This window comes from Archocentrus centrarchus, chromosome 7 (genome assembly GCF_007364275.1).
Source record: "Archocentrus centrarchus isolate MPI-CPG fArcCen1 chromosome 7, fArcCen1, whole genome shotgun sequence".
Taxonomy (NCBI): domain Eukaryota; kingdom Metazoa; phylum Chordata; class Actinopteri; order Cichliformes; family Cichlidae; genus Archocentrus; species Archocentrus centrarchus.
The window spans coordinates 20,148,517-20,292,695 of record NC_044352.1 but is presented as its reverse complement, the minus strand read 5'-3'; the positions used below and the strand labels follow the sequence as shown (position 1 = coordinate 20,292,695).

Below are 144,179 nucleotides of genomic sequence, written 5' to 3'. Positions count from 1 at the left end.
AAGCATTAATTTTCCAGGGACCTGAAAGCATCAAGCACTTTCCCCACTAGGAGATGCTGTAAGGCCCAGGGCAAAGCAAACTCAGTCTCGACCAGCAGACGTTATTCAAAACGGACTTTGGAAAGGTACAGAGCAATGTAGATAAAATGGAGGACACATAAGATAAAATATGACAATTTAAAAAACAATATACTGTGAATTCCACAGATAGAGCGACATAAAAACCACATAAAAACAATTTATTAGCTAAAGAGCAACAGTATCAGCTCAGTATCACTGTCAATACTGTTGCTAATTTTTTCAGGTGGGCTATTGGATCCATATAAGTAACTACCATATACATGACTGACCAACAGGGTGATACCAGTTTTTGTCCTTGATCTAGCATTTTCAATACACCTTTCAACCTTTCAGCATGTTTCTTTTTGACCTTTATCACATCATCTGCAGTGTCTTTTTGCCCTCCTCTGTATCATGCTTTTGGAGAGAACACTGTTTGAATAACAAGACTATCTGTGAGAAGTGATATCTCTCCTCTCCTCTCTCTCTCCTCTCCTCTCCTCTCCTCCTCTCCTCTCCTCTCCTCTCCTCTCCTTCCTCTCCTCTCCTCTCCTCCTCTCCTCTCACTAAGGTGAGGCATTGTGGCAGCAGGACTATTCTAATGGACACACATGGTAATTACAGTAGTGGGAGGTAGCAGACAGTGGTGATCCAGGGACAGCGCAAAACTATAAATCACAACTCCTGGTTCCGCCCTCCTGAGCGTAGCCGATCACACTCAACCAAAAAGCAATTCTGCCAACATGTGTTTGCACATTTGTCTTCATCAGCCACCGGCTTGTTTTGGGCCCCTGCGATTGAATTTTTCTTTCCCATGGTAATCAAACAAGGACTACTTCTTAAGTGTTTCAGTGAAAGTACCTTCGGTCTAAATATTAACCCTACTTGTAATCAACTTGGCATTGTTTGTGTTTAGTTTGAACATGTTCAAGTTACAAAAAACCCCCAAAAAGAACAATTAAGTTACTGGGTGCTTAAAAATAAAAACCCTGCGTGGTCTTCAGTCATACCTCAGTGAAAAACTGATATCAGTTTCAGTGATGTTGCTGAAGTAGCGTGAGAGAAGTGCCTAAATGAAATGGGTGGCAATAGCAAAGGTGTTAGAACAGTAAGCAGTGATGGTGACTCAGAGTACAGTATGTGTCCTGTTCTGCTTTATCTGTACAGACAGCTGCCTGTCAGCCATCTGAGCCCATGCAGGGGAAAGGTGTCTGCTGAGGAGCTGGTGTCAGCAAGGTGAGAGCCGAGCCCGGCTACGCTGAGCTGAGCTGAAATGGATGCAGAGGAGGGAGTGTCTCCTGCCTCTGAGGGACACCGATTTTCAGCAAGGAAACAGAGACTGCTGGAGCAGGAGACTCAGCCAGACAGAACATGAAAGCCAAGAGCGGCCATGACACATGATGGACACAAACGGAGGAAGAGAAGCTGTCCCTGCACCCCACCACCCACCGCTCACTATTTTTCTCCTTTAACAGTGCTGCACCCCTGAAGAAGGGAGAGAGGAGAAGCGTGGAGATGATGCTTGAATTACAGTGGCTCTCAGTTGAACTCTGGCCCCCCTGTAATGTGCGGTCTTTGATGTTGCACAAGATGTTAGGGAGACACAGGGAAACTTCAAAGAGAGCTTCATGGGCCAATTGTAGAATTGGTCGAGAAAAAAAAAAAAATAACAGCAAGCTGCCAGAAATCCACACGCATCTTTCAAGGGAGATCAGGGGTCAGGCAAGAAGACAGCTGAAAACAATAGCAAGAAATGAAAGGTGACATGGATTGAAAGGTAGATAAATAGCTGCAGGGGAGGAACGAAGTTTGTTGTTGGTATAAAAGGATGCAATGTACATTGTAGTCTTGGAAAAGCAGTCAGCTGGTTTAACAAATACAGGCAGGCCAGTCAAAAGACTGTCCATTAATGTCTACTTTCAGTGACATGGCTCCCAGACTGATTCATGCATCCATGATGCATGGATTCCTTACAGCAAAACAGAACACACGATATGTCTGTGTGTGTATATATATATATATATATATATATATATATATATCATATGTGACACTTCTTTCTGTGTCAGCCTCCTCAAAACAGAGGGAGGAAGGTAAGCAGCCAAAAGTCACAAAGAGTCTGTCAACTCTGAACCTTTGGAAGGAGACCCCACTTCCAGTTTCCTGTGCTTGGATTATCTGGTGGTAGGGATGGGCGTCTCCAAGCGATAAGCCTTCCCTAATGAGGAGACAGAGACATTGCCACACCCTTACTCCATCTCCTTGTGTCAGGCTGTGATCTACCTGCCCCAGCTGCAGGCCACATCTGCAGGCATGATGGATTTCATCCACAGGGGCCTCCTTCGCCAAATGCCACTGCGAGTCAACTTCCTTTGTTTCAGCATTTGTTGCAATCTGACCTGGCAGCTCAGTGGTGTGCCACGATGGACTGCCACTGGCACTTTCACATGCACAAACAAACCTATTCTGGAGACATACATGAAATAGAGTAAAAATGTCTATATGTGCATTATGGCTGAATAACAGTTAACTGTATTCTTTTGGTGGTTTTTTTATGTTTGGTTGTTTGATTCCCTACTTTTTGTCTGCAACAAATGATCTAAGATCTAAGATCAAACTTGTCATCTCACAGCTTCAGAAATCAATAGAACCCCACATTCTACCACTAATCTTGACGCACATGGAGCAAGCTTTGGCTGGCTGGTCCTGAAATGGGGGCAGGGGAAGAGAGGGAGGAGTAAAGGAGGCTGGCAGCAAGGTAAGATGGAGGAAAAGGACATCTGCCAGTAAGAAAAAAGAGAGACAGCTGATTAATTTATGTTTAAGTTATTTATGTTAAGGGCCTGCATGTTGTTAATACCACACATAGTTCTGTTTAATTTGTCCAGAGTTTTCCAGTGTGTGCTCATCTTTTAGACTTCTGCCTTCACATCAGCACAGTGGATGTGGATTGAAGTTTGTTCAGATTTCTCATGATATTAATGTGTATTTACAGAAATGCTGTTTTCAGTGAGCCACACAACTCACTGTATACATTTTATAGATTAGAATCTGTTCTAGAAGAAACGTTTTGTGATTTTTGTGAACCTATTTTGCAGCTCCAATCTTAAGTAAGAGAAATACATGACAGATATGTGTCACTTTTCAGTGCCTACCTCCATATAACAAAAAAAAAAAACCCAAGCAAAAAACAGCCGTTTATCTTAGGGGCCTGCAGGAAATCGTAGAAAACTTACAAACATCTAAAAAAACAAACAAACAGGGAAATGAATCCCACAAAATTATGCTGTCTGTAGCAATGATTAACAAATCTCATGAACCTGTATTTTATTCACACTTTAACATAGAAAACATATTAAATGTTAAAACTGAGAAAATGTGCCATTTCAAGAAAAATATGACAAAGAAGACGAAGCACTGATGAGCAGCTAGAATCTCACATCAGGCAAGAATGGGACAACATCCCTCTCCCAAAATCCAGTAACTGGGCTCCTCAGTTTCCAGGTGTTTACAAACTGTTAGGAGAAGAGGCGATGATGCACAGTGGGAAACATGACCCTGCCCCAACTATTTTGAGACATTTTACTGCCATCAAATTCAAAAAGAGCTAATATTACTCATGAAAGAGTAAAATGTCTCAGTTTAAACATTTAATATGTTTTATATGCTATATTGTGACTTTCAAATCATTGCATTCTGTTTTCATTTGCATTTTACACAATGTGCCAAAATTGTCAGAACTGCATTTGTAACTTAAACAGACATTTCAGGCTTGTAGCAGCTAACTGGAGCTCCACACCTAGGCACTTTTTATTTTCAAACTTGTAGTCTTCAGAGCCAATAGAGCAAGTTGAGCGACTCTGGTGATATCTCTTTTTGTAGTCAAAGTTCAGGGAGTTCCACCAAAGGCTTTATACAGTTTCTTTTCCCATGTGCACTAGTACACCTATCAATGAGGCCTGAAAACAGATTCTGATGTGTGCAATTGATAGAGTTTCCCTTTAAGTGAGACTTCATTTGTAGTCTGTGCACTAATAAAGGGCTCCACATTTAAAAATGTTACCTAGATCTCGAAATTCCTTCATGGATAGTTAGAATTTTTTTTTTTTTTTTTTTAATTTAACTCCCTTACTTATATAAAACTGAGTTTCCCCATCCTATTTAACAGCCTCTGTCATATCTCATTCCATTTCTGGGCTTTATAGACTTCATTGCAGGCCCTCTTTTAATGGAGGAGTAGAGAGGCTGTTTACCAGACCTGAGGAAAACAGAAAACAGGGATTGTGAAAAGACAAGAGAAACAGGGTAGGCGAGAGGTGGAGGTTTATAGAGTGAGAAAGAAACTGAGAAAGAAAAGGGAAAAGACAGAGAACCAGGAGGAGGTGGGGTTAGTGGGAGACGCTCCACTGCCTGGCTGACAAACACAGGGTCCCTCCAGAGTCAGGCAGATGAGAAGGAGAGGAGAAAGGGAGAGGGGTGAGAGAAAAGGAGGGGAGTTTGATGTGGGCAGTCAAGCCCACCACCCACCAGCAGCCTTCCTCTCGTTCTCCACCCATTCACCCCCACCCCCCAGCAGAAAATCTATGCCTGCTCTCTTAGTATTCCTCCCATCTCTTGTGAAGGCTCTGCGGAGGGGAGAGCAGACAAGTGGACTGCTAGTGAGGCCCTGGCCAGCCGTGTGTGATGCTATCTGGGAGCTTTTTTCCCTCCTTCCCTTTTAGGATGGGGTGTTTGCTCAGGGCTGACAGGACAGACAGAGCGCCCAGCCACTTGAAAACCTCCACCAGGGACCTGAACTGGACACATCCTTTCTGTACACCCCATTTTCTTTTCCTCTCCCTCCATTTTTTTCAAACTGTAGATCAGTGGGGTCAGCTGTGCAGACTGTCCATTCTCTGACTGAACCAGAGTGTACAGATGAACCAGGGAAGGCGTGGTGGGCAAGCAGCATAATTAAGATGTCTTTCTGAGGAAGGCTGCAGTGAAAATGCTTAATATTTACCTGAGAGCCACATGCTCAGCTAAATGTAACCTCTGCCTGTTAATATAAACCCTCATTTATACTCCTGTATAAACATATACAGGAGTACTACTTGCATGTAGGTGCATTTTGTGTACTAAAAAATGCAGAGTAATTCTGGGGCTCCCTTTTACTCTTTATGTAACACCATCAGGTTAGTGCAATATTCTACCTGCTGCCTGTTCCTTCTTTGGTTTATGACCAGGTAGCCCACTTAGAAAATGTCAGGGTTCTTTTTGCTAATTCTTTCTATCCAACATTCACGCTGATCAAAACATCGGGAGCGACTTGGGGGTCAGTATTTTGCCCAAGGATACTTTGGCACGCAGACTGGAGCAGCCGGGAATCAAACCACCAACCTTCCGATTAGTAGGTGACCTGCTCTACCTCCTCAGCTATGGCCACCCCTCTGACAAAAATAACAGGGTTATTGATGACCTGTATATCTATAATCTCCATTACCACTGCTGGACCATGACTGCTTAACCACAAACACACAGAGCTTTGCTGTTCTTAATATCCTCCTCCAAAGTAGCCAGATCCTCTGTCACCTTGAGCCCGGTTCGTCATGCTTGTGTGATTGCTCTAAAGGTCACAGCTTGTAGCTACTGTCATTAGCTGTCACTCTCCCGCACTCCCTCCCGTTTCCCGCTTCTCTCCTCCTTCAAGTCGCTCTCTGTCACGCATTTCTTTCTTTGGCTCTGGAACACGGATCAAAGTGCCATCCTTAGTTGGACCTTGAAGGTTGAGGGAAGTGAGAAGCAACCCAGATGCACAATGAGTCTGCTTTGTGTGTCTGTGCATGTGATATCTGGAGTGCAGATGTGCAGTGAAGCTGATGAAGGCAGCTCTGCTGGGAGCACGGTATCTTTAAGTGTTAGTGTATCAGACGGTATGCCTATTGCAATTACACTTGTATTTGAGACAGTCTATTGCTATTTGAGGATTCACTACCTGAGGGGGGAGGAGGAGAAAATATATGTTTTTCAGCACTTTACTGACTAATCAGGGTCTATTATTTGGAATTGCTGTTAGATGGTAGATTCATTGCATTTTTTTTTTTTTTTAAATTATGAACACGTATTTTCTCTACAGAAACACAACATGCGATGAATTGAATTCTAAGTAAACACACATTTGAAGAAGAGGAAATTTAGCATATTGTTGAAAATAATGATAATGATAGTGACAATTTTGAAGACACCAAATATAAAGAAGTGTGGTGCATTCCAGCACACACAGTGTGACCACATGGGGTTAATTGAAACATGTTTGACTGAGAGGAGAGAAAGAAAGAGGAGAATTAGTAAAGAGACAGCAAACACAGATGTGGCGTTTTATCTGTTGGGGAGGTGAGGGGTAATCACTGCAAACTTTAATCAGTTCAGATCAATTATTCATGGTCAGGGGCCTAGCGAGCTGATTTCTAAAATGCCCCTCTCTATCGCTCTCTCTCTCTTTTCTGACAGCCCTGTATGAATTATTCAGACTGCATTTACACAAAGAACTCCATCTCTGATACCTGATCAGTCAGTTAGAAACATTATGCAACTGGGAATGTCAATTAGAAATGGGAAAATGGGTCTCCTGGTATGTTCACAATAAAACTGTCAGGACTCGAGGAGGAAGAGGACACACAAGCGGTGGCTGATGAAAGCAAGGTGCAAGTTTATTTACAGTGATTGATAGAGGTGCAAAGACAAGGGGGTCCAGGAAGGCGAGGGGGGAGGCGGCTGAAGCGGGTCGAGAGGCTGAAGGAATTCCCAGGTGGTGAGGGGCCAGCTGTGGTACGGCGGGGAGCGGCGGGTTGACGAAAAGCCGGGGTTTCCGAAAGGACGAGCAGGAACTGACACGGGGATCTGAAAAAGGAGCGAACACGAAGAGCAGGTAAGTAATATACATCCACGAAAGCGAGAGTCACACCAGAGAGCCGGTACTAACTGAGAAGTAGTCAATGATCCAGCGAAGAGTGATGGTCTGCTGGCAGCTTAAAAAGACCCTGCCTGATGGCTTGATCCGTAGCAGGTGTGGTGATCTCCGCCCTAGGGAGGCGGAGACACCGGAACCTCCGCTGTGGCCCGCAGGACAAACACACATGTATACAGACACACACACACACACGCAGACCCTCCCCCTAGGTTATGACAGTACCCCCTCCTCAACGGGAGCCTCCTGGCGACCGAAACTTCTCGGGATGGCGCCGCCGGAACTCCCGCACCATGGCCGCATCCAGAATGTTAGCTCGGGACACCCAGGATCGCTCTTCGGGACCGTAGCCCTCCCAGTCCACCAAGAACTGATAACCCCGCCCCCGACGGCGGGCGTCCATAATGCGACGGACGGTGTAGATCCGCTGGCCATCGAGAAAACGGGCAGGAGGAGGTGAGGCAGCTGGAGGGCACAAAGGACTGGTGGCAACAGGCTTAAGTTGGGAGACATGGAAGACGTTATGGATGCGCATGGTACGAGGGAGTTTGAGGCGGACAGACACAGGGTTAACGATGGAGTCGATCTCGAAGGGCCCCAGGAAGGTGGGGGCCAGTTTCCTAGACTCGGCACGGACTGGAACATTTTTCGTGGAGAGCCATACCTTTTGGCCTGGTTGGTAGTCCGGCGCAGGGGTCCGATGGCGATCAGCGACGCGTTTGTTTTGCTCCTTCGTCCGAAGCAGAGCTGCGCGGGTGGACCTCCATAGCCGGCGACAGCGGCGAAGGTGATGCTGGACGGAGGGAATGGTGAGATCCTCCTCGATGGCAGGGAGGAGTGGCGGTTGGAAACCCAAGGAGGCCTCGAAGGGGGACACCCCTGTGGCGGAGGAGGAGAGAGAGTTATGTGCATACTCAACCCACGCCAAGTGGGAACTCCAGGTGGCCTGATTGGTGGACGCCACGCATCGTAATGCTGCCTCCAACTCCTGGTTGGCCCGTTCCGTCTGCCCATTTGTCTGGGGATGATAACCAGAGGAGAGGCTCACCTTGGCTCCGAGAGATGTACAGAACTCCTTCCAGACCTGAGATGTGAACTGGGGCCCCCGATCCGACACGATGTCTTCAGGAATCCCATGGAGCCGAAAAACGTGGGTGGTGAGAAGCCGGGCCGTCTCCAAGGCGGAGGGGAGCTTGGGTAGCGCAACGAAGTGGGTGGCCTTGGAAAACCGGTCGATAATGGTCAGGACCACGGTGTTTCCTTCAGAGGGAGGAAGTCCTGTGACGAAGTCCAGAGCTATGTGAGACCATGGTCGCTTAGGGGTGGGTAAGGGCCGGAGGAGACCTGATGGAGGTGACAGAGAAGGTTTATTTTGTGCACAAATGCTGCATGCTGCCACGTACTCACGGGTATCCTTAATCAATGTAGGCCACCAGAAATAACGCTGGAGGAAGGCCACAGTGCGATTGGCCCCGGGATGGCACGTGAATTTGGCTGCGTGTCCCCATTGCAGTACGCGGCTTCGCACTCGAGAGGGAACATAAAGGCGGTTGGGGGGTCCCGTCCCAGGATCTGGTTCAGTCCGTAGAGCTGCCTGAATGGCGGATTCGATCTCCCAGGTGATGGCTCCAATGACGCAAGAGGGAGGCAAGACAAACTCTGGCTGCGAGGAGGAGTCCGTGGAGCTGAACTGTCGGGACAGAGCGTCGGGCTTGACATTCCGTGACCCAGGTCTATAAGAGATAGTAAAGTTAAATCGGGTAAAAAACAAGGCCCACCTGGCCTGCCGGGGTTTCAAACGTCTGGCGGTTCGCAGATAGGCCAGGTTCTTGTGATCAGTCCAGACCAAGAAGGGATGCGTCGCGCCCTCCAGCCAGTGCCGCCATTCCTCCAAGGCTAGTTTGATGGCCAGCAGCTCCCGGTCCCCTACGTCGTAATTCCGTTCTGCCGGGGAGAGGCGGCGAGAGAAGAAGGCGCAGGGTCGGAGGCTACCCATGGACTGTTGGGACAACACTGCCCCTACCCCCACGTCGGACGCGTCCACCTCCACGACGAATGAGTTGGATAGGTCAGGTTGGATGAGGATGGGTGCGGAGGCAAACCGACCCTTCAGGAGCGCGAAAGCCTCTGCAGCGGCGGGGGTCCATCTGAAAGGAATCTTGGGAGAGGTGAGAGAGGTCAGAGCATGGGTGATGGAGCTGTAATCTTTAATGAAGCGGCGGTAGAAATTGGCGAAGCCCAGAAAACGCTGCAGCTGTTTCCGATCCGCTGGCTCGGGCCAATCCAGGACCGCTTGTACCTTAACTGGGTCCGCCTTGATCTGCCCTTTACCAATAATGTATCCCAAGAACGCCGTGGACTCCACATGAAACTCGCACTTCTCCCCCTTCACGAACAGACGATTCTCCAGTAACCGCTGCAACACCTGCCGCACATGTCCCTGATGCTCCTGTAATGAGGATGAGAAGATCAAAATATCATCGAGATAGACAAACACAAAATGATTGATGAAGTCCCGGAGTATGTCGTTTACGAGGGCCTGGAACACAGCTGGCGCGTTGGTTAGGCCGAAGGGCATGACAAGATACTCGAAGTGGCCGAGGTGAGTGTTGAAGGCAGTCTTCCACTCGTCTCCCTGCCGGATCCGGACGAGATGGTAAGCGTTCCGGAGATCCAGTTTGGTGAAGATGGCTGCCCCCTGCAGGAGCTCAAAGGCAGAGGTGAGAAGTGGCAAAGGATATTTGTTGCGCACAGTGATTTCGTTCAGACCGCGGTAGTCAATACAGGGCCGGAGGGTCTTGTCCTTCTTGGCCACGAAGAAAAACCCCGCGCCCATGGGAGAGGTGGAGGGTCGAATCAGACCGGACGCCCGAGCTTCGGTGATATATTTTTCCATGGCATCCCGTTCCTGCGGAGAGATGCTGTAGAGGCGGCTGGAGGGGTAGGGCGCCCCCGGGATGAGGTCGATGGCGCAGTCGTAAGGCCGGTGGGGAGGCAGGGAAACAGCCCGGTCCTTATTGAATACTTCAGCGAGGTCGTGATAGATCGAGGGGACGCCGGACAGGTCAGGTGGGGTCCCCTCCCCCAAATCGGTGGACCGAGGGAGAGAGGGAGTTGCGGATCTGAGGCAGCGCTGGTGGCACCGCTCACTCCAACCCGAGATGCTGCGATTCGCCCAGTTAATCTGTGGATTGTGCAGTTGCAACCAGGGAAAGCCGAGGACGATGGGCGTCTGTGCAGAGTCAAACAGGTAAAAGGAGAGCCGTTCAGAGTGATTACCCGACAGAGTCACAGAAAGCGGTTGGGTCTTGTGAGTGATTTCAGAAAGCTTGGCGCCGTCCAGAGCGGAGACCAGGAGAGGCGTGGGTAGCGCTGTGGATGGAACACCCCACTGCTGGGCGAGGGCACGGTCCATGAGATTTTTCTCAGCTCCGGAATCGAGGAGTGCCAAGACTGTGTGACTGCCTGATGGAAGATTTATCCTTGTCTGAAGCGTGAATCTGGGCAGGGAGGAGCATGCGTTAGCTTGACCCGCCAGTATCCCCACCATTACTGACGGGCGCGGTCTTTTGGGCAAACAGGGCATGACGCGATGTAGTGGCCCTTTTGCCACAGTAGATGCACTCCCCCGCCTCCCATCTCCGTCGTCGCTCAGAGAGAGACAGCCGTGCGCGGCCGAGTTGCATGGGTTGCTCCTCCGCGCCGCAAGGGGGCGCCGTAGCCGAGCTGTCGTCCGCTAGGAGGCTCCTCCGGTCCGCGGAAACCGCCCGGCGAGGGGCATGCTGGGAGTTGTAGTTCCTCGGAGTCCGTCGTGCTCTCAGGCGGTCATCTACATGGATACACAATGAAATCACGGCCTCCAAGGACTGAGGCAAATCCCTAGTGGCAAGTTCATACTTGAGATCATCATTAATATTGTTCAGGAATACTCCCCTGAGCGCCTTTTCCTCCCAGCCGGCCTCCTCCGCGAGGATCCGGAAATCCACGGAGAAATCCGCCATGCTCTGTTGTCCCTGCCGCAGGCTGAGCAACTTCTGGGATGCGGATTCAGGGCTGGTGCCTTTATCAAACACCTCCTTAAATCGAGACAAGAACGCAGGGAAAGACAGATCGGGGTTTCCCCGTAACACAGCGTGCCCCCACTCTAACGCTCTACCGCGGAACAGATTGACCATAAAACCAATCTTTGCACAATCAGAAGCGTAGGCATTTCTCTGTTGCCGGAAAACGAGGGAACATTGGGTGAGGAAACCTCCACATTTCCCTAACTCACCGCGGAACACCTCCGGGATGGGCAGGGCTTTCTCCAACGCTACGGCGGGCTCGGTCGCGGAAGCCAAACCAGCCGGCGGATCTGTCGGCGGAGGGGATAAATCCTGGTGACGGGGCGTAGCGGATGACATGGTGGATTCCAACATACCTCGGAGATCGGCGAGCTGTTGGGTGGCTGCGCCCAGCTGACTGGAAACCAGACGGAGCATATGGTCGTGACGCTGGAGGGTTTCCTCTTGAATAGCCAGGGCCCGATGAACCGGATCAGCGTCCGCGGTGTCCGGTTTTGGCTGGATCATTCTGTCAGGACTCGAGGAGGAAGAGGACACACAAGCGGTGGCTGATGAAAGCAAGGTGCAAGTTTATTTACAGTGATTGATAGAGGTGCAAAGACAAGGGGGTCCAGGAAGGCGAGGGGGGAGGCGGCTGAAGCGGGTCGAGAGGCTGAAGGAATTCCCAGGTGGTGAGGGGCCAGCTGTGGTACGGCGTGGAGCGGCGGGTTGACGAAAAGCCGGGGTTTCCGAAAGGACGAGCAGGAACTGACACGGGGATCTGAAAAAGGAGCGAACACGAAGAGCAGGTAAGTAATATACATCCACGAAAGCGAGAGTCACACCAGAGAGCCGGTACTAACTGAGAAGTAGTCAATGATCCAGCGAAGAGTGATGGTCTGCTGGCAGCTTAAAAAGACCCTGCCTGATGGCTTGATCCGTAGCAGGTGTGGTGATCTCCGCCCTAGGGAGGCGGAGACACCGGAACCTCCGCTGTGGCCCGCAGGACAAACACACATGTATACAGACACACACACACACGCAGACCCTCCCCCTAGGTTATGACAAAAACGAAAAACAAAACCGCTCAAGGAGAAGCAAAAATATAGCACGCACCATGAAAAGTCTTGAAGAACCCCAAACTTTGTATTCTTAGGAAATTATCATTCACTGAGAGAGAAGTTCTCAGCCTTAATGGGTTCAGCCAAAGTCAAGATTGTCCCTATGCTGTGCGTCTACTCATCATCCATCGGTTTATCTATTCACTAAGTGAACTCCACACACAGTTTGCACTGCATCAGACCAGCACCACGTTGAAGCTTTAATCATTTCCTATGCATCTCTCTCTCTCCTCCTACTCCATCAAAAACACTTCTTGCAGCCCCCAGTGCTTGTTCAGAATGATTTGGCTGCCTAATCGCCTTTGCCCCCTTCTTTTCTCAGTTTTTTTTTTTTACTGGTTGACATTTTTTTCCTTTTTTGCAGTCTGATTAAATTCCTGGCGCTTTGTAAGAACTCTAGTGAGCAGGCAATACGAAACAGTCGTACTTCACTTTAAGTTCTCCTTTCCCTGGACTTCTTTAGCCACATTTCTCCATCCTTGGCCCATGAAGGGGGAATAACTTCTCTGGTCTCTTGTGGTCTCTCATCATCATGGGTTTACCTTTAAAAGCTTCTCTATTGCCCTTAACTGTGAAATCAAACAATATGGCCCTGAATATTGCTTTAACTGTAAATGTGAAAATCAATAGAAATGTTGATCTTTTTGATCTTATATACAGTATAGAGTTAGCACTGTCACCTCACAGCAAGAGGGTCCTGGATTCAAATTCACCATCTGGCTGGGGCCTTTCTGTGTGGAGTTTGCATGTTCTCTTTGTTAGGTTAATCTATCATTCTAAATTGGTTGTAGGTGTAAATGTGAGTGTGATTGGTTGTCTGTCTCTCTGTGTTAGCTGTGTAACAGACTGGTGACCTGTCCATGTTGTATCCAGTCTGTCTCCAGTGACCACTGGGATAGTTTCCAGCCCCACTGCGACCCTGAATTTAACAAACAGGAGAAAATGGACTTGATTAAGTCTCTACAGCAATGCCAACAGGTTGAGCTGTCAGAGAGTCTTGCGTCAGGGACGCTAATGCTCTATATTTCACAAGTAAATTAAAACCTTGATGTACTACTGACAGTGCCTCTTTAATGAGAACCACACTTGTTTTTGAGAAATAATTCATCCATTAAAACAAAGTTAGACACTGGGTGAAAGCCCACTGGATGAAAATTTGAGGGAAATAGATATTTATATGTCATAAATTTCATGTCAATTTACAGTGGCTGAAATATTTCAGTCTAAACTAGTTAACCGACTGACTGGTTGACAAATGGAAATCGCCATCTGTAGTCATGCTGCTGGTATTGCTAGACAGCATGACCGCATCTGACCAAACCCTACAGTTGTCATGTTGCCTTTTTGCAGGACTTTTGAGGACATGCCCTCAAAGTTGGTCTGAAAACTCAGCAGTACAAGGACAGAGGAGCTGGTAGGATAAGTGTTCAATAGCAGAAGGGTGGTCAGGGAGAGAAAGGCAGATAAATAGACACTGGAGAAATGAGAAAGTGTAATTCTTGCTTGGCACAGTTTGTCATATCGTACCTGACAGCCACCAGCCATAAATCACCAAATAATCACTCTCAATAATTCAGAGGGATCTCTCCTGTCCTCCCTTCCCCTGTGCTTGCCCTTGTGAAGCATTCCCATGACATGAGGTCAAACCACGTGGCCACACAAACATTTTAAGCTGCCTGTAAATGCAGAACGTTTAACTTGACTGACAGTATTTCAACAGTGCATGACAACAGATTTGGGTGGTGGGGGGTTATGGAAAAGTAGGAAATGTTGTTCATACCTCCCAGTGTTTTTTTTTTTTCTAGCAATCCCACATCTCAGCAACTGGTCTAATAGGCTATCACAGTTGACATCTCCAAGGGAACGTCCCACTGTATCACTAACATGCATTTCACTGCTGCTTGAGTTCACTATCTTCCTGTGGAAGCATTAAGAGTTTGAGGATGGTTTGCTTGTCTGTGTCTTGGATTTCAACATGTGTACTGTTATAAACACAGCAGACCAATGCACAATTTGTCAGTAGACATAAACTCAGGACAAAAAGGGATGAGAGGATGAGATGCATATGAAAGTAAATGTTGCATATGGGCCACACAAAACTGTAACCAAAGCATGTAAAGGACATAAATGAAAAAAATATGGAGTGGGTAAATATATGATATATCTCTGACAGCATGTATTTTGGTTGGAATAACTGGAGAGCCTATCCATCCTCGTCATGCTGCTATCACAGCTCAGCTGCAGTCGAGTGATGACCACCCTTGTCAGACCAAGTGCTGTCTGTCTCCCTCTGAATGATAGAAATGTAGAATGTGTCTGTACAGATGGACGGATCAATTTCTTTCAACCTGCCCTCTATTTCTTTGTTCTTTCTTCTGTCATACCTTGAAAATCACTGTAATCTCTCCTCCCCTCAAATAAAAGATTTGAGTTTTTTTTTTTTCCTTTTACCATCTGAATCTTAATGCACACCTATACACCGGTAAGGTTTTTGCTCTGACATCTGTCCCTGCTGTGTGTCACTTCTCGACCTTTTCTTTTTGTGTGTGTCCATCATCTCTTTTGTCTGTGACTGCTGGCTTGGGTGATCATGTGTGTGGCGTGTGTTTATTTCACAGTGTAACACAGAAGGGGATCGCCTCCGACTTGGGGATGCTCTGAAAATGTCATTGTTTGGTTGTGCTTCGCTTTATGACACAGTTTATACAGTGCCAATGATTTTTCTTCCCCAGTGTGGCCCTTTTGCTTTGTCTGCCTGGAATCATGAACGGTAAATAAGTGGTAATGGGAGTGAATGGGAGGGGAAGTCAGCCAACGTCTTTCTGTCATCACTTTAGAAGGTTGCGACCCTAAAGCACACTGGCACAGAGCTGCTAAATTATTCAGGCTGTGTCTCAAGCCCCGATCTCTGGAGAAGACGGGGCTGTGATTGCTGGGAGCTGACTGACTGACTGACATTTGCACATGAAAATCGCCTCTGTTTCCCCCAAACACCGGTTCTGCTCAAAGAAAACAGGAGAGGGACCTTGGTTCTGGAGGGTGGTGGAGGGTAGTGCTGAGGAGTGGAGGGATGGTTTGGTTGTGCTGTAATTAGAAGAACACTGCTGCACAGCAGTGGAGGCATTGCTTTTTTAGATCTGCGGCAGTGAACAATCAGACTGATTTCACACGGCTGTAACTCCTGGAGAAACGAACTAGGAGAAAAGTTCTTGTGTGTGGTAAAATTGGAGTTCAGTGTAAATGAATATCCTAAAAGTGTCAATATAATGAGCGTAACCTTAGCATGAAAATTGGAATGGCAGAGCAAGACCTAGGGGACCAGCTGACTCATAAATCATCTTTCTTCGTGGGGTCAAGGGCTATTTGAATGAGACATGAGCAGAAACGCGATTTTAGTTATGAGGATGTTTTCGCACTTATAATGCAATAATACATTTTGCATATCCCCAGCATACATATTGATTAAACGCCAGTATTTGTGTAAATAGAAATTTCAGATGGCTGGGATTAATGCTAAAAAGAATCAATGCGTTCCAAAAGGCCATTGCATGCTATCTCACTGAATGGCTGAACATCCTTATAATGATGCATTACACTGTACAAGGTTTAGATGTGTTGCAAGTCCAGCAATGTGCATCGTACACAGCAAAATTAGAAGTGTTAGATTTCAAGTGTTGTTGTTGTCTGTTAAAAATACAGTGTTAATTCAACACTTGTTTAGTCTAGTCAACGATATAAGTGTTAGTTTCCCAAAAGAGTTGGTGTCATTCCAGGGAGTTAAATTTAAGTAACTCTATCTGGTGTTAAGTTTAAAATCAACACCTGACAGAGTTGCTCCCAGAATTTCAACGTATCTGTGACGTGTTTGTTCAAGAGCGGGGACAGCAGCAGTCTCATGCAGTCTGGAGCTTACATCGTGAAAAGGTAAGTTTTTGCATGATATTTTTTATGGCTGCATTCATTTTCCCTTTGCGCAAGTTTATTGATTAATACATAGTTTGCTTAACGTAAGTATATGCGTTTGGATATCACGGTATATATGTACAACTGCAATTTTTTGTGAGAGGTTAAAGCTAGCCAAACTGGTGTAGCATGAGGTGTCGGGTTAGCTGAACATTAAAACTTAGAAAATCTGAAGGCCATCTGAGTTAACATATTTAGCTGTGGTGTCGTTTTCTTGACGGTCTTGGCTTTAATATGGCATAATGTATCGAGGGGGTAGAGTGCCTGTGCTGGACCCGGGGCTTGAGCTCCTGCTTGTCGATGGACAGGTGCTAAAATCAGAAAAGCTATGAGAGGCCGGTGGTATGTTGCTGCTGGAAGAATAGCTGGAGGGTTCCTAGAGAAAAAACACACCGGGCCGCCACACCAAGTCCTGCGCTAAACCCGGAGCTTTTAATCGGCAGGAGTAGTTTATTTATTTATCATTTTCTAAGTTTTGGGCTAAATTAAAAAAAAAGTTTTAACTTTAGCTTGTTAGCGGAGCTGGCAACAGGGTCGCATACCCTCCCGCCATCACCTGCTGCCATGGGTAATAAAGGTCTGAAATGCTGGTGAGTTTTTATAACTTTACTCAATGCTGCAGCTCTCCATGCATATAAAAAAATAACGTCACTGTCATGTTTATACCTTCAAGTGATGTTATATTGTCAAACTCTTTATTTATGGGTGTTGGTGCTGTTAGTCGTCATGACGACATTCCTGACCTCGCGCCATTACCCATAATTCGTAGCGGAATCCAGTAGTTTACTTCCGCTTGCACTGTTGTTTACATTGCAGGGTTACACACTTGCTGTTCATTTAAACATTTTTACAATGCAGTTTCTTTTACATGGCGTAATGGCATTGCAAGGATGTTTTTAAAAAGCAGCGAGGACAATTCAGTAACAGTACCTCACTTGTACGCCTTGAATCTTGCACCTGTTTAAGTATGAAAATACTAAAACTAATTAAAACTAAGCATTAAACCAAAAATAAAAACTAATAAAAATGATCAAAACCACTCTGAAAACTAATTACAACTAACTGAATTGGAGAACAAAAAGTAAAAACTAACTAAAACCTAACTATAATGTAAAATCCAAAACTATTATAACCTTGGTGCTGGCTCCCATTATTTAGGTGGGGACTGGTTGGCATGACTTGTGCATATGAGAATCAAAGAAGCATTTCCGCAGTCGATTTCATGTGAGTAAAGCAAAGCAAAAATGTTTCTGTCTCTACACATTCACGGTGAATATACTGTAAATAATGGCACATTTGGTTGCCTTTTCTTTTTTTCTTCATTAGTACATCATGTTGGTGAAGGTGAGATTTGGAGAAACGCAGAAGTATGTCAAAGTAGCTGAGACTGAAGATGGTTATGATGACTTCAGCACATTTCTTCAGAAAGGTTGGCATCAGTTTTCATATAGTACAGAATGTTTGTGTAAATGGACTATTTGCTATAAAACCGTGCTATAAAAAGTTTTTCCATTGCTCTAAATATAATATTTTTATCAGTCATTGTGAAGCTAGGTCTTGCTCTTGAGACTGAGCTACACTTGACAGATGAATCAGGGACAGAAGTTGATGCAGATGTGTTTGAGGATCTTTTGCAAGCAGGGAACCTTACTGTTAGGGTGACAACTGAGAAGTCAACAGGTGAGGCTCAGCCTTGTTGAGGAAGGAGTAGGTCACGAATTTAGAAAAATAAAGTATTTAGAACAAATTTTATCCATTTGCTGTATACATTTTTTTTCCACTGTTTCCAGTTGTGCTTCAACATGATTTATCATCTACTTCGCTGGAGTCAACCATGTCAGACAATTCATCTGTGTCAGTTTCTGGAGACTCCTTGCTAGCATCTTCTGACTCATCTGATGCCACAGTGATTGTTCACACAAACGGAGGGACGAGAACACATGCTGAACGGGAAGCAGCAAAAGAGGTGTGCAGCTTTTGTAACAAATGATGTAAAACATCAGGCACAAAGAATTTTGCTGTTAAACTGTGGGTTGTTTGTTGAATTTGATGTTGATAAAGATTGATGAAATTTCTGACTATGTGATGCTTAATCTTGTAGATGGTGAGAAATGCTCTCCAGGTTAAACCAGGTGGACAGGTTATTTTGGATGAATACGATAAACTGCGATCACTGACGGATGGCACAAGAAGACGTTTGGTAAACCTCCTTGTGGCCAACATGGTTGAAATTCATGGGTAAGACATCAATATTCATATTTATACTTTAAAAATGTTTAAAAGAGCACATTCAGTTTAGGACATTGCATATCAGTAAAGCAATTTCTTTAATATATCCTATAATGGAAATAAACATCAAATGGCTAAAGCATGACATAAAAACTGACAATTTGAGAGAGACTAAAACTCATTGAAGCAAATAACAGTAGAATTTGTCCCCTTTAAATCCTGATAGAATTGTTGTAGTTATGTCATATTTATCTTTCAGGATGATCCCACCAGTCTCTGTGAGAACTAAATATGCTTTGGGCATCATCTCTCTATTTCCCAGCCTCAAAGATCCATATTCAGACAATGGATATGTAAGTTTTTAAATGAAAGTCTTTTATGTCAGTTTATGCAGTAGTAATATATTCTGAATTTGCTCTACAATTTTGTATTTTTACTATCACAGGAACACTTCTATGACCAACAGAGTGGATCTGGCTACTTGGCTTGGAGAATAAAAACTGTTCAGCGCAACTCGGCAGCTCAGTCCCGGAGATCCTCCACCAGCACAGCCTATCAAGATAGTCCAAAGAGAAAGAGAGAGGTTTCCTGCACCGATAAGCAGCTGCTTGGTGAGGAGTGTCGTGAAGCGATATCCTTTTTGAAATATTCAACTGATGAATCGGCAGTCAAAGAGAAGATGAGGGCCACATTTCAGTATCGTCAAACACTGGTTCAAGATCAACAGTGCTCTTCAACAGTCTTGGATGTCTTCCCACGATTCCTTAACATCACTGGCTTGGTAAGACAAACAACTTATTATTAATATTATTATTATTAAGTGAATCATCACTCAAAGTATACACTTTCAACATGAAATAGTATAAAGATGCACATTCTTCTGTAGATTGACCAGGACTTCACCATGATGTTTGGAGAGGAGGTGTCGGGCAGATTTTTGGCAAAATGGCCTACTTTTTTCAAACCTAGGATCCTGACAGAGTGCAGAAAACTGACTTCTAATGAGCACATTGAAGAGCTCTTGTATTCGCAGCACGACACAGGTGGGTCTGGTTAGTTTGGCTCACTCTTTAAAATATCAGTTATGTATCATTTGAATGTGTCTTTTACCTGTGTTTCCCCTAGGCTGGGACAGTGACCTGTCAAGCATTCTACTGTTGCTTCACTTGCTTCCACCTACCTCCAAAGGCCACAAGAAGAGTGCCAAAATCAGCTCATGTCAAGCTGTGGACCATGTTGTGAGATATCTGCAGGTATGCAAATCATACTGTATTTATGTGGTTATTCTGATGATCCTACTTCTTGTGTTGAAGCACTTTCTTATTGGCTTTGTTAGCTATTTGAATGTAGCTGTGCTATATTTCATGGATTCCTATCATTCCTCTTCTATACATTTTGTCAAAGATGGGAGCCAGTGTCGAAACCTTCCTTGCTGGTGTGGAACCGGGACAGCCCTTCCTCCTGTGTGTTGGTGAAAACAAGAGCAGCATCCAAAGATACTACATCATCATTGATCACAAGGCCGTCCCTTGCAAGGCACAGACCTCCTTGGCAGCTTTCGATGAGCTCTTCAAGGCACACTTCATCTTCAGCGTCAACTACCATGAATCCCTCTATAACTTCTATACGTTCATCCAAACCACAGTTTTTAACATTGATGTGGGACATGCCAAGGAAAGTCCCAGAGTCAGGGAACTAAGAGCAAGATTTTTGCACGACACTTGAGGTGATAAATATCCTTGGATGCAAATATGTTTCTTTGTTATGTCTGTAAAGCACACCACAAAAGTTCTGCATTGCTTTGTCAGCATTTAAGACTCCACCATGGTCTATATCCTGGAAAGACGTTACGTTTAAAATGTGGACAGTTGGGATGTTGTTTATCGTTTTGCACATATTCAGGTTTTAAAAAGCATCTTGTTCATTTCCATAGAGATGCTGCTTTGACTTATACTGCTGACAATGTGGACACTCTGAATGAAGTTGGTGAGCCCTCAACTTCACAGGCAGTCAGTACAAACTCTCCTGTAACTACTCAGCCCTCTACTGACAACAATCATATGTTAAATATGTGTTCCTCTGTTGTTGCACAGTTGCAAGCATGTGGTGTTGCTGAGAGCACAGTCCAAGCAATGGTGGGTTCTATGGAGGAACTTGTTAATGACATTCATAGGGATGTAAGAGAGGCAGTTCTTGGCTGCACTTCAGAAATTCAAGGCACAGATTTGGAAAAGAAAATTGAAAAATGTTTTGATCGACTAAAAAATCCCTTTTCAACCTTAAATACTCGAGTCAAAAGACAGAAGTTCTTTGAGGAAAAGTGGGAAATTGTTGAACCTGTTGAGTATGTTCTTGGGGTGCGGTTTGATGTTCGCAGAGATCAAACAACAGGACTTTACAGTCAGGTCCCTGTAACAGATAAATTTGTGTATACGCCCATTCTAGGAACTCTTAAGTCTATGTTCAGGAATGCTGAATTATGTGAAAGTTTTTTGAAAGCCAATCTTCACGAAGAAGGCATTTATAAAGACATATGTGATGGTTCATACTTCAAAAGTAACATTTTGTTTTCCCAGAAAAAACATGTTCTACAGATTCAACTCTATTTTGATGAGTTTGAGACAGCAAACCCTTTAGGTTCAAAGAAAGGAATTCACAAACTTGGTTGTATTTACTTTATTTTGAGAAACCTTCCCCCAAAATATAATTCTGTGTTGATGAATATACATGTTGTGACTCTTTTTCACTCACAAGACCTGAAAACTTATGGCTTTGATGACATCCTAAAGCCTCTTGTTGATGATCTTAAAATTCTTGAAACTCAAGGAATTGAGGTGCCTTTCTCAGACTCACCATTGCTTGGTTCTGTTATACAAGTAACAGGTGACAACCTTGGTTTACACGGACTGTTTGGTTTTGTTGAGTCCTTCAGTGCTACGTATTTCTGTAGATTTTGTTTGACAAGTAAGGATGAGTCACAGTCTGTCTTTACTGAAGATGACCCTGGTATGATTTTTCGTACAAAACAAATCCATGTAGAACATTGTGCAGCTCTACAAGAAAATCCTATGTTGGATTCAACATTTGGTGTCAAAAAGACATGCTTACTCAATACATTGCATTTTTTCCACACCTCTGACAACTATGCAGTTGACATAATGCACGATTTACTTGAAGGTGTAGTACAGTACGAACTCAAACTTGTCTTTCAGTACCTTGTCAACCAGAAGTATCTTTCTTTGGAATCGTTGTCACAGAGGATTCAAAGTTTCAACTATGGTTATATTGAGAGAAAAAATAGGCCAAGTGGGTTGAAAATGGATGAGGTTAGCAAGGATCTTGGACTAAATGCAATTCAGTCTTGGTGTCTTGTGAGAAATGCTCCTCTTATTTTTGGTGATGTATTGGAAAGAAATAACTGTTACTGGAATCTGCTGCTCCTCTTGATACAGATTGTGAATATTGTGTTTTCACCCATTGTAACTAATGGTATGACTTACTATTTGAAGCACTTAATTAAGGACCACCACAAGCTATTTAGATCTTTGTTTCCACAGAAAAGATTGCTTCCAAAGCATCATTTTATGCTACATTATCCACGATGTATTAGAAAAATAGGTCCACTCCTTCATGTATGGTGCATGAGATTTGAGGCCAAACATAATTTTTTTAAAAGATCAGTGAAAAATTTCAAAAATATCACAAAAGCATTGGTTAAGCAACACCAGAGACAGCTAGCTTACCACTGGGAGAATTTTGATTTTCAGAGATTCGAGTGTGGTCCAGTGAAGACAAAAATTATTAATAGCTTGGACGGAGGTGAGGTTTTAAGTTCTGCTTTTAATGTAAGCACATACTGTGAAGTGTCAACCACTAATTGGGTGAAAAACTTTGGAACCGAATATCAGATTGGTATGTTTGTTTGTACTGGAACAAAAACAGAAATTCCTATTTTCAGAAAAGTCACCAACATCATTGTACATGATGAGCAAGCTTTCATTTTGTCTTGCAGAGTGGACACTCTTTATTTTGATGATCATTTCAATGCATACTGTATCAGTGAGAGAGCAGATTCATTTTCTGTGTTTCCAGTTAAGGACTTGGTTTATTACAGACCCTATGACAAGCAGTTTTCTAATGAAATGTGTGAAAAAACATACATTGTGCCACACTGCCATATTCTATGAGTTCTGTTGTAGCTATTGCAAAGCCAGTGTTTTATGTGGTGTGCTTGTTTAAAATACAGGTGGATTCAAACTGCAACTTGTGTGGTTTTCTTTGTAAATTCAAGTGGCATCTTTTGTTTTTGGAAGTGAATTTGGGATTATTAATTGACTACCAGTAGTATTTTGAAAATCCAGATTTTGATTTAACACTTTCCATTGAGTTGATATATTTTAAACCTTATTCAGTGTTAAATTAACAGATATATGGTGTTAACTTTTGACACTACACACTGGTGTTAGGTAAATTCAACACTGATGTGTGTTAGATTTCAACTATTGAGAGTGTTGTTTTAACTCTATCACGGTGTTAACTGTTTAACACTTTCAAAAGTGTTATTTTAACTCGATCTAGAGTGGACCAATATAGACACTTTGAAAGTGTTGAATTCAACTCCCTAGGAGTTGAATTAACACTTCTAAATTTGCTGTGTAACTACTTGCTAATTGCAAATTGAGGTTTGCTTTATTGTAATTTATTATAATCTTCAGTAAATTGTTACTAAAACAGTCCACACAATCCAAGCCGTTAACTGTTATTTTGGCCAATTAAAGCTGGAGAGCTTTTGATTAATCACACTCAATCCAGAGTGCAGTTAAAGTGAGTGAGAGAGTGTGTGTGTGAGCGGGGAGAGTGAACACATCCCTCTGTATGCTGGGCCATGTCTCTGAGTTGATGGCGAACGGAGCTGGTATAGAGGGTGGGAGGAGGTGGAGGTGGAGAGGTGCAAGGGATAACTGGCCCTGCTGGGAGGGAGGCTGGAGGAGAACACAAATAAAGAGAGGGAGGGTAAGCGAAAAGGGAGAAGGAGAGGGTGGAGCATCGGACAGATGACAAATTGTGATTAATAAATGTGGTTCAGGACGGCAGTGTGGAGGGTTGTTATTAATAGAGAGAATTAGAGTGGCTGTGCAACTCAATCTGCACACTGTCACTCTGCATCAGGCCCCATAATCAGAGCCTAATGAAACAGCAGAGCACCAGGATGTAGGCACATCCACACTCATGTGCTATGCTTACAAGTCTACACTGACAATACACTACAACACACACTCTCAGGTAAACAATAAGGTAACTAAAGGTTTCCATATATATATATATATATATATATATATATATATATATATATATATATATATATATATATATATATATATATATATATATATATTTTGTTTGTTTTTTTTTAATGATCTTAGTAAAGATAGCTATTGTGACATATCTTTTTTAACTGCAAGACCTCCATTCCCTTTCCTTTTACTACAGTACACCGCACATCCAACTATAGCCATATTTTCAAGGGACAGGCCAAATAAAGTGTTACATGTATATTACTGATGTATGTTACTTTTCACGTCTCTCTATACATCTTTTTTTTCTCAGCTGTGCAGTTTGACACTTATCCCAGACCTTTATGACCCTAATGACCTCTAAATTGATTCACTAAAGTACAGTCTACATAGCAAAGAACAGGACCTTGATAGTTGAATACCTGCCAGTGTTCACTATAGAAAACGTGAAAGGTGTTTCCCCTGGGAATGATAGCCCTCCGACAGCTATGTGCCTCTTGGGGACAATATGTCATTATTCGTGAAAGAACCGATCCTCAGTATGTGTTGGTTGCACTTTATGCACCGGTCCCCTCAAAGCAAAATGTGTCATATGTTGTATGCAACATACCTGTATGGAATTTTGGACATATATTACTGTGATAGCTGAGGTAGCTCCTCTGATTACTAGTCTGTGTGCAAGAAAGATTCAGTTTGTGTAAAAGCCAAAGTATTTAATAAGTGCTGTGTATTGCTGCACTGAAGAATTAGTATGTCTTTAAGAAACTATGCCGACAAAACAGCCACAGCAGAAGAGAAATATAACGTGAGTAATGTGGCTGTAAATAAGTTTCTGCTTCGCTCTTTCTTATTTACACAGAGGAGTGGAGAGAAAAACTAGTGCTCGGATTATGCAGGCGTGTGCACAAAAGGCCGCGATTTATTCTTGGTGTATCATAATATATGAAATTAATTATTAAACAAACTAATAACTCAAAAAGCCCAGTACTTATTTTCCTATGGCCCTTTTGCTACTGGTGTCAGTTGATTCTGTGTGAGTCACAGTGAACGCAGAACAGGAAACATGATAAAGCAATTGCACTGAATAAAATGAAGACAAATTTCATTAACATAATGCATAATATTGAAATTTTAGGTGAGCGTGAATAGTAAGAGGAATGAATCAAGAAGAGAATAGGGAGAGAGGGAACAGACAGCTGAAAGACATGCACATATTTCAATATTAATCACCTCAGTAATATTTTAACAGGCTTTAAAAATCCAATCCTGAGCATATTGCCTCTGACTGTTGGCAATGATTATCTTCCCCATGCTGCTTAGGAGCTCTGAGCACTGTTCTAGTGGGCCAGACTGACTGACCTGCAAACTGGGACTGACACAGCATTTAACTCGTCCCTGTGCTGCTCAGCTACACCATCATTTCCCAACGGAAATATTGTATGCTATCGCTCCCCAAACCTTTCCAACCCTCCACCAATTTCCCACCAAATCCAAACCATCTTTAGAAAGCCACCTTAAAACTTGGTGATTATCCATCTATCCATGTCCGGGGGGATGAGGTGATGATCTCTACATTACCAGACAGTGGTCATCGTATTTGAGGAGAGCGGGGTCGAGGAGGTGGGGGTTGATGAAAAGGGAGTCATCAATACTGAATGTAGCCCTATTCCCCTTGCTGCCACTGCTTCGGCCATTAAACTTTAAACTCGCAGATGTGCGATTGTGCCTGTCAGACAGGTGACACAAGACTCCAAGGAAATGATGATATGAACTAAAAATCTGCCCAAGATGTTTCTGAAATTAAATGTGATCACCAGTGAAAGTGATGCTGCGGTAACTAAAATTGTAGGAAATGCTGACACAAGGATGCGAACCATGGCTTTCGGTGTAAAAGCTCTTTGTCTGTGTATCTCTCTGTATGTCTGCTAGGATGCACATGTGTCAACACCAAACTGCAGGCATTGTATGTGCTTGTGTGTGAGATTTTAGGTAAAAGAAAAAGAGCAGCACAATGTCTGGGGCAGGGTGTCTCACTAATGAGGCTTTATAGCAGTGGGATGCGAGTCACACACACAGACAATGGTCTGGGGAACATTTAGTGTCTCTTCTCCATTCCTCACACATCATGCCGAGGCAGCTTTTACTTAGTCACCATCCTCTGTCCTCCCTCGCCTGGCACACAGAAGATGAAAACATCTGCTTTCCTTTTGCAACACTCTATCAAACATTTTGCTTGCAAAGAGTTTGCCTCTAACAACAGGTGAATGTCAGGCTGGCAAGATACAGATGGAACAATCAGTGTAGTTTAGTCCACATTTGCATCATTTTACAGGTAAATGAATGCACCATAGTGATAATATAAACAACAGCAACAACAATAATAAAATAATAACATAATAATAATGATAATATATTTTTTTTATGTAGAGCAAAAAAAAAAAAAGAAAAGAAGACTAACAAGAAATTCATAAATAAATATCCGTTTTAGGAAAAAAGAGAGAGCGAGAAAGCGAGCGAGCGAGAGAGAGAGAGAGAGAGAGAGAGAGAGAGAGAGAGAGAGGGAGAAATCTAACAGGTGTAGACTAGGACTGCCCATGGACGAAGCGCTGCGAAGGGCGATACAGTAAACTGACACGCTGGCTAGGAGCGTCAGACTGGCGTGCGCTTTTCGTTTGGAATTGCTTAAAAAGTGCTCAAGCAGATATTTTCTGGGTTTAAATTCCTCCGAAGTTTGTATCTTTAAGTCTTCATTTTTTTTTTTTTTTTTTTTTTTTTTTTTTTAACCTGGAAAGAAAAGAGGGGATTACGGTCTGATTAAGAAACTCACTTTCCGGGCACCTCCCGCGCGCCCGTCGGCTCTCCAGCTCTGCTTTTGGCACCGTAGCGGTCCAAAGTCCTTCAGTCATTTGATGGAACGCGTGAAGTACACTGAGGCACAAAGACTTTGTCCCCCCGAAATTAAGGGATTATAAAGAGTCGCTGGTGAGTTTTATTTTTCAGTTGTATTTAGCAGTTCACATTTAACCAGAGACTCGTTACAGATAACTATATATTTTGTGTGAATAAATGCACATAAAAATCTATTTTAAAAAAATGTGCATAACTATTTGGCTTATTTCTAGAAAACACTATTCCCACATTTATTTTAAAATGATCATTTTAGTTCTATCACTTTATTTTTATTTTAATTGTTTTACTTTTTTTTTCTTTTAATGCTGTGCTCCAGTTAAATTATTGTAAGTCAGAACAAATCAGCTGTTGAGTGTCTCTGCTCTTTTTACCATTCTTTTTAGATCCAGCAATAGCCAGAAGAGGAATCTTTCAAATGCCCACCTAAGTCAACAAAATTGTTTTTGGCTTCCTGAAAAACATCTTTTTAATGTGAACAGATAAAAGTTGGAGGTCATAGGATGATTGTGTCAAGAAAAGATCTTTGATGAACTTTTTTCACTTGCAGCCATGGCATTAAGTGAGATATACAAATGAAGTGAAATCCACTGTGTTGGAGGGAGGATTCAAAAGAAGATTTTTCTTTGAAAAAAAAAATCCTATAAACTGTAGAATATTCTTCATCCAACAAAACAAACAAACCTCTACTCCCTCTTCAGTGAGCTGAATTTGGCACCAGCTCTCACTTCAGCATACTTCTAATTAAGATCCGCTTTCACAATTACCGTCTCACTGCCAGATATGGTTTCTGCTTGATGCTGAAAATTGAACAGAACTGCAGGACTGCAGGAGAAATCAGAAAAAGACAAAGCAGACTTAATCAATTGAATTATGTTTTTTGTACCGTGTCACCACAAATCTGAAACATCAAGATATTTGTATTTTGTGGTGTGAAAAGTTTTTATCCTTTGAATCATATAGCCCTTTAAATGTTTTGAACCCTGGACATTTTTAATTTCACTTGGATTTTCTCTCCTGGTTTTTTCCTTTGTGGCTGTCTGCCATTTTCTGCTCTCATTCATACTTGCCTCAGTGATACGCTGTTTCTCCCCAGTCCTCCCTGTATCCCTCTTCACCTTTGCATATCATACTGGTTCTTTGAGAGGCTTCATCCTGGCCGGCACTATTCCAGCCAAGGGGGAAGAAGACTTCCTGACGCTGGCCGCTTCACGGCTCAGCCGCAGGAAACGCGTTATTGGAGCTGCTGTAGGTGTAGCAATGGTTCTAATACTCTTGGTGGCCATTCCCTTGCTGGTCCACACAACCAAAGGAGGGAATGCTGGAAATGCAGGGAGCCATTATGAAATGCTCGGAAGCTGCAGGATGGTATGTGATCCTTACACCACATCTCAGCCAGGCCAGGAGCTGACAGCTGTGTCTCCACCTCCCCAGGATTACTCTGGGAAGAAGATAAAGTCTGGGCTACGAGGGCCTCCAGGGATCCCTGGCCCTCCAGGAGCACGTGGACCCCCTGGAGAGCCAGGCAAGCCAGGGCCACAGGGTCCGCCAGGTCCAGGCCCAGGTGGCTATTCTCCTTCACTCTACACTCCCAAAATTGCCTTTTACGCAGGGCTACGCAAGCAGCACGAAGGCAATGAAATACTGAAGTTTGATGATGTGGTGACCAATGTAGGTAACTACTATGAGCCCAGCACTGGCAAATTCACCTGCCCACTGCCTGGCATCTATTTCTTCACCTACCATGTTCTAATGAGAGGAGGTGACGGTACAAGCATGTGGGCAGACTTGAGGAAGAATGGATTGGTGAGTACGTGTGTGTGTGTGTGTGTGTGTGTGTGTGTGTGTGTGTGTGTGTGTGTGTGTGTGTGTGTGTGTGTGTGTGTGTGTGTGTGTGTGTGTGTATGTGTGTGTGTGTGTGAGGATGTGCATGCATGAAAGAGTGCCTGAAACAGTGTATAAGTATGTATTTGTATGTATGCACACACATGACCATGCAATAGATTTTATTTATTATTTATTTATTACTGCTGACCATCCTGTCTTAGCATTGACTCATATTCACCTCTGTAACATTGAGCTCTTCAGATTCAGAGCACATTCCACTTAGCAGGTGGCAACATGACAGCCAAAGAATGAAACGGCAATCTTTCTCCTCATTAAGGCAAATTCATGCTATACAGTCTAAAATTGCAGATACAGGTATTTGTGTTGGCTAAATGACAAGTGGCAGAATGCAGCCACTGCCGCTGAAAGGAACAGTCTAATTAGTAAGTATCATACACAGAGCTTGATTATCGCCTAAACAGAAGTGCAAAAGAGCACAAGAGAAATGTCTGTCAGAATGTGGACCAGCCAGTTTACACCTCAGCTAAATAAATAATGAATGTAAAATTGACAGTCCACTCATCCACTCCTTCATTCCCCAGACACTAATTAAAGACAGAGGGGCTGATGGGGGGAAGAGGAGAGGAGAGGTGGGATATATCACAGGGATTTTATCAGAGAACTCCAAATTCAGGAAACATTCTTCAAGTTTCTTTTTACACATTCATTCATTCATCAAGGACTCTAAATGCAAATACACTCTGCTCCCAAGTTACTCTCTAGACATATAGTGTATCAAGGACTGTTCATCCACATAGCTCAGTGCTGGTTCATGCACACAGTTTAGTTTATCAACACAGTTGTACAAAAGTAGAATGATTTAGACAGTACTTTTTTTTAGATGTAAAATTAAATGTTTAAAATAATTCATCATTAACTGTTTGATATTTGATGCATTGTTGTATATGCACGAGACCACAAAGCTGAATATGTGTTTAAGGCTGCCTGTCTAATGCCCCGTATTGTCATTCAAGTCATTTTAGACTGCTAAATAATTTATACATCTTAGATGAGATCTCCTGAACACCCGCTATACTTTCCTCTCCTAACCCCTTCCCAGCTTGTTCATTGATTCTCCATTAATTATCTTTTCACTCAACTCAATTATTTAACCTCACCCAGGTCCATCTGACACCCGTGAGCTGGCCTCTTTAAACAGATCTGTTAAATAGAGCGCTCACCTAACAGGGACGTACCCAAACAGAGCTGCTGGTGGATGGAAATGGAGTGTAAATGAAATTCTGCAGAATGCCTGATCATGTTTGGAGTTATTGAAGCCCCGAGGCAGGCGGGTATTGTGCCTGAGGCCAGTCAGTGGCTAGGGTTTACTAAAAGGGCACTGTGTTTGACAGGTTGCATTCCTGGCTATAGAATCAAACAGCCTGTTTTACCATTGCCGTAGGTGCTGAAGCTTTATTGGATATTTTCTCTGCCTGCTGTTTTTATTTATTTATTTTTAGAAGAAAGACTTTGCCATTGCCACAAATTTGCCTCTTTTTCCTTTCCACTTGTGTTATTACATTTCTAATGGACAAGGTAACATATAACCTTATCTGCTGTGTTAGGCAGCCAGTCCAAGAGAATAATCTCAGAAAGATTCAGCGAGAATGAATGAAACACGAGAGGCTGGACATGACAGGGACATGCTGAGACGTCCACTTGAAGACTCTGAAAGGGAGAGCGAAACAAGACAAGTGAGTTGATGGCAAGATCAGGGGTGGAGCAGAGGAAGATAGATGACTTAATGGAGGTATGGAGACAGTGGGCTGGTAGACGATGCATCTGGGAGGCTGGTGGTGAAGGCCAGGATGAGATCAGGCATGATGACCAATGGACTCCCACTCAACACGTCTCTACTTGACAAGTGATCAAGGTCGACTAGAGAAAGAGAGGGAGCGAGAGAGAGAGAGAGAGAGAGAGAGAGAAAGAAACAGGTTTTGCGAGCTCTCTTCATGCACTGGTTGAGCAAGTGCAGATGCTTGTTTAAAATCAGGTTATTAAGTAATTCTGAATGCCAGTAATGCCATATTCTGGGAATATAGAAGTTGTATAGCTTCCCTTTTATCTCAGCTAATAATGTTTAAAATTGACATGCTGCATTGGTTGTTGGAGTGTGTCACGTGGCATGATCTCAGGAGGATGTGCTGACTGTGGCAAGGCTTCCATGGGATTCCTATAGATCCAATACCTATTACCTTCAATAAATCCCCTCCCTGTAAAGCCTACCTGCTCACACCTCAATCTAACTTTCACAAATCATTGCAGCATGACACCGTTTCAGAGCCGAGGGATTTGTGATTGAAGGGGGGGGGTCACACTTCAGCTGCTTCCATGTTTGTAATTGACTTAGAATTTAACTCTAATGTAGATGTGGAAGTTTGATCAGCACTTTTCTTGCTCAGCTGATTAACTGCCACTCGTATTATTTGCACAGCTGCAACACAACAAACAAAATTGATAACCAAATGTGGAAATATATTAAATATCTATTATAATATTATGATACTTAAAGATTCAATATATCCAGTCTCGCTCAACAAAAATCATTTTAAAAGTCCTTCTCATTGTTGTCAGCACTATTACAAGTGTATTAATATCACTCCATCACCAAATCACCACCCAGGATATATGAATTGAATTCTAGTTAATATTCCAGATTGGTAGCAAATGCTATTAAGACAGGCCCTGCTAATGTTGGCATGCTTTATGTTGTGAAGGATTATAATACACCATGCATACCTTCTCCAGTGAATGTCTCCCCTTTCCCCTCATTAACTGGTATCTGAGCTGTTCACCTACTCATTTACAGCTCTATAATACTCCACTCTGTACATATCCATATATTAAACTTTCTTGATGCAATGTGCAATGTAGACAAATAGATACCATCTCAGCTCTCATTTAATCTCTCCCTTGTATTTTCACCTTACACAGACTCTTTTAATAGCTCAGTTAAAGGTCAAGTTATTTCATACAGTAATGTTAAAATGTCATCACTTGCTATAATGACTGGTACCTGTATTAACCCCCACAGAAAGAGACAAAGAGGCAAAGACTTGGATGCACAGCAATTTATTTTTTTTCTAAATAAAATCTTATTATATGCTCCTGATTAAACACAATAATTAAGACAAGTCACAGTGTGCACAGGTGCCATAGACCCCAGAATATAATACAGAATGGCAGGTAATAGCAATCTAAGGTACGGTTCAGTGCTTAAGTCGCTTGTTGCCATGTAATCCCTGGGCTCCCAGAGGAGAGGGAAAACCTATTCAATAAATATTCTATTTCCACAACATGCCCCCCACCCCCTCCCAAACCCTCCTGCCATGTGCTGGAGTCCCTTAGGTAAGTTTAACAGCTACTTTTCTATTGTCTCCGCTCTAAGAGGTCAGTATATCACAGTGAATGAATCCTGTCAGTTTTATTACCAGTGGAGCAAAGCACCACAGATAAAAACAAGACTTCATATACCCCCACATCTCCCTGGTCTCACAAAATAGCCTCGCTTGATCAGTCTGTTACTCTAGCCCCCCCCCCCCCCCCCCCCCCCCCCAACTCTCTGGCCCTTGTTTTTCTCCACTCTCCCTTCATTTTGTCTATCCTTGTCTGTCTTTTGTGCTGCGGCTCCACTTGTATAGAAAATGACACTGCAGCTGCTCCTTACACCAACCCCCTCCCTCCTCCTTCTTTCTCGCCTGTGGCCCTCAGCTCCCAGGCGTGTTTACTGGAGGCCCTATAATGAAAGGGCTAGGCGGAGACAGAGACAGCCACAGGCAAGCCCTGGAGGCCCCTGCCTCACGGCTCACAACCCTTCCAACTCCAGGATCAGCATTGTATGTTGCCTGCTTCACAAGGATCAGTTTGTGTCCTCCAGCCGTATCCATCTCTTCTGTCGGCTTCCTGCCCTAATCCCACCACGTCTCCCTCATGCCTCTCTGTCTGGTATCTGCATCACTGGATGGGTTGTATTATTCCTTCAAGCACAGAAACATAAACTGAAGCATCTATTCACATAATATCATATACTGTTTAAATTATATATGCTGAGTGATCAGTGCTTTTCTCTTGTACAGATTAAAAGAAATCACATTTATTAAAGTCATTAAAATATGAGACAGCCTGAGGGAGGAAAATAACTCCCTGCATCTTTCCATTACACTGTTTGGCCAAAATAATGAGGAGGATGACATATCCCTGGTATCAATAGGAAGTCACAACAACAGCATCGCTGTCAGAAGCAACCAATGACACAAATGTGTTGTTGGCTGTCACTATATATGTCAAGCAGAACAATTTAACCTTTACAGATGACAGCGTATTGGTGTTGTTGTTGTTTGAGAGATGGTCTTCTGAGGGCCTAAAAAAGGCTAGATTATGCCAAATGTTTAATTAAACTAATTGGGCAGGCTGGTTAGTACAAGGGTCCCCAAACTTTAAAAAAAAAAAAGTACTGTTCTAATTTTAAAATAAAGGAAATTTCCTGCACTCTAAATGCTTAATATAAGTTTGATAAATGCTGTAAATGTTCATCTTTTTAGGCATTTATGTGTCTTGACTAGCGATGATCAAAAATATTTGTGAGAAAAGTAGCGAAGAAACGAAGTTCCTTTTGTTGGTATTGCTCTGAATATAGAGACGATAGCATTAATATTGACAGATAACAATTTAAATAATGTAAGATACAATCAGTTAGCTTTACATGAAGTATACAGTAACCTGGTTACTAGGTCTGTTTGAGATGACGCTTCACTGATGTAGGAAAATGTAAATATTACAGGAGCAGGCTAACTTTTTAAATTAAATAAATAAAAAATATTGTAATACAGCTTAAGTTTTCTTATTATACACTGCGAAAAAATTAAAAGGAACACATTTCTATACTGATATGGACAGGGTAATGTGTTAGGAATTAAATGATTCCACATTATTTGATGGAAATGAAAATTATCAACTAACAATGGGTCAGAGGATTTCAAACTGATACTTAATGGCAGTCAAGGTGCCGTTGCCTAGCCTGCAGAGGTCTGACCCACCACCAAACTGGTCATGCTGAACAATGTTACAGGCAGCATAATGTTCTCCACAGCTTCTCTAGAGGCTTTCATGTCTGTCATATGTGCTCAGGGTGAACCTGCTCTAATCTCTGAAAACCACAGGGTGCCAGTGGTGGACCTCCCAGTTCTGGTATTCTATGGCAAATGCCAATCACGCTCCACGATGCCAAGCAGTGAGCACAAAGCTTAGTACAGGATGTCGGGCCCTCAGGCCACCCTCATCAAGTCTGTTTCTGATTATTTGATCAGAGACATTCACACCAGTGGCCTGCAGGAGGTCATTTTGTAGGGTTCTGGTAGTGCTCATCCTGTTCCTCTCACAAAGGAGCAGATACTGCTGATAGTTAAGGACCTTCTATGACCCTGTCCAGGTCTTCAAGAGTAAATGCCTGTCGCTTGGAATCTCCTCCATGCTCTTGAGACTGTGCATCAGGTATCACCTGATGATACCAGTAGTGACACTGACCCTAGTCAAATGCAAACAAAAAGATGAGGAGGAAAAAAATGTCAGTGTCCTCCACCTGTAAAACCATTCCTATTTTTGGGGCTGTCTCATTCTTGCCCCTCTAGTACACCTGTTCCTAATTTCAGAAACACCAAAGCAGCTGAAACTGATTAACAACCCCCTCTGCTACTAAAATGACCAGATCAATATCCCAAAGGTTTAATTGACTTAATGCTATACTCAGCGTTCCTTTATGTTTTTTGAACTGTATGCTTGCAAATTAGAAAAAAAAATGAATAGAGATAGCAAAAATAAACCTTTTTATATTTAGGCTTTTTAAGTAATCTAAATGTGAAAATTCCCCAGTGGAAATCAGAATATATCTGTAGGATGCCCCGATGGACTAGAAAATATACTCTATCAGGGCATCTAATGTAATGAAACAAGACTTTTGTAGTAGCCTAACAATAGCTATAGTTAGTTTTACTGAGTGGCTTTTGTGCTGTAAACCCTGTAGAGACTGGCTTCTCTGCTCCCTTAATCAATCTGGTTTAGAAAGGACAGGGTCATGCTTAACAACTGGTCACCAGCATGCTATATCATCTCATTTAAGACCACCTACAGATATTATTCAGGTAATACAATCCTAGTCTGGGGTGGATAGATGGTGAACAGCATGTTCAGTTAAGGGAAAAACAGAGCAGTGCAGGGTTGGACAAACATATTTTTTCAGTTACAGTAATTTGATCTGTGTTGCTCTGCGATTGACTGTTTTCAAATTGATGCATGCTCATTGGGGAGAAAGAGCCTCGGTGATGGAAATGACGTGACGGTAGTTGAGTTGCAGATCATATTCTGTGGCTGTCATGGATATGTGCGTGGCTTGTCTGGCTGCTGACATAGATTGAGTGCTCCCACCGTAGATGGACACTGAGCCAGACATAAGGCCACTGATGGCTGACATATGTCTGATGATTGGAGCTGCTACACCAGAATTATTGATACATCCTACTTAGAGGGGTTTCTTTTTTTTTTCTTTTTCTTTTCTTTTCTTTTTTTTTTTAGGAGTACTGATGTTCTGTGCATTTTAAATAACACCGAAGCCACTTTAATATTGCTGAAATTCTAATATGAAAAATCTGAAGGTTATTTCTTAATGCAAGACATATACTTAATATTTGCCTTACATGCAAGTTTAAATAATGCACTTATATATGCTTCATACATTTCTGTAATACTCATAAATGGACAAATCCTGTTTCTTGTACAACAGTAACTCAATCTAGGCATGTGTATTTGTCCACACAGAACAAATCCAATTAAATGTGTTAACAAACAAGTAAAGATCCACTGCTGCCTGCTCAATAATATCAAACTCACACATGGCATGCAAATGTGAAACTGTCTAGCTTAAGCATTGACACTCAATATCATGGATATTGAGCTGGCCCAGCATCATAAGCAACAGGTCAATAGATGATGTGGATGGTGATGCTGTTTCTTGACTGAGCCAGTTTCCCTGTAGATAAAACGTTATCCCCAGTGAGTCCGCTTGTCTCCGCAACCATGCAGATCTCCATCACCCAACCTTTTGCCCCCAAATCCCGTGTGCAACTGATCAATGAAAGACATAGTAGCTGCGTTCACCCCTGAGGTTACAGGTCAGTGTCCCATCCATGTGTTTAAGTAGCATCATTGATGGAGGCTATGTCATACCTATAACCTTGAAGGGCAGGCTGCAATAACTGGCTACAATCCATGCTTAAAAAAAAGAAAAAGATCAGCATGTGATGAATGTGGAGACTAACGCACGACACTTTTTGTTACAAGAAGCTCTGGCTGCATATGAGGCGGTGGCACCAGCAGCTGTTTGTGAAGTTTATTCCTTGTTCTAATTGTCAATGTGTATGTCCTCTGTCGGTGACAGGTAAGAGCAAGCGCCATTGCTCAGGATGCTGATCAGAATTACGACTATGCCTCCAACAGTGTGATTCTGCATTTGGACGTAGGTGATGAGGTGTGTGTGCAGCTGGATGGAGGAAAGGTCCACGGAGGAAACACAAATAAGTACAGCACCTTCTCTGGCTTCCTCATCTACCCAGATTAAATTTTAATCCTGACAGAGAGAAAAAAAAAACCCATCAACATACATGTAGACACACTGACACTTATACAAACATGTATGTATGCAAATTAATGCACAAACACAGAAATGCAGTGTACACACAGAAATATGCACATACATGAATGCAAACAAGCACACACACGATCATATCTGCATAAAGACACCATGGAATTGCAGTCTATAACAAAAAAAATAAAAAATTTGAGTGAAAATCAGAGATAAATGGAATTAAGTCAATCTGTGCCAACAATCATTTACTGGTGCCCTTTGTATTCAAATGTGAATTTCAGAATATGTACAATATAGGTGTAAATAAAAATTCTACATTGTGGCTCGGAAATATCTAAAGAATTATGATGTATTATTTCTTAACTGACATTGTGAGAACTAGAATAAATGAAACACCACAAGTCTGACTGTTGTACTGCAATAATGGTGTTAAGGGTGCCATTAATTAAGATAACAAAGGTGAGACAAATGTGTTCCAGTCTTTATCTGCACAGTATTTATTTCGACATTTCTGCTCTGCTTTCCAACAATCTCTTTGAATGGCCAGCCTGTATTTTGCAACTCATCAGTGTAAAATACTTCCCCCTATGCTTCAAAGTGAATTACGCCAATTGAAAAGAATTAAATCCTTGTTGTCACTCAGCCCGCATTGGGACGATACTGATTGAAGCAAGGCCATTTGAATAAACAGATGCTTGACTCTTCTCTCCCATTTTGATTATGACACTGAATATCACTTGGCAAGACAAAACAAAGCATCTGAACATTCCAAGGAAACATGTCACGATGCATTTCATTGATGGCACTTTTGTGTAATGAAATTTTAATTGCCGAGTGCATTATTGACGATATTGTGTGTGGTTGAGAGCATGTGTGTCTGAGGGTAAGTGGGCATGTTAATATGTGCGAGTGGATATATATATATAGATCATGTAAGATACTGGGAAGGTGAAAAATGGACAAGTCCAGTGTTTTACTTACATTGTTGTACATTTCACATGTTACTAGAATTACACTGCCATACCTGAGATATCTTGTCAAAGAATCACCACATGTAAACAGTCATTTTGGGGATGGGCGATGACGTATACTGAGAAGTTTGAGTTGACCATTGCTATTAAAATATCCATACCTACATTTTCTGTGTTCTTGCATGTTGTTTTGTCAAGGTGAAGGCTAAATATAGACATGTACAGTCATAAACATGCACAGAACCTTTGTGTTTTTATTTGAATTGACCACTTGGACTGACTTGAATTGAATACATGACATGGCTACGTGGACCTATGGTTAAAATGAACACAGCCTGCTTCAATGTGGAGTTCCAATACACGATGAGATGCTAAGATACAAACAAATATTTAGCAATATTGACCTCATTTTAGAATATACACAGGCTCTACTGAATCCAGTTAATGCATACATTTAAATGCAACACATAGGGAGTGTACAGTTGCACAAACAACCCAAACTGGTCCTGTATTCAATAAGGCTTGACAATTATTACACTTTTGACACAAAGCCCACAGTAACAAAAAAAAAAATCTGAGTTTGCTAATTATACCTCAGTGACTTTATGGATGTACTCGGCTCTTTCTCCCTCTCTTTCCCCTCCTCCCTCGAACTCTTGTCAGGCCCACACACTTCTCCCCTTTGGCCTCTTTATGTGAGACAAAATATAAGAATACATTAATTATAATTAAGGTATAGCGCTATTGTAAACATGTTTACCAGATTCCCACACTTATTCACTTCAAATATTTGATTAATCAAACTAGTGCTGAAAAGCACAATTATTTTCATTACCGATGATGTTCTCAACTGACCAAGAAAAATATGCCCATCAAAATTTCCTAAAGCCTAAAGACACATCATCGGATGTCTTCTTTTGTCTAACAGGAATGCATGCTCACATCTGAAAAGCTGGAATGAGCGTGTTTTTACCTCAGAAATTACTTCAATGATTAGTTTTGGAATTTTCTGTCTATTGATTGAAAACCTGAACATCTCAGCTCTGCTTTTTTTTTTTTTACCCACAAGCACCAGAATCATATTTAAAAAATACATACAATTTCTTTTTAATCACAAGAAAAGTAATTGGAATTCCATAATTTTTTAAAGTTAACTAATCAGTAACTTTTAAGCTAAATGCAAGAATTTGTGTGAAACGGTGACCAATTTTATGCTCATTAATAATCTATAAACTCTGACATTACACATGAAATGACCAACATAAACATTAAAAAAAACTGGGCAATATTTCAGGACATATAATTAGTGGTGCAAGGCACAAAATAAGTTCATAAACAGGCCCAAATGTGATGTAAAAATGTTGTTTGCTCGCAAATTATTCCTAATTGATGTTTTCTATAATTTCACCACGTTATAGGCCAGTAGGTTTCAATGTTGGCACTTCATCAATTTCTAAAGCAGCAAGAAAGAGACATCTCCATGTTGAAGAGAATGAACCTTGAATACTTCTTAGATCATCGGCTGAAAGTAAAGTATCTAATTACAGTAGAGAGCTGAGAACAGTCTAGACGTAAAGGATTTGGCGAATCTGTTGCTTCTGAGCAGAAAAAGGAGGATGTAGCCACACCATGCCTGGGCCCAGCCCCCGGCTCTCTCTCCTGGCAGATTCCAGTTGAAAGTTAATTGGACGGGGAGAGGTCTGAGACAGGCTGTGCTGAGGCCCATTAGTGATTCCCCTGTCGAATGCAGAGCCACGAGGATCACAGACTCACAAATAGGAGGATTAAAATAATCAATAGCCTTGACTTCCATCGACCACACACATACACACACACACACCAAGTAATTAGTGGACAACCTATTCAGCACTGGACTATGACACCCTCCTGAACCTTACCCCACACACACATAAGCTCCACACTCCAATAGCTGTAGTGCCTAATGAGGGGAAATAGTTGTGGTTGCTTGTGAGGAAAGTGAAGAAAAGGTCAGAAAGCCACCAAACAGCCTTCTACTGCTCATGTCTGTGCTCTGTCATTTCCTCATTTATCTGAAAATTCATAGGATGGCCACAAGGGAAAAAAAAAGAAGGAAGTAAACGACGCTTTAATATTTCTAAACATCTGCTGCAAACAGATGATACCCCACATCATCAACCAGTGTTAAGTGAAACTCGGGCACCTGAACTCCAATTATAATTTGCTTTTTATTTGGCTCAAGTTAGCACAAAAAGCTTCTAAAGCATGTCTGTGCTATACACTGTATATTTTGACAGATGACACTAATAGTGTAGTTGTTTACACATTTGCCTAACAAGTGAAAGATGCCTGGTTTGATCCTGCAAGAACACACAAATCCCTCGGGGACTGCACCAGGAAGAGCATCCGGTGTAAAATCAAAATCAAATACGTGAAGCTATCTGCTGTGGTGACCCCCTGTGAATAAGGGAGCATTACATACCAGCTTTCTGGACTTAGTGAAGCCTTAAGCGAGGCAGATTCTGGCAGTAATACTGCCCTCTTGTGTCAGTGGAAAAGCACCACAAAGAAAACATCAATTCCTTGCAAAACCTGAGACACTACAGCAAAATCTCATTCACAGTATTACACTGAATCAAGCAAAACAGTAAAGACAGGTTTTCAGGAAAAATTTATTTAAATGCAGCAACAAAATTTGGTTGATTTCAAAACATAGAAACAAATCTGAAATGTTTTTTTCTGCCTCATGGTAACATGGCTTTAAATGTATTGGTTTACCGTACAATCACAAACATTGTTATTCAGCTGTAGGAAGCCTTCGCCAATGACATGGCAGGTTGGTGACAGTATATATATATATATACTTTAAGGTCCTATCTAAAATCAAACATTACTTATTGCATACTGTTTATGTTTTCTTACAAGATGAAGTGTTGCTGCAGGTAATATAAACCCAAATGAATAAAAGTTGGTCACACAGGTGGAAAAGGCCTGGAAGCAAAACCTGGATCTTTTGTGAGGAATGTAAAGGCACTTCTTAAATTAAAGTTGGAGAAATAATTCACGGAAAGAAGCTAAATGGAAAAAAAAGAGGGTACATGGGAAAAAAAAAAAGTGGGTTGCTCTTCGTCTTCACCCGCTCATAACCATTCTGACCAGTTCTGTAAAGGAGAAATGAGAGAGACAAGTGTGAGTTTCATGGTCTAAATGTCAACAGAGACCTGCTCCAACCACAGCATGTGGAGCTAATACCCCCTCCTCATCCAGCTTTGATGAGCCTGGGTGGGAAATGCTGCATTTGGAGGCAGATCCCCCACATTCTGCTCACCCAGAGCAAAAAGAAGGGTTGAAGAGGGGAATGAGAGAAAGAGTTGATGTAATCATCTCTATCTCCTATTAAGCCAAAGCAATTGGCCCTCTAAGATCCAAAAAGAGCTGGTTAGAGAAGCCATCCTCGCTGTATGCTTTCCTCTAGCTGAGAAGAAGGAGAAAAGCGGAGAAGGTCAAGGGAGCTACAGTCCGTTTCAGAGACTGCCAGCTACAAATTCAGTTTTCATTAATACAGAGGAGAAAACGGTCAGCACAGGAGCCACTTATTGCGATTCTCTGGTTAGTAGAAAAAGGGACTGGTCCACTCTCCCAAAGCTGGTGACTATACTATCTAAAGGCAATAAACATGGCTATCTGAAAGTACATCTTATGTGTGTGTTGTGTCTTTGAAAAGAGCAGTACCTCTGACACCAATATGGTAAAAGCCTGTTTAATAGCACCAATGACATGCAAATGATATTAGAAAAGCTGCATCATATTCACACCACCACACCAGTCAGCTCAAATGGCCACCAGGCTTTTCCTGAACGAGACCAGTCTCTTCCCTGTGTGTCCACTATATCCCCATATAAACTGAGGGGAGTCACAGACACATGCAGAGGGCCATGCTGCAGCCAGGGGCCAAGACAGAGGGCTGCAGGAGAGAGCAGGACAGAAGAGCAGGAGGGTACACATGGGTCAAAACCTCAAGTAGAAATAAGGAAGACCACCAGGCTTTCCCACAAACGGCTACAGGTCAAATCTACTTAGCAACAGCGCAATGTCCCTGTTTGCCAATACAAACAGTGCAACTACAGCTGACTAGTGTTAGGATGGCCTAATGCAGCTCGATTACGGAGTGAGTAAAAAGCAGGAAAGCCTGGAGGTGCTATCCCATGATATACAATGCCCGTACCGGCCCTCAGCCCGACATGATGTGACGAACAAACGCTGTGGAAGAAGAACATTAACACACTGTCAGACACTGACATTCAAGCAGGGCTTCTTACAGAAGTCCATTAAGCAGAAGAGGTAAGAACAGGTATTAGAAGGTAAACGGTATGGAGCCCCCTGAAAGGTCACAGGAAGGAATTTTGCAGGATTTACTTTTGAATCCATATGAACATTTGTGTTCATATGGATTCATGTGTTTAGTAGTACACTTATGTCTATGTGACAGTTTACACTTACCCCTTTTAAAAGGCTCCGTGAAATAAACACCCAACTCAGACTTACCATAAACTGAATATCAACATTTATATAACCTTAAACTACATTAAAACAAACAAACCAAAACAATCCTCAAATGACCTCCCAGAAAGTGCACAATAACTGAAGTCAGCACGTCCCACATACAATGTCATGCATGACTGGGGTTATATTACATTTTTGAGGCTAGGTGAGATGACGACATCTTGTTGCATTAGCTTAATTGTAGCCAGCATCCCATCTTGACCTTTTATATTATCTGCTCTCACCTTCATAATTGATGCATCCATTTGCATCTTCGTGTCCTGCCAAGAGTGTCTCTACTTCCTCCTCTGTCATTTTCTCACCTGATAAATGGAACACAATGGAAGTAATGTAAAACTTGCAAATTAAAGTGTTGGAAAGATAAATAACACTAAAAATACATTTGCAAGTGAGAGGATGCCAATTTACAAATGTGCCATTCAGTTTTCAGTAAATAAATTTAACAATGTATAACAATATCAGGAATAACAACAATCTCCCAGAAGAACATGAATAGTGTGATCCCAAGATAGTCCAATATTTCCATGTGAATAGCTATTAAAGGGTGATAAAAAAATATAGCTTGCCTAGCGTGGTGAGGACATGACGTAGTTCTGCTCCCATTACTGTGCCATTGCCCTCCTTGTCAAAGACACGCAGTCCCTCCACAAAATCCTCCATTGTCCCCTGATCTTTATTCTTAGCGATGGCCTGGAACATGGGCAAGAACTGCTCAAAGTCTAGCGTCTTGATGTTCATCTCTGCAAAAGAAAAAAGTCTGTGTCAGAAGAGATTTTCTTTTGTCACCGCTGTAAGTAATGCCTAGTAAACTGAATCTTGCTCTCTCACCGTCAGCCTTGGGGTTGCCCAGGACTTTGAGCACCTCGGCGTTGACAGGATTTTGTCCCAGGGCCCGCATGACGTCCCCACACTGGCTGTAGCTGATCTTCCCATCTCCTGTCCTGTCGAACAGCAGGAATGCCTCCTTAAACTCTGCAGGATACACAGACGTGATGAATTAGGGCAATGAATTATTCAAGAAAAGATGTGCACATGAGTATGAGGAGAAATGATAAAGAGACAGGAAATGAACTAGAAATGAAAGTGGAAAAGCAACAGATTGGAAAAGAACATGAGAACAAGCAGACTAGCAAAAGATCCTGAATAAGACTCATCTGTAAACTTTCAAGTTGTCTTTCTGCTGGCAAAGGCTACATTTAAAGAGAACAGGCAGGGTGTGCACCATACTGACAAACCTGTCCAGGTTCTGTGTGACACTCAAGGCATGATAATTTCAGCAATCTAGGATAATGGACCATAGTGCACTGCTTTATTCAGCAGAAAAAATTCTACACTTTACAGAAGCAATCTAAAAATCTTTGGTAAAGTGTGGTGCAACCTTTGAATAAAAAAATTTGCATCTGCACTCTGCTGGATGACACCGCAAACATCACTTCCTCAAGTCAGCAAATGCACTTTACTGTCATGATCAATTTACTGCAGTTAGTGTCTGTATTTTAAGGGTTAGTATAGTTCCATCTAAACTATCTCAACAGGTTGTGTTCATTCCATAAACAAAGGCTAAAAACAACCAAAATACAAGAAGTATTAAAACAAGATGTTGAAAAGCAGGCAAATCTCTTTAACAAGCAGTCATCTGTGACATGTTTAGTAATTTTACTAGAAAACACACAAATGCAACAAAATAAACTCAACTCAGCAAACCTCTGCAAAAATATCAAATAGTTGTTATGCAATTGTCTGCTTCAGTTAAGGTTCTTGTTGATCTAGTACCACCTCTAACAACAGCTCTCTAATAACTTTGGACAATCTTTTAGTTTTGATCAGACTCAAAAGAGTCCATCTAGCAGAATGGTCTTGGAACATTTTCTCAAAGCTATAAGACGCTTCATTTGACACTATCGCTGTCTGGTAAGTTCACACATGGTCATTTTATACTACTAATGAATAGTTAATAAACCTGTAAAAGCCCAAGCCTTCTAAAGCGTTTGCATTAACAAGTATCAAGCATTTTTGTTGCTGTTTAAGTGGAGTTAGTTTTATCAACTGTCAATGATCTAACATCAGCTATTCTAGTTAAGTCAAACAGCCAAATAAATGCTTGTCTAAGCTCTAACAATCAGGGAGACATGGAGTTGGATTACACAATATCTGGTCAGCAGGCGGTTCTTAATGTTAGAGAACAAACTATTGACTAAAAAAAAAAGCTCAGGCACTGTTGTGGAGGTTTTTTTTTTTCCTCCCTGTTCTGAGGAATGCGTCTCTTCCTTTTGGGCATGTGAGCACTTTTCCCAACACCATATTTGGTTATTAGAGGAGTGGAGAGAAGGAGGAGGAGAGTGAGAGGAGCTTTGGCCTATTATGTCTGCGATGATTAAACAAACCAGCCCTAGGACAGAAACTATCCACCACTTTATCCAGCACCAAAAATGGGCACATTCGAGATGAGCTACTTGGAAGATAACAGGCAAAGTTTATGGTACACTGACAAAAGCTGGAATGCCTGCACTCCAACAGAACAAGACTTATGAGAGCCAATATGGGCTTTGGCTACGGCTGGCTTTTCAAAACTTTTAACTGACAGAGAAAATAAATATATAAATAAATAATAATAAAAAAAACCCTGCAAGACACATCAAAGCTGGTGAGTAATATATCATTATGTGCAAACACGGCTGATTTTGACGTACCAAACAACAGTGCAAAGCGGCTCTCACACACATTTATGACAGATTTGGCTCCAAAAACCGACATGCAGATCACACCCTGAAACACTCCGAGATGGCCATCAGTTTTGTATAAGGTGCTCCCTTTACAATGACTTACCATGAATCTGATCCAGGTTAAATTCAATCTGTAAAGGACAAGCAGTCGGCAAGTGGAAAAGTGATGAAATAGTACGAAAATATAAAAGGAGAAACAGAAGGCAAATTTAGTCTAAAGCCACGACTACTACTGCTGCTGCGGCGGCGGCGGCGTACGGGGATTATACAGCAGGATGATAGTGGAGATACAGGGCAAAGTGTCATCTGGAAAAAGCAGGAATGAAAGAACACCAAACAGGAGAAATAGGATGGAAATGCCACAACACAAAAACAAAACTCACCGAGGATTTGATCTTCTGAGAAGTCAGACTGTTCAAAAAGAAATTAGGCTGCATGAAAATGGTTCCTTAGGCTGTGCAAAGCTCGCGTTTACATCAAAGTCTACTGGACATAGTTTTCAGTTATTTAGATTGACTTGCTCGCAGATAACATTTCCCAACTTTATCACATTCAGTAATGCTTAATATACACGCAGTGGTTGTATTACTCGACGAGTCGTATGATTTTTAACTTTATCCGGCGATCAAGCTAGTGCTAGCTTATCTTGAGTTGTACTTCCGCTTGCGCCCAGCGGTCCAATTCAGACATTCAGTCTGATCTTAACACCTCTGCAAGGTTCAGCTAGTTTCTTACAACGGTGAAACTAATGCCTAACTGCACAACGACTGCAGGAACGCTAATAATTGAAAGGAAAAAAAACCCACCATGGCTGCGCTGGATAAGGTGTGTCCGAGACGACGGCAAACCAAAGAATGTGACGGAGCGGGTAGTAGGTGGGGTGAGGAAACCCGAGCAGCTCTGCGTCACGACGCACAGGACGCAGGAACTGACGTCCCAGCAGTCGCCGCGCTCCATATATAGAAACAAAGCTCAAGGTGGTATGTGATTTACAGTACATGAATAGTGCGCCTCAAAACCTATTTAAACCAATCCTTTTGTGATTAAGGTGACATATAAATGGAATAAATGGCTTAGGGCTTAAATCAGATTTTAGCCTAAAACTGAATTATGCTGCTTGCTCTGGCCTTTCATTGATGGTTATAGTAAACTCCTCTCTCCCTATTCACAAATGTGCATTAATTTTAATATATTTTTTTTCACATTAGGTAGAATGTTGTCATTTTGATTATGTAATGATGTCCGCTGTAGAGGGAAAGCTCCTTTGCAGTCAGAGTTTCATATACAGTACGTGGGGCTCCCTGCAAGCATCATTCAGCAAATTCTTCACGTGTGCAAGCCCTCAATGCTGGTTTCAACTCTTTACTCTGAATTTTTTAAAGGATGTAAAATACCCTTTTAGGAAGGGTATTTTGCATTTTGAATATTTATAGATCTGGTATTTTTCACTGAGAGTAAACCACATACAAAAAAAGTTAAACAATGAACTCCATCATTAACTGTTGTTACTTTGCAAACAATCAACAAGCCACTGCAGCCTTTGTTTAGGAAGTATTTTAAGGATGTTTCAAAAGAACTTTTGTCCCTTTGACTTTGGTGACACCCCTCCACCACCACCATCACCACCCAATATTAATGCTTGATTGTGCTGAGAGACTTTGGCTTTACATTAATGATGTGATTGCACGGCCATGCAGAAAAAAATGGCTCACTTGAGATCATGGACTGATGCCACATAACATTATAGGCCAAAGAGCTTCCTTTTCCTGAAAGGAGGTCTGGCTTCTTGTCATGTCTGCACTTGGTAACTTAAATGGCCCACATATCTTCACTAGCTAAATGGGACAGTCTCACTATAAAACACTGCATGCAGTGGCAACACTTAAAGCACATGAGGATGGCAGCAAAAGCTGAGGCACCAAACAAGCTCAAATATTATTAGAGATAGAAATATTATTGCAAACCTAAATACATTTTTTAAAATTAAGAGTGATTGCCTATTCCTGCCCTTAACGTTTGGACTTGTAATGTTCAAATATTTTTACATAGTGATCAAGATTTACTAAATTGCTTTATCCATTGAAATTTTATATCTACTTGCCCTAACAGGACCAAAGTCCACATAAATATTATGACATCCAAAAATATTCAAATATCCCCCTGCAATACTGGTTAACATTTCTCTAACACATACAAACATTTTTAACAATCCTTGAAGTCTTGCCATATCAGAAGGACACAACTGTATTTTAGGAAGGGTATTTTACAGCTGAAAATTAAAGTTTAGTCTGTATGGTATACACTAACTGGCCATTTTATTGGGTACACCTTGCTAGTACTGGGTTGGACCCCCTTTTGTCATCAGAACTGCCTTAATTATTTGTGTGTGTAGATTCAACAAGGTCCTGGAAACATTCCTCAAGCACTTGCTGCAAATTTGTCAGCTTCACATCTATGATGCAAATCTCCCTTTCCACCACATTCCAAGGGTGCTCTATTGGACTGATATCTGGTGACTGTGGAGGCCAATTGAGTACAGTGAACTCATCGTCATGTTCAAGAAACCAGTTGGAAATTGTCTGAGCTTGGTGTGTTATCCTGCTGGAAGGAGCCATGCGAAGATGAGTACACTGTTGTCATAAAGAGATGGACATGGTCAACAACGATACTCAGGTAGGCTGTGGGGTCCAACGTGTGCCAAGAAAATATCCCCCACACCGTTGCACCATCACCACCACTAGCCTAAACTGTTGCTACAAGGCAGGATGGATCAATGCTTTCATCTTGTTCTGACTCTACCATTCAAATGCTGCAAGTGAAATCCCAACTTCTCAGACCAGGCAACGTTTTTCCAATCTTCTGTTATCCAGTGTGAATGGTAGCCTGTTTCCTGTTCTTAGCTGGCACTTGGTGTGGCCTTCTGCTGCTGTAGCTGATCTGCTTCAAGGTTTCACTTGTTGTACATTCAGAGATGCTCTCCTGCATACCTTGGTTGCAACAAGTGTTTATTTGAGTTACTCTTACCTTCCTGTCATCACAAAGCAGTCTGACTGTACTCCTCTGACACTGATTTAGCCCCGAAAACTGATACTCACTAGATAGTTTCCTCTTTTTCATAACATTATCTATAAATCCTAAAGATGGTTGGGTGGGAAAATCCCTGAAGATCAGCAGTTTATGAAATACTCAGACCAGCTCATCTGGCACCAGCAACCATATCGCATTCAAGGTCACTTAAATCACCTTCCTTCCCCAATCTGATTCTCAATTTGAGCTTCAGCAGGTTGTCTATGTCTACAAGCCTAAATGCACTGAGTTGCTGACAAGTGACTGGCTGATTAGATATTTGCATTCATGGGCAGTTGAATGGGTGTACCCAATGAAGTGGCCAGTGAGCATATGCCATTATGCCTGAATGGTGGATGAAGAGTTATGTAAACAGATGAAATTAATGGAGAATAAACTAATGTCATTTTCTAATGCTCCCACGATCTCTTTAGTGATTATACTTTTTGAGGGTAAGATAAGAAATTAATGTTGGCAAATCACATTCAAATCACAACCTTTGAATACAGTAACTGAGAAGTACTCATTATTTTTTCTACAAAAAACAAAACACTTTGCTCACTTTGAACTTCAGTGGTGTTAACTTTCTTTTTGTAGAAATCACTGTTGTGTGGGTCTTGAGATACAGGCCAATGATTTTTTTTTTTTTTTGGAATCATCTTTCTGATGAGAGAAATGGCACATGCTGTGACGGGAAACTGTCTCTAAGGAGGCCACTCACTGACTGACAACCAGTCCTGCTTTTAGTGTCCCATTTATTTGATTAGCTTAGATCTTTGGTCTGTTTAATTAGCTGCACAATTATAGAGATATACTTTGCAAATAATCAGAGATATTATTTGGAATGAAATTGGAATCACAGCATGTAAGAGACCACTATTGTATATCTTTTCACTGAAGTTTATTTATTCTAAGAGGGATAAATTATATACTAGGTGTAAAATAAGACTGAATAAATAGGATTGCAATTGCTATAGTCATACTTTATGAATGCCCCACATAAGCTTTGCTACAAAAATATGTGCTGCAATCAACCCACTCACCTCCAAAGAGCTAGGATCAAACGGTGAATCAGAGGGACGCAGCATCCTAGGCTTTTGCTCCGGTTTTGGAGCTGCAGGAGCTGAAGGCAGGCAGGGGTAAGGAGGACCAAGTCTGGGTTGGGTCACTGGTGAGGGACACTTCTTAATGGAGGGTTCTCTTTTTGGAGCCATTCCTTGAGTCCTAGAATAGTTAAATTCAGTGTCAGATCTCTGCACTAACTGCCAGTATGTTGCTGAGAGGAAAAATATCAAGCTATGAAGTAAGTTGGGTGTATCCTGTGGAGGAGAGGGGGGAGGAGATCTGATTTATGATGCCGATGATGCTCAGGGACTGGCAGGTGGATGAGGCAGAGGTGAATTAGTGAAGCAAAGCGTGGGAGGAGTGGAGATGAAAGTGAGGGTGTTAAAAAAAGAAGGGACAAATATAGAAATTACCATCCTCTCCTGACTTCTTTTATTTGGGTCAGAAGTGTGTGTGTGTGTGTGTGTGTGTGTGTGTGTGTGTGTGTGTGTGTGTGTGTGTGTGTGTGTGTGTGTGTGTGTGTGTGTGTGTGTGTGTGTGTGTGTCAGAGAGGGGGAGAGAGAGAGAGAGAGAAAGAGAGGGAGAGAGAAGGGGCTTGGGTGCTACACGATGCTATATATACCCAGAAATAGATATAATATATAATATATTTTTTTTGTCACTTGTTTTGTTGAAAATTTGAAACTTGAAAAATCTTTGAAGCTTCTTAAGGTAAATTATCTGTTATTTAACCACTTATCCAGTTTAGGGTTTGTGGGTGCTGAAGCATTTTCCAATTGTCAGAAGCAGAGTACACACCACAGAGATCAGCAGTCCATCACAGGTCCAGCGCAGCAAGACACACACATTCACACCTACGGCCACGGCTTTGGATTCTGGAGGTCCTGAAATTTTCTAATTTTATTCTATTCTATCATACTTTCAGGGTTAATTTACTCTAATATTCACTTAGTTGTATCTGTGTGACACTTTGTCCCAGGACCAAAAAAAGTTGTAGATTTTCTGGTGCAGAATCTGCCTATAAAATAAGATGAAATTCTGAAAGAAGGAGCAGCTTTAACTTTGATAAAAGAAATTTTGCTGATAAACTCATAAAAACCTCTCACATTTTATGTATATTTTTAATAAAGTAATTTTACATTCTGTAGTTTACACATTTGCTTGAATTCCTGTCAGAGACACAAATCTACTTTGGAGATTTATTTGTTGAGGTTGATTCTCAATTCAGTGGCTTTATTAATTTTTTCCAACTAACAACAAAATATAACATGAATTCTGGATCAAAATTGGATCAGAAAAGGGAGAATGGCAGTAAGCAAGTCATTTTTAAATAACATTGCTTTTTTTCCCTTAATTCAGTTTCTTTTTAAAATGCAGATATTTCATTTAATAGTAAACTAAATTGTAAGAGCTTATTCAAAAATTGCTTTGGGATCTCAGAAGAACACTGTAATAATTTCAAAATCTGTTTGATTTTGGAACAAGATGAAAAAATTTTTATCCTATAGAAATAAACCATATTATTTAATTCACTGTATATAAGTGCATATTATCCTGTAAGTTTATCCCACAAGATCAAGTTGTCTAAAAGTTTGAAAGATGTGAGTTTTATAATTATATATTCCTATCTTTTAAATTTTAAATCTTAGGAAAATTAAGAATATTAGTTAAGTAAATAAAAAATAAAATAAAATCAGATGTAAATGGCCTCTTGCGTCTGACCTGCAGTACCTTCACGGCCCACCAGTGGGCCGCAACCCATACTTTGGCAATCATTGAACAATAGCAATAGCAGTCCTAAAGTGTATCACTAGATGTCACTATTATACCACAGGACAAGACGCACTAGACCCCATTAAACGTTTGCCCTGAACAAATGGACGGATGAATGCAATGCATCCGCTTAAGCGTTTTAATGAGGCTTTAGGAGTGACATTTTTATGATAAATTATCGTACTATCACTGTGCATGCTGAAAAATACAACTTCTAGAGTCACTCTACCCGCTCATCCGATAGTCTTTGCGCTCCACTGTTCAGTCACTCTTGGGCACAATCCATCGCGCGTTCAATGGGCCTTGAAATAATCTTTTATGCGTCCAGTGCGTCGAAACAATAGCAACACAAGACCTTTGCTGTGCGGCCAACGGCACTTCTGGTGCTTTATAATAGCCGATCGAACATGCAAAATGAGGGTAAAAAAAAAAAAAAGACCAAACAGCAACAACAAAATTACCATGCAATTACCAAAATAAAACAAGATCAATTAAAAATAAGGAATTATTTAAAATGTTTTTATTTATTCATTTTTACATGGACTGTATTTTATTTTTCAGCGTTAATCCTATTAATTCTGTCAGGTTGCAGCCTATTCACTTGCCAGCTGACTGCTGATGAGTCTGCCGAGCAGACAGCTCAGTGTCAGATAGTTTAAGAAGATTACCAGGGCTTCACGTTTTCCTCATCATTTCCAACAATAATCCACCGCATGAGGCTAATAACTCTGAGAATATTCTATACGTCTGCTTTGAAATAGATTATCAACCATATATGCTGTAATTAGCAAATTGAAATATTATCCTTTTGTGTTTTGCAGGTGTCTCCATATGGTTATGAAATTAATTTTCTAAATTATTAGACAAAAAAAGAAAAATACTACCATCATCGGTTTCTTTATTCTCCGTGTTGTGTCAACTGTTGTGAAAGCAGATTCAGTTACTTCAACTTAAAGGAAATGTTTCAACAGATCCTCTGAGGTGCCTCAATTGACTAATGAAATTATGGCACTTCTCCTACCTAATGTCATTCAAAGTCCCCCTTGCTACAGCAAATCTCCAAACCACCTGATTTATTTTTAATGACATTACACCCCTCAGTCGGCTGTGTCATGGTAATAATCGGGGCTGCTCCAGCTGCCTCTAGATCACATTAGCCAGGCTTAATATTGACAGTGCCGGGCCCAGTGAACAATGAAGCTATGGGGATAGAAGGAGCTTAGAGGCTGCCTAGCCAGTGGGTATTCTGCAGGAGGTAGTGGAGGTGCAGGCCAGGATGCTCCAGTTCCCTATGCCCTGGAGGACTGGCACCATCATTAGGCAGCATCTTCTATAGTCCTGTGGAGCTTTAAACCCACCGCTACCAAATCCAGACCCCACCCAAGCCCAAGACATCAAAACCATACTGACAGGGAACAATGAAACTAGTGGCAACTTGATTCCCCACTATTTCTTCACTGGATGGAGAGACCTGTCAGGACAACAACTTAGCAGCTGCATCTTGCTGAGTTGTTGTTGCCTGCGGTGACAGAATATTTGGATAAGCTCAGGGACAAGCGCTGTGCATTGCTCATCGTATAACATCATAAAATAGGCTGTTATAAGTTCACCCTCTTGAACATACAGACCCTTGTTTTCTAGAAAATAAAAATATATATTTTAACTACATAATACTGGGCCTAATGCTTATTAAATATTTTTGAATTGATTAACTTTTTTTTCTTATTCTGGCTCATAATCACCACATGTTACATTAAAAACTATCTTTTGCATTCAGATTTGATTAGAAAAGTGCTTTTATCCGTTAGACAAATTTATGTTGTAGGCTTGTCTAGTTGCTATATTTGCATAATGGTCACACTGGGATTCAGACTAGGCCACTTGTGGGATACTTGCACCTGATCACAGAGACACTATGGCTCTTTGCCAATCACACCTTCACAGTTGATTCTCCCAATGAAAAAAAAAATTACCTGAATTTGTCCTCAAGTTTATCAGGTTGTTAAGTGTCAGTTGGATGTCTGTATACTCAGATTTTATCTTCTATCTGAAATTGTTGTTTGGATCGAAGGGGATTTTGTATTGGGGGCCCACAGATTACCGTCGTTGATTAGTGGTTGGGTGTAATCCTTTCAGACCCTCTCTCTCCAAAACACCCCTGGGATATGCCCATCTCCCAGAGGACCGGCAGCATGGCAGATGGATCCTCCTCCCCCTCTTCAGCCCCCTCTAACAGCACAACCAAAAACACTGTTGATGTCCTGGGACAGAGGTTGTAAAGTATCCTGAATATGAAACCACAGGCACCTTTGTTTAATGGCTCTCTCCCCACTTAGTGAGAATTGCCCTCAGGCCTGATTCCCATTCTGAAGACACATTTCTGCTCGATTGGAATGTTTTCCAAATCCATTAGCCCAAAGGAAGAGGAATAAGCTGCAAACAATCTACTCATATTTTGGAGATGAAATGCTGCTAGATCTTATCTAAATTCCCATTTTGATCCAATAGACTAAGTTATCAGCACCATATGGATACAACAAGTGATTTTCCAGAAGGAAAAAAAGATGGTATCGAGTTGAATATGGGATTATGTTCAAACACAATAAGATAAATAAACCTTACACCTCTCTGTGGGGCATCAATACACACACACACCTTTACTGAGTCTGCCATACTGTATTATCAGCAGTATAACTTTAATCTAAATGGGCTACAGTTGGAATAGTGTGAAAACTTACAACTGTGAGCTCTGATTTACACTGTTGTTTGCATGTATACGTAGTTTAATTCGGGGGGAAAAAACACATCATTTATTTAAAAGGTCTTCTTTATGTATATGTTTTTTTCCAGTTTCACCAAAGTCAAAGTTGAGAACAACTGATGTTTTATGAAAACATTTAACTGAGGTTTAAAGTCCAAAATTTTACTGTATATGTGTTTCAGTGTATTTGAGTGTGTATCAGTAGGTCTGTCAGTCCCTCCCTCAGGAAAGTCTGCTGTGTAACCGTATTTAGCCTGAATTAACAGCAAGTGGAAGGACAAGAGCCCTGAGACTTAACACACAACAATAAAATAACTTGAAAACAGCTGGATTAAATGTATTTGCACATGAAATAGATGTGTCCACTTTTTGATTGCCAAAAAGTGTTACAGAGAAAACACTACAGTACAAACTTTTCTTTGACAACAGTGAAGTTTCATCTCTCTCTCTAGCCTCACCACCCTGTGCCAAATCACCCCGACTCCTTAGCATGCCAGCCCCTCTCACAAATCCAAGCTCCTTGCATCTTTTATGAGCACAAGGGGGCTCAGCTTTCAGGAGCGAGCCAGGGAGCATGTGTGTAGAGCTTTAATTCCTATTGTATTCGTGCAGTCTTGGTGTGTGTGAGTGTGTCTGTGTTTTAGCAAAAGAGGGAGCAGGAGATAGAGATGAAGAAAAAGACAGGAACAAGGACCCATCTGTCAGCACAGTGCACCAATCCCTCCCATTCCACTCTGAGTCCCAGGGGACAAGAGTGCGAGACAACTCACTTGTGGCAGTGTTTTTTTGTAAGGAATGGGGTTACCCCCATTAATACCAACAACAGCACTTAAAAAGCTAAAGTGGGACTGGTACTCTTTTGGCCATGAACAGAAACTTGTCTTGGACAGCTAATGCCAAAGCTGACTATGCATTTCTTTTTAGCCAGTCTCCAAAGCATACACTAAAATCTGATTTATGCTCACAAAATTTTCTTCCAAATCTCTGTATTAATATGCCTCTTACATTTCATTGGAACAAAGTAAGTCATGGTTGGAAATATTCAGGTCTATCCCAGGTTAAAATCATGCAAACTCATCAAAAGTTGGTTCAGATCAGATGTGTTCACCACGACCTCTTCCGGAAGGTTGGCTTTCTATGTTATTGCTAAAATGGGAGCAGGGCAATTCCCTTTCCGTTACTCAGTCAGTCATTTGGGAAACGGATGGGGATTGTCGTAGACTGCTAGACTCCAATTCCCCATGCAGGCTGCAGGTGTGGCGTGGCCATACTCACACTCCTGGGACAGTAGGAGTGTGTATGTGTTTGGGGGGTTGAAGTGCATGTACCAGGGGAGCATTGGGCACATTATATTAGCCACACACACGCGAGCACGCGCGCACACACAAGGCTCATCTTTCTGTCCACATGCCTTTATGGCCAATGCACTGACCAGGAGTGATTAGGGAGGTGGATAAATACTGTTTCAGCACGAGACATCATCCCGGGGTGAAGCGAGTGACGCCTGAGCATCCAAGCAACAGATGACCCCACCCCCAGTGCCTCCATATTCAGCCATCTGTTAGCCTGCGTCTAGTGACTCGTTTGATAAGTGGCTGTTTTTAAGCATTGTTGTCCATTAACTACGTGGCTGTATCTTATTTCTCAGACATGGAAATACTGGCTTTTAAAAACAAGGAGAATCCACCGGGTAGTCGAAAAAGTTCAGTGACGAGCACAGCTGTGCGCAATCGCGCGCACAATGGGATCAATGCGGGGGCACGTGCGACTCGCAAGACCCCTTCTGTCAGTGGCCAGCCTTAACAATAGACCCCCACGGCGCTGCGGCTCGCCACGCACGACGACTGGCGGGCGTTTCTTATGCTGTGGCATTTGTAGTCAATACTGTGCAAAATGACCAATATTGACATAAGATTTGTGTAGCCTTATTAAAAGATCACACTCATTTCAAGGGTTCTACTGTGGTGAAAAGTTTTGTTTATAAAACTCCAAACGAAACAAAAAACTACCTTACAAAGCCAAATGTATTGATAGTCTGATAACTACGTAGTGTAGCGGATTACATTTACAAGTGATTTCTCATAAGCACAACTAATCTATATATGTCTCGATCACTGGACCAATCGACTGAGTAATCAGATTGCCAACTCCTTGGGGCCAAAGATGACGCTAAAAATTGAAGGAAACAATTGAATGAGTGGTTGAACAGCGCACACACCTGCTCTCTGCACACCACGCTGTCAAAATCACTTACATACGCACATAAGGAAGAGCGTCTCTTAACTCATGGAAGATCGAGCCCACACTGCGTTTAATGAAGTGGAAAATGTATAATCCAACCGACTAATGAAGAGATAGACAATCGATTAAGATGGTTAACACAGTCACGCAGTAGCAAAACAGATCGGTGTTTTTTTTTTTGTTTTTTAAATGATTTCTCTGTTTTCAAAAGTGAGGACAACTCTAGGCTACAATAAGTTTGTAGGAGAACTTAATTTAAGTTCTGGTTTGAACCGTAACTGTAAAGTCCTGCGTTATACCGAAGTCTGGTGGAAAATTGTTGGGTTTAGCCTGTACTCAATTATGGTACTTTTTTTTTTTAACATTCATTTAAAAGTGTGACCATTCGTAGGCACAGAGTGTGGCATTTTGACAACTACAAAATATTGTAAAATGTCGTAGGATAAGATGAGCTTGGCATAGGTAATGATTAGTTGTGTTTTCGATATAAATATATATTTTTAAAAATTATGGTAGCCTAAGGATATCTGCATTTGGGAAAGAGTCGGTGGCTTATGGAATCTTGCCATTGAATCGGTATCTATTGACTGTAAGGTGCAAAGCAACATTTTACATGCTCCTTAAACTGCCACCAACTGTCCTCAAGTTCGTCTCTGCTGACCACTGTGCATTTCTGGCCTGTAAAACACTCACCCTTCCAGGGTTCACGGACCTCATGCTTTCAACAACAACCACAAAAAGAATTGGTCGTGCATGTACCCTGGCGGACTCTCTCTCCTTTAGCCCCTCACAGTGGCTGAAACTCCTGGTCACGAGCGCGGCACGCGCGTTTGGATAAGTTGATGGTGGGAGGGGCGGCAGAGGGAGGGACTTACCCGGCTAAAGGCAAAAAAATATATATATCATCCTGATCGTTTCATTTGCAGATGAAAGTTCCAGGCGTGCTCATGGCCATCTGAGGGAGCAGAAGATTTTATGGACACAAAGTCTCCAGCGCGAAGAAAGAAACGAGGCAATTCTGGACTTATCACTCGTTTGTTAGTCTGTTAGACATTGAAATTTTGTTGTGAGCAAAGCGAGCGCGGATTCCAAACAGGTGAGTTGACACTTTTGTTTATTTTAGGTCCAAGTCCAGTAAAAAAAAAAAGAAGAAAAAAAAAATAGCTGTAATTCATTATGGCTAATATATCTAACACATGCAACTTTGCTGGAAAAAAACCCCCTCAAACTTATTTATGACAGTGAAAACTTTTCAAAACAACCAATAATTATTTATTTGCAGTTCTATTATGTTCAGTAGTACGTACAATACAAACTGAACTGCAAGCCCAAATTTCATACCACACAAGTTGCTTTAAATTAACCCACATTAATGCCCAATAAAATAGGGCATTTTTACAAAACATTTTCTTCGTTTCACTTAACACCAAGGTAAAAACACATTTATTTATTTAAAATCTAATTATTAGGCAATATAGATTTATTCTGCAAGAGGTAGAAATCTAGTAATAATAATGTATTCTAACAGAAATTTATCTGTAACGGTTAAAATAGATAAACTGCGTGTGTGTGTGTGTGGGGGGGGGGGGGGGGGGGGGGGGTACATGTTTGTTGATTTGTATGTTGCCTATTTAATCTTTGAGCTTTATATGCTGAGTAAATCCTGTGGTGTCCCAGATTGACAGCGTCTCTGAAAGACTGCAACATAACAGCAGGGAACCATTCATCCATGTCATCCTGAAGACAGCCATGTATTCCTTAATAACTCAATATCACAGTGATTTATTTAAAATATTACAGGATTTCTTTAAAAAAAAATTATGTGACAGAGGTGCTGGCACTCCATATATGTGATCTGTCCATAATGCAGTGTTGAAATTAGAGCACCCTGTCTGTATTATCAGTAACGGTTTATCACATGCTTCTTTTAGTGCCTATCAGTAATAAATAATAATATAGTTTTATTACACTTTAGGGAATAGCATCATAAATTTCAGTCATTCAGACATTCAATCCTGAAGTACTGAGTTTTTTTGTATCTGCTGTGCTTCTTTAGATCAAAATGATGACCAAGCCATTTGGGAAAAGTGGGGATATGAGTGAGCTGGTGAGCTCCCTCAGCTGGCTTGAGGACGATGGCAGCTCACAGGATGGAGATGAAAGACCGGAGATGAGGGGCCGCCATGGCCTGACTGTAGGGGGTCGTATCCACTTCTGCACAGAAGTGGGTAGTGAGGATATGGAGGAAGAGGAAGAGGAGGAAGAGGATGAAGAGGCTGGACCAAATGGAGAAAATGCTCCCAAAAGGAGAGGCCCTAAAAAGAAGAAGATGACCAAAGCTAGACAGGAGAGGTTTCGTGCACGGCGACTGAAGGCCAATGCCAGAGAACGTTCTCGTATGCATGGGCTGAATGATGCTCTGGATAATCTGCGCAGAGTGATGCCTTGCTACTCTAAGACACAAAAGCTGTCAAAGATTGAGACTCTGCGGCTGGCTCGCAATTACATCTGGGCTTTGTCGGAGGTGCTTGAAAGTGGCCAGTCCCCAGAGAGTCATGGATTTGTGGAGATGCTGTGTAAAGGTTTGTCCCAGCCTACCAGTAACCTTGTGGCTGGTTGCCTGCAGCTGGGACCCACTCCGATGATTCTTAACAAGCTGGAAGACAAGTGTGGAGGTCCAGGAATGGGTAGTGTGGTGGCTGGCCATCCCCTCAGCTACCCATCCCCAGGCCTTCCTAGCCCACCCTATGGCTCCCTGGAGGCATCTCACCTCCTCCAAATGAAGGGATTCAAGGGGCCTGTATATGACAACCCCTCCCCTAACGAGTGCAGCAGTGGCACCCCACCGTACGATGGGCCCCTCACCCCCCCCCTCAGCATCAGTGGCAACTTTGCCCTGAAGCAGGAGCCATCTCCACATGAGTCAGAGAGGAACTACACACCCCACCATGCTCACTACCTCTCATCCCACCATTACTCCACTTCCACGACTGGCAGCCTACCAGGGGGGCCTCAGGCCCACCCACTTTTACAGGCTTCTCGCTATGAGCTGCCCCTGGATGTGGCCTTTGACTCCTTCACTCCCTCTCACCTCATCACTTCTCAGATGGGTACCATCTGAAATGTGATTGTACCAATGAGTGAGTGACTGTAATGAATAGCCAGAGTAGAGGCACTGCTCCTGTATAAACTGCTGTAAAAAAGGATGACTGTGGTACAGACTGTATAGAGAAAAAAGGTTTGCGTTTATGTTGTCCAGTACTCTGGGAGAGCACTGAATGCTCAAAGAGAAGACTCATCACCTCAACTCAATCTACCTGATACATACATGTATACATTATTTTATTTTTTTTCATTTTAAGGTAATCTTTTTTTTTTTTTTTTTGAACATGTTACTCCATCAGTTGTTAAAGAGTGGAAGTAAAGATTAGCTTACTAAATCAGATATCCTTGCTGAAGCATTTCTCAGATGCTTCAAGATGCTTATGTTTGAACTAAAACTTTAATATCTACATGTCTACATATACAAAGAAATTGATCGCAAAAAGTCACCCACTGTGCACTGAGGCCTACTGCCAATTTCCTTCTGAATTTAAGAAAAGCAATGCATTTATTTATATCTGTATTTAATATTTATTTTGATAATGTCTTGTCTGTTTTATATTTTTCTCAGCACTGTTTCTATTTCACTGTCTTGGTTTGATGCCAGCCACTGGTAGCTGTACTGTATTTAATTTATTTATTTGAGCTCTTTCAGGTACTTGTTCATTTGGTGTCACAAATTATGTCATATTGTACTGTTGATATTTTGCTGTTTCGCACTTAAATAAATATTCTTATATTATATGCTATTTCCATAGTACCACGTGTGCCATGTCTTCTGATGTTACGCTGTCACCCATTTCTTACATTTCAGTTCAACACAACGACCTACGCAGCCATACATTAGCTAGCTGTAAACACCATCAGGTGATGTTTCTATTAAAATAGTCTTTTTTATTATGGAGAGCAGTGGATAATGGAGGGAATGCTCTTTTTGCTAAGACCTCACATCTGAAGACTAATTCTTTTTATTAACTTTATAACAAATTGCTAATTCAGTCAGATAAGTTCCAGTTTTATTTATTTATTTAATTATTTTTTAATGTGAATCAGTTGCAGCTCATACATCACTCTCACTGACTTTGCACACAGCTCTAGTTCTAAAAATCTTGAAGACTGAATGAAGGAGTACTTTGTGGCTGGGTAATAGAGATCTGTTGCAGGATGTGCGCGCGCGTGTGTGTGTGTGTGAGAGAAAGTCTGTGCATGACATCATTCACAGGCTTGCTTCGGGGTTTCTATCAGGTCATGCGGGAGGCTGTTGTGGGCCATGGGAAAACAGCTCCGGGGAACAGGTGAATATGTCACACAGGCTCCTCTGAGCCTCTATCGTTGGCTCTCTCCCATGTGTCCCATTTTCCCATCTAGCTCATGCCAAAACACTGTAGGGCAAGAACCCATTTTCCAATAAATCATCCACTTTTACTGAGAGAGAGGACCAGCCTGAGTTTTCTTTGAGACACAGCACATGTGTGTGGAGGAAGGTATATAGGAGTTAAGAAGCTTTCAAAAATATTTATTTGAAAAAAAATGCAATCAAACAATGTGTACACCACACTGTCCTATAAAAGGTAAAAAGTCAACAAAGCAGGAAGAAGACATGTCAGTTCTGAGCTAATGTAAAGCTGGCAAGGTTCCTAAAACATTTATATCACTCGACTAATGACTAAACTATCAGTTTTGACTTTCACGATTGTGCTGAAGGACATGATGGCTCTTGAAATAAACAAAGAACAGGGTGGCAGAGTGCAAAGATGGAGTGATGAGAACAAGAGCTGGTGTGTACAAGTGTGTTTATCCTTGTGGCCCTTTAGACAATTGTGAAAAAGTGGAAGGTGCTTTGGATGCTGTTTTCTGAGAGCCCCCCCCCCTCCCCTTCTTCAGCTAGCCCTCCAACGATCTTTTCCAGTGCTGGCAACAGTGGAGAAGGGCTGGAAGAGAAAATGGAATGATTGTTTTAGTGGGCGCCACTGGTCTATTGTGAACGCAGCCTGTTCTTTCTCTTGACCTGTGACCTGTATTGTTGTTGGGCTCCTCGTTTGGGGAGGTCAGACAGCTGGGGGAACTGCAGGGGGCTGATGGACAGCTGGGCCAATTTGGGGAGAAAGAAAGAGAAGAGAGTGAGAGTATAAAAGAGGGATGAGAGAGGGGAAAGGGAAGTAAGTGTGTTGTGGAAGAGTGGAAAAGAGGAAAGAGAAGGAGAGGGCAGCAGAGGTGACTGAGGTCCTTGATCCTCAATCACAGTTTGTCCCCTCTGCTCCTGTGTGTCAACCTTGGCGCAGGATTGACACATAGCTCTACACACAGGCAGAGACACTGTGAGAAAGCAGTAGCTGACGTGCACACTCTTTGTGCCTTTGCCATTTTGCTACAGCAAAGACAGGAGGGGATTCAGGGGGGCTGTGAATTATCCACCATAGTCCAAATACATGAGTGGGAGGATATGGAAATAATCGCTATAAATTAACTTTGGATGCTAGATTAGGAAACACAGGATAGTCTCAGGTATTGGGGTTTGGTGGAGATTTTGATGTAAAGACTTAAGATGTGGAAATGACCCCCCCAAGTAATTAACTGGTGGAAAGAACCTAAATTTTAAAATGATTGAAAGCAATAATTCAGTAAAAATACTTTAAAAAATGCTACACAAGTTCACAACTTTACAGTACAGTATAAAGCAGGATTCACTCACTCACACACACACCCACCCACCCACCAAGTGGCTCTCGTCTATAGTAAGGGCATGAAGATGCGGGTCTCTTAATGGGAAGGGAACACATGCTCTGTAATGCCATCTTGGCTGAGGCGGCAGGCAAAGGAACACAACCTGTAGCTCAGTCCCCTGGGAGAGTGAGGTCATGTCAGATGTACACAGGGGTTATGGGTGCTGCACGTCAGCTCGTGATTCCTAAACTTTAGAATTTATTTCATATTAGTTATTTCACAGTGGATGCTGACAACATGAGTCCATGTGGCAACATCATGATAAAGTTGAGGCTAATTAATTTTTCCAGAAAAATACCAAATCTAAGCTGAGAGTTTCTACTGTAAAGCTAAATTTGTCCCGCTCATTCATTTCTCTGCTTAGATTTTAGTTTTCGTGTACAGCATGCCTAATCCACTGGCTAAACAAGAGTCACTCACACGAAAATGAAAAGGTCCTGATCCATAGGAGCTAGATGGAGGGATAAAGCATTGTGATTAAGATTGTATTAATGGGGCCACAGGACGCAGGAAGGGTTTAATCAGTGTCTGTGCGCCAATAATCCCTCTGCCTTTAAGCTGGGGTGAACACAGTGATTCCCCCTCCTCTTGGGCCGCAGCACACATGCATAAACACACATTTGTTTCTATGGGGTATATAGGGATATGGATATATAGGTTGAGAGTTGAAGCACCCCAAAATGGAGACACCCTAGACTTACAAGAGCAGCTGGTAGAAGAAAAAGCAAGGAGATGGCTGGAGGGAAAAAAAGTGTCCAAAAGCAGGAAGAGACAATCTTGACTATTTAAAATAATCAAGATTTGGACTGGTGATAAACAACATGGAAGCTGTTGATTTAAAAAAGTATTAAGACAAGTCCTTTAATATCACTTCAAACTAGAGTATAAGTTATTAATTGAACTAGTAAGGTGTTGACAAAATGGCAGCATTAAGTCATAAATATCCAAGGATGGTTTTTCCTCTGATTGCACAGATTCCCCTGTGAAACATCCAGTGAAAGTTCACAGATCTATATCAAGGTCAACAAAATAAGGAAAACCAAACAACAGAAAGTAAGAGCTTGTTCTACAATATAAAATGAGAAATCAAAAACACAGAAGGGGAACAAAGAGTGTAGCCCTCAGGTTCATTACCTCATGGAAGTGGATGTAAAAGGTGACACTGTGTGCATGCGGATGAGGGGTGGACCTTCCCCTCCCAGAGTTCTCTCCAAGTCTTAGGGTGTTAGAGTTAAAGAGCTTCTAATGGGATCTGGATGCTGTCGTGTTTACCCTAGGCCCCCCCTGCGCACGCCCACTGCATTGTGGAAGTTTCTGGGCTTAGGGACACCACAATGGGCTGAGTATAGGGACAGATGGAGGTCCCTTTGGAAAAAGGCACAAAACACAGCCAAGGTAGAGGGGCCGTGGTGTCTTAGAGGACAAGCAGCCAGCATGCCTTGTAGCCAGAAATGAGAGAACATTAGACAGAGAAGAAAAACTGAAATAGAAATTTTTCCCCTTTCTTATAATACAATGAACAGTGGAAGTCATTGTCCTTGATCTGGCAGTCTATCAGCAAATTCATCATTTAAATGCACTCACAGGCTGTGGTCCACAATCACAATGGAGTCTAAGCTTCTGTGTCAGCTGGCCTCTTTACATGCCAGTCATTTATCCTTTTTATAATATTCCCATCAGAACTTTTCAGATGGAAACAAGAGTGTGAAGCTTAAAAAAAAAAAAAAAGTTACATTGAAAACAAAGATGACAATATTAATGCCTTCATTGCTCTCATATGACATCTTTTGATTTGGCCTTTGTTTATGAAGGGTTAAAACAGGTCATTTGAGAGGGTAAATGCTGATGTCATTCATTTCAGGCCCTATGGAGCATCAGGGGAGAGGATCCTGTGATAGATGCTGATGAGAAACATTGGAGGAGGGTAGAGGCAGGCACTGGTTGCAGGAGCAACAGATGGGGCTGGATGGAAAGCTCAGGTTGTAAAGTTTCAGTTAGTAACATCTGTCAATTTGCCCATCTGCTACACTCGCCGTTTACAGTTTTATTAAGGAGAAACCCATTAATCGGGAGACTGCAGGCAGGTCATCGGTACAAATCTTTCTCACAGTTATTAATAAGTTTAGAAAAGAACCACATCTGTGCTCTGCAGACTCCTGTTATTTTACAGTGCAATTCATTAGGTTTACTGATGCCCTAAATAATGGGATGGGAAAAAGTACAAGGGCATCCTCCCAGCTCAGTTATGATCCAGTAATTTAAAATATTTTTGCACCATTCCCACAGATAAGCTCATCTATTACATCTGTGCCACTTAGGGACAGAAGTCACACCAAGCTATTCTTTGTTCATTTTCTGGAGCACACATAAATAAGTGGATTGACACAGGATGTGGGTATAAGCCCTGATTAGACTTACATTAGCAATTATTGCATACATCCCCCTTATGATTGTGTATTCATGCAAAGCCACACCACTTGCCTAACCACCTCATCAGTAAACAGCGTGGATCTTCACCAGTACCAACCCAACATAGACTCAGACCCTTTAACATTTCATCTAAAATGAATGCCTGTAGCTTCAAGACTAAAATGTGGACATGAGGAAATATTTTTACAGCAGCATTGCAAGAAAGAGTCCAGAGGGGAAAAAAAAAAAAAAAAAAAAAAAAAAAAAAGATGGAAGCAGAACAGTTTTATTAGAAATGTTACATCAGCTATGGGCATTTCACTTTATTTTTGTCTAAAAATATTCTCTTCAATTTGCTCTGCAGTGAGCGGATAAAAGAATTAAGCAGCTGATCTGGGCTCAGTGGCCAGAGTGTTACATTAGACATTAATCCAGAACAGTGGAAGGTTGGGGAAGGGATAGTATCTCTTAATCCCACACTCCATCCAACCAAGCCTCCCATAGAACACGGTGAGAAACAACCTGAGCCCTACATCATGTTTATCTTGCATAAAAGACAAAAAGCAATGTTAAATAATTTTAGAGTTCTCTAAATGCTAAATAAAACCAGTCAAGTGTTTATCACGCAACTATAATTCCCACACCCTCCACTGCCAGCTGCAGCATCCTGCAGTATTTCTTGAATTTCAGTCCTCCTCGGGGTTAGAGAAGTGTCCTGGCAAGTCCTCTCAGTGCACACTGTTCCCCTATATGTAACAGATGTTACTGGGGCAACAGTTGGTATTGAAAAGGAGGGGCTTCGGGCCATCTGTCCAGGGTCAAGGTTTGAAAAGGGGTGGTAGGGATGGTGGCACGTTCGGGAAAATGGTAAGTATTTGTTTGAAAAGAGGGAATATAGCCCGCATTGTAATCCAGCTCAATGTGTGCCTTTATTTCAGGGTGCATTTGCGAAGGTTTTGATGGAGAGATTGGGGAATATCAGAAAGTGTATCTGCGTTATAGGAAAACTGCAGCGTTAATGAAAAAGCACCATCTTGTGGTCAAAGACGGTACTGCAAACAAAGTGTGGCATTCACCTAAGGCTTAATACGCTGAGCTGCCATCGAGTCATACTATTTGAGTCAAGACTGCAGGTTCTTGTTGACCACTCAAGAATAGTATTGAGAAAAAAAAATGGCCATAAATAAATAGAATCATATGGAGTCCAACTGAGATTTAAGCACCTCAAGTGTGTGGTCAACAGCCTCCCTCATATAAGCCATCTTCTTGTGACAGACCTTTTTCTAAAAAGCAGAATGTTGGAAAAAAACATTTAAGAATTGGGGTTAACATTAACTTCATTTCACACAGTCTACTGAAGGGCACTTACAATATAAACTTTTAGCCTCTCTTTTTCCAGGTGACAGAATTCAGCCACAGTTAGCTCAGTGAAGTCTTTCTTCATGGTTAAGAAGCCACAGTTAGGGGAGCGTTTCACATGTTCTGACCTGGTCGGATGTTACATGATACACAATTAGCATGCCAGTCTCTTGAAAAACAAAAATACAATTTATATAAAAAAAAAAAAAAAAAAAAAAAAAAAAAAGAAAAAAGGTCATATATAATGCCGATGAAGAAAAATCAGAACTAGTTGATTGTTAACATAAATGCAACAGCCATTCTACTGCATATAAACTTTAAGCTATAAGTAACACTTCTGAGTAATCTAGGTAACAATTAGATGCTAAACTACTGCGCACACTTACACCTCCAGTGATATATTCTTAACAACAACAAAAAAAAAAGTCAAAATTCTTTTCTTACCAGGGATCGTCATCTGGCTCCCAACCCTCAAGCTCGATCATACAGAAGAAGCAGGAGGCAACATCTGGCTCATTCTCACTGGGGCAGTGGACAAATCCAGCTTTGGCCATCTGCAAAAGCAAGCAGCAAGAGAGACTGTAATGTCTGAAATCTTTTGTTCTAAAAACAGACCCAAAACTTAATCTAAATCATCAAGATTTTTTTTTCTGCAAAGGAATAAGTTCCATTAAAAATGAAGCCAGAGGATGGGCTCCTTTTAGTTCAGGGGGGTAGGGTGTGAACTTGTAACATGGTACATGGTGTTACTCAGCAGCCTATCAATCATGACAAGACTAGGGTAGGCATTGGGCAGGGTCAGTGCACTGGACACTGAATCTGGCACCTGCTTCACGGTAAATTGCAAGATGTCAGTCTTTGATAGAAGTCTGAAGTGGAATACCAGTGATTATTTCCAACAATTACAGTTGTGATCCATGGAGACAAATGTAAATAATGCTGTGCACATGCACTGTTTGACCCATCTTACCTACAGTTAGACTTAATGACATATTCCCCTTAAAAACTTGGGGCCACTATGATATCAAAATGTAAAGTCATATTTGGGAAAGCATTTTACATGTTTAAAATAATACCGTTAATTTACCAAGAAGCCCCAGTGAGATCAAGCTCTTTTTGTTATAAGAAAACTTGACCAAGACAGCAGTCATATAAACCCACAGCATATTAAAGATACAACAAATGTGATGAAAATGCTGTTTAACCATGTTCCAAAGCATCAGGATTTCACTTAAGTGTCTTACCTTTTCAGGTGTGCAGTTACATTCTTCTCTAAATGGCCAGTCTACAAAACTGTGCTTACGTAAATCATGACTGTACATTTTGTCATATGAGTGAAACCTGGTTGTGAGCACGTCAATGCTCGCCATAATTTTAGCAAAAATGACTCAACCTGACATGTGCTTAACTCACTGCCTCTGCACACTTCCAAAGGTGTTTTCACTTTTCACTGATTAAACTCTGGTCAGGTTCAAGGGGGGCAGGCTGTGAGGACTCCACACTCTATCCATCAAGAGGGCAAATCCATGTGGTTTTGTTGCATTTGCTTTGTCACATGGTAAGTCATAAAATCGAGGTGCATTTTATTGTTACTGATTGATTGATTGTGGTGTGGCATATGATGGATTTTGGCTTCTGAAGTGGGGTATGTCAGAAAAACACCAAATGCTTTTTTTTTTGTTTGTCTTTATCTTTATTGTTGCAATAAAATTGGCCCCCTAACCTGTGTCATCTTTCTTTCCTACTGGCTATAAGCCAGCTTGTAACATCAGGGACAAACATGATCAAGCATTCTTACTGAAAAATTCTTTTTATGCTTGAGTTGCATTTTCCATCTTAGGATGTCTGAGAAACTTAAAAGTAAATAGAGACACAATAGCCACAAATGGTTTGTGGTACAACCTTTAATGGCACGTTTATTGCTGAGAGAGACAGTGGCAGTTTTTGTCCGCAGTGTGGCTCTGTAACGCTACCCCCGAGGCCCCTGGGTGCAAAAAAAATGCTTACATCTGTAAACTGCTGTCCTTTTCCCCTTCTAACCTTATCTTTCTGCAGACTGCCTGGGGAGGTGGGGGCTGCGATGCCTGCTTATAAGGCTGAGAGTGTGTGACTTAAATACTGCATGCATGTCAAACTGTACACACACACACTAATCACAGGAGGCTGGAATTTATGCTGTGTAAGGACTTATCAAATTGTTGCCCTGGAGTGAGTTGGGTATTCACTGTACATCTAATGTCACGTTAGGCTCGATGCAGTCGGCCGTGGCTGCTTACTGCAGAACAGCATTTGCCTCTGAATTTCTGCGTGTGTGTGTTATGTTGTCACTCAAAGATTTTTTTGTTGTTTTTCTCAGTTTTTGTTCAACATTGCTGTTGGTTTAAGGTACAGCAACTGTGCTGCAATCCACGTAGGATTATAGGACTTATTTACAGAGACTGAAGAATCTGCAAATGCACAAATCTCATCATTAAAAAGGTTTGTGTTTAAAATAGGGTTTCTGCAAATGTTAGCGAATTCACACCGAGTGTTGTACCAAAAATCCTTTCATAGGTGGATAATTCCCATCTCTCTGTATTGGACCTCACTTTTTATTCCTCACACTTTCACTGACATTTGACTCCCCTTTCTGCCCTCTTCCCTGCTATAGAATCCCAGCAACAGCACACAGCTTGCTCCTTCTTCTGACACAACAGCTTTCACCAGGTCTGCCAAGATTAGTTGCTGTACTCTGCTGGTCTCGCTTTGTTTTCACACAGGGCTGACAGTAAGAGGGAGGGAGGAGGTATGATGTAGAGAGGTGGAGGGGAAGTGACAGAGGCAATGTGTATGCGGTCTCTATGTCCACATGTCTTTCATATTATCGTAGTATATGCTGTTTGCTTTCACTGATCTTGGAGACCTTTTCAGAATAATGAGAATTTAATCATTTTTTCTTCCACTTCCAAAACCCCAGGCTGGTTTAATGGTACAAGGATTTAACAAAGGAGATAGTTGTTTCCTGTTGTAACTAGCTAGTGTTAGAGACTGGACTTAGTCATTAAGAACAGGAGTGACTGAGGTGAAGTCAATGTGGAGCACAGGTAAGAAATGAACCTATTATCACCTACTACATATGTCTGTGTCTGTTTCCATTTAAAACGATGCAGTGCTGTCTCTGTGGGGAGTAATGCCTCCAGTATGCTTGACTTTTGTTTTCTTTCCTTTTTAATCCAACATTGCAAATGTGTGGTGACTATTGTACACAGTTTCTGATTTTATAAATGTCCCTTGGTTCTTTCAAATTAGGTTATATTTGACAAATATGTGTATGGGTGTACATGAAGGTCAATGGTCTCTCCTTTTCTCAAGTATACATCTGTGGAGTTGAGAGCTGCCCTGACAGCTCCACCTGTTTCCTGCTGCTCTCACATCCAGAATGAGCTCCACTTAAGTTTCACCCTAACATTATTCAAGGAAAACATATTTGAGTGAAACTTGTTTGTGTTAATGTACGCACCACTTGTCGTTATTTGTCAGAACAAAACTAGATAAAAAATCATATGCATGCCTCCTTCATGCATGTTTTTTTGTTTTTAGATGGTATCTGGTTGACCTTACTGTAGTTTTAGTAATATTGACTGGAGAGATGATGATTACTTTTAATTACTGAGTTCTAAAATACACTGTGTATAATGTATCAGCTTAGAGCCAAATAATACTAATTGTCATTGTGAAGTTTCAATAAATAAGAGCTTCAAGGAGTTGTGATGCAAATGTGTGATCTAAACATGCCCGGAAAGAAAGGCACCCTATCCTCCTGTGGTGTTGGTGTAAAAGTGTCAGGAAAGTGTGAGAGTGTCACAGTCAACAGTGACATTCTCCACCTCCACAGGCAAGTGTGGATTCACAGGACAGGCACACCCACCTGTGTACACACATCCACATACAGTATTCTCACAGACACACAGTCTCGCTTTCTGTCTGTGAGACTTTATTGGTTTCGCATATGAAAAAAAAAAAATCAAAAACCTGTCGCCAAAAGCATAATAAATCAAGCTTGTCATAGCTACACAATAAATTAATTAAAAAAAAAAAAAGATTACTGTAACATAGCTTAATTAAAAAAGAAAAGAAAAGGTTGTGCATGAAAGCATAAATTCTTTAATAGCTCTGCCTGATCATTTGTTGGAGTTAAAAAAAAAAAAAAAAAAGGAAAATTATGGATTTCATGGCAGTAAATTCAAGAAATGTCATTTATTTGTTTCCTACATCCCAAATTATTAAAGTGAAGAATTCAAGAAACATGCTATACTGGTGGCCACATTTCCTGCACATATCCCCATCTGATCAATAGTCTAAATTTAGTGGGATGATTATCCCTCACATTTGCAAAGTGATATGTCTGTCAGACTTGCAGGCTCAGGCTAATTCAAGGGGAATGCAGAGGTCCTTGTGCTCCTGCTCAGCTGACTTACTTGCAGAGGAATGTGTCCCATGACAAAAAAATAAACATAATTTGGTTAAAAAGAGAGAGAGAGAGAGAGATTGCTTGGATGGCTGCTTTCCTTTGAAACTCCCTGATATTTCATAGACAAACTGGCTCTTATTTATTGTCTGGTAGACTTGGTTACTTATTTGTCACATTCTAAGGCAAAGCCAAAGTATGTTGATGGTACCTGCTTGGCTGACTCACCTTTGACCTTCATAGGCAGCCTCTAAATTCACCACTGCAGTGACAGGAAACACCCAATGCCTAATATACAACCTAGACAGTGACTGTATATCAACATCACCGTGCAAAAACACTTTAGAAGAAGAAAAGAGAAAAACTAACGTGTCTGGAAAGGCACACAGTGCCTGCAGGCCCAAGATATGAAATATGACTTGAATTTATGATCAAGAGAAGTTGCATTTTGACTGTGGTTAAGCTCTTGAAGGGAGGTGAGTTACAGTCACCCTTGCAAATTTCAGTGAGTGTAGATTTACTGTGTGCTCCCCTGTAGGAAAGAATTAGGAAGACAAATCTTGGCATTATTTAAAGGGCTGAGTTTGACGTGCACTCTCTTCCTCAGGTTTGATATACAGTATTTCTCACAGGCTGTTGCTGAACATCAAAAGATGAATATTTACAAGCCTTTCATAGTTTTGCTGGACATACATGTCTGTCCAGCAAATCTGTTGTATATATTTATTTTTCCACTTGAGTCAGGTGGATCTGATGGTGTTTGACAGGATTTAATGCTGTAACCAGTTGTGCCTGCTTTCTGTTTGGTTCCCTTATTTACCTCTATGTGTGCTGATGTGGCTCTGGGAACATGTTAGCCTTTCAGCTTACATGAGATCATTTTACATTATGGAAAATTTCCAAACACTTGTCTATTAATGCTCATACAGAAGAAATAAACCCTGTATTAACAGACTTGCATCAACAGAGGGCAGCAGAGATTAACCAAGTTCTCCTGCACGCTGTGGGACTGCACCTTTACACTTCAGGAGAAAGCTGGTCCTTGAATGTTATACTGGGTTAATCATAACAAATTCCAATAGTAATAAATATCATAATCTCAAAAAGACATTGTTATATAAAGTTAACAGTCTTCTGGACTACCACATAATTAAGTTATTGCATTTGTCTTTAACCCTGCCATATCTCAGTTACTGTGCTGAGGTATGGGCTGAAACATATAATATTTAAAAGAACACACCAGCAAACTGTTTCTGAAATGTTTTATGAATCATGCTCAAAGCGATGTGTGGATCATTGCAGTCAGGAGAAAACACCATTTTAAAGTCAACTTTTCTCAGAACAACTCTAAAACAAAGGCGTATGTATGCTTGTATATGTTGTGCTAATATGCATTAACTCCTATTAAATTATTAGTCCACACAAAGGACAGGTTTATAAGATTTCATCTTCCTGCTGAATTTTTAGTTCACTTTGATGTGTGTGCAAAAGTCATTATGATTGTATAATGTTTGAACTTAAATAAATAATACTGATAAAATATTTTAAAAAATTGTACAGTTCAGTGGATTTAAAAAAAAAACTTATTATTTTACATATTACTTTGTTATCTGGTATTAGGTTGCAACAATTTTGTGTAGAGTGACCTAGATTACTTAAAAAAGGTTTATAGCTATAATCCTGGTAGTTAGGTGAAGTAATTATAAACTTCAGACAGCAATATTGTTTAAACAAACCCAGCAGCAAAATACATCTTTGTGAATCTGTGTTACTTTCACATTCCTATTTAAGAGCACATGAACATGAAGAAGTCAGCAGAACTGCTTTCAAACTTGGAAAATCTGACCATCCCAGGGGCATCTGAGAAGGTTCCTAAAAATGACTTGACACAAACAGAAGCAGTGTTTAGTAGTTAATACACCACCAATTAAATATTAAAATTAATTACCTGTGTATCTGACAGATTTTTCAACTGAATACAACATTGGCATATCTATCTATCTATCTATCTATCTATCTATCTATCTATCTATCTATCTATCTATCTATCTATCTATATATATATATATATATATATATATATATATATATATATATATATATATATATATATAAGGATGAAGGGTTTTTTTGTTTTTTTTTAGGAAATTCCCTTTCTTTGCAGTTCGGTTCTGTAATCAGGTCGCATCGTTCTTAGAAACGTTTTTAGAATTTGTGATTATGGACTTGTAAATGAAAATATTTCCATATTTGTTTTTTCCTCTGTTGATTTTGAAGCATCATTAGCAATAGAAGCACCTCTAGCAACACAAGTGGATGGCAAATAAAACAATGTCAGTTCATTATTCATTACTATCACTCATTATAATAGTTCCCTGGTGGACAACAGAGGCATAAGTGTCTCTCGCTCATCCAGAGGTGACAGAGATGAGCTTTTTGAAGGCTCTGTGCAGACAAACAGAGGAACCTACAGTAGTAGACCAGTTTCCTTCCTTCTTGTGCTCTCTACTTCCTGTTTCTCTCCATCACCGCTCTGCAAACATACCTGTCCAATAATACCATCTGTCCTCTCCTCAGTGGCCTTCACCCTATCTGTGAGCTTCCTATACCTGTCTCCTCTCTCCTGCCGTCTGCTTTGGCCTCCCTTCTTCTTCTTGTCTGTGGATGATACAGGATCTCCATGCTCCAATTTCACCCTCTCATCATGACATCCATTAAAGTGGCGCTGGGCCCTGGGCCCCCGTTGGCCCGACAGCACATTAGCTCTCGGCCCATTGAACACCAACAAGGACCTGCTCTGAATTATTGATACCAACACAACTAATGAGGAAACACTATCTCAGCTCTTTTGCTGGCACACAAACACACGCACAAATGTGAACAACTTGCAAGCACAACTATACTGATAATAACTATTGTTCCAGCTGCCAGTGTCCCATTTTCAAAAACTAATATTTTCTGTACTCAGTCCATTTCCTGCAGACACAATGTATGTGTGTGGTTGAGCCAAGTACCCACAGGCTAAAATCCTTTTTCCAACCCATCTGTCCTTTGCCCATTTAAAAAAAAAAATGTTTGTTCCACGTCTGTAATTTCATTATTCTCTGTATACAAATGTTTATGATCTTGGTTGCAGTTGAGAAAGAGGGAAAATGTCTATGCACCTTTAAGAGCCACCATATGTTCAATAATAACAGCAGTTTTTTAGTCACTGGATTTTATCCAAACTTAGGATCTGCAAGAATTTGTGTGGGTGTTTGTTGCGCCTAAGACTGCCAGTGTTTACATACAGTAGCCTAAACGTATGCAGCGGAGCTGCTGTGAGGAGAAGTATTGGACGTGTCAGCCAGCCTCCTTAGTATTCACTCCAACACCCTGTGACTCACAGCCTCAGCCTGAGAGTGTGAGAAGGGTAGTGGTGGGGCTAGTGATAGAAGAGAAAAAGGGAAAGAGAGAGCAGGACAAGAGGAGGCACTATGAACATCAGGCAGCATTTTCTGTAGCCCCAGGCTCACGTGTTTATGTCTGTGTGTTTGCAAGCATGCCTGCCCAAGGGGATTAATTTTTTGACAGCTTTGTTAAGCCTTCTCTTAAGCGCTGAGCTTCTCAATAACATCGTGGTCGTGTGATTTTCAGAACGTCTCTCTGTGATTCCTCTTCACAAGGGAAACTGGAGAGAGAGGCAAAGACTAGTGCTCAACATGACAGCAGGCATTCTTTGAGTGGCTCCTCGGTGTGGAGGAAGTGGACCATAAGAAGCTGGCTGTGAAGCTCCTCTTCAATCACTGACTGCATTGCTATGGTCCACAGTTAGATTTTCCGCAGCCCATTTTCTGTGTCCGACTCTGTCTGTCTTTGTCTCTATATTCCATCCTTCTGGTTGTCTCTTCTCGTCACTCCACGTCTCTTCATTCCTCTGTCAGTTTGTATTTAGTTTAATCTCTGCCCCTCCTTCTTCTGTTTCCTCCGCTCTGTCGCTTTCTATTTCATCTCTCCTTTTTTGCTTGCCACCCCCCCCCACCCACACCCACTCCCCAGACTCCCAGTCTTAAGTCCATCCCCTCTGATTGAAACACAGATGTGGATAAAAATGTGTAACTTTGTTTGGGCAGGTTAAAAGATGGAGGGAGATAAAGAGACAAGCGCCAACGCACACAGATAAAAGGTTAATCCCCTTACAAGTCTGCACACACATGGAGTCAGAGGGTAGAGAGGCGGGGGTAATAAACAGCAAATGCAACAGACAGACGCGAAAATCAGGCTCATTGCGAGGGGGAGATGGGTGAGGAGAATGTGCCAAATAAAAGGCAGAAATTGGTTTTGGGAAACAGCATTTTCAGTCAAGCTCTGTCTCCCCTTCATGACTTCCACTCTGCATGATGACAAGTGTCTGCTGCTGTTCCCATTGGTCGAACCTGCCACCAATCAGAGCAGAGGCATGTAAGGTGCCTTTAGGTTATATCCAATCCCTAAAAACAAGAAGCAGAAAGAGGGAGAGAAAGCCAGAATGGGAGAGGGAGTTGTGTGCTTTACACAGAGAGAGAGACCAAAGCAGATGTTGACTTTAAAGTAGATAGAAAGACCTTCCCTTTGAAGCTGTGAAATGATACACTAGAGAAGAAACTGGTTGTCAGCTGTTTGTTGGAGACCACACCACAATTCCTCCTGGCTGCTGTGGAGAAGAAGATCTTGGCTCCGTAGTCTCCCCCTGTGATTGGCTGCCACACTTTAGGCTCCCCCTTCTCTCTTTTCTCCTCTCTCTCTCTCTCTCTCTCTCTCTCTCTCTCTCTCTCTCTCTCTGTCTCTGTCTGTCTCCTCTATACTGTCCCGAGGCTTACCTGAGCCACCACTGCAGAAACAGTGGACCCCCTCCTCCATGCACACCCACACACACACACTCTCTCACACACGCGCAGTATCTCTCACACACTCAGTTTTTCACCTGGAGAGGGCAGGCGCAAGGGACGGCATGTGCAGCAGCAGCAGCAGTCTCTTCTCACATCTAGCGCTGCCTCTCTGAGTTGCCTCTTTCTGGAGAGTGGAGAGGAACTCTGAAAAGACATTTTGGAGCCATTGTACCCTTGGAGAAAGCAGGAGAAACGGGGGGGAGGGGGCAGTGAGGGAACACTTGTCAACCCAGGGACACCAAAGGCAACACACAGCAATGATTTTGGGTGAGTTGTCGCTTTTTTTGGTGCATGGGATTTTTGAAGACATCAGTCATGTTGCTGTAATCCCTACTTAAACTTGGCCACCAGCAGCTCTTTTTTAATAGTGTGCTCTGCTTGGTTTTCATTGCACACAGACATCTGTCAATAGCCAGAGCCTGGATCAGCCTTTAAATTATGGGTAGTGCTTGTAATTATGATAATAGTGTGCCATTAATATGGCAGGTGTGAGTGATGACATGGAAGGTCAAAGCATTTGGACTGTATCATTATGGGCTGTTTGGTCACATGACCAGACTCCACCACTCTCATGTTCTGTCAGAAGGGACTAAGTGACAAAGATGGTTTCACCTAAACTTAGTGATAACTGATGTCGTGCAGTTTTATACAAATAGTCAGTACAGAATTCAATCAAGTGTCTTTGATGATGCACCACCACTGTTTCCACCTTAACCTTGCATTATAGCCATCCTAATTAATGATAAGCTTCCAAGTCATCAAAGAAATAGCATTTTAAAAAGTAGATTCAGTCCTCAGCATGCAGGACAGGATAGATTTCAGTTACTAGACATTGTTTTTGTGTTCTGAGTCAGCCAGTGCTTTCTTCTTTAGTATGCTGGTCTCATAGTGGCCATGTCTAGGAGAGGGGATTCTGTGTGGTCTGTGCGCTCTTCACAGTCAGCTTGTACATTCATACAGAGAACGGGGGGCTTGCCACTATCACTAAGTCCAGTGACATGACCAATCCAGGGTGTGCTGCCCTGTGGATATACAAAAAATGTGTGAGGGTTTTATTAGGAAATTCAGCATGTGTCAGCTTGTGAAAATGTTCTAGAGTCTTCTTATTCGTATATGGCCATGACTGTGAGACTGTGTGTGTTTATTGCATGTGTATTTCTTCTAAGTGTGTGTGTGTGTGTGTGTGTGTGTGTGTGTGTGTGTGTGTGTGTGTGTGTGTGTGTGTGTGTGTGTGTGTGTGTGTTGCCGCACGCTCTCCCGGAGAGGCCACTTTGTTTTAACGCATGCCTGGGCTGATTCAGGGGCAGTTCTGCTCCTCTGCTCTCCCGGCAGGCATGTTTTTCAAGCAGATAACTTTAATGATTATAGGGAGCAATGTAGTCTGAGGTGTGGGAGCTAGAAGTGTGCGCACTGAAGAGTGTATATATCTGTGAGCTAAAGGTTTGAACCAGTCAGTAAAGTTTATGTCTATCAGAACAGCCATCAAAGGGAGAACTTTATCACTTTGTCCAGGTTTTTTGTTTTTGAAATTTGAATCTCTTTTTTTCCCATGAGCCATATTTTCTGTTTCTGGAGTTGGTTAAAAATGAACAATTGCTTGACTTGAGCCTCATGTAACAGACAAGTACTGTCTTGATCGGGTTGCAGGTTGTCTCCCATAAATTATTTTTGGCCAGGACACCAGCATTCCCTCCTCAACCACAACTCTACCACCATAACAAGCAGTAGGCAGTCTCACCCACTGGTTAAACTTTAGGGTAGTTATTACAATGTGTGTGTTTTAATTTTGGTGGAAGCAATATCACATGTAACTTAACTTCTGTTGTGCAGCAGCACAAATCAGGCCTTTGCAGAAATGCTGGTATCAGTGTTAACTGCATACACGACGGATTTTTTTTACAGCTCTAGCATTCAAAATCTGTGTGTTTCTCATTGCATCTGATGATTTGTTAAACCTTCCCACTTCACACCTGCCGAAAAAGCTGACCCAAGGCTTCTCCTTATTAAGTTGTCACTCAGATAGGAATCTTTCATTATTTCTCTCTGAACACTGAGATTTTCCAGCACCTAACATTCTGCTCCATTTGCATGATGATGTGGCTACTGAGTGATTTGACATTTCTGGCTTTCTTCTTCTGAAAAGGGTAATGTCATTGTAATGACCTTTACAGTTCTGGCATTGGTTGATGTCGACCTCCAATCAGCAAATTTCCTGATTCAACTCGCTGATATAAATCTGCAACGTTGTGATAACATATCTCAATTGGAAATATGTGTCGCTGTAGGAATGCAGTTAAAGAAATGTGCTTTTGAGTATGCTTGTGAGAACCGCATGCACCAGCAATTGTGTCTGCATGGCTACTGGTGTTTTTTTCTTTCCACTGTTTTCAGTGACCTTGAGCAAATAACCTTTACTAGTTCTGCTCTGTCCCTGATGCTGTATTCACAATTCTATTGTAATTAGCTTTGTCGGCATTCTGGAGGCCTGACAGAGGCTTTTGGCTGCTGTAATAGTAATGACAATCTTGATGTTAATCATCGCAATGGTAGTGTGGTTGTATACAAAGCTGCAGGCAGCCACCATAGCTGTCTGACATGGGCTCTGCACCAACTTAATAGTATGAGGCTGCTGCTAGTCAGTATGTTCATGTGTGTCTGTATGTGTGTGTGTGTGTGCGGATAAAGAAGAGAGTGAAGCAGCAAGAGAACAATACCAAGCTAATAAAGAACACGATCACTGAGCTCCTGTTGATGTAGAGCTTCTCGGTTGACCGTGGCGTCATTGTGATTGGCCGCCATGTTGTCTAGCGCAAAACTTCTTTGCTTTCAGCTCCCAAATGCCTGGAGAGAGTTCCTGGTATATAATTCACATTTAGACAGGAACTGTCCATATAGTCTTCTTGCTGTCACCAAAGATTGCATGGTGACTGTCCGACAAGCATTCCTGGGAAAATCTACTTTGTTAGCATCGTCTCAAAGATTTTGGGGGAGGATCTGTCACGTCATGAACAGTTCATGTTTAAATGTTGTTTCATGTCGCATCTGTCTTGTCTGTTTGAGTCAGAGCTGACCTACCGAGCTCAGGGCCATGCAGCCGATCTGTCTCTTTGTTTTTGTGTTTGAGTGTCCACTCCTACCTCATCTGTCTCCATAAAGTTAATCTTTCTGTTGACCTGTCTGCATAGCTATTGCTCATTCCATTCACCAAGCTCTATAACCTCCTCCTCTAATTGTCTACACACACTCACCTGGTTCCAGAGGTCAAGTCAAAGACACAATAAAAAATGTGTTTGAGCAGATCAGCAATTCTCCCCTCCCCGTTTTCTCCATGACTGCTCTGCTCTCTTTGTTTATGTCAAAGTGACATGGTAATTATAATTCCTTAATGAGCCAGATATTTGGTATGCATGGCCCAGTTGTTTCTCTTTAGGCTTCGTTGCATATCTGAGATATAGCAGGAATATAACAGGAATACTTGAGTGCAGCTGAAACTGCAGGAATTCTGCAAGGTCATTTTCTAGCATTCTGCAATTCTTTTAGCAAATGGGCCACTAGCTTCACCAATTTGTTTTGCAGACTATCATGACTCCTTTCAGTGGGAAAAGGTAAGACTGTGGCATTGTGCTGTGTGATCTGTGTGATGAGTAGCTCAATGCGCTTGACCCACTTCACCTTGATAGCTGCTCTGGGTAGCAAGGCACAGAATAAAAAGACTTATTCCCATGACAGTAATTACAATATGCCACAAAGGTCAGGGCTGACCTAGGATGTAAGATAAATGTGGCACTCATTTGTAGGGAGACTATATTATGTGTGCGAGGGACATTAGGTGGATATATGTGTAAGTAGGAGCAAGTGGCAGGTCTCTTCTTTCTTTAAGTCCAGCTCACCTCTGGTTTGTGAAGATTTCTCTTCCATCAAAAAGCTGCTACGTCTCTTCCCCTCCCTGCCTCACTTTTCTGTGTTGCTCCATTTGTTTATGCTGGAGTGACTGTGTGTCAGCAGGTTGTCAATACTGTCTGTAAGAGACTCTAATGAATAGGCCTGTTATTGGACTGGTGAGATGGAAACCCATTGTGTCTGTGAGTGCCTGTGTTTGTGTGTGTCTGTACGTTTGCGCGTGTGTGTGCAGCCCACCAGAGTGTGTGTAGCACTGCAGAGCAGCACAAGGTAAAGATTTGTGATTGTCCTACTCCCATGGTTACACTGGTCTCACTGCAGTGCCCTCTATTAAACTTTTTTTTTTTTTTACTAAAAGTAAAAATGAGAATGATGCTAGAGTAAACATGGTTTCATTTAGTAAATTATAGTCATGAAGTCCCCCCCCCTTAGAATAGACTGAAATATTTGTGCTGTTTATGCAGCACCCACTAGGGCCGACACCTGCCACCACTATCCAAAAAAACTGGTGCTGTGTTGCTGCTCTGTGAAGCACAGAAATGCACCTGTGCATGATTATGGTGTCACATTAGTGCATTCACCAAGGCAGGCCGGCTGACTACTTACTGGGAATCCTGGGGCTACAAGACACCTGGGAGTTGAAGCCTGGAAAATGTTCTGTATGCTTCAACAGTCTGTCTGATCACAAAGTGGAAAGAGGCACAGATGATTCTTCACACTGCAGCTCTCCAGTGTTTTCAAAGAGGCAGTGTGGCCTTTATAATGTATCAGTACAATATTTTTTGTCATCTATTTTCCTGATGTCTGCTTAATTATACTACACCCCCCCTCCTACCCTGGATATAGCTTACTGATAACTTGATTGTTGATTGATCTTTATTTATGTTTATGTTCATGAACTGTGACATGCTTTTCTTTGAGAAGAAAAGCATGTCACAGTTCATGTGCAATACTAAACTATGAATAAGTTTATCTGCATTCCTTGTGTGTAGTTGCTTAACATTTCAAGTACTCTGCTTTACCCTGACCAGTATTGAATTACTGTATGTCATACAGCTGCCTTGATGAAAGAGTGGAGATCAAAAGATTTGCTTCCTGCTCAGCACTATCCATCCACTGATTAAATATTTCAGCAATCAGTGTTTTCACGATAGTATAAAAATTGTCAGCTCTTCCTTTTGACAATATTGAATATATTTTGAACGATTAGAGAAATATGAGTAACTTATAAGTTCAAAGCAACACTGGCAGGGAAATGCTGAAAACTTGCATTTCACCCAGTTTTGCAAGTTTATTTTAAAGTCAGTGCAGTGATATAAATCTGTTATAAGACCAATTTTATGTCCATTACATGTTGCATTATTGATTTAGTTGCACACACATTACTACTGGTTCTAATTCTGCAAATTAAATCAAGGAGATTTAAATATGGACCAGAGACAGATGGTATATACTGTCAATATCAGAGTCAGTACTGCACGTGTCATATTTGGAATTGTGAAAATATTTAAATACTCATAAATGTTCATTTGATGTCTTAGCCCTTTTTGTTTTCTCTTTACTGATCATGCTCATCTATGGAAAGGGTCAAGCTGCTCTATTGATAAACTGATGTGATAATTCAGTTACAGCATAGGCGGGTTCATGAATAACAATTTCCCAAACGGCAGCCAAGCGCAAAAAGGTTGAGCAAAGCTAACGTTTGGCTGCGATAGATGTTGCATTAATCATGCCTGTTCTATTTCTGTGTGCTCAAAAGAGAAGCGAATAGAAGTGGAGGGGGGAAGAGAAAGAGGAAAGCAGACAGATAAAATGGAGTGAAAAGTGTCCTCATGAAAGAGAATTAGCTCTTCCCTGCTCTGGGATGGGGGGGGATTCCTCCGAGTGCTGTTGAGATAGGGTTTCACACAAAGACCGGAAGAGAAATCAATTCTCCCTGAGTTGCAGCAAGGTCATTTCATTGGAGCATGGCTAGCAAGGAGGAAGCAAAAGGGTAGAAGGAGGAAGTCCATGAAGCAGCCATAGAATGGGAACACGGGATTGAGTGAATGGTGTAGGAGGACTGGGACTTAAGGGAGAGAGGTAAAATGAGCAAACAGTGAGATGAGGAGGACTGGATGTGGGGTGGAGTGACAATTCTTTAGTTACAGCTAGGCTAAAGGGTGAAATCCATGCTTTCTTCTGACAGCACGCATGGAGCACTAGTCTTTCTGTATCATCTGACTCACACCAAGAGGAAACATGAGCAGTATATCTAACATACTGTCATCCTAAAGCTCTGCCTGAACTTTACTTATAGCCACAAGGGCATGTCCTCACTATGTGACCGCAGCCGCCCAAACAACTCTCACTTTTCTCTACTACTTTACTGCTAGGTACACAGACTGAATGAATGCTACCAGCCTTTGGTTCCAAGAAGCCTTAAGCTAGCTTTTAATCCTTAATGTTACATGAACAGCTCAAAATAGCTTAAATCTCCACCCCTAACGCCTTCCCTCTGCCAACTGAATCTCTTCCAGCATGTTTAAATGTATGTATGATGCTTGATGATGAGATGCAGAAAGGCCTAGTGGCAAAAAGGCGTCAGTAGGTTGAGCTCCGACCTGCCCTCTGTGGAGTCTTGCCCATTGACAGCTACTGCAGCTACAGCGATCAGAAGGGTTTAGTTCAGTCTTGGATGAGTGCCGGGGAAGCCTCGCTAGCAGGTAGTTATGGAAACCACATGGCCTAGGTCTTAACACAGGCGTCTGGTATGCACACCTGTCTTCAAACAAGTTCTCCCCTGAACATGCGGCCCTACCCCTAAGTAAGAGAGAGGGAGGGATGATAAGGGACTCTGCCAGGACCTGCACCACAGCTCCCTGCCCCTGCCTTGGGGGAGCAGAGGGAGGGTAAAGAGCGTACTGAGAGGTGTGGATTAGAAGGCTGTAAGGGACACAGGGGTAGTGAGGTCATTCATGTGTGTTTCGATCTGCTGATGGTTGGTGTATATTAGAGTCTTGCATCTTATAGAAAAAAAAAACACCTTAAGTGGAGCGATTTTTTTTGCATTTATGCACGTGGAGATCTTCCACTGGGCAGTGTTGCCTAATGCAGCAGCAGACACTGTTTGGGGATACACAGATGGAGGAATGGCTGCTTATATGTTTAATATAACCTTCAACGAACATGCAGTGGCTCTAAATGTAGTTTAAAAGAGCACTAATGAAATGTAACAAATGGAATGGAAACAAGCATTTCCATAAAATTAGCATAGTCAGGATTGGTACACTTGTCCCAGTGAGACAGGAATTACCGCATAAACACAAGCAGCTTCACATCGCATCTTTCAAATCTGAATAATGTTGGTTAATGTTCGGGCTTGTAGTGGTTTTGCTTATTAATTTTAGCACCAGAAGTTTGACAGCACATCAGAGGAAAACATTCGCCTGCCCATACAGCATAAAAGCAAAGTTTCTGCCTCCAGCCTAAATGTTCTCATTTCCACCTGCGATGGCTTGTGTAAATGTGTAAATGTGAGATGTTATTTACAGTAGCAAAAAGATGGCTTTTGTGTCTGTTCTAGGCCAATAATCACCAGGCAGCCACTGCCACAAATCTTCATTAGAAGATTAGCCTGCAGAGAGACAGCTTGTGTGTGTTTTGTTTAGTTTCGTTTTTTTTGGTTTTGCTGTTATTAGTGGTGCTGCATATACTGCTTTCAGCCTTCATCTCAGAATGCTGCCAGTTAAAATTGTGAATATGAGCAGAGCTCACCTGAGACTGAGACTCTTACATATACTCAAAACCATATGTATATAATGCTCAAGTGTGCAGTCAGCTTGCTCCCTTGAGGTGCATCAGCTGCCCGGTGGGTACTCATACTCAAGACAGAACAAATTAAGGTCACAGCAGGGAGAGGACAATGTGATTTGCCATGTGTGTCTGTGTGTGCGTATATATGGGTTTTTTTTGTCTCTTCTGACCTCTAAACAGTGGCATGACTCCAGAGAGTGGTGTTGTCAAATGGCTCCTGTCCCACTCAAAGGACACTGACCCTCACTGCACCATTTTGCAGGATAAAAGGTGTCATTCCCCACATTTGACTTTTGACTAGAAAACAGACTAGATGACTGTTTTGCATCACCTGGGGAAGACTATGGTATTACATTTCTTCTTGTGCCTGGGAGTGTTGTTTCTCATCCTGAGCTATTAGTTACGTTGTACCTCTACTAAGAAAAAGTATTATGTTTAATGTTTAAATTTAATAGCTTTTCAAAGCAGTGCCAGCTTCAATAGCACCTGCTGAAAACAGAAAAATAAAGCTTTACACCCCCAAATGTTTTAAGGTTTTCAAGTCTAAAATAGATATTTGAACAACTAAAATCCTCTCTAAAAAGGATTTAACCCTGTTGAATCCACTGTTTTATCCTTTAAAAGTTACAACATTTCCACTGCCAGTTTTTCACCCAACCCTTGACCTGCTTTTACAGAAACCAAAAATTAATCTTGATTTTAATCATTTTAGACCAGCCTTGTATTCTTCACAGCACTGAAACAACCCTGGTCAAAGTAATGACCTTACCAGCAGCTAATGCAGGCAGCTATTTACTGCTAATTTTCCTCAACTTTAGCTCAGCCTTTGTCAGTCTGCATCATGCAAATTTGCAAATCATGCAAATTTGTCTTAAAAAACAGGTTGTGACCTCTTTTTTTTTGTCAAATGGGACTTTCTTGTTTGTGACTGATAATGTTTTTCTTCACCTATGGCCCCTACATGTCATGTTCCAAAAGCCTCTATCCTTAGCCATCCTTTTTCCTCTATTTACATGCTACCACTGGAACATATTATTAGCAAGCACAGTATTGATTTTTCTTTGGCATCTCTATGTACTACATCTACCATTAAAAATGACAATAGAAAGCAACCCAAGCCAGCTGTCATCTTGTCTCTTTGATTTTTGCCACTAACTGAACTGCTCAGTTATATTGCTCCTTTCTCATACTGATCTTCAGAAGGTCATAGTTGCTTTTTATTTTTTGTCACATCTTGATCATTGCAACTCATTATATTGGATTGCAAGCCAAAAATTAGATAGTTCAAAAAGCTGCTGCTGAGCTTTTAACTATTGCAAAGAGACGAGATCACATAACTTCTGCTCTGCCCTCTCTTCACTTCTTATCAGTCAGTTTTAAAGCTGATTTTGATTTTGCTGATCATTATTAAAGCACTTGGCTGCAGCTTTATAATCCTGTGTGCAGCCTTAATTCCTCAGGCAGGGCTCCTTTGACTTCCATACCTTCCTCTGTTTTCTCTCTTTTTTAGCATTGCTTGTGTTGTGTTGCGTCTACTTATTTTTTTTTTTGCTCCTTTCTACCCTTCTACCTTCTACCATTCAACTCTTGACAAGAGGTTGCTGCATTATCACACAGGCTGGTCCTGGTGGGTCTATAAGTTCCAGAGGGCTTGTCTTTGCCAAACCAACCTCAGACCTCCCCTCAAGGGCAGTATCATATTCTGCCTGACTGTGCGTGCCCGTGTAATCCATAGCTGCAGGGAGAGTGACCTTCACAGCAGGCAGCCTCACAGTAGGCTGCGTCGCATGGGCTCAGGAAAGTGGACAGACTGGACAAAAAGGGTGCTGAGGGCAGGACGCAGCAGTTCTTGGATAATTAACCTTTCATATTACATTTTCTACATGTGGTTTTTCTATTCCTAAAGCAGCAGATATAAATGTTAAAACATTTTTTTCCCAAGAGGACATGTTCTGATATATTTTTTAAATACGTTCCCTTTAACGTCTCAAATTTACAGCAAGTGTCACTTGCTCTTTTGTATCATTAATTTTGTGTTAAAGGTGGGTTCTAATGGAGGAATGTTTAATCCTGAACGTCGTGATGTAATGGATTTGTCACCATCTATTCTGTGTTAAAGAAACTTTCTGGAGTTTGCTCTGTCCCTAGGACAAAATGCTATTTATGATATAAAAATTGCTGCATGCATCCAGTGTGCCCTGCTTCTGAAGTAAAGGTGAAGCCACAGCCAGAAAAAGTTATTGACAGTTATGGGAGGAGATGACGCAGCCAAATAAGTCTCTGCTCATGAATGATGCATGTCCTCACTGGCCCTGATGGAGAAAGAGAGTGAAGCTGGATGACAGCTGGGGTGCTGTGTGTGCATGGTGCAGAACAAGGTGAGACTCTTTACTGTACAGCCCAGAGCCCTCCCTTCCTGTCTCTTCCCTCTTTCCTTCCTTTCTTCACTTTCTCTTGCTCAACCACATGCAGATATACACAAAGTCAAGAAGCGGAGCTGTTACTCTCTATGGTCTTTGGTGTAACCAAACAGTGACCTTTACAATAGTCCGCTTTAATGATTTCTGATTTCCTACGTTCTCCTCCCCTTGCTCTGCTATCCTCAGAGTCCCCCTCTTTTGGAGTCTCCCTCTCACTGAGCCCCTCTTGCTCATCAGAAACAATCATTGTGTTTTTCATCTCACTGCCCTGCTCTGCCGCAGTCTGAGCCTCCAATAGCAGGATGGAAAGAGACGAGAGTAAAGGGGGTGGGCGTGGGAGGTATGCAGCATGCAGGGCACAAACAGGAAAGTCTACATAATGGTTTGTTGTCGTCATCACCGAAGCGTCACATCTGTCTGTTCTTTAAGCAGCAGCTAGAACACAAATGCAAACTGTTGGCATCATCACTGTGCCATGCACACCCAGAATAAGAACATAACCAGACATGAGACAATTACACCTTTGATTCAATAACCGTGTAAAGCTGTGGTCAAACCTTTAATACCTCCGAAAACTAGAATAGCAGCTTTTCAACACAGCAACTTTGCATGGGGAGTCAAAGGGAACCAAAGACAGTTGTGTCATTTGGTTGGTGTAATGTACATCAGTCTATCAGCTGATTTTCTTTGTCCATCTCTTTAAACAGATGCACCCACATACATATGTCGGCATTGGCCTTAGGGGTTGCATCAATATTCATTGAATCTGAAACTCTGACGTGTCCCATTTGCTTTGTTTGAGACAGTTGAGAATAGGTATTACTTTGAGGATAATTGCTAGTGATAAACTGCCTTTCAGACATGGCTACATTGATTTGGATAGAGTATTTGTGCAAGGGAATGTAACAGTGACAGATCTGAACACTTTACGAACGGACCCAGCAAGCATTTGAATAAAACATTGTGCATAGAAACAACATCACTGGGGAAAGCCATTAACTCTCAGATTAGTAGCAAGTGGCTAATGTAGTCCATCACTGTGTAAAGCCGCATACCCCTGCACCACCCAAACAAACACATCAATCTGAGTAACAGTGTGTGTCAACATGTTCCTTGATTACCATGCTAATCCCAGAGCAACCCACAGGGGCCCAAAGGAGATCATTAAAATCTGACAAGCACACTTGAATATAGCTTCAACTCAAATTTCATTTTTACACTCATACTTTCTCTAATATTCTAAATTTAGAGGCCATAGGTAAAGTGGTGTTCATGACAATGAGCTCAATTTAAATGAGTGCTGAAACTCCTGTGGTGCTTTGTTATTGCGCACATTCATACATACGCAGAAACAAATGACACATCACAACAGTTGATATTCAGGCACCAATTTTATAGCACTTCAGCGGTAATGTCATGTAAATGTGTTGTGAGTGTTAGAGATTTCATGTTGTATTAGTGGAGCAGAGTATGCCTGGAAGGTACAACAGGACTATGGTGTGCGTATATGTGTGCATGATTGAGCGTGTCTGCAGGGTGCATTGTCTTCACATGTTCTGTTTTTTTTTTTTTTTGGCCGAGTCAAGATCATTTGGGAAATGTACATTTTTAGAATAATAGATGTTTGAAATATTGGTTGAATTTATAACAAGGAAAAAGGAGGCATGCATAGTGCAGGGTAGGTGGCTATCGCTAAGATATTTGACCTGTTCAAAATAATATTTAATGCAAAGCGACAGTCTGCCCATGGAATAATGTTGCAACTTGGCTTTCCAACCTGATAAGACAACATGTTACATCAAGAGCAAATTTATTTAATTTATTATTATTTAATTTATTAATTAATTAATTTTATTTATTTAATGTTTAACATTTCATTTTAATTTATAAAATGAAATGTTTACATGTTTTCTTTATTTAACATTTCAGTGCCTGTCTGCATTGTGTATTCCCTGTTGCCTAACAGAGTGAACAGAGTAAACTGCACACTTAATTAACTTGGAAGAAACACCATGTTCACCTGGATCAATTTTCTTTATAATGTTTCAAAAATGCATTTGTATTACATTTGTAATCAACATGCCTTTTCCATTTATGCTCTTGCTTTTCCTGCTGCTCCTTTTTAGGTAACTAATCATACATCAGATGGAGCAGCGTTTTTGTCACACTTGTAACTCAGAAAATGGAGAAGAAGCTTCAAATGTGACTCGCTTTATAAGAAGCTCCATTTTAATTTGAGCCAGAATCTTTTCCTAAACTTACCCAAGTAATTTCTGTGCCTAAATCTAACCAAACAGCGTGTGAAAACGAAACTTGAAAAGGGATGCAAGAGGGTCGGTTAGATACTGATATTGTCTAGAAATCAATGCCATTTTGTGTATACTAAACTGGCAATGGGATTTGAGAGAGAAAGCAATGTTGCAGTGATGTTGTGCACTTTTGGGTATGCTGTGCTTGCTTGACAGCTTTCATTGTCACCTAGGTTCCTTAGGATTAGAAATATGCTGGCACTGCACATTATAATCTCACACACACATACTCATGCACACTCACTCACCATGTTACTGTTGGGCTGTCTTCCAATATTAGTGCACAAGACTGACGATAATATGGGACTGTATACGCGTCACACTGTCATAGCATAGCAAAGGAATAGAGAGTGAGGGAGAAATAGAAGGAGGGGGATTAATTTTGGATGCATGGCATGTGGAGTTAAGATAACCATCTTTTTCTGCAGCTCTTCTCTGCCACATGGTTTGTTCAATTACCATTTACTGCAGAGAAAGAGAAGGGCACAAGAGAGACAGGAGCAGTGAAAGGGAATAGCAGGAGCCATGGAGGAGGTGGAGGGGAGGCGCTCAGTGATGCAGGGGATGAGGAAGTAGATGTGAAAGAGTTGGAGAGAAGGGAGTGAGTGCAAAAATAGAGGAAGACAAGGAAAAAAACAAAAAATATTCTGTAAAGAGGTAAGAAGAGAGCAGAGGACACAGTGAGAGATTTGTGGTGTGCATAAACGCGCCAGGGAGAGTGTCATGTCCTTACCTTACATGACTTTATCAGCAATAAACATAAAATTTGTGCATCCTGCTTTGATTGTGTAACAGTTTCGTAAAAGCAGGGCTTCTGTTATGAAACACTGCCACTTTTTCTGCTTTCGTAAATGTCGAAAGCTCTGAGTGTAGCTTAAAAAAAAAATTACTTATTCAAACAGACTACTCCCAGTGCTCTGCATGGGGTACCAACTGTACCAAATTGAGATATTCTGAGATGTAGCTCGATCCACCAGCCCCTCTCAGCTTCCCGTTCTTTCCAGCATCCCCACTTTTAAATCCTAATCCCTCCCTCCTTATCTTTCTTCAACCCTCCCCCCACAACTATTTTCTCCCTCTCTTTCTCTCCCTCCTGCTCCCTCTCTCTCTGGCTTTCTCTGGGTCCAGTATATGGAGCAATTACAGAGATGATATCCACTGTCAGTCAGTGGCTCACAGATGAAGCTGGGCCTCTTTAACATGCTAATGGAACGCCAGATTCAATCAGGGCTTTGTGTGGCAGAGGGGAGGGCAGAGCTGCTCATTAAAAAATAAATCATAATAACAAAGAGGCACAGGCTGCAAAGGCAAGCAGCACCTACGCCGCAGCATTAAACTTGCTTTTCTTCTCTGCTCTCCCAGAACACTCTCCCAGACCACTGTCTCCCTTTTAAACCCTTCTTCTTCCCTTCCTGTCATAAGACTCAGTCATCGAATGGCAGCATTGATGGTGTGAGGATGGATGTGAGCAAATAGGAGGTGGAGGACAAGGAAGGCAGGTTGCATGAGGCTTCAGACTCCCTGCATTATCTGACTAACAAAAAGAGATTATGTCAAGTCAGCACCCTGTCCTATCAAGCTTTCTCAGCCTTTCTCCCTCTCTTCTCACTGTATTGGACATGGTGTATATGTGGATTTTGGGCAACTGCATAGAGCAAAGCTAATCTCTTCTTACCGTTTCCAGTCTTCATGCTAAGATAAGCAAGACTGGAGCTTGTTTGTGTGGAAAAGAAATAGAAAAAAAACTAGTAAATGTATTTACATGTATTTTATTTCTCAATATTGTTTGGATTTATACTACAGTTTAATTCCTCAGGGATTTTGATTCATGTTGACATGATAGTGTCACACATTTGCTGTAGATTTGTAGGCTGAACACCATGATTCCACCACATCCCAGAAGTCCTTTACTGGATTGAGATCTGGTGACTATGAATTCAGTTTACTCTGCATTTTATATATATATATATATATATATATATATATATATATATATATATATATATATATATATATATATATATATATATATATATATATATATATATATATATATACATGATCTAGAAACCATTTTGAGATGATTTAAGCTTTGTGATATGGTGTGTTATCCTGCTGGAAGCAGCCGTCAAAAGATGGGTACACTGTGATCATAAAGGGATGGACATGATCAGTAACAATAATCACGTAGGCTGTGGCATTTAAAAGTTGCTCAGTTGGCTAAGGGGCCCAAAATGTGTCAAGAAAATATCCCCCACACCATTACACCACTACTAGCAGCCTGAACCACTGATACAAGGCAGGATCGATCCGTGCTTCATATTGTTTTCATAATGTTAGAGCAGACCAGGCAGCACTTTTCCAGTCTTCTGTTTCAATTTTAGTGAGCCTGTGCAAACTGTAGCCTCAGTCTCTTGTTCTTAGCTGACAGAAGCAGCACTTGTTGTGGTCTTCTGCTGCTGTAGCCCATCTGCTTTGATGTGTTCTGTGGTCAGAGATGCTCTTCTGCCAAATGACTGGCTGATTAAATATTTGCATTAATGAGCAGTTGAACAGAATACCACACATGTATAAATCCTGTAAGACTCATAAGCCTTATGTGAAACATGAGCATTTACTATTGGATGGCATGAGAAATTATTTTTTATTTCTTTTTATTTTTCATGCAGACATAGATATTCCAAACTGCAAATGAGACCTTCTTAAAGTCTTTAAAGCGCCACAGAGGACAGTGTACAACTGTATGACTGATTTAGATATATAAGCCTTGTCAGATTACCCTTTAGTATCTTATGACTCTCTGATTGCAAGCCAGTTTTGCCCATTTCCAGGTGTCCCTGGTACCTTGTTGTAGATTATGATTGAACACAGCTACAGTAAAGTGTCATCAAATGTCAGTGTGAATGTTTGGTTCACAAGTGTTTTGCTTCACAGGGGTGAAGCTCTGATGTAATTCAGCTGTCACATTTAACAAGCATATTGCACCACATTCAGCGTCTGATATCCTCATTACTCTCATTACCATACTGCTTTGGATAGCCTCTCAAAAGCCAAGTGCTCCTTTTATCCATAATGCGCTTTGTTTAAGATCTCTCCATGGAGGTGTGATTCATGGATACTCAGTTCCTCTTTATTCATCAGGCATCAACACTAAAAAAAAAATGGCAAATTTGTGTGTGTGCCTTTTGTGTTTCACATTTCTATAGACCAAAGATTTATTACAGCCAAGATCAACCAGAGCTCACTGAATAATGCATCACCTGCTATCGTGGAAAAAGATGCGGAATATGCCTCAGCTGAGCTTAAAGGTGTGGAAGAGAGTATGAAAAGTGTAAAGCTGGCTCTCGACTTAGCTTCTATGTGTGAGACAATGAAAGGAGCGCATTGCTCTCAACTTTGACAAATGAGCTCGGGCCTGGTTCAAGGAGGTTTCCAGCTATCATACAATGAACCACGCCATGGGAACTATCATCCATACGAGAATTTTTGTGTGTGTCCAAATTTATATATTATAATATGTTCAGGAACTTCAGCTCAGCATTTTGAATTTCAGATTTTGTTTTAATCCTTAAAAATAAATGGTGGCTTGCCCTAAACCTCCATATCTAGTTTTTTAAATGGGAGGTGATGGGTTCTGTTTTAAACAGGTGTCATTTCTGCTCCCCAATGACAAATGACATTCCAGAGGAGACCCCAGAGCACTTAAAGAGATTGATCTGTGGTAGGACTGCCCAGAACTGGACAGAAAGGAGTGTGTTCATGCTTGGGACATGCCCGTTATCATATTCATAGAAATTGAACTGCAGGGCTGAAATAAAAGCAGTGCTTGTCAGCCTCATGAAGTATCCTCCCCCACTCTATTAGGCTGATAGCATATTGCCCTCCATCCTCCTTGGGGGAGTGGACGTCAGTGAAATAGAGTGGCAAACACTAGCCGGGGCACATTATGGTTGGTGCTCTTCAAACACTGCAGCTATATATTTTTTAAGTCCCAGTCTCCTCCTTCCCCAACCCATCATGCTGCCTTCTTTTCTCTGCCCTTGGGGCTGGGGGGCTCTAATCTCAGAGAGAATCTCATGCCTTTGTCAATCTCCTCCGAAGTGTATTTGGGTTGATCCACCTGTTTATTGTTGAGTGATAGAATTCCATACCTGAGGGCACTAGTCTCTGAGCGGTGCATGGGAATACAGTCACTGGCTATTGTTTCACCTGGGTGTGTGACTTGAGCCTTGAACAAGGGAAGAAAGGGAGGAGATGGGGGAGAAATGTGGGTTTGGGTGGGGTCTGTGTGGCATGGAATAAATGGGAGCAGGGAGGAAAACAACAGACAGCAGAGGACAGGTGGAGAGAAGGGAGATAGAGAAGGTACATGCGCCAATGTGCTGCCTTCCCAGAAGAAGGACGTCACCTTGTCCTCCTGCCTTCTGTCCCTCCCTCATTTTCTGGCTTTCTCCTTCTAGATTTTCCTGTTCCTGTTGCAGTAAACGGATATATACATATGTATTCGCTCCCCTTTCTGCACAGGTCTAAGCTCCTGTTAATACGATAGATCGTTCTTTTCCAAAAGACACAACAAAGCAATACCCCCTTCATCATCCAGCATTCCAACAGTCCATCCATCACTGACTCAGACTTTGCCTGCAGCTAGTGATACTCAGACGTATCTCCCCTGGACAGCAACTGTGATCAGCTTACTAGTCTGACTGGCTCTTGGCAAGGGAAGGAGCATTCATTACAAAAGAAAAATACATAAAAAAAATGATAGAAACCTGAGAAAGAAGGAGAGACAGCAGCCAACTTAAAAGGAAGAGTGGAGGGATATGGAATCTGCTGTGAAGGTCTTTTTAGGTGCTAAAAAACTCAGTTAAGTTTTAATCCCTATAATCACTCACATTGGTGGATTTACAATCATGGCTACAACTGATCAAACACAAATTGTAAATATTGCAACCGCACAGCGTTTTTGTTTATTTATTTTTACTGCACATTTTTTATTTGTTTTGTTTTAGTTCCATAAAAAAAACCCTTTTGATTATCAATATTTGATGCTTTTTTGCTTGAAATGCAACTCTGAAAAGATTGTCACCTGCTTCTTCACAAACAATGGCAGCTTATATTGACAGCTTAAATTCACAACAGATGCAGTGTATTATAATGAATGGTTACATCACAAAGTATCAAAAGTACTTAGGAGCTTCATATAATACATATAAAACAGAAAAACTCACTTTTCTGCTTTCTACAGCCCCCATTCTCTGCAAAGAAGATTTAAACACTCTTTTTAAAGCTAGCATTCAAGTGTACAGGCAGAGCATATTTAATGCTCAAAAGACAGCCTCTGTTTTTTTATGAGAATTATAGCAACATAAAATATGTTTGGCCTATTTTTAGTAGCCTCAGTTCCACAGAAAAATGACTGAATCTGAAATTAGAGGAGGCAAACTACTGTTCTTCATCTGCCATCAAAGCTGCAGAAGCATTTGGAGTTTAGTCTAACCAGGCATGATATTTAGAGGAATATAGGTGATTCCATACTTATGTTTGCTTTTTCAAGGATTCTTTATTGTCATTCGCATCACATTTACATGCAGTGGAACAGAATTCTGTCCTCAGATCCCAGTGTTGCCCTTGTAATAGTTATGACAGTTTGTTTGCATGTTAAAGAAGAATAAATATAAATATAAAAAGAGAAAAAAATAAACGGAATAAATATAAAAATAAACAAATATAAAATATAAAATAAAATAAACACTTTAGATGTGGAATAAAGGTAGTGACACCTGGTGCCACAGCAGTGGCTTGTGTGAATGGCAGCAGAAACAGCAGCATGAGTGTGTGCAAGGACTGATAGATGAAGAGCGGTACAGCTACACAGTCCCACCAGAGTCTTGTAGCTTCAGAGAAGAAGCTGTTCCTCAGTCTGAAGGTCCCGCTCTTGATGATCCTCATCCTCCTGCCTGATGAAAGGGGAACAAAAAGTGTGTGTGCTGGGTGTGTGGGGTCCTTCATGATGCAGGTGGCCCTTTTCTTGCATCTGGAGGTGTAAATGTTTGGTGGAGAAGCTGACTTCAACAGTCCTTTGTGCAGTCTTCGCCACCTTCTGCAGAGTTTTCCTCTCTGCTGCAGAGCAGCTTCTGTGCCACACAGTGATATAGGAGCAAAGGGCACTCTCCACCACACATCTGTAGAATGAGGTGAGGACTGAGCTTCTGAATCCAGCATGCCTCATCCTCCTGAGAAAGTAGAGGCGCTGGTGTGCCTTAATGACCACGCTGGAGGTATTGTTGCCCCAGGTGGGGTCGTTACTTAGTTCGGTGTATGCCCAAGTATCTGTAGCTGGATACCACTTCCACTGCAGATCCTCTGATGTCAGACCCTACTGAAGTCCACAATCATTTCCTTTGTTTTTGTCACTTTGATGCAGAGATTGTTCTCTCTGCACCAACCCTCCAGGTCTTCCACCTGCTGTCTGTAGCCAGACTCATCGTTGTTAGCAATGCATCCAACCTCTGCTGTGTCATCCCCCAAACAAACTTCACAATATGACAGCCTGGTTGTTTTGCTGAGCACTCATATGTGAGCAGGGTGAACAGAAGAGGGCTCAGCACACAGCTCTGGGGGGAAGCCTGTGCTGAGGATGATGGGGGAGGAGAAGACGTCGTGGATCCTCACAGATTCCGGCCTGTTTATCAGGAAGTCCAGGACCCAGTTGCAGAGGGAAGAGCTCGGTCCAAGTGTGAACAGTTTTTGCACCATTCCGTGGAAGGATGGTGTTGAAGGCTGATGTGAAGTCCACAAAGAGCATACGGACATAGGAGTCCTTACACTCCAGGTGGGTGAGGGCAGTGTGAACCACAGACGAGATGGCATCCTCTGTGGACCAGTTCTTCTGGCATGCATATTGGTGTGGGCCCACGGTGACATTGATGGTGTCCTTAGTGTGGGCCATAACCAGTCTCTCAAAGCACTTTATGACTATCAGGGTGACAGCTTCTGGCTGATGGTCATTCAGGCCTGTCACTGCGTAGCTTTTGGGGACTGGGATGATGGTGGCAGGCTTCAGGCAGGTGGGGACAGCTGCCTGTATGAGGGAGGAGTTGAAAATGTCAACAAACACCCCAGAATTGGTCTGCACAGTCCCTTAGCACCCACCCAGAGATATGGTCTGGGCCAGCAGCTTTGCGAGGATTAATCCTCTGTAGAATCCTCCTCACCTCTGCTGGGGCCACACTGAGGGGCTCTTGTCCTGGTGGTGTGAGTCTGATGGTGGAGGGGGTGGTGGGGTCCTCAAAGCGGATGTAGAACCTGTTGAGAGTGTCAGGCAGAGAGGGGTCCCTAGGGTATTTTGCATCTTTTATGTTTATATAAAGAAAATTCCCAATCAATCTATCCCAACTCACAAGTGAGGCTTAAAAGTACTAAACCAAGCATACAATCTATGTGTTTGCATCCATGTAGAACAACCAGGTCTGTGGCTGGAATAAATTCAAGCTGATCGCCTGGCAAGGGTAGCCACACAGAGAGTGTGTGTGTTTGCTTTATGCTCTCGTTTTGACCCTGTGTGCCTTGTCTCTAGCTTCTGCCTTTGTTGAACTGCACAGCAGTGTTCGTGCTGTGTTCTCATCATCCCTGGCTGTCCCCTCCCATTAACCCTGACAGCTATTCGTCTGTCATTATTGACCTCAAAACAGCACAAACACTCACTGTCACCACAAACACAGACACACACACACATGCACAGGCTACACACTTGCTGTGCCTTGCTCTGCAAAATCATTTTAGGCCTGTGCTATAGTTCAAACTAAATTACATAGTACTTTTTTATGACTGTGGGTGTTATGTAGATAAATATCACATTGGAATGTAATGGGTTTGAGGCCAATTTTTCATTAAGTCTGCTCATCCTGTCCTGAATGGGTGGGTGCAGGTTGTAACATGAAACTCAGCATGTGGCTACTCCACCAAAGTGTTATCATATTAAGTGCTGTCGCACACAAGCTGTATGTTAATAATGTTAAAAGTAGTAGAGACATATCATTTTACTGGACCACCTATACTGGGAAATTACTGGAGAGTTTTAGTGAAAACACTAAAACATATAAGCTTCAAGTCCATGTAGATAGCTCATCACATTAGATCTGTGTTCATGTATGTCCATATCAGTGTGTGAGTGCCTCCGTCTGCATATACAGTGTACCCCACAAAAAAACAAAAGCCACTAGCCTCCAAAAAGATCAGTTGCTGGTTGATTAAAAGCCAGCAGGAGATTTATCTGAAGGATTAAAAGGGTGTGCATCTGCTTCTGTGGATCAAGCACATGTACTGGCCCTTGTATGTATTCTGGACAATTCTGGACACTGTGTATTATGGAGTTGTAGACTGACAGCTGGGGGTAGGTAGGCAGGGATATCAAAGGCAGGCTGTCTTCACCTCATTCCATGCCATTATTTTTGCATTACACCTCCTCCCCTAGTGCCCATCTTTCTTCTCTCCATGACTCTTGGAATCCCCAGTCAGCTCCTCTGTGTCTAACAAAAAGACAGACTGGCAATTAAATCCTCCCAGCCTTGATTCAGGTACTTAGAAGAGATCAACGTAGGATCTTTTGGGGGGCTTTTTAAGGCCTGCCACTGTCATATTATTGCAATAGGGTGTCATTACCATCCCATCCAGTCTATCATTAAGCACAATATTCCCCTCGGGGAGAGACAGAAGATTTACCTAGCTGTGTATGAAGTACATCTAGCACATGTGGGATTTTTTTTTTTTTTTCTGAGGAGGAGCAAATATGCGCGTAGTTTTATTTGTAATAATTTGGAGGAATATCTGCTCTTGCAATAGATTTTTTTATTTTTTTGGAATTAGGTTCTCTGATCAGATTTGAACTATCCCCAAACTGAGCTTCTAGTGTGCATTTGTGTGCTCAGGATGTGGATGAACAATTCACATTTGTTTTTATAGTCACCTAAAAATGCATGTGAGAGTTTCAGAAGCTTTGCTCACTCACTGAAAGCTACATTAACTTTGTTTGACCTTCACGTTGCTGGCATTTGTTTTTTAAATTTTTTTTTGTATTTTTGTATTTGAGCCACTCAGAATAAAACCATACATGCCGTAGCATATACTTTTCTTGTACTTTACAGTACAGTACAATTGTGAAATAACTGTTCACAAAATTGGCAGGTTTGGTAAAAATTTAACAGACCTGCAATTAGCAGTGAAGGTTTAAGCTCCCGCCAAAAGTGCAGAAAAATATACACAAATATGTGTGAGTGTGTGTGTGTTCATAAATCTCTTTCCAGCGTTTTGGATTCAAGACTGAGGCATGTTCTGACTAATACTTAACAGTAAAGTCTTGGAGAGCAATCACTGTATCTCTTTTACAGCAACTAATGCCTCCAAACATTTTTATATGGCCTAACATAGAGAAGCACACAAGCTCCCTGAAAGACAAACACGGACACACATACCTTACATGCAACACGAATGCAAACAGAGAAGCTAACTCTCATTTGTGGCAGAGAAACAAGTTTCAGCTTCCCCAGCTTTCCCCTGCATAATCCTCCTATTAAAGCGTAGCATAACACCAGCCGTTCCAGGCAGCAACTCAAACAGATCTTAATCTCCATCCACCTATCTTGTGTGCATGTATTAACCTTTACAGGACGTTAGAAATTAGCATTCCATGATTATAAATGATGGCAGAGATAAGGTTTGATACAAACTTGCAGGTTTTATACTTCATAATCATTTTAGGGGCTAAACTAAGAGGATGAAGTAACTGCTTTGAAATACACAGATGCACTCAGCAGCGCACTCTTGTGGTCGCTCACTAACAAAACTGTTCATATTTTGCACTGTAACACACGGGGTTCTTTACGAGCCTTGTTGCATTCGGTGCTGTGTCCGATGAACCACATCACTGCCTGTCAGTCAAACAGTACGAGTCCACAATTCATTCTTAGCACCAGCTGGTGGCAGCTATCTGAAGGAAGGATTCTGCTGCCGCAGCTGTCTGTGAAGGGAGCATCCAGACAGGTAGACAGCTCAGGATACAGTGTGTGGACAATTACTTGGGGCTAATGACCTGTACTGCAAAGATTTCGAGGTGACAGTTGAGACATCAGGGCAAAACTGTGCTTAAAATGACTGTGAAATATTGTCTGTGTGCGTATGTGGACATAAGCTTAAAGGTTACCTTTTCTATGATAAACACAGCGTTAGACCCACAGACACATAAGACTCAGGAGAATGTTGCCCTTCATGAAGCTGACTGGACAGTCCTCTACTTGTGTAAACGTAGGTGCACTGAAGTGAAAGTGGGTGTTAGAGAAAAACTGCATTCAGTCTTGTGTGTGTTTGTGTGTTTGATGTGCGTGGGTTTGTCTCCTGTGTGTGTGTATGAACCAGCCAACCATAGTGCGTGAGAGATTTTTTTCTTTGTGCATTTGTTCAGAGCGTTTGGCCAGGCCTGTGATCCTGCTGATTGCACTTGTAGTCAAGTGAAAGCCAGCTACAGTGTCCTGTTGGGCCTGAGACGGGTACAGGAATGGATAAGGGTCAAAATTTCATTCTTTCTCCCCCTCTTATATCTTGTGCTCACTCTCTATCATGTGGCCTCCATAGCCTGTAATGAATTGGCTATTTTTCCAGACCTGGGCACAGCTGTGTACAGCACAAAATTCACACCGAGGTGATCATAAGGCAAACAAGGAAGGAATAAGAGTAAGAAATTAAAAAGAACTGGAGACAGATGGCCAGCTGCTGGTTTCACGCTTTAACCCTTATTGCATAGTAGACCAGCTTTGTTCCCACATCAGCTTCACTTGATCAAAAACAATAAACAATAATAAGACCAGTGACGTGCAGTCAGGGGAGGCAGGTGAGGCACGGCCTCACCTGTCATCGTGGAAATATAAAATTAAAAAATAAATTAAATGGTTATATTCATTCAGTGATTTGTATTTTAAAGTTCTTTTCCATTTAACTACACCATTTTTAGATTAGTTTTTTTCAAAATCGTTGAATTTTCGCATTTGCCGGTCAAATACTAAGAGACGAACGGTGAGGCACCAGCCCGGCGAGCCGCACCACGGATTGCGCAATCCGTGGTGCGGCTCAGTATAGTCATTGCCAATGACTACTAACTGTGCTGGCATGCTATGCAGTGAGACCGGATTACTTTCCCTTTGCATGTGGCTATTAAAATGTTCTAACACTTTTACTATATGAACTAAATTTCTATATTTTAGCTGGTGTATATAATGCACAGTTTTTTTTTTTTTCATTAACAACTGTATGTGTGTGTAATGCATTCTTGTGTTGAGCGATCATGAAACTGCTGCGAAGAGACACTAGGTGAGGCACGCAGTTCTCGTGCCTCATGGTAGGGGGCGCTGGTGATCCCAGGGACTCTACGACTCCTCGGTGGCAAGCTACCATAAACAGTTAGCAAGGCCAGTTAGTTTTTCCTGTTGCTTGGCCTTATGTTCAACATGGAAGATTACATAACTCAACTGAAAGAATTTTCTAAACTGGACTTTCAATCGAAGCAGAAGATAATAATTAAAGGAAGACCAACACCGGAGCTAAAAGGTTTGCTTCAGACTATGTTAATGTTAAACAAAACAACTGTTGCCAATCAAATGGTGAATAAGCTATATGTTTGTAAATCTGATGTGATGACGTCAGTGCCTCACCAGTCACGACCCTCACCGCACGTCACTGAATAAGACAGTAATTAAGGTCACTACAATTCTCCTTTTCACTGGTTGTGAAAATAGCAGGGCATCTCCAGTATGCAAATCTGTCATAATTTAGTCAATTTTCAGGCATAAACCATCTTCTGAACTGACTGGGACTGATGAGCCACAAATGGTGTTTCTACAGTAGAAGTCTGTGGTGAACACCTCATGGAGCCCCACTCTCTTTAAATCATGTTGCTGAATCAGAGTTCTTTCAGTAAAGGCAGAGGCTTTTTTTTTTTTTGTTTGTTAGTTTTTATTTATTTATTTCAGAATTTACAACCAGTGGTTAATCTGAAATCTCAATGCACCACATACACACAGTAGGTCAATAAAATGCCTCACAGTTCACCACTGAATTTACTTCTTCACATAAAATGTTGAGATCCCAAAAGAGTTTTCTTACTTGTCGTTACATTTGATTGCTCTCAGTCATCAGGTGCTATGCATCCAGACTTACGCATTTGATGGTTATGTTCCCGCATCAAACAAGTTCTGATGTCTCCATTCCCTTTGGGCAATGAGGAGGACAGGTGCCAGCCTCACAGCCCAGCAGAAGGGCAAGTTGGCATCCTCAATGTTACTACCTCCTTCTCCCTGCCCCCGCTGCCAATAACCCTGGCACATCTGTGGCCATCCAGCATGGCTGGTGCCAACTACCCTGCTCCCATTGTTCTCTCCTGAATGCATCCAACGCCCATGGGAAAGAAGGCTGAACACACTGTGGCACAATCTACATAGCCTGTTAGATAATCTCAAGACATGAAAAGATTCTCTTAGCCTAGATTCTAGAAACAGCTCTTTGTCTAGCAGAACAGGCAAGAAAAACACACGATGATGTTTTCTCAAAAGATTCTTACCAAACCAGCTTTTTTTTTTTCTTCATTCGTTGGAGTAAACAAAGCCTTGGATGAGCTTAATATACTCAGACACATTTTACATTTGCATTTTACATTTTATAATACGTACAACAATGCTTCTCACATCAAAATCCTCATCCTTAAGGATTGTGTTTTCCTTTTCGATTGATTGACTCTTAGCTTCTGATGTTTTTGCTTCACAATCTTTACATTAGTGCACTGTATCATAATTCTTGCATGAAGTAGGAGATGCAGGCACGGGGAACACAAAAGAGAGACAGTAACTACATAAATAAATGCTCTGGTGACCCATCCATTATGTGTGCTTTACTTTTATTTTCTGTTTTGCCTCCACTTGTTCAAACCTAGAGACAGGCACAGGGATTAAGTGTGTCACGTGGAGAAATAGGACGGAGGATCATTTATTAGTGTGCATGCATAAATGGAATGGTAAATGGACAGGTATTTACATAGCACATTTCTGCGCTAACTGAGCACTCACAGCACTTATTACAACACTTTTTGCTACAAGCTACATTCACCCATTGATATAATCCTTTATTTCTATGCATTTCAGTGCTTCTCTAAGTAGCATGCATAAACTCCCATCTGATGGATGAATGGGGGACAGTTTAGGGGCTCAGTATCTTGACACTTTGACATGCAGATACAGTGTAAGCATGGCTATCTGAGCATTTTTTGTATTGTACTTAGAGGCACATAAAACTACTGGAGGTGACCCTTATTTTCACGCTTCCTCTTGGCCTCAGTACTGGTCATAACCTAAACCTAATTCAATATTCTAATCAAAGTCCAGAACTCACAGTGGTCCTCACAACAAGTGAATAATAAACCCTCATGCAAAAACACACTTCAAACAAGCCTGTAACACCAAGCCTTCTGGCAGTGTCCCACAGGCTGTTTATGAGCTCTGATTATGGCCCCTGTGAGCCTGGTAGGATTCCTGGCGTGTCAGAGGGTTTAACAACATCCAAATCACTGTCTGAGTTCTCTCAGCTCTTCCAGACTGCCCTGTCTGTCAGTTTCTGCCACACATAAACCCACACAGATCAGGCTCCAACAGCCACTAGGGAGTACTGAGTTAGGGAATATCAGAATACGTTGAGCAAAGTAAACTGTTTTGTTATCACAAAACAGTTTCTTTGTGCATTCTGTAATTCGTTTTACTCAGGGCTGCACATAAGTTATTTCATGAACTGTCAAGGACTTCTGTGCTTTAAAGTGAATTGATTTATTTTTCTTTTAGTCATTAGCATAATAGAAAATACTGTAAAATGCCAGTCACAGACAGCCAAACTGCCTCCTCTGTTAGTCCATGGTCTACAACTAAACAGCAGTTATTTTTGTCAAAAACAGAAAAGCAGGAAATCAAATTTATGTGTAGTATTTGCACAGAAGCTGTTAGAGAAGAGTTCTTGGCATTAGAAATAGTTACAATTTATTGTTTTATTAGCTCTGACTTCACTGAGATTTGTTCATTATGAGCCAAGTGGGACCACTCAGTTATCTACAGACTGCACATGCAATGCACAAACATTTGTGCAGGTCACAGTGGGAATTTGCATTTGTGCATTTGTCGTATTCCTTCACTGCAATGTGTTCAATTAACATTATAGGAGATCCCCAAAGAGAGATTAAATTAATGGGGTAAATATATGCTGCAGCCGCACACTGATTTATGCATTATAACAAACGCACACATGTTCTGGGCTCAAGGGACAACTGCTCTCCTCACTCCTGTCTGGTCTTCAGCTCCATTCACTTCCTCAAATTTCAGCTCCTGGTGCTGCTGCAGAAACACGTTTTGCTCTCCACTCAGCCAATCTCTCTGTAAGCCTGCCAGATGCTGCCTGACCCGCTGCCAGTAACGGTCTCAGTGTTCAAGGACAGACTCAATGGGGAGCTGCAAACATTACTACTGTGCAGTTTTAGCTAGCAGAGTGTCACTCCATACAAGCAAAACACACATTCACACGGGTGCTTTTGCAAAGATGCTAAAGCAGACCACATTTTAACACATGGTATAGTGCCATGATACACGTGGTGTAGAAGCACTGTATTAGGCGTAGTTTTTAGTGCCGCAGTCCCGATAAAGGACAAACTGCATTCATCAGTCACCTCCAATTTTCTGTCATCAGAACAAACTGCATTTAGGAGTTTAGATTAAAAGACTAAAATCTGCATATTTGTTCTTCTGATAAATTTGCAAGTGTGCATATTTAATTAGGAGCAACACTCAAAACCCTTCACTTTTTTAAAGCTATGTTAAAACGTAGCTTTTGTTTTATGAAAGTGGAGTTCAGGATTGCTGAGTCAGACTACACCAGCTGGAAAACGAGCAAGCAAGAAGCCTCAAACTTGTTTCACATGTTGTAAAAATAATATACATGAGTTTTCATCCGTATATTTTTGGTTTGTTTAGTGTAGAAAACTTAAATGCCTAAACAGAGGTAATGATGCAGTCCTCTGCACCTCGAGGCCTACAGATGCGTAGCAGAAGGCAGCTGAGACAGCACTTTCACTCCAGCCCGGCAAAGTCAATCCCTTTTTCTCTTTCTTATCCTTTTCTGTCCCACTCTCTCTAATCCAAACTTCGGTGACTCCATCTGGTAACATATTCTTCCATGCAGCAGTCGTATTATTTTCTCTGATTACATTCAGTTGACATAAAGCTTGATGAAAACGCAGAGGTGTCAAATAATGCCCAAATTAGCATGTGAAAGTGTGGAGGAAGGTAGAAATGCACTGCTGTAGGAAGCACAGTTAGGGATAGCAAGTAACAGAGCAAAAAAGTAGCTTAGAGCAATCCCAAAAAGGAGAGCGGCAGAGCTTTAAGTCTCTGAGGAATTTGAAAGCCATAGAAATCCAGTTGAGGATATTAAGAGGCTTAATCTAAGAGCTTGCTGAGGCTGAGTTTTGCTGTTTGGGCCCCATCACTATCATCCTTGACGGAGGTTAGAGAGGAGACGAGAGGGAATAAGGAGGAAAAGGAAGAGAAGGCAGATGGGAGCAATGGTGAGAATAGGAAGCTGCGTATCATTAAGACAGCCTCACATGTTTTTTATCAGAGAATTAAATATTGGCTTAGTGCACATTGGTGTGTGTGTGTGTGTGCGCGCGCGCACGTGTCTCTTTTTGTGTGCAAGGGTACCCTTGCAGTGGTGTTCTTAAGTGACTGTGCCTTTCAATTCCTGTAAAATCCCAGTCAAAGAAAGTATGTGGTACTTCTTTCGTTCATACTATAATTAGACACAACTAAGTGATCCAACTGTAGTGCACAACACAGGATGACATAAAGCAACACAGCCTGAGATGGAACTCATTATCCTCAAGCTGCAGATGTGTCCCAGGAGAGGCGAGAAGAAGAGAGTACACTGGCAAACAGGTGGATAAGAGGAATCCCCTCTCCCTCTGCGGCATCCTTTTCTTCTTTATGGCATTCCTGTTTCAGTAATCTGAATTATGCAAAGTCCACAAAACCTGCAATATCACTCCATATTTATTATAGCAACGGAGATTAGGAGATTCAGTCTTGCCAATATGTCTGGAAAACCAGAGTGTCTGTCCACAGCAATCAATGAAAAGTGCATCTTTTTCCTCACAGTGCAGAAACTGTATGCTTCTCTGGGGCCTCACATAGCTTTGTTCTGTCCACAGAGAGATAATTGCTTTTGCTGTATAATTATGTCTTATTGTGCTTTTTGGAATTCAGCTGCACATTCCAGAGAACAACCGTACACAATCTGCTAAAGATACACATGTTGGGTTTTTTCCCCTGTATGCCTTGCTTTAATTTGTATTCTTTAGGCATAATATACCAGTTAAAGACACTGTCTAAATTCTCTGTCACACATTTGAGTAAACACAGCCCCAAGCCTGGTATCACAAATGCTAGTAAATACCATGCATACTTATGTATCTCGGGCTCTTTCTGTGTTTAGGAGGCATCAATCGGGCTGGGGCAGCAGTGCCGGCATTCTTACGGACCCCCACAGTGATCCAACCCCACTTGGACATGAAGCCCTTCCTGCAGTTCCCAGTGGAGACCCCACCTCCTCCACACAGCATGAGCCTCTTCCACAACTTCAATACGGTAAGAGTTGATGCACACAACAAACACAAACACTGCAGTCTTTTAAGCCATTGACTGCAGTGAGAAAAAAAACGCATGGCACACAGTGCACTGGGTGCAGGAGGTTATCTCCTTTATGCTCTAACATGCAGTATTCTTTGTGTAGCATACAGTTTTAAATGCATTAGTTAGATTTAAGATATGTTTAAAATCTTGAGTCTTGCTGCCATATCTAGATTAAAAATGTCTGCTAAGCCATATATTAAGGAATCGGGGCTATTTTATGGGCCTCATTCTTAAAATCAAAGCCGTATAATTAAAGAACAGTTTTAAGGCCATCCCTATAACTAACAACATCAAACACCACAGTTTGTTTGATGTAGTATTTTTTTTTCTTTTTTTTGGAGGAGAGGAGTCTTCCTGTTCCTTCTTCCCCAGGCGTTTTAGCTTACACCATAGAGACATTTACCATTTTACCAACTCAGCATAATGTGGCACCTGCTCCTTCAGACTCTGCTGAACAATGTCAACACATTTCTCATCAGCAGTATGTAAATTCACTGAGCTGTATATGTACTCTACTGGGGCAATGCTATTTCTGGACCAACGGGGTTGTGTGTCACCCTGGTATATTTAGCTGCAGTCTGCAACAAGACAACATAATAATGTTTCACTAATTGGAAATATCCAGCATGAGCTTTGACTGTGCATGGCCCTTCTGGGATAGTAACAGGAGTCCAGACACTCTTAAACACATTTTAACAATATAGTCATTTTAATAGGCCTCAATGGACCATGGCATAAGTGGAAGCATTTTCACTACCAAACTGCACTACACCCAGCAGACATGGATTAACAGAGATACTGATATTATGCAGGCACTCAGTTTCCATTCTTGCCTCTGTTAGCACAGCCCAAAAATCATTTGTCCTTGTTTTTTTTTTTGTTTGTTTGTTTTTTTGTCTTACCGTCTTTGCAACACTCCTTCTGGATTTCCTCTTGCTCATTCTGTAACATCCATCTGCCCCCCCATCCTCCTCTTCAGAACGTTAACTACGTATGGAGGCCCACAGGGACGCTGTGGATGTTAATAGGTGTTCCTGCTGATGACTGCGAGGAAACCCTGAGTGCTGTTTTACAGCTCTGTGGCCAGGAGATGGGGCCATAAGAGAAGCTGTAAGGGCATTCTGACCTTACAGCATTACTCCATACTCATAGTATACACAATACATTCAAAACCACGGAGAAATGGCTGGCATACTCATAAAAGCAAAGTTCCTATTTCACTTACAGGTTTAGAAGAAGAGCTTCTGTTGCCTGAAGTGTGTGACACAGTCTCAGATTTTATTAAATTGGGACACATATGGTGTGAAAATGCTGAAAATAAGGAAACTGCTTTGGTTGCCACAAATTAAGGCTCTGCCGTGATGTTTTGCTGGGATATCGTAGCCCTTAGCTTTCCCAGAGTTGTGTTATGTTCAATTTAGTGTTGTGAATTTGAGTACATTTATACAGGAAGATCTAGAGGAAGAGAGTAACTGTCTGCAGCTCCATTTACATTGCTTACTGCTACTGTTTTTTTTTAATAGCTTGTTAGGCTGAACTGGGGTTATTTCACATAATATTTCAAGTGTTTTAGATGTTTCCTGGTGCTTTTCTGCGCCAATGCACAGCGTCACGTTTGGATCCACAAAATATCTCAATGAAGACACAGAACTGTAGCAGCAAAAACTTTGAGAAATGACCCTGCAGTGAGCTGGCAGCTAGTTGTTCCATCATTCTGCCTTAATAAGTGATCTGTGCTGAGTTTGTACAGTCTTAATGAGGCTCTACTTCACATTGAGGGTTATTAGCCCCATAGCAGAGGAATGGCCTCTCCTAAAGCCATATACAGCTTTAATAGCCCTTTAATGTGATTTGTCCTCCACCTGCCCGTCTTGTGCAATGTGCCTGCAGACAGTCACGAGGCTGAATTATTTATCTGCATTAGCTGATACAGACACATGCTCATAAAACTCTGAGTTGTGCCACCTGCACTGCTTGCTGGGGCTACATAATCAGGGATTTTTATGCAATATAATCATGTGCACTTGTTGAAGCTTAACTACCATCTATATCTTTTCTCGCTCCTAAAAGTAATTTCAGACATCACAGGTCATCTTTCACAGCAGTGCAGCAAGTGCAGCAAGACATAACTAATAGCTCATTATCTAAATGGTACACATTGTGAATTGTGATCCTGCTCCACTTTGTCCAATCCATGAGAAGTGTAGGTCTCCCAGCTTATCTTTTCCTTTTATTAATGCTGGCAGGTTTTTTTTGCCTAGCTGCAAAAAAAAAAAAAGACATGGCATTGGAGCTTTTGCACACCTGAGTCATTTGAAACCTGTGCTCAGACTCAGAGGTAGAAAAAACAACGGTGAGTTTACACTGAAAACCTAAAGAAAGCCTAATTTCAAGAAGTAAATCATCAAAAAACTTGACCTACAGTATGATAACAGCACTGGTATCAGTAAATTGTTACCAATATCCATACCAAGGCTAATGCAAACTTCTGGGAGAGTTTGGCAGGAGGGCAGTAGGACACAAAATCCTGGGTGCACATGGGCAGACTCACAGGCCATGGGGAAGAGGGAGAGGGAGGAGAAAACTGGAAAGCAGAGAGGGAAATGCATTACAGTGGAGCGTGAGGCAGCGAGAGAAAGTAGTTGAGAGGAGAGGAGGAGGAGACTGAAAAAAGGGACAGGCACTTGTTAGGTCATCTGTTGAAAAAAAAAGAAAAGAAGGGAGAGATTTCTCTTAAAGCATCTCAAAAAAGAAGCAGACTGTGTGCTAAAAGGAGAAGAAAACAAAGATATTTTAGCTTGCAATGCTTCACTGGGCATAAGCTCTGGTTTTCTGAGCTAGTCTGTATTCAGCATTGACTACCCACCAGCAGGCTGAATGAGTGAGGGAAGTGCACCACACACTCTGAGTCTTGCACATGCTGAGACCCAAACACATACCTCGGCCAGCAGTGCACACACAGGAGGACCAATGCAGCTTCAATCTTCTACAGACAAAGAGGAGCTGAAGGTAAGCATCTAAAATTCTTAGAGCTTTTCACATTTTTTTCTACCCAACTGTGTCTTAAACTAAGCACGGCTCAAAAGTAATGCAGACTTTGTGCTTCAAAGGCTGTTTTCATCTGGCACAGTGTGGACCTTCCTGTGACTGTCACAATGGCTCTACTGAGAGTCATGGTGTGGTGCATTCTCCCCTGGTGGGTTTTAACCGTTCCAAACACTTAAATTCAGAGAGATGATCAAACAAACTGAAGAAAGAGTAACTAAGAAAGAACAAAAAAGATTAAAGAACGGGGAGAAAGTGAGAGATGTAGGAAAAAGATGAATATAAACTCCAGAAAAGAAGATGTTGGGGAGTTAGGATGTGTGTCACTGTGCAGTGTCCGGTGATGCTCAAATGGTCTTTGGGTGTTTTGTGTTTCAAGGCTTCTTGGAGCTGTTGACATGATGAGTTGTGCTAAAGTCAGTGGGCCGTGTGGTTTGCTTACCTCTGCCAGAGTGCTCACCACATTCACACACGGCTCCACAGCAACATGAAATTTTCCATCATTTCCCCGGATAACTGCAGACTTTTTAATTTACTTCTAGATTTTTAAAGTTGTTAATGAAGAAATACAGTTATGGATGTTGTCAAAATCATGTGAGTGAGTTTTGGAAAATCCCTCTGCAGTTACATCATAGCGCTCTCCTCCTATTTCATGAGAACATGTTTTTGGAGAGCGTTTGGATAAGACACCATCCGAGCAACATTCCAGAAAGGTTTGCTGGCAGCTGGACTGTGTTTTCAACAGCTGAATTAACTGGATGGGTCATAAGTGACCCACACCCAGAATGCTGGACTGACTGGGGGAGAAGCCAGTGAGTCATACAGTTACTCCACCATGCAGATTCAAACTCTTGTTAAACTTAATGTAGATGGGGTCACACTGTGGACACCCAGAGAAGGGAGTTGAGGACCCATTTGTTTCTTTCACACTTTGGAGGGATTTGATAAAACATTGGGTTGCTTGTTGATGTGAATGGAGAGCTTAATGCAGTCCTGGTGTGGAAACTTGTGCTGGTTTCAGCTGGCTAATGTGTAGTTCTTGTTGTTTAGATGTTCAGACAGTAAACATTTGTAATTGTTCAATATATCTTCCACCCACACCCACACCCCAGCCCTCCCTATTAATCAGAGTTCACAGCAACAGCAGCAGCAGAGCTTTCTTTGTAGCGTTTCTGGGGAGAGAAACAGAGAGAGTCTTGGAACGTAGAAAAGAGATAAGAATATGTAATGTGAGGATGTCCGGCCCGGGCCTCTTTCTCTTTCTCTCTCCCTCTGACTCTCACTCACTGGGCCCTTTTAATTTTTCCCTCAGTAACTTCTTCAGTATTTTCTTGCTCTTCTTTCTCTCACTCTCTCCTCCAGATGGTACGTTTCTGTGCCTTCCAGCCACACAGATAAATGTCATGGGGCTCCTCCCCTTATCTTTCATTCTTTTTTATTCCGGGTTCCTTTTCGTTGGGAGTTGCTAAGTAACAAGCACTATGCAAAAAAAAAAAAGAAGAAAGGAAAAAAAAAAAAGTTATTTGAGCCTAAGTTATGACAATATTCATTTTAGCCCCTCTTTTCTCTCTATCACTCCTGAGGACATTAAGCTGCTTCTATAGTAGATGAGACTGTGCCTCTGAGTGTAAGATAGCTTCAAGAAGAGTTTGGTAAATAGCCCAAAATGCAGTAATGGATCAAAACTGAGTTATGTTGCATCTACCCAGCACTGCAATATGCTTGCATTAGACTGCTTTATGACTTCAAAACACGAGGCCTTGTAGCCTTTTGTTCTTCAGGCCACAGCTTGTTTTGCTTCATTCTTTTAGCATACCCGCACATTGCTACATCAGTCTTTGTTTATAAATGTTGCTTACTTTAGCTCTAGACAATTGTCTGAGGTTGAAATATAAGCCGGCCACTGAATCCAGAGTAATGCTAAGGTCAACTAACAGTGATTGCTTGATAAATTCAGCTTCAAACACAAACAAATATTTGGATTGTAGCTCTTTCAGCCCGTTAGTACTGGGAGGGTCTTTTGTGTCTGGGACAGAATTTATATGGACAGCTTAACCGCTCACACACTGGAGGGCTGCTAAGCAAGTTGGTTAAATTTATACAAGGTGCTTAGCACCACATAGATGATGGACATCCCAGCTGAAACAATTAGCACAGGGACAGCATGATGCTACAGTCTAGTGAGGATCTAGAACCATCAGATGCCTAATCTTGGGGATGCAACAGGTGCCTCGGTTGTAGCAACAAACTGTCAACACTGCTGACCACCGTTTGCTAAAAAGAAATACAGACATGACTGAACAGACTCTGTAAACACTCTTTATCTTTGAACTTTATGCACCCTGCATGTGGCCATTTAGACTCTGTCTCTTGCAATTGTGGGAGCCTGGCCTATCCACCTGTGGCACCAGGACTTCTAGCGCAGACCGGCAGAGTACGAATTATATGCCTAACAGATTTCTGCTCTCTGTCTTCCACTCTGGCAGATGGATCCGGTGCAGAAGGCTGTGATTAACCACACCTTTGGGGTTCCTCTGGTCAAGACCAAGCGGCCAGTCATCTCCTGTAACGTCTGCCAGATCCGCTTCAACTCAGAGGTAAATATTTGAATGACAACACACACATACGGCATCATTGTCTCTCATCTTGTCTTCATTTTCTTTATGGCATTGAATATGCTGTGTTTTAGAGGACTGTTTGTCCTGGTTTGCTCCCCTGAAAGAGGAAACTGACAAAGAGGATGTGTTGCATATGTTTGGATTATGTTTTGGCAGTTGTGACCCCACTGGAATTGAATTTGTTTTAAGGCAGTGTAGAGTAAAGTAGTGCACTGCGGCACAGAGGCTTAAGTGATGATGATGATGATGATGATGATGATGATGATGATGATGATGAATCTCTGAGCGAGTAATAAAAATCCTGATTTTCTTTTGTTCATCAGCACTGATAAGTTTGATTAAGATCTTAAATGACTATGAACACATGAATTGTTATGAAAGAAGAGTCTCTTTTGAATTTGTATAGTGCTATCAGTGCTTTTCAATTTGTCTCTATGGAGATGTTTATCTAAGCTCCTAATTGGAATTTATTTGCACATTATAGCCCTGGGCAACTCGCATACCTGACTGATGACAAATTAATGAAAGCAAAAATCATATGGAAGCATTTTATGAGTCGTGATGCCAAACATTTTCCAGTCTTTTCTTTTTCTGTGTAAACAAATAGGATAGACTCATGACAAAATCAGTACCAAATGTCATGTGTATAGCGTATAATTTGGCTGTGATACACCCTATTCAGTGTTGCAGACTTCAGGGCCAGGGCGTTCATCCATCCACAATACACAACATTAAGGAGTGGGTCGGTGCTATATATACTCATCAGATCTACAATCATGGTTTCCGTGTGGTCAGGGAGCTGCAAAGCTGTAATCACGAACCTTCTCTTAGCTGAGTTCTATCCTGTATGTCTTCACAAGCAACAGGAAACAGTTAGCTAGAGATGTTTATATAATGAAAATACTTTTAAGACCCAAGAATGGAGAGCCAATACTGGCTTCTTTACTTAAGACGTGTCCTTTTGTATGAAGTTAGGGCAGTGAATCAATGAAGAATCTGAAGACTTTAAATATTTGATAAAGAAATATTTATTAAATATTTCTTAAAGAAAAAGAAGACACCGAATTTAACCTGCTGTATTTTTGCAATCATATGAAGCTTGAAATTTAACCAAAACAGGCTCAATTCTTTAGCAGTATACAAGGAAGTGCACTTCTGTCTGAAGACCATGTGCAGTGCATGAATGAGGTATACTCTTTACATCAGTGTCCTATACTTTACCTGTCAGAGATTCAATTCTGCTCTTTGCCGTTCACTGACGTCAACTTGAGAGTGATATCTGGCCATGATCTTCTCGGCTCAGGGAAAGGTGACTCTCTTTCCCCTAGTACTGTATCATAGTGTTTAGTGCAGTGGTGTGTGCTGCCAAGTTTGGGAGGTATCAGGCTGTAGAGATGTCTGCTTTCTCTGGAATATAATAGAACCAGATGAGTATTTTGCTGGCCAGAGCACCAGAAAAATACACTTAAAAAAAAAAATACAGCATCAATATACCTCTCGTCCTGGGTAGGTGGATACAGAACCTGCATGGTGGGTGTAGTTTGGAAAAAGAGAAAAGAGCTCCTGCATAACCACAACATTTTCAGATTTTTATTGGAGTGATTATTGGAAAAATACATTGCTGCTGTGTTTTTCAGATGTATTTAAATCTTGTTTAGAGCACCATAAAACACATGTCACGAGTGTTTCTACAACTAATATAATAAAAACCGGGCAGCTTACACCAAAACAACTTAAACGGATAAACAACACTACAAGCCAAGTAAAATATGTGTTGTGACCCGACTCAAAAGCCGCAACATAAAGTAAAAACTGACACCAGAATTTGTAGAAACATTGGTTTTATTTTAAATTATTGTACTGAAAACTCTCAGCTAAAAAATACAGCCCAGAGAGCATAATGAGGTTTATCAAGAAGGGAAGTCTCCAATCCCAGCTGACCTCGGGAATGCCTTTATCCACACCTCATCAAGTGTAGACAATCAGCAATTAAGCCCAGTGAAGACTCTTGCAGTGCCACTGCAAAGAGAGTTGGGGCAACAAAGGAATATAACACGTAAACTTAAGTTGGGTACGAACTGGCCCTTTAATTGGGTAAAAGTTTTGTTAGTAAGTCATTGTTAATCCAGACCTGGCCAGGAGGGCAATGTAAAGGAATATTACAACAGTGCTGCATATGTTGGCCCTGAACACTCTTCCTGGCTAAATGAAAGCCAAATGAAAAACATATATTTTCCAGATCCATGTAAACTGAAATAGAATACATTTCAAAGCATAGATATTTATTAACATACTGCAAAACATGTTAAACTATGCAACTGTGTGTTGTGTTTTCTTCCAAAGTTTGGCTGGGAAAAAAAAAAAAGTCCCACTTGTGACTCCCCACCCACACTTTTTTGTTTTTACATCAAATTCAAATGAATATTTAATGGATGAAGATAATTCAGAGAGAAACACTCTCTGAATCTGAGGTTGCGTTCCCAGCCTTGTTTTCCAGTTCGGGCACTGACCTTGGTGTTGACATTCTCATCCTTTATCTGCCATATGTGAGGAGTACATTTTTAGGAGCTTATTGTGTCACAATCGTTGTATTTGTCTTTTCTTTTTTTTTTAAATCACAGTTTACCAATTTTCTTCCACCCATGTTCCCCTCATTTTGTGCATCATTCTAACCATCATTTTTTTCATCCCATGTGATCGCTCTCTAATGTGCCTCGCTCTTCTTTTGCCTGTCTCTCTCTAAGCAACCTTTTCCCCATCTTTCTAGATGTCTCCCTCTCTCGTGCTGCATTATTTACAGTGTGGAAATGCCTAAAATTGCCTGCCACTACTTATTATAAGATGCATTCGTCAAGGGCATGGATTAGTGTCTGGCTCTGACAGCCCCAGTGCATCTTGGGAAAGTGGTAGAGAGGAGACTTGAAGGGGAGGGACAGGAGGAAAGGATTTTTTTTTGGGGGGGGGGGAAGACATTGTCTCTGCATTGTGTGTGACTATGTAAGGTACTAAATGGTGGTTTATGCAGAATAACCTTGATGGCATGCTGCATTAGTGACATCACAGGCTCTATGGAGCTGCATTGACCAGCGTCACAACTGCTGCAGTGTGCTGATATGCATCTCTTATTTTCATCCCCTACTTTTCTTCCTCGCTGCTCACGTCGTGTTTTGTTCAACCATATTCACTCCACTTCTTGCTTGTGTTTTGTCTCCCTTTTTTTTTTCTTCCTTCCTCTTTCTCCTTTTGGAACTCCAGCTCTGCAATAGCTATGCTTTTATATCCCCCCCCTCAGAATGATAATCATTTGGGAAAGCAATTGTTCACTTTAAACTCGCTGCATAATGAAACACATGCATCACAAACTGTTGTGGTGCAGTTTTTCTATTTTCAGAGATTCGTCTCTCTTTATAAAGCTTCCCATTCTCAGTGCATCTTTTTTAATTTACCTTCCTTGTCTTGTAGTTCCCTGTGCTCCCTCCCTCTCCATCAGGACCTCACGGTGACACTCAGCTGCCTGGTAGCTGATCCCTTTGACTTGCTGGGAGAAGTCAAGAAAACCTTTGTGCCCGCTTTGTGATGTACTGCCATATACCTTTTAATCCCCCCCACATTCCCCTCTTCATCATGAGAGATCACTTCTCTTTCAGCAGTCTCTACCTCCACCCCCTTCTGCCCCCTCTCTCCACCTTGATCTGCAGGCTTTGCAAGTGCAGGTCCTTAAGACCCCTCTGACAGGGTACAGTTACAGCCTGGTGTGTCATCGTGGTTTAAGAGAAACATGTGATCTTCTTACTTACAGCAGCCAGTGCCCAAGGTTTGCCATGCCAGCTTGTGTGCTTGATGCTGCCAGACACACACACACACAGAAAGCAAATATAGACGACGAGGCTCTGTAACATTACTCATCACCCCCTGCCTGCTTTGCCGAGCCAGTCTATCGCCACACTTGAGCCTGTGGTCAGTGTGATGTCCTAAGCGTCAGTCAAATTCCCAGAGCCCTTCATGGCAGCTGTCAGCGACTCATCCCTGGCAACTAACTGTAATCCTGCTACTTAATAAATATCTTCATCATTGGTCCCTTGATACAATCATTTGGCCGACACCACACGTGCCACGCCACATCAGTTCACTCAACTGAGTGAATGTGTCTGTATCAGCAAGGAGCTGCTCATTTTTTCATAGTTGGACACATACTGTAATAAAGGGGTGATGGGGAAACAAAGGCCATAAACTTATATTTGTGTGTGTGTGTGTGTGTGTGTGGGTGGGGGGGGGGGGGGGGGGGGGGGGGGGGGTGAGCCAGTGAGCCTGTGAAATGACGTGTTTTGATTTTATAGTCACCATACTGTGAAGTCAGACAGCTATGTATAGCAACCCTGCATAACATCTGCCACATTGTTCCTGACTTACAAACATCTGTGCAGTAACACAGAAGCTAGAAACAGACTCCCATAATGTCCCATATTCTCTTCACAAATAACTCACTTGTTTACTCTGTGAGGAAATACATTAGTGAGTAGATAGCATGTCATCAGGAGATTAGACACAGTAGCTTCCATAATAAATCTCTGCAGCATTTTTTGTCTTTGCTGGAATGCAGGCTCAGCATGCGGATCCCCATTTTGTCTTTCCTGCCAGTTATTACAGACAACGACTTTCATGCTGGGCAGTATGTATATTTGGATTGCGTCCACTCCACTGGCAAGGATTGAAGTCAGAAATTTCACCCCAAATGGATGATGAGTATTCTGCAATATGTATATTCTAGCGGTTAAGGTAGGGATAGAAATGGACTAATGAGCCCTCCCAGCAGATGTGGCAGTCTACTGACCCTGAGTTCAACAGACATGAAAGCTGTGGCCAAGTGCTGATATGTGCTGATGATGATGATCTACAACACCTGTATAGTTACTGTTTCAATATAGTCCATCATAATTTATTCTTAATTCAAAAAATCTGACAAAAAGATGACTAAGGGACAAAGGAGCAGGCAGTTCTGAAGATGTCTGTCATCACATCATATCATCTGTTTTGTTATCTTGCATGTAATCTATCTCTCTGTTCACTGCCTGCTGCTCATCATGACTTTAGTCCCCAGAGTATATTAAATAACATGCTGTCATAATGGCATGCATGCATGCCAGGTGTCATGTTGAGTCTAATTCCACCCTGTTGTCTACCTGGGCATCTTGGCATTGGTGCATACTAATTAAATAAACTTCTTTTCCTATCCATGCTCTTCTTCAGAGCCAGGCCGAAGCCCACTACAAGGGGAACCGACACGCCAGGAGGGTCAAAGGCATTGAGACCTCTAAGAGTCGTCCTCAAGAAGGAGACAAACCTCATACCCTGCCCCCCACCTCCTCCCCATCTCCACCTGGAGCTCCTGGCACAGCCCCAGACAGTGAGCCCATCAAAGCAGGTGAGAGAATAGAAAAATACTACCATGAGCAAAAACTGGAAAAGTGCTTGGGAGAACGTTGTCGAAATAATCATTTCAGTCCACGCAGGATGTTCAGAGGCTTATGGTCTTTGTCAGAAAATGAATTGGAAAATATGCAAGAATAACAAAGGCATCTAATCACAGCGGCTTCGCAGCGTATTGCTGTCTTTGTGAGCATCTCAGCTCTATTTGTGGTTGGATTTGGCCGCAGCACATCTTAAAGCAGACGGCACGGTTCTGCAGAGGTTGGTAATGACAGTACTGCCTAAAATGTAAAAAAAATAAACATTTCATTTAGAAGATATATAGCTGAGCACATTTATTTTAGTTGCTAGCGCCGTGGGAGTCTTTTTATCGAGTAAGTATAATTGTAATGAGAGTTCAAATGTAAATGTTGAAATACAAAATACGCAGAAAGCTGCTTTGATTTATAAGAGTGGGAAACAGTTCAAGCCATAAGTTCAAGTTGCCTTTACTGCCTAGACACAGAAACATATATTATTAAACTTAATAGAGCATTTAAGCACAAGTAGGCAGAAATATACAAAAAGAAAAACAACCCCACCAAAATTTGAAAATAGACTGCCCTCCTCCTGCAGCACTCCACTCTCTTTTCCAATAACCCTCTTTATGCATGCATGTCAAGTCTGATAAAAGACAGACTTTTGGCTTCGCGTGGGATTCAAACCCTGTTTTTCCTCACTTGATCTGGTCTGAAATGACCTTTGATTGGTCAGAGTCTTCCATAATGAATTAGATTTTCTAAATTCTGAAAACAGAGGAGGAGTGTGCAGGAGTCTATTTTGCTTTCAAAACAATTACAATATGCCAAACGGTTATTATAGATTTTCTGTTTTCCACTGACCTCCAGACCATTTTGGCTTTCCCAGCTATACTTGAAAAACTTTTGGTCAGTCTGAATGCAGCTACAGTTAGAAAGTGCCAGTGATCACATGACTGTAGGGGAGTAAATTTATGGAAGATCTAACCCCATTATTCGTGGTTAAGAAATTTGAATAATCCCAAATTTTTTTGAAATTAAAACACTACCTCCTCATTCATTTAAAACATTGTCAATTATTACACTTACGTGGAAATCAAAAGTGGCACGAAAGGTTGAAGCATCATTACTGAGCCAGAGATAATCTTCTGGATTGGTTCAGATAAACTGAAAGACTTTATTTAGTTGACCAATCTAAATCTGGTGTGTGTCAATCCATTTAGTCTATGAGAGGGAGAACATGGTATGACAACATGGCAGCTTCTTGGCATCATTTCTAGAAACCCCCACTATGCTGTGTCTTTGTACACTCCTGAATATGCTACTACAATGCCTGACCATCCACTTGTTGGTAAAGAGTAGTCAGACTGATAATAAACAGACCAGAATTTAATCCAGCTTTTAGAAGGACAGAAACAGCAGCTGATCTAACTTTAATGAAAAGCAATTCACTGTAAGCAGATTAATTTATTAGTTAGTTAGCATGATGAAAGGCATGTTTGAGGCACTGCAAGATCTTTCTTTAGCAAAACATCTTTAACTTTGTTCCTGTTGTCTTAGTCTTGCTTTATCCCTCTCCCTCTGGCTCACCTTCATAATTCAAACTGTAATTTAGAGGCTGGGTACTGGTGTGCCTCTGCCCTTCTCCTCTGTCCATCAAACATTTTCCATTCCCTTAGTGTCACCACTCTGTTCTAGGATCAAACACTGGGCAATGAATAGACCAGTCGTGTTTTGGTGACATTTACAAAGGTTTCTGTAGCTGACTGTTTATCAGACATTTCCACCTTATTGATGGGAGGGCACAGAACAAACACAGTGAATTAACCCCTTAACTGGCAAGGGCCCGGTGACGGGCCGTTTGTAGTCCCTTTTATATGGCAGGCTAGACCCTCCCATTTTTATTGACACGTCATTCGGCCAATCATGTAACTGGCTGCACCAAATCACCTGACAAAGCTACGTGACGCCCTCTGAGTATTATTGGCTCTGGGAAACCCATTTCTTAACATGATTGGCCGAATGAGGTGTCAGTCAAAATGGGCGGGTCTAGCCTGCCATATAAATGCACTTCATTCGGCCCGCGGACCAGACGCAGCCGATTAATAGGCTATGAAATGGGTTGTTCAGAGCCAATAATGACCAGAAGGCGTTATGTAGTTTTTGTCAGGTGATTTTTTTGCTGCCAGTTAAGGGGTTAAAAGATGAAACTCGGGTCCAGCAAAAGCCTCAATGCAGCATGCCGGAGCAAAGGTTTTAGCATTTCAGTGTTTTTCTGTCCATAAAAATAACACTTAAGATTTTCTTGTAGTTAGTCCCAGGCAAGTAAGAAGTTCAGTCCTTTGTACTGTCTTTCCTCATGGGAGATCTGAGGTCAGCTTCACATAAATCCTCATTAGTGACACTTCCTGCTGTGAACTCCAAGAGCATGAGAAGCCAAAACAAGCCTGCCATGATCGAGCTCTGAAAGTAGCAACATGTGAAAGAATGCCTTTTTCCAACCAAGGGTCTTTCTCGTGACCTTGGAACCTTGCCTCTTCCTGATTTTGTTGCACGCTTGCTTATGTGTGTTTGTTGTTCATGCTTGTGTGTATGTGTGCCTTTAGTGTCAGCTGTTGCTCAATGGTAGGGGGACAGAGCTCTGGGAGCAGCCAGCTGTGCGTTTCAACAACTGGGAAACCAGTGTCTGAGGGACAGACAGTGATTTGGGCTGTGGAGTTTAATGTGGGTCAACCTGGGGCCACTTACTTAAAAAATAGAGATATGTTAGGATATATGCATAATGGTAATCATGTACACACAAATACACACATGCATAATCAATGTAGTAGACCCAGGCATAAAGATGGAAGAATAAAGAGGTGATTTTGGTGCAAATCCCACACAACATAGAGCAGCATTTGTCTTTGATGCTGAGCAACATTTCTTGTTGGCAGTCTCTTTGTTGCTCTCAGCTTTCTGCAACATCACCATCATTTTAGACATTCAGATATATGCAACAGTAGCCCAGTCTATCTTTGGTGAAATGAATTCAGCACAATTTGCTATTAACATATCAAAAACAGAATATATTAAGAACTTGCTGAGGGCTGAGACAGTGAAAGGTTATCCAATGTTGTTTAAAAACTGCTTCTTCAATCTGACGGATTCCCAGAGCAGGTCATGAGTTTTAAACCAATCAAAGGATATGTGGTTAGCATTGTCCCCCATCAGGGAGGCCTTTGGCTTTGGGAAATTTGGACTGGCAAGCTGAGGGTTTGGCTAAGCCTGCAAGTGATGGAGAGGCAGCTGTTATATTGGAGAGAAACTCTGGTCTTCCCTCTGTCCTTCCTTTCCTCCTTCTCCCTCTGCTCTCTGACACTCCCATTCTAATGAGGGGCTCTGTTAAAACCACCCTGATATTATAGCACTCTTTACTCCACACAAACATTCACAGGCGCACACACCCAAGGTCAATTAAACAGATGACTTTCATGTGATGGCTTGAATTGCATGGCTGTGAGGTGACCGTAGTATTAAGTTACACTGAGCTAATGTTTGCTTCATGCTTTGTCTGTTTATTGTTAGCATTTGAGTTTAAATGAGGAAGTCGGGGAATTCATCAGCTTTTTGCCTCCTTAGTGGACTATTTGATGAAACTGCCTGAAATAACAGCACCTGATATGGCACAACTGTGGATGTCCGGGTGTGTTTGTGTGTGTGTGTCTGTGTGTACAGTGTGTGTGTGTGTGTGTGTGTGTGTGTGTGTGTGTGTGTGTGTGTGTGTGTGTGTGTGTGTGTGTGTGTGAGACTCAGAGTTCGGATACAGGCCAGACGGGGAAAAGGCACTCAAATGCATTATGAATGTGACTCCGCTCTTGTAAGGCCAGCATTGAGTTTCGTAGCTCGTTAATCATTGAGAATGAGCATGGCAGGGGCAGTGGTGGCAACCAGAGTCATCCTGCCTAATCCTGACATACACATATCATGCTCACAAACACACACACACAAAGAAACAAACCGCCAGTCTGACACCTGAAGTCAGTACCCTGATCCTGCGGTAAACCTCCTGGTAGTTTTTGCTTGACAAGTAGGATGATGACATATAACTAAGTACTGCAAGCAACTTTTTTGTGGGGGTGGGAGGGACAAAGGGGGCAGGAGGGTGGGGATTATATTACACCAATTCCTTTTGACATTTAAAATAAACAAAGCAAAAGCATCCCTGCATAATGTTCCACCTACACACACCAGATTCACTGCAATAATAATGCTCTTGTTGTGCTTTATTTGGTGTATATGTGTGTTATAAACATTATGCTATATCAGATAATATTATGTCACACTATGGAAATTTTCACACTTCAGGGATATGGATTAACTGTTGCGGAAAGCACTGTGTTGAATCCTGTGGCTTAAACAACAAAACTGTTCCCACGGAGCACATACTATACTAGCTTTAATTTCCTGAGGTGGATTTAGGCAATGCAGGCATTCCAGGCTATAGTGTGAAGCATCTGGATTGAGTTATCCTTCTGTTGACCTCTCTCCATGAATAATATCATCTTCCATTGTAATGTGAGGTCAGTTAACAGAGGGAATGGCCAGTTAACTGATATATATCCGTGTTTCATTTGATAACATCCTGTGTTTTGGGAGAATTGAGTAACTGAGTAAAAGTAAGAAATTCTAGTGATTTGCCTTTCTGCCCTGAGAGGATGTTTCATTATTTTAATTTAAGTCTGTAAAAATGAAAAAAGAAACATTGTATGTATGTGTTTTATTGTAAAAATTGGATTTTGGGTTGCTGTGATTGTTAGCTTAGCCCATGAGGGTTGAGCTGAACTTGTTCTAAAGGGGAAAAGTATATGAAACATTCGCTGTAGTGCTGTATGAGGTGCAATAGTGACTAAATGTTGGTTTGTTATAGCAGAACTCCAGGCCATCATGGATCATGAAGCCCCTCATTACTGTTTGGCCAGCCAACACTTGGCCCACTTGATTTTAATTCAAACCAAATGTTATGGATGTGGATTCGGGGTTTGTTTCTTAGCATTTCTTAGCACTGTTAAGAAGCCGCAGTCTGAACGTAATAGTGGAGAGAACTACTTGGGATTTTCCATTATGCTGCCTTCTTGCACTTGCAGGTACAAGCTCTGCACTTAGCTTAATAAGTTCAGTCAGTGCTGTGAAAAAGTGGGCATATTATAAACCTCAAACAGCACTTTGATCCAGGACTGCTTTATGAAGTCCTCGGTGCCACATAGAGTAAAAAATATTCTTTTTTTTTTCCCCCCTTTTAGCAGAACATCTGTTTGAGAAATGCTCTATGTAGCCAGCAGTTCTGCAGCTGGAAACTTCCAGTATGGAAAGAGAGGGAGTTTTGATCTTGGAAAGCATTGGAATGGAAAGCACTCACAATGGCATCTTCGACAGAGATGATGCAATGGAGAAACCAGGCCAGAATATACAAATTATTATAAAGTCATAAGAGTCAAAGTGGAACAATGATAAACATATCATGGCCTCTGTCATGCGACAAAATAACAATGTATGAATGAATCTATAAAAGGAAATTAAGCAATTAGACTGAAATTTTGTTTTTTTCTCAAAAAATACCGTGCATTATCCCTTTACTACCATAATCCAGTGAGGCTTTTCTGCTGCCTGTTTTTGGCGCTATATCCTGCGGAGCGGCATTTGGAGAAAGGCCTCCTAGGCCCTGCTAATGAGGGGCGCCATGAATAGTCCACCCCAATTTAGGTGTCTTTTTTTCAGCCAGGACTCGGTGCTCAGTGAATACCAAATGCCTGAAAGTATGTGGGTGGTGAGCCTGAAATGTATATATAAACATACTGTGTGATTAAAAACAGAAAATGTAACCATGAACACAAGAAGAATCTAGAGGGTATGCAACAGAAAAAGTGAGAGGAGTGCTTACTTAAAGATGCTCACTTACAAAGCAAGTGCCATTATTGCCTCCACCCCAGCCAAAAATATCAGGTGTGTAGGGGAAAAGACTAAACATGCACAGGCCGCGGTAACTGTTTCCTGTTTCTCCCTTTGGAAACATTTCAGTAAGATGACCCCACATCACTGAAAAATTGACTTGAAAACTTCAAAAAGCTTGGAAACATTAAATGTGTGCCCATACATCCATACATATGGGTCATATGGTTTCTTCCTCTGATCTATTTTATGTGTAACTTAAATTAAAAGGAGCTCTTGTAACCAATTACAGGCTGCAGTGTAGGGAATAAAAAGCACTTTTAAGTGTAAACACTTTATGTTGGTTTTTCTGATCTATGGAGCAGACGTTGCCTTCCATATTCAGCTGGGAGCGGTGGGGATGTTGTTACACAGCATTTAGCTTTTCTTTTTTTATTACTGTTTGAATTGTGAACTTTTTGTACTATTTAAATATTTTTTACTTTATTTTATGTATTTACATTTAATATGTTACTTTCATTGTTCATTCCTTTGTTTTGTTTTTTGTTGTTGTTTTTGTTTTTTGTTTTTTTAGATGAAGCACGGCCTATGTCACAGTTAAATGGGCCCCTACTGGCACCGGGGCCCCTTCCCCCTCTTCCAACCCCACCGACCCCACCCATGGACTCCCCTGTGCCATCAGTGTGCCCTCTCATTCCCACACCTACTCCTCCCCTGGTCCCCCCGACTTCCTCCTCCCCAGGCTGCAGCAGTGGAAGCACCAACTCAGACCAGTCTGGATCAGGAACCCCAGTTTTAGGAGCTGTTGGCATTTCGACCTCAAGCAGCCCGTCCAACCCAGAGACAGAGGAGGACAAGGCCAAGAAGCTGCTGTACTGCTCACTGTGCAAGGTGGCTGTGAATTCCCTGTCACAACTGGAGGCCCACAACAAAGGTAGGTAATCTGTGAGCAATCATATATTGAAATCATTGAGCTTCCCTAGATTTAACAGGAAATACAGCCATCTGGAATTAACTGTAGTCTTTTTTTTTTTGTTTTGTTTTGTGCTGATGAAAGTTTTCCTGCATCTTTACAGCTTGGGTTGGATTCCTCACTGTTTACACAAGCCACAGTGTTTTTGATGGAAACAAAATGTATCACATCCTGCGTGGATTTTCGTGAAGAAAGACACATGCAAACACTTGCAAAGATGTGGTTATACATTCCTAAACTAGAATTCAAAAATAACTGAAAGTTTGAAGTCCAAACATTGTACTCTTGTTTTTGAATTTCTGGATAATCAACTCAGCAAAAACTGGAATTTATTGAAACCACAGTTCAAATTTTACACTCTGTAATGAATTAGTTATGTAATGACACTTGCTGTTAAATTCTCTCTTGCAGCAATAATTTTACAGCACATATCACTATCTTTTTTTTTTTTTTTTAATTATGCTCTCCTCCCAAAACAACTACTGCATTTTGGATTTTTTGCAGTATCCTTGAAATAGATTCGATCAAAATTCAAAATTTGAAGGATGATGATTAATAATACCTTTATGAGTTGTTATAACACAGTTATTATAACAGAAGGTGCTGACATGTTTGGTCGTTGTAACTCAGCATTGATGTCTTGTTTTCTAAGAACTGTCTGTGCCTCACCTGTGTGAGTCCATTCTTTAATACTGCAAACCCTCCTTCGGCCAAGCCTACTTTCTTCTTTTCCATTAGGCATAAGTAGTCAAAATACATCTTCCCCACAGAAAAATTTCTTTTTTTTTTTGTCATTTGTAGCACAGAGCATAACAAATGTTCTCTGGAGTCTTCCAAATGGAAACGGAAAAGCAGAGGAGGATGTTTAAGGTGTTAAAACCACAGCGTGAATGCAAAAATATTGCTTATTATGTGGGTGAACTCGCCACAGTTTGGGTTTAAATACTCTGTCAGACGACTCTCATACACGACAACATTTTTTCATGGTTACACGCACCCCGAGGTGCTGGCTGTACCCTTTAATCCTTTCTGAACTGCCAACTTAGATAGCTTCTTCATGTTTCACAGGACTGTACTGCTGGGCTTCCTCTCTGGCTTTTGGGAGTTCGAAGTATATGCGCATGCATATACATGAAGCACACATAAAGTACGCATAAACTACACCACAGACAGAGACATTACACATAATAAAGGACTGACTCCAACATCAGTGTAACTGTGTCCTCCCTGCTTTGAGTAATCTTAGCCCGAGCCAACTCAATCAGACATGAAAGCATCTGATAAATACTGCACTTATAATTTTGCCATAGGATGCACTGATATGGATGGACTACCCTTTGCAGGTTTTTTCACCCTCTGATTAATGGTTTATCATTCTTACCACACATCAGTACTTTTGTGTTGTATCTGTCTCCAAGCATTGGCATGTTTCCTATGTTTATAGTATAAAAAAAGATCAAGCACAGCTTAAACATGATCCTGGGTCATTGCCTGCTGGCAGCCGGTGGGCTCCGAAGTTCAAGCCTTGGATGACTAAAAGTTGAAATAGCTGAAACTCCATGAGGAAAACCATCTGGAAACAATCAACTTCACTCATTCTAAAAATCAAAACTGTGTGCATTAGCAGGGTTCAAAAATGAAAGCATATGTCATGCAGACACCCAGACATGAACAGTATGCGTGGCACACGATGAACTGCCCAAGACTAAAAATAAATAAATAAATAAAACGGGAATAAAGATTTGTAAGTCATGATAGTTCAGCATTTATGCAACAGTTTAATTTCAGTACCGTCACATGTTTTTGTGTTTTTCAAATGCTGCCTCCTTTTGCTTGGTCTACACCCCGAACTTTACAAAAAAAAAAAAAAAAAAATCCACTGGGCTGTCAGACCAAAATAGAACAAAAGTGAAAACAGGCACCCAAGAGCACATTTTTTGGCCACAAGCAAGCCTTTCTCCCCACTGAAGCCCACAGCCTCCATGCCCCCCACGTCCACCCCACCCTGATGATTTCTCCAACTTCTGTAACCTTAACACTGTTCAAAGGGATTTTAGGGAGTGATTCAAATCAAAGTCAGAGCCAAAGACAGGGGAATGCTATTCTTGCAGCATTGCAGTAAAGTGAAGTGGGAGATTTCATCCAAGTACAAAATGTGCGATTATTTAATGAGAGACTATTTTAGCACTCTCTTAATAATATGCAGTATGCAAGATCATACTTCCCTATGCTGTCCTCTTTGCAGCTGCATAGACTAGGACTTATCCAAATAAAGAAAATATTGAAATTAAAATTTGATTTTTTTTTTTTTTAATTATTGTTGGACTCATGATGGGTAAATAATATAATGCCAGATGGAGTCTGTTGCTCAGACATTTAACAGGGCTGGTTTTACATGCTAATATGTTTTTATGTCAAACGGCTTCATTTCCAAGAAACAGCTCTATGAATTTCATTAATATGTCTGGTGCTACAATCTGTGATGTAACCTGCCTTTTGTTTACTCAGCAGTATTACTGTTTGGGATAATAGTGATCTGTTCAAACAGTAAAGAGCATGGTGCCATGCTTTTACAACATAGGAAATGCATGATTGCAGATCCATATAAAGACTAGACCAGTCCTGCATCTCATAATAATATGCCCCTAAATTTCCAAACACTGACATTTATAGTCAGTATTTTTTAATGTGATAATAAAGGCTCAATAATTCACATTTTCATTGATAATGCTAGATGAAGATTATGGATAATGGATATAATAAAGTACAGTACACACTATTTGGCCTTATCCTACCTACTCCAGTGAGCCATATATCATCAATCACTTATATTATTGAGATTAAAGAGGGTTTGGGTTGATCTTCCAGATCACAAACTGCACAGCTGTGTGACTGCTGCCCTCTTGTGGTGAAAGCTTTGCTCTGCAACTTTGTGCAGAATTCATTCTGTGTGGGTATTCAAGCCGGTGGTTTATAATCTTTTGTGCCATGCTCTGACATTTTTCACTGTCATTGTTTTCCAGCAGTAATTTTCGCTACAGAAAAATTCTGTCCAATCCTGTTTTACTTCAGACAGGTGGATGCAGTATGACTCATATGTTACAAATAGTGTTTCACTGTCACCATATTATTACATTTTTTTATATTAGCTTTTAAATGTGTAATTTCATCTTGGCTAATGGCAATGCTGAACTGTGTTTTTACTCATATGTGTGTGTTTGTTTCTGGCTCTGCAGGTACTAAACACAAAACTATCCTAGAGGCACGGAGCGGGCTGGGCCCTATAAAGGCATATCCTCGCCTGGGCCCCAAGCCAAGTGGAGAGCAGGGAGGGGGGCCAGTGGACCCCAACACTCAGGAACGTACCTTCCACTGTGAGATCTGCAATGTGCGGGTCAACTCTGAACTGCAACTAAAACAGGTAAGATGGCGGTGATGATGTAAGCATTTCTATATCTAAAAATATAAAAATTAGACTGGCATTTAGATTTATTAGCACAATTTATGTCCTGTTATTGACATATATTCAGTCCAAACAATTCTGCAATTTGACATAGCTGTATTTTTTTCTCTCCATGCTATTATGTTTTAATCCAGTTACTGTCCAGTCTAACATAATAGGAAAAGTAATTTGTGTTGCTATGATCTTTATTTTTAGCACATATCAAGTCGAAGGCACCGGGACGGCATGGCAGGCAAGCCTAACCCCCTCCTCAGCCGACACAAGAAGCACAGGGGAGCTGATCTGACGGTAACATTTTACCACCGATTTTTGACAAAACAAACGTGAACCCCAGAGATCAGATAGAAAGTGGCACTTGAGAATATTAATGTTGTGAGGCTTTGGAGTTGTTAGAGCATGTTGGTTTGATCCCCACAAAAGCCCATCAATAGTTCTGTTTTTCAGCCTCGTCCACTTAGCCCAGCCTCACTGAAACCTCTGAATTACGACAGATCCAAAGAGTCTGAAGGGGATGTTCTGTAACGGTTTATGTGCTGACCTTCTGGAACTAATCATTATAACCCTCTCTCCTCTCTCTCTTGTCTCGTACCCTTTTTGATTCTGTTTTTAGTCTTCTTTGACCTTCTCCAAGGATCTCACCAAAGCTTTGGGTGCCGGGCTGTTGCCCAACCCCTTGGCGGTTGCAGCAGCAATGGCCGCTGCAGCATCCTCAAACCCACTGGCTCTCCGTGCAGCTGCTCCCGCGCATCATCCACCTCATCACATCTTGCAAGGCCCGCCTCTCAGCCACGCAATCCTGAGACCTGCCCCGGGGCCCATCCGCACCACCCACGGGCCAATCCTCTTCTCTCCTTACTGACACATCACCTTCTGACTTCAGCCAGTCAGGAACAGCCACTCCAAAAGCACACTGTGAAGATACAAACATGATCAACAAACAGCAAATGTTGGGGGGTGGGAATCTGATAATTTAAATATCTGACTGAGAATAGCAAGGGAACAGTGGAAAGGAGTACAAGCATATGTCTCTATTTTTTTCCTTTACCTGAAACTCTCCATTCACTCTCCCTCCATTTCAAAAGACTTCTGAGTGATCTGCAGATGGGATTATCAGAGGAGGGAAACTCATTATGCATCGAACTCCCTTGTACATTTCTCACCTCCCCTTGTCCCTCCCTTGCACTGTGGCCCTCTTGTGGCCACCTCAATAGCTACAGAAGAAACACATGCAGACCTTTCTAGAAACATTCAACCACATGTAGTGTTACATAATTATTCGGGGACAGCTTGTTTTTCACCTGTCATCATGGCTCAATGTGTTCTTCCCATCCTATGCACCTCAAAAACCAAGACAATAATGTTATGTCAGTAGGGTAGCTGCTTCCATCAGTCTTTGCTGTGTGCGCCCCATGTAGCTATGCAGGCCTCAGCGGCACTGTACATGTCCTGCTCTGTGCCGGAGGTCAGCAGCTCTTCAATTTGTGACATTAGGTCTTTGCTAGATACAACATGACTTTGGCTGACAGGCAGGTGGTAGCCGCATCTGAACATGTCCGATGGTTGGGGGGATGAGTAGAGCAGAAAAGTGACTGTGGGGGATTGTTCTCCGCTGTCATTTCCTGAGAGGGTGAGGTGAGAGGAAGGCTGGCACGGGTCACTGGACGGATTCACCACGGGCAGCTTTCAGACATACACAGGCCTGGACAAATATGTGTTTTAAAATAGATTGTACCAACAAAAATTGCTACAGGGCACATCTGCCAACCTCCATAACAGTCAGAGAATGGGCTCACCAAAGGGGAGAGGAGATGGAAGGAGCAGCAGAGATCACACATTGATACATACTGTACTGCTGGGGTTTAATATTTGATCACCATCTTTAGCTTTGATTGCATTTTTTGGAAAGAGTTTTGCGCTTTTACAAACAGTAGTCTGAAATACAGTACTTGAGAAAGAAAGCATAGGTGCTGTTTGGCATGACTTCAGTTTGGACTATCTCAAAGCTTATCATCATCCTCACATCTTCCTGGTCTTCATTCACAGGCTCACTGCGTAGGTGGGCAAGTATGACTTGTGTATGACCCTTTGTCCTAATGTTTTGATATTGTTTCTGCATGCCACCTCACAGTAGGATGCTACACGGACAGTTTTCTGCATCACTGGGTTGACCTCTCCCATTTCTGCCCTATCCTTCTCCTCACCTCCCTATTATCCAAAGGTTCATATGAGTCTATTGTGGGAGGCACATCAACACTGGCAACCATGATGCTTAAAGGCAACAAATTAAATAGAGGAAGTTGAAAGCCAAATACATTCTTTGAAAAATGATCTTGAGCTGGAGTGACAACCAAGCCAGAAGCCTAGAGAAGCCGCCCGGAGCGGGAGTGGAGACGTCCAGCCCAAGGCATCTATTGATACTTCCTGTCTTACAACTGAAAGCCATGAAACGCACCATGATTTGTTTTCTTTTACAAAGACTGGTGAGCACTTTGTTTTTCTTGTTTGGTTTGGACTATTGGTTTACATTTATATCACACATTAAAAAAGAGCAAAATAGAAAACACGCTAAAAAATATTTTTGTAGTTAGGAAATGTTATTAACTTCATCAAGGGAAACAAAGAAAAGGGTGGAATCATCAGATGGCATATTATATAAGTGACTCAGACAGAATTATATAAACAGGCAGATCAACTGACTCAGTGGGGAGCCACAATTGCTAGCTTAGCAGCAGCAGCAGCAGACCCATCTTGCCTGACAGCTTGAAACTAACACCCTTTTCTGAACGAGATGTACACTGTGCCCTTTCATTGAGAAGCAATGAGCTCTAATGTCTTACCTTTGTCTGAATATTGCAATGCAATGAGCAATTTTTATCAGAGTGACTTGTTATCATTGTGACATGTTGTGACATATTGTCTGGAGTCATGTGTAAAGTGGGAGCACACCGGCTGACTGACTGACTTTTCTGTTCTTCCATGAGAAGTACAACTTCTTGAGGGGATTGAACCGGGGACTGAGAGACAGAAGTGTAGCTAGACATAGGGACTGACCCTTCATATTAAAGGGCCTTTTTACTATGGTAATCTCTGCTTGGGGAACAGGGTACAACACCAGGTATCAAGGGATTAAAGCTAGATCTGTTCAACAGGTTTTTGTTTTATTTGGACTTAACAAATTGCATTATTATTTTTTTCTGTGTGTGAGAAATGTGTCTAAGTGAAAATCTGGAGGAACATTATCAATGCCATTACTTAAGAAGAGAAGCTGGCTCAGCGTCAGCTTCCACCATTGTGCTCTTTTCGTTGCTGAACGTAATCTTCAAATTCATTTTGTGAGTGTAATACTATTCCAGGATCCTTGCTTTTCTTCCTGTTGGTGTGTGTACTATAAGTATTCTAGTGTGTGTTGGGACCTGCTCTCTCCCCACTCCCCACCAATCAGAGACAGAGGCAACCTGGATCTACAAAGTGGCCTAATACAACAGTGGGGACAAAAACCTGCATGTGTTTGGTATGGCGAGATTCATCTGTCGTTCTGGATTCAGCCACAGAGTTGACCAATAACCGAGCCTTATCAAAGTACTGCAAAAGTGTCCCTGGTAGGTCAGTCAAGTAGCACCACGTGTTCATATTGTCCTTGATATGTTCATAAAGTGGTAAATACCAGAGAGTCATTTTCATCATTCACATGTGGGAAATAAATGGTATTCCTATTTTCTGGACAGGTATTTCATGTTAGCTGTGTTTAGGCTACTAGCCTTAGCCTTATTCTGCCCTCAGTCTTTCTCAGAGCAGAGAGAGAGAGATGTAGAGGCTATGGTGTAATTTTGTCTTGCCAATAAATTTATTTTTGAATTTCATTATTAGAGGGACAAAGAGTTTGTATGGCAAATTGTAGCAATACCTGACTCATTCTGGCTACTCTTGTTTATTGCAATAAGAAAATTAAACAATAAATGTGTATGTGAGTAAAACATTATAAATGTAATTTAAATGAAAAAGAAACTTTATGGTAAATACTACTGGTATCAAGAGAAACCATGGTGGAAAAAAGTAAATGTCAATAAATCATTAAATGATACTGTCTGTAGAGTTTTTATGAATCAAATAGTGTGGTGCCTTCTAATTCATGAAGAAAAATACTAAACATATCCACGCATCCATCTATCTGCTTATCCAACTAGACTGAGCAGGTGGTGGACTACAGCCTGACAGGTGTCCAGTCCATCACAGGGATAGAATTAAAATCAGGTCCATCAGATAGAAATTATAAAATTATGCCTCCCAATACCGATCACCATCACAACACATTAACTTAAGAGTTCTATCATATCTACTTTTCTACTTCACTCACTGGCCACTTTATTAGGTACACCTGTTCAACTACTCGTTAATGCAAATATCTAATCAGCCAATCACATACAGTAGCAGCAATTCAATGCATTTAGGCATGTAGACATGGTCAAGACAACCTGCTGAAGTTCAAACCAAGGATCAGTTGCTGGTGCCGGACGGGCTGGTCTGAGTATTTCAGAAACTGCTGATCTACTGGGATTTTCCTACACAACCATCTGTGGGGTTTACAGAGAACGGTCTGAAAAAGAGAAAATATTCAGCGAGTGACAGTTCTCTGGGTGAAAATGCCTTGTTGATGTCAGAGGAGAATGGCCGATAGGAAGGCAACAGTAATTCAAACAACCTCTCCTTACAACCAAGATATGCAGAAGAGCATCTGAAGGCACAACAGATCAAACCTCAAAGCAGAAGGGCTACAGCAGCAGAAGACCACATCAGGCACCATTCCTGTCAGCTAAGCTCAGGAAACAGGTTACATGCAGTCACCTATATTGAACAACAGAAGAAAAAAATGTCACCTAATGTGATAAAGCTTGTTTTCTGTCACAACATTCAGATGGTAGAATCAGAATTTGGTGACAATAATCATGACAGCATGGCTACATTAGCACGTTTCTTTTTTTCCTGGCACATGTTGATACCAACTGAGCCTACCTGAGTATTGTTGCTTTAGAAACTGTGTGATGATGTCATGTCAATATGGACCAAAATCTCTGAGGAATGTTTCCCGCACCTTGTTGAATCTATGCCACAAAGAATTAAGGCAGCTCTGAAGGCAAAAGGGAGGTCCAACCCAGTGCGAGTAAGGTGTACTTAATGAATTGTCCAGCTATCTGTGCTTCATCATGTGCTAAGATGACATAATCACTGAAACCAAGTTTCTGCACTTGTTTGTATTTGATCAAAAGATATTAAATAGCTATTAAAATTTAATCTGATGTATTTCTTAAATTTCCCTTGAAGTTGCCATTCCCACCCTTTGATTTCTGACCTTTCTAACACATAGAAAATAAATCTGAACAGTCACAAGCTCACAGAATGAACAGTAAGGAGAAAAAAAAACAGGTTCTGCTACCCAAATTATTTTTCACTTTCTTTTCCATCTCGTCTATTAGAAACATGATTATAAGATAAAGCTCTCTTCCCATGGATAGGTTGAATCTGCAAGAAAGGGTTGCAATCATGAATTTATTTATTTTAAAGAGGTAACTAATAACAATGGCTGCAAATCACTGCTTGAAGGTGCAATTTAGGTAGACTGTGGCAGGACAGTTGTTTCAAACAAAGGGTGCTCTGAGACGCAGACACACAATTTTCACATCAGAAAAGTCACTCTCACTACTCTTGATGCAGTTCTCAGATCAGTAATGCATCTCCATTAGCTTTTCTCATTGTTTTGTACTATTATTTCGATGCGTGCTTCACTGCTAAAGATATTTGCTATTGTGTTGTGCTTCTCATCTGAATGTCGTGACTCATCAACAGTTTGTACTTTTGTCAGTCAGAACTCTAGAGCCCTCACTTTCCTTTATACTGTCCAGCATTGCATTAATGTTTTCAATCAAATTACTTTTTTTCAAATATGTATCAAAGAGCGAGGCCAGTCACACACTGTCAGTGGTAGTAGTGAAATCGCCCTTTAACTGAAAGCAAATACAAACATGCTCTCAGAAGAGGTTTAGTTGAAACAAATAGAAATACATACTCTTGTGTCACAGGTGCCTGTCATATCATTCTAATTACACACAAGCATATACTATAGATATGCACTCATTGACCACTTTATTGGGTACACCTTGCTCACAGCGAGTTGGACCCCCTTTTGCTGTTAGAGCTGTCTTAATTCTTCGTGACATAGATTCAACAAGGTGCAGGAAACATTCCTCAGAAATTTTGCTCCACATCATCACACAGTTAAACAGTTAAAGATTTGTCAGCTGCTCATCCAAATTCCCCCCTTCAGCCACATCCACAAAATCCACCAACACAAAATCCCAGTACATCAGCAGTTTATGAAATACTCAGAACAGCCTGTCTGGCATCAACAACAGTTTCACATTCAGTCACTTTTCTTCCCCCCATTCTGATCCTTGGTTTGAACTTTGGCAGTCAGTCTTAACCATGTCTACATGCCTAAACGCTTTGACTTGCTGCCACGTGACTGGCTGATTAGATATTTGCACTGACAAGCAGTTGAACAGGTATATCTAATAAAGTGGCTGCTAAATGTAAGTAGCATGACTTTACTGGACTGTACATTAGTTGGTGTTATATTCTCAGATTGTATAAATTTTCTGTTTTCTGATGCATATAGTTTCAAGTGTGATATTCTGTAAAATTTCAAATAAATCTCTGACATGTCAGTTTTGTGTTTGACCTACATTAGGCCCATGGTTTTTTGCAGAACTCTTTCAAAGTCAGTAAGGTTTTGATAAAAGTAAAAATATAAGTAAAATATTGGTGTCTAAGTCTCAAAAAGGTGGTGATCACTGATTACAGAGATGAAGCAGTTGACTGACTCTGCATGGTCAGACACATGTGAAGAAGGTTTGGATTTGAAAAATGCCCTAACTGTTTTGAGAACTGCATTAAGAGTGGCGAGAATGACGTTAATGGTGTGAGAAGTGCAACAAAGTGTTCGAGAAAACCTGTAAAGCTTTGGAATCTTTTTAAAAGAAAAATCTAATGCTTGAACAATCTCAACAATTTGTTCCACAAGAGCATAAATCTAAAACTGTCAGACTTTGCCGAATACACTTTATGGGCAGCAGATGCAGCTATGAGAAGAAGTAGCTGGCTGGTCCTGCATTGTACTGTCAAATGAAAAGCAGCATTGTTCTTTCTGGGGACTGTTGCTGATTTCTTGTGACACACAGCCCTCATGTTGTTCCCTTGAGGTTTTTTTTTTGAACATTCCCAAACAGAGTGACTGCTTGGCAGTAGTTCTGATTCTCACATCAATACACAATTTAGCCACTAGATGGTCCTGCTGCGATGACTGAAAAGCAAGTCAACAATGCAAGCTACATAACACAAGCACTCAGAATTGTTTGCACGTCAGTCTTGTGTAACACTGCAGTACTTCAAATAAAATAATGAATACTGATAATCACATACATTCAGTATTGATATACATCATGTAAAGGCACCTGTTGTTTGAATACCCACTGCCCTGTCAGCTCTGTACAGATGCATTGCATTGCCAAATGCTATAGACAAATTGTACAGATGGCTGCTATGCTATACTTTCTTTAGTGCCCTGCTCATCAAAGACATTATAAAATGAAGTGGTCAAGAGAATTTTACAAGGATGGATCTTCCCATGTTATTATTTGAAGTGCTGGAGCCTCCTGTGTTTTCTTAGTTTGCTGAGATATGCAGTCACAAAGCAAGTCTTGCACACATTAACGCACATTAGTGCTTGCGAATGTAAGACATACAATTATGCCAATAAAAAAAACCCAAAACACCATCCATCCATCCATCCATTCATCCATCCATCCATCTTCTTACCCTTTCAACATTTTTATTTAATTACTGCATTTTAGGGAAAAACTATTTGTTTGAAAGTATACTGACTAAAAAAACCACTGCTTTTTTGATACCTATAAGAAGCAGACACGGGAAGGTCTTTTTTGAGAGCTCCAATCATTGAGATGTGGCAATAAAATAGTAAGGTGGTCAGAAAGGGGTTTTCAAATGGAATCTGAAGAGGTAGAGATGCACTTTTCCTTAATGGAAGTCTGCTTTTGAGTGGAGAGGGTGTGTTTCAGGTCTCCTTTTCTTTCTTCCTGACCCTCATCCTATTTCTAAGAGGGTTTTTTTTAAAAATAGTTTTGTATCACACATGTTGCAGGAAAAAAGAAGTTATGTCGGGAGCATCAAGAGTGACGTGGCTAAAAAAAAAAAAAGTATTATTGCATGGCCATAAGATATTGTTGCATGCCATGAGATGTTATGGGATACACTAAAGATCAATAACTCGCAGTCACAAGTTATTAGTGCATGGCTGTTAGTTAAAAATACATAAGAATGTGATAACTGAATTATGATCACGTGGCTATTATCGCTCATAAAGCTGATTTAGTTTGATTTTATTTTAGTTTTCTGAATAATTCTAATAATAGCCTCTAATACTCATTATCAGTCTTATCAGACAATTCCAACATTTCACCTTATCATATATTAGACCAAGTTAAGTGCTTTGGTTTAACTCACATCATAGCCTGTGCAATGAAATCAGGAGGCCCTGCAACCTGTAGAGGGTGCTGTTTCAGTGGGTATGAAGTTGTGTAACAGTTTTTCTGGATCGATTTGGTGCAGTTCTCACATCCAGAACTTCAGTCTCACACTCTTAATGCAGTTCTCAAAGTAGTTAAAGCATTTTTATAACACAGACTCACCTGTGCAAAAGACACTAAAACAATCAAAACCTTTTTCACATGTGTCTGAACATGTAAGTCGGTCAATCGCTTCATCTCTGTGATCAATGAATAAAAATCTTTCCCCACCGTTTTGATACCTAAACACCAAATGTTTTTTTTTTACTTTTATCAAAACCTTACTGACATTGGAAAGAGTTCTGCAAAAATGGGGTCCTAATGTAGAGTCAAAAATGTTCAGACACAAAATTGAAATGTGAAGGATTTATTTGAAACTTTACAAAATAGCTGAAATCCAGAAAAGTAAAATGATACTCGTGAAACTATATGCGGGCAGTACGGTGGCACAGTGGTTAGCACTGCTGCCTCACAATTAGAATAACATCTGGAGGGCCTGGGCCTCTCTCTCTCTCTGTGTGGACTTTGCATGTTCTCCCCGTGTCTGCGTGGGTTTTCTCCAGGTACTCTGGTTTCCTCCCACAGTCCAAAGACATGCACTTACTGGGGTTAGGTTAATTGGCCACTCTAATTTGCCGATAGGTGTGGATGAGAGCGTGAATGTGAGTGTGGATGTTGTCTGTCTCTCTGTGTTAGCCCTGCGACAGGCTGGCGACCTGTACAGGGTGTACCCTGCCTCTCGCCCTGTGTCAGCTGGGATAGGCTCCAGCACCCCCGTGACCCTGAACAGGATAAGTGGAATGAAACTATAGGCATCAGAAAACAGGCAAAGAAAATATATACAATCTGAGAACATAGCACCAACTACTGTATAGTTCAGGAGAGACATTCTACTTACATTCATGAAGGTGATTCCAGGAGACAGGCAGTTACTCTAGAAGACCTGGACAGGGTTGCAGAAGGTCTTTAACCCATGAGCAGGACCGGTGTCTGCTCCTTTGTGTGAGGAACAGGATGAGCACTGCCAGAGCTACAAAATGACCTCCAGCAGGCCACTGGTGTGAATGTCTCTTACCAAACAATCAGAAACAGACTTCATGAGGGTGGCCCGAGGGCCCAACATCCTCTAGTGGGCCCTGTGCTCACTGCCCGGCACTGTGGAGCCTGATTGGCATTTGCCATAGAATTCCAGAATTGGCAGGTCCACCACTGGCACCCTGTCCTTTTCACAGATGAGAGCCAGTTCACCCTGAGCACATGTGGCAGATGTGAAAGGGTCTGGAGAAGCCATGAAGAGCATTACATTGTTCAGAATGACCGGTTTGGTGGTGGGTCACTGATGCTCCGGGGAGGCATATCCATGGTGGGACTCACAGGCTAGTCAGCTGCACTCTAACTGCCATTAGGTATCAGGATGAAATCTGTAGTGGGTTCTGAGTTCATCCTGGTGCACAACATGTGGCAAGAGTATGCAGACAGTTCCTAGAGGATGAAGGAACTGAAGGAATACCACTGACTGGCCCCCACGCTCACCTGACCGAAATCCAACAGAAAATCTCTGGGACAGTATGTTTCTGTCCAGGAACTCAGTGATGCCCTGGTCCAGATGTGGGAGGAGATCCCCCAGGACACCATCCATTGTCTCATTAGAGGCATGAATTCATGAATTCAGCCTTCTGTTGGTTGATCATTTTCATTTACATCAAACGATGTGGCATCCTTTCATTACTAACACATTACCCGGTCCATATCAGTATAGATATTGAGCATGATTTTTTTCCCCATTGAGATCTGATGTGTTTTCAAATTGCTCCTTTCATTTTTTGTGAGCAGTGTATATTCTCTCAGCTGGGAAGCTATAATGCTAACAGGGAAACAAATGAGAGAAAGGATGGTGGTTTTTACAACTGACTTTAGTGGTAAATTCATATATACACACATAATCTCCTCTGTAGCAGGTTTTGCTTGGTAATATATCATATAGGCAGCATACATGTATCAAAATCTGCCTGTTGATATCATATATTATGTATGATACCAACTGTCTACAAACAGGATTCAAATGCACTCATCTGGACCAGTTTAGTGCATGATAAATAAATTATTATATGTTGTGAGGACATTTACACTATAGTAAAATAATAAATAGTGTTTTTAAGGTGGAATAAAAAGAAGTGAAAATAAGAAAGATATTTTGTGGAAGGATTTTGAACAATCCGTAGTAATTAAAAGTATAAAAAATACAAAGACTGAATAAATCTCCAACTGAATCTCTTGGAGAAAAAAAATTGGAAAGTCTGACGCTGGTAACACACATGAAAAACTTGATCACTGAATCATCTTCAGTCTACTTTCTGTATGCAAAAAATGAAAGAAGTTCAGATCAACAAAATTAGCTACACACTTCAACACCAAATTGGTACAAACTGAAAAAAAATTCTGAAATGTAAAAAGTCAAGGGAGGCCTCTCAGATATTTTCTGAGCAAATAGATACCAATGGCTCAGTGTGCTACAAAGTCTGTGTTGTATTTCATCTGCAGTCTGAGCAAGCTCAGTCGCAATTCAAATTGTAATCACAATTCAAACCCCACAGATAATTAATAGCACATCAGATGCAGAGTGAGTGGAACAAGACATCATCAGCACGAAAAGACATCGCTCTCTCAGTTGTACAGCTCGGGTTAATTAAACCGCATGCTGCCTCCACCAACATGACATGGCAGGTTCAGGTGCATCAGAACAGATAATTAGTCCAGACTCTGCAGATAGTCTGGAAGGAGAGAGAGAGAGAGAAGACAAATGATTCCATAACATCATTTCTTTAACTAGTTGCAAAATTGTGCTGAGACCAAACTTAGCTTTTTCTTTTCTTTTCATTTCAACTTGTCTTTTTTTTTTTCACGCTGTGCTGTGTTTGTGCAATGTGGCTAGTTAGACATTTGATTACCAGAATTACAGCACACTATATTCTCCTCGTGTCAGATGAAAAGCAACAGCTTCTCATTAGCTTTCATTTTGGACTTCCCTCCTTGATTTGAAACACGCCTCTCATCAGTTTCACTCATGTTCTTTGTGTCTTGTTCCACACTACAAAGAACATTGTTAGAAAAATGAAGAAACCTTTAGACACCCAGCAGGGATCTGAGGAAGACATGAAATTAAGGGATCAATCCTCTGACTAATGTCATGTTCTCTTCAGGGAAATTAAGTCAATCCTTAACAACAACTGCAGCTCGGGATCACTCAAAAGATGATCCCAGAGGAAATGTCCAGATACAAAGGGACCGTGTAATATAACAATCATTTAAGTGCATTGCAGCAAACCTAGAGTCGACTGTGCTGGTCATTAAGAACTCTTAAGAGACAGTTACCCAATATGCTCTCACATGTCATCTCAGCAGTTTCAAGGCTGAGCTACTGCTGATGGGATCTTGTAACATAAATGTGAATGATCTCCAGTCCTTCGTGCAGGAGCAGGCGGTCCAGTCAAATTGTCTTTCTGCTCTCCTACAGCACGGGTCATGGAAGGAGTGAATCTAATTAACTGTTATCAAGAACTGAATTGAAACCTATGAATAAAATGAATTGCTTGCACTGATTTTTGTCCTTGCAAAAGATGTGACAGAAAAAAATGTACTGTGAATTTTGAATAAAATTAAAATATCTGTCAAATCCTTGAGAATTTGAAACCTCTTATTTATTTAATAGGCAACAAAAATAATGCAAACCCTTAATTGGAAAAGTGAATTAAATTACATTAAGTTTGTAATATACAAAGGTTTGTCACATGAGCATAAAAAAAACCAGACCAGGAAAATCAAAACATTTGTGCCCGAATGTGCGGGTGCATGAGCTGAAGCACTACATTACTACATGGAGAACTGTAACAAAGCATGAGCACAAGAGGATGAGCACTCATATGTTGAAACAAGGCCTTGAACAATGAGGTATTGTTTATTTCTGTTTTATTACTGTTTGGTCATTTTAGAAAAATTATACTGATCTCAAAACCCAGAGCCAGAGGACCTGACAGAGTCAAATCATTTCAGGCAAACTGACCTATATATATGGACCTTTCAGGATTATATGCATGTCATGTGTGCACCTATGTAAAAAAAATCTTAATCTAGCCAATAAAGGCAGGACTGTGAAAGAACCTTACTCGTTTTAGCTAATGGAACACTAATTATGTTGTTCTTGATCACACTCTGCACCTAATTCATGCATTTACAACATTCGTAATGTTGACAAAGCTAAATGATGTCATCTGATATAGATATCAAACTTGTCCAGTGTTAGAGCTTTTCAGGCATTTCCCCATTTTTAACATGGCTCAAACATTTTTCTCTAGTGCATGAATTACAGCACTGTGTGGGAAACGGCCATAAGTCCAGAAGATCAACAGGATTCATTTTTATTTTTAAATGTTTGCCATTGCTTCTTAACCACAGTTAAGGAAAACATTATTACTGTAATAGTATCATTTTTCCATAATACCCCTCAGATATTCAAGCTCCACCCCAGCAAATATACTACTGTCAGTACTGTACAGCTCCTTGCTGCTGTGATTACCCAAAAGGCACAGTGAGACACAGATGTTCTCCCAAGGATTTTCTATTTACAGCTTCCATAATGCATGGGCGTACGCCCTGAAGCATTTCAGGAAATGATGGTGATGAAAACTATGGTGGGGTGAGCAGGAGATGAGAGAAATGGTGACACTGAAGCTTGATGGTCAGACACTGGATGCAATGTGAAAGATAGGGTGCCACTTTTAATTAGAAGATGAGTTACTGACAAGAGGAAACAAATAATGCTGTCATTCAGCAGTATCCTGTTGTGACAGCCACTCACTAATTATCTTTCTGTCCTCTCACACATCTCTTTCTTTCCTTACGTCCACAGCAATATTTTACTTTTACAGCAATAAAGCTAAATATCATAAATGTGTTTGGGTGACGACCGGCATTCATGAAAATGTGTTTACTGTTCAGATAAATGACAGGAGGATTAATAAAACCTGCCAAAAAAAAAATGTAAAAGGAAAACATTTATATCTTTTTGATATAAAGCAACAACATCTGCAACATAGACGTCTCAAAGTTTCCTGCTTGTACATATGAATTGCTATCTCCTACATTATCCACTGTATATTAAAGACTGACATGAGTCTGAAAAGTACCTCAAACAGATTATTTCAATTTGACAGCTACCAGAAGGGACTGGCTCCTCTGGCTGGGAAAAAATAAAATAAAAAATTGTTGACTACATTAAAGTTTCCGGGAACGCCATCCGTGGCAAATGGCCATTGAGCAGCTAGGCTACAATAATTGCAGGCAGAGGCAGGATTTGGTGCAGACCAGCTTTTGTTTGATTTACAGACATGGCAACTCTATGGAGCACTTCTGTCCTCTACCAGCAGTAGCCCCTAATTGGGTAGGCGGTCCTTTATGCCCTGCTGATGATAAACCACATTTAGCTCTAACATGCCAGAAGGCAGATGAGCCATGTAACAGTTCTGTATATTATGGCCTGTAATTAAAACTATCGCTGATAGTTAAATAATGAGACATGGCTATCTTACGATTGAAAAATCACCACCATATGAGTGTGCAGTGTCCTCGGTTTCTCAGCTGGATCCGCTCCGGGCTCTTGCTGTCTGCTTTGAAAAAGCTGATGGTGCAGCCAAAATGCTCAACTTGAGGCTTCAAAATGGAAGTCCACAAACCAATGGGCGACATCCATTTTTTATACACAGTCTGTGTGCTAAAACCCAACACCAAACATTTAAAATAAACTGTACCAGATGAGCTAAATGATTCATAAATTCCACATTAATGACAAATGTAATAACCCTTCTTTCCAGTTTGTTCCACTATCCTTCACACACGGGTGTTTAAAGTTATTCTGGATGACTGGGCCTCTTGTCAGACTGAAAGTTGGCCGATGCTTTGCTAAAAATACTTTTTGAAAATACTTTTACACCGTAATTTATCATTATCAATTATACATATTCCATTAGGTTTCCCACATACTGACTGTGGGTGTGTTAGGACTTTAAAAGTTAAAAACACTGTGTATTTATCACAGCAGACTCTTTGACTGATGGCAATATTCCCACAGGTGCACTGTTAAAAACTTTAAAATTTAAATGATTATGCTGCACAGGACATTTATGTCTAATAGACATAAATGTCCTGTGCAGCATAATCATTTAAATTTCTGAATATTTTTTTACTTAATCAAATTAATCATATACTTCATAAATAGAAAGGTGGGATCTGAACATGAAAATAGGAAAATGCAAACTTTCATAATTAGGTTCTTGTTAGTCAACAGCCAATCAATAAATAGATTTTAACAAAGTACAATTTAAAATTCACCTCAGTGTCCTTTTTACTAAATATTTCCAAATGAATATTCATATGCATATTAAATATCAAATTAAAACTATAACACAAATTACAAATTATAGACACAGCTATCCAACAGCTCATAACACCTCAGTTTATCTTTTTTTGTTTATTTGTTTGTTTATTTGTCCTTTAAGTATTTAATATTTGAGTGGGAACAATCAGCAGTCAGATTCTGTAACGTCTATTTATTTAAGTCAGTAAAGGTTTGTAAAAACATTTTTGATTTGGTTTATCATTCTGGCTCTTGAAAATGGTGCGTCGATCAGTTTCACTTGCGCAGGGTTATATGACACCAATAATATTTATTTCTCTTCCTTATATCTTGCAAAATTGCTAACCGGCTTTTAAGTGTTGCTTTGCCCACTTGCCTTTGACCATGTAATTATAGACATTGTATTATCATAAACAAACCACAGTACAATCATTATAATCAGAAGATGGCATTGACAGATAAAAATCACATTATATAGTGCTGCCATATTTCTAATGAATTATAATGCATGTGAGTATCAGATAGTGATGTCAAATGAGTTTTTAATGTGCTCTCCATGCTCACAATAGACTTGAAGTCTCCTCCTCTCCGTATCTTATCAGGTTTTATCATACTTGGCCGTCTCTGACATCCTGTCGTTTAAACAGTCAGCTTCTCCAGTAAGTGAGGTGGAATAAAGGTGTAGTCCATCTGCCATGTCGATGACAACCCTCTCTTAAGACAAACCTAAAACACAATCAGTAATTCTACATGGATTGAGCAATTTGCCTTCATGTCTAGCCTGACAGACATGGTGCCAGCTGTGTTTACCAGGACATTGTGTGTTATGAACATAATCACTTTACCAACCCCTGCATGCCCGTTATGGATGGCACTTGTCATTTATAGAGGAGAGCCCAGGGCCATCAGTCATCTCTATGTGTGAGTGTGTTCCTGTACAAGTGTGTCTGTGTGTTTTGAGAGGGTGGGGCTGGTGGGGCTTTTATGTGTGATCTTTGCCTCCATGGAAGACAACACGACCAAATTTCCTCAAGTACAGTCACGGAACAGAAACATTTAAATGCTGTACTGAGGGCATTCAAAACTACACTTGCAAGCTCACATAACCACTCAGCCATTACATTGGGATCAGAAACTGGGCACTTATAACTTACTCAGTCTTACTGCCAAAATATTAATTACCATGTCACTGCCATGCCATTTTTGTGAACTGTGGCATGAATTTATGTAGAACCCCCACTTTGCCTGGCAGTGCTTTTGATACACTTCATTACAGTGGCAATAGTAGTCTATTCGCTTCTTCTTTTGTTGAAGAGATTTTAAATAAAAATTAGAACACAAACTTTGGACATTATTAATATAAACTGATAAATGAATAAAACATAATTACTTTATTGTTTGGGGGGGCAGCATGCATAATTTAGTCATTCAAAGAAGAAGAAACAAAATCTGAAAATCTGAACTGACTGAACTAAATTTAGAGGCAAAAAGCATCCTTTGTCTATTCATGATGCATACAATTCAGAAGTCGACAGCACTGTATACTTGAAATTGGTGTTTTCAGTGCTAATCCATCTAGAAACACAAATATATATATATACATATAACCACTAAATACCTGCAGAGAGTAAGGCAAGTCCTGAAGAGTCAGCTGAATGGAAAAAACAAGATCCAGCCAATCAACACCTATGCCTTACCAGTTGTCAGATAGCCTGCTGGGCTAATAAGCTGGCCAGAGGAGATAGAAGCCACTGAAATCAAAACAAGAAGGCTCCTTACCATGCATGGAGGGTTTCACCCAAATCTAGCACCCTGAGACTGTACGCTAAGCAGAACGAAGGAGGCCGAGGACTAGTGAGTGTCATAACCACAATCCTAGATGAAACAACAAAGATCCATGAATACATCAGAAAGATTGCTACAAAGGCTCATGTACTTAGTGAGTACCTCAGGCAGCAGAAATCCAAGAAAGAAGAGGACCAAGAACAGGAACCATCATGGAAGAACAGACCTCTGTGCAGCATGTACCACTGGCAGATACAAGAAGTGGCTGATATAGAGAAATCCTACCAATGGCTGGACAAAGCTGGGCTTAGGGACAGCAGAGGGGCACTAATCATGTCAGCACAGGAACAAGATCGATAGAGGCTGGGGTTTACCACACAAGGCAAGACCCCAGGAGCAGGCTGTGCAGAGATGGCCCTGAGACAATCCAGCACACAACAGCAGGGTGCAAGATGTTAGCAGGCAGGACATACATGGAACACCATAACCAAGTGGCTGGCATAGTATACAGGAACATCTGTGCAGAAAATGACCTGGAAGTCCCAAGGTCAAAATGGGATATGCCCCCAAGGGTCGTTGAGAATAACAGAGCTAAGATCCTGTGGGACTTCCAGATACAAGCAGACAAACTTGTGATGGCTAACGAACCGGACACAGTAGTGTTGGACAAAGAGGAAGAAAGCCATAGTGATAGATGTTGCAATACCAAGTGATAGCAACATAAACAAGAAAGAACACGAGAAGCTCAATAAATACCAAGGGCTCAGAGAAGAGCTAGAGAGGATGTGGAAGGTGAAGGTAACAGTGAAATCAAATTTAGTGGTTTATGTCACAGTCTTGGGTCGTTGACCCAGCATTTTGAGTTTGGATTATCAAGATCTGTTATTTAATATTTTCTGTTTGATACAGTTTGTTATTATTTATTCATTTTATTTATTCATTTAGTTCAGGTGTGTTTAATTCCCCAGCTGTATCTCAGTCTCCATTAGCCCTCTGTGTGTATGTAAGCATGAGTCATATTGTATTTACTCCACTGCATATCAGTTTAATAAATACCCATTTTTCAAGGGTATCATTAAGATTAGTTTTTTGTTTAGTTTAGTTAGTTAGTTTGTTTGTTTGTTTTACAGTTGTTTAACAGTTTTACATGTACCAGCTATCCATCCTTTCTCTTCCACTTATCCTTTTCAGAGTTGCAGGGGGGCTGGAGCCTATCCCAGCTGTCATGGGGTGAGAGGCAGGATACACCCTGTACAGGTCACCAGCCTGTCGCAGGGCTAACACAGAGAAACAGCCAGCCATTCACACTCACATTCACACCTATGGGCAATTTAAAATCACCAATGAACCTAACCCCACTAACTGCATGTTTTTGGACTGTGGGAGGAAACCAGAGTACCCGGAGAAAACCCACGCAAGCACAGGAAGAACATACAAACTCTACACAGAAAGGCCCTGCCAAGGTGGATTCTAACCAGTTTCACATGTTTTATTTTGTTTTTTAATTTGCAGTTGTTTGTCTATATGTTAACCCTGCAACAGACTGGCGACCTGTCCAGACTGTACCCTGCTTCTCGCCCTATGATGGCTCCAGCATCTCCTTCACCCTGAATCAGATAAGTACAGATTGAGGGATGGACGGACGGATGGATAGATGGACTGTGCATTGCACTCCATTCCTGTGTTCAACCAATCAACATGAAGTCTTACATCTAAACCAATCTGACACATCTGATACTAACGTCACTGATGGTTGTTTTTCTGCAGAGAGGAAGACTAAAACATGTCTAAAAACTAAGATTGTCCTTAGTTCCTGCAGAGCAGACATGGAAACTGTTTCTCTGGTCCAAAAGTGCCCTAAGGTCAACATCAAATATCTAACTTCGAGCTTATTTTGTGTTGCTCTGTGTTGAGCACGTACTGTACAGCAGGACTGAGAACATTGTGATATCTTGAAATGGCAGATAAAAAGCATGCTTTCTATAAAAGTGATGTCTGATGCTTTAGTTTACTACAGTCCATCAATCAATCATCTGACCTGCAGATCATCATAGTGTCATGGTCCTGGGCCGGTGGCCCAGTGTTTTTGAGTTCCCTTTTTCTTTAGCTCTGTTTGTTGTATTTTTCGGGTTGTTTCTGAGTGTTCCTTTTAGTTTAGATCCTCAGTTTGTTATGGTTTGGATTTCTGTTAGTTATTTGTATGTTATTCAGGGTTTCTTGTGTTAGGTTTGGGTGTTTTTGTGTGTAGTTCCATTTCCTGTTTTATTTTGATAGTGTTGTGTTCCTTGTGTGTTGTATTCAGTTTTGCTTCCCCTTGTCTCCTCTGCCTAATTATGGTCAGCTGTTTTTCCACCTGTTGTCACTCCCCTCATTAGCCCTTGTGTATTTATTGTCTGCTCATGTCTTTGTCCTTCAGCAGGTCCTAAGTCTTTGTATGTTTAGGTTAACGTCCATGCTGTGTGTTTTGAGTTTTCAAGTACTTAGTTTTTGTGTAGCTGGCCTGTCCAGCCTTGTA

General features: G+C 41.5%; 6 protein-coding genes across 12 annotated transcripts; 4 read left to right on the top strand and 2 right to left on the bottom strand.

Annotated features, from left to right (window-relative positions):
• The first annotated feature begins 15,471 nt into the window (after nt 1–15,471).
• Nucleotides 15,472–22,609, top strand: LOC115782519 (uncharacterized). 4 transcript variants are annotated; one of them, XM_030732717.1, is made up of 11 exons: nt 15,472–16,094; nt 17,292–17,357; nt 17,460–17,562; nt 17,673–17,813; nt 17,924–18,099; nt 18,235–18,371; nt 18,622–18,715; nt 18,808–19,143; nt 19,249–19,405; nt 19,488–19,615; nt 19,767–22,609. In XM_030732717.1, the coding sequence occupies exons 3-11, from the start codon at nt 17,466–17,468 to the stop codon at nt 20,085–20,087; spliced, it is 1,587 nt and encodes a 528-aa protein (XP_030588577.1). In that variant the 5' UTR covers nt 15,472–16,094; nt 17,292–17,357; nt 17,460–17,465; the 3' UTR covers nt 20,088–22,609. The 4 variants fall into 4 exon arrangements, with proteins under 4 accessions (XP_030588577.1, XP_030588579.1, XP_030588580.1 ...); XM_030732718.1 differs by lacking the exon at nt 15,472–16,094 and adding an exon at nt 16,103–17,098; XM_030732719.1 differs by lacking the exon at nt 17,292–17,357.
• Nucleotides 22,610–27,542: 4,933 nt separating this feature from the next.
• Nucleotides 27,543–37,201, top strand: c1ql4a (complement component 1, q subcomponent-like 4). Its single transcript, XM_030734035.1, has 2 exons — nt 27,543–28,369; nt 35,880–37,201. The coding sequence occupies exons 1-2, from the start codon at nt 27,824–27,826 to the stop codon at nt 36,057–36,059; spliced, it is 726 nt and encodes a 241-aa protein (XP_030589895.1). The 5' UTR covers nt 27,543–27,823; the 3' UTR covers nt 36,060–37,201.
• A 2,489-nt stretch (nt 37,202–39,690) lies between these two features.
• Nucleotides 39,691–50,478, bottom strand: zgc:153867 (myosin light polypeptide 6). 3 transcript variants are annotated; one of them, XM_030732946.1, is made up of 8 exons: nt 50,456–50,478; nt 48,432–48,612; nt 44,706–44,733; nt 42,428–42,571; nt 42,166–42,339; nt 41,824–41,901; nt 41,262–41,296; nt 39,691–40,197 (listed from the first exon to the last, which is right to left on the bottom strand). In XM_030732946.1, the coding sequence occupies exons 1-7, from the start codon at nt 50,461–50,463 to the stop codon at nt 41,268–41,270; spliced, it is 642 nt and encodes a 213-aa protein (XP_030588806.1). In that variant the 5' UTR covers nt 50,464–50,478; the 3' UTR covers nt 39,691–40,197; nt 41,262–41,267. The 3 variants fall into 3 exon arrangements, with proteins under 3 accessions (XP_030588806.1, XP_030588805.1, XP_030588807.1); XM_030732945.1 differs by lacking the exon at nt 41,262–41,296; XM_030732947.1 differs by lacking the exons at nt 41,262–41,296; nt 48,432–48,612; nt 50,456–50,478 and adding an exon at nt 45,129–45,219.
• A 5,683-nt stretch (nt 50,479–56,161) lies between these two features.
• On the top strand, nt 56,162–59,069 carry neurod4 (neuronal differentiation 4). Its single transcript, XM_030733727.1, has 2 exons — nt 56,162–56,324; nt 57,285–59,069. Exon 2 carries the CDS (start codon nt 57,291–57,293, stop codon nt 58,347–58,349), a length of 1,059 nt encoding a protein of 352 aa, XP_030589587.1. The 5' UTR covers nt 56,162–56,324; nt 57,285–57,290; the 3' UTR covers nt 58,350–59,069.
• A 5,578-nt stretch (nt 59,070–64,647) lies between these two features.
• On the bottom strand, nt 64,648–66,192 carry birc5b (baculoviral IAP repeat containing 5b). The gene is made up of 4 exons (XM_030734589.1): nt 66,067–66,192; nt 65,267–65,376; nt 64,833–64,950; nt 64,648–64,746 (listed from the first exon to the last, which is right to left on the bottom strand). Exons 1-4 carry the CDS (start codon nt 66,190–66,192, stop codon nt 64,657–64,659), a joined length of 444 nt encoding a protein of 147 aa, XP_030590449.1. The 3' UTR covers nt 64,648–64,656.
• Nucleotides 66,193–67,877: 1,685 nt separating this feature from the next.
• znf385a (zinc finger protein 385A) lies at nt 67,878–128,876 on the top strand. 2 transcript variants are annotated; one of them, XM_030734182.1, is made up of 8 exons: nt 67,878–67,905; nt 103,167–103,318; nt 108,895–109,005; nt 114,274–114,448; nt 120,973–121,332; nt 124,608–124,792; nt 125,030–125,122; nt 125,445–128,876. In XM_030734182.1, exons 1-8 carry the CDS (start codon nt 67,893–67,895, stop codon nt 125,691–125,693), a joined length of 1,338 nt encoding a protein of 445 aa, XP_030590042.1. In that variant the 5' UTR covers nt 67,878–67,892; the 3' UTR covers nt 125,694–128,876. The 2 variants fall into 2 exon arrangements, with proteins under 2 accessions (XP_030590042.1, XP_030590043.1); XM_030734183.1 differs by lacking the exon at nt 67,878–67,905 and adding an exon at nt 74,120–74,443.
• The last annotated feature ends 15,303 nt before the right edge of the window (nt 128,877–144,179 follow it).

What these genes read in the sequence shown, in the direction of transcription:
- LOC115782519 (XM_030732719.1), top strand. Translation starts at nt 17,466, where the DNA reads ATGTTGGTGAAGGTGAGATTTGGAGAAACGCAGAAGTATGTCAAAGTA. An exon ending in CATATTCAGACAATGGATAT is followed by an intron (nt 18,716 to 18,807) that starts GTAAGTTTTTAA and finishes TTACTATCACAG; the next exon opens with GAACACTTCTATGACCAACA. An exon ending in GTATTCGCAGCACGACACAG is followed by an intron (nt 19,406 to 19,487) that starts GTGGGTCTGGTT and finishes TGTTTCCCCTAG; the next exon opens with GCTGGGACAGTGACCTGTCA.
- birc5b (XM_030734589.1), bottom strand. Translation starts at nt 66,192, where the DNA reads ATGGCGAGCATTGACGTGCTCACAACCAGGTTTCACTCATATGACAAA. An exon ending in GTAACTGCACACCTGAAAAG is followed by an intron (nt 65,377 to 66,066) that starts GTAAGACACTTA and finishes TTGCTTTTGCAG; the next exon opens with ATGGCCAAAGCTGGATTTGT. An exon ending in AGAGGCTAAAAGTTTATATT is followed by an intron (nt 64,747 to 64,832) that starts GTAAGTGCCCTT and finishes TCTGCTTTTTAG; the next exon opens with AAAAAGGTCTGTCACAAGAA.
- zgc:153867 (XM_030732946.1), bottom strand. An exon ending in CTCAGAAGATCAAATCCTCG is followed by an intron (nt 42,572 to 44,705) that starts GTGAGTTTTGTT and finishes TGTATCCTGCAG; the next exon opens with AGTTTAAGGAGGCATTCCTG. An exon ending in TCATGTCCTCACCACGCTAG is followed by an intron (nt 41,902 to 42,165) that starts GCAAGCTATATT and finishes TCCATTTATCAG; the next exon opens with GTGAGAAAATGACAGAGGAG.
- neurod4 (XM_030733727.1), top strand. Translation starts at nt 57,291, where the DNA reads ATGATGACCAAGCCATTTGGGAAAAGTGGGGATATGAGTGAGCTGGTG.
- znf385a (XM_030734182.1), top strand. An exon ending in TCTTCCACAACTTCAATACG is followed by an intron (nt 103,319 to 108,894) that starts GTAAGAGTTGAT and finishes CCACTCTGGCAG; the next exon opens with ATGGATCCGGTGCAGAAGGC. An exon ending in CAGTGAGCCCATCAAAGCAG is followed by an intron (nt 114,449 to 120,972) that starts GTGAGAGAATAG and finishes TTGTTTTTTTAG; the next exon opens with ATGAAGCACGGCCTATGTCA.
- c1ql4a (XM_030734035.1), top strand. Translation starts at nt 27,824, where the DNA reads ATGGTTCTAATACTCTTGGTGGCCATTCCCTTGCTGGTCCACACAACC. An exon ending in ACTTGAGGAAGAATGGATTG is followed by an intron (nt 28,370 to 35,879) that starts GTGAGTACGTGT and finishes TGTCGGTGACAG; the next exon opens with GTAAGAGCAAGCGCCATTGC.